The 112,776-nt window shown below is 40.8% G+C and overlaps 4 protein-coding genes across 5 annotated transcripts; 1 reads left to right on the top strand and 3 right to left on the bottom strand.

The window, feature by feature from the left end:
- Positions 1-1,070: 1,070 nt before the first annotated feature.
- Positions 1,071-66,922, top strand: MIDEAS (mitotic deacetylase associated SANT domain protein). The gene is made up of 13 exons (XM_063289860.1): positions 1,071-1,665; positions 29,800-31,485; positions 37,996-38,307; positions 39,823-40,165; positions 40,592-40,658; positions 43,469-43,611; positions 48,651-48,754; positions 50,972-51,047; positions 53,268-53,356; positions 55,166-55,315; positions 55,604-55,801; positions 56,466-56,683; positions 59,477-66,922. The coding sequence occupies exons 2-13, from the start codon at positions 29,983-29,985 to the stop codon at positions 59,673-59,675; spliced, it is 3,402 nt and encodes a 1,133-aa protein (XP_063145930.1). The 5' UTR covers positions 1,071-1,665; positions 29,800-29,982; the 3' UTR covers positions 59,676-66,922.
- Positions 66,923-74,340: 7,418 nt separating this feature from the next.
- DNAL1 (dynein axonemal light chain 1) lies at positions 74,341-91,690 on the bottom strand. Of its 2 annotated transcripts, none has more exons than XM_063289859.1 (9): positions 91,602-91,690; positions 90,138-90,217; positions 85,497-85,535; positions 81,411-81,520; positions 80,398-80,453; positions 79,143-79,198; positions 77,924-78,050; positions 75,221-75,367; positions 74,341-74,423 (listed from the first exon to the last, which is right to left on the bottom strand). In XM_063289859.1, the coding sequence occupies exons 2-9, from the start codon at positions 90,138-90,140 to the stop codon at positions 74,377-74,379; spliced, it is 585 nt and encodes a 194-aa protein (XP_063145929.1). In that variant the 5' UTR covers positions 90,141-90,217; positions 91,602-91,690; the 3' UTR covers positions 74,341-74,376. The 2 variants fall into 2 exon arrangements, with proteins under 2 accessions (XP_063145929.1, XP_063145928.1); XM_063289858.1 differs by having other exon boundaries at positions 91,528-91,608.
- A 3,050-nt stretch (positions 91,691-94,740) lies between these two features.
- On the bottom strand, positions 94,741-98,573 carry LOC134487798 (acyl-coenzyme A thioesterase 1-like). The gene is made up of 3 exons (XM_063289857.1): positions 97,835-98,573; positions 97,208-97,410; positions 94,741-95,702 (listed from the first exon to the last, which is right to left on the bottom strand). The coding sequence occupies exons 1-3, from the start codon at positions 98,409-98,411 to the stop codon at positions 95,127-95,129; spliced, it is 1,356 nt and encodes a 451-aa protein (XP_063145927.1). The 5' UTR covers positions 98,412-98,573; the 3' UTR covers positions 94,741-95,126.
- A 914-nt stretch (positions 98,574-99,487) lies between these two features.
- LOC134487796 (acyl-coenzyme A thioesterase 1-like) lies at positions 99,488-112,420 on the bottom strand. Its single transcript, XM_063289856.1, has 3 exons — positions 111,788-112,420; positions 110,308-110,510; positions 99,488-100,311 (listed from the first exon to the last, which is right to left on the bottom strand). The coding sequence occupies exons 1-3, from the start codon at positions 112,359-112,361 to the stop codon at positions 99,718-99,720; spliced, it is 1,371 nt and encodes a 456-aa protein (XP_063145926.1). The 5' UTR covers positions 112,362-112,420; the 3' UTR covers positions 99,488-99,717.
- Positions 112,421-112,776: the final 356 nt, after the last annotated feature.

Raw genomic sequence — 112,776 nt, 5'->3', positions numbered from 1 at the left:
TAGGAGCTTCGGGAGGGAGAGAATGCAGATGATTTAAGTGGAGGGGGGGAGAAGAGGGCTTACTGTACAGAACTCAAATCACCCGAACGTGGTGGATATCAATAGCTTTCTTTTATACCTCATAAAAGCACTGAAGCTGTTGCACAAGAACAACCGATGACTCATTGCAGAGCAGCTAGGAGGCCTTGCGCTCGAATTTACCTCTGTATTTTCACTCAAAATTACGGTCCCGTCCCGTTCCTTACATTCCCCCCCCCCCATTCCTCCCCGTTTGTATTTTCCTAGGTCGGTATGTTAAAAAAAGAATATCAATAAGTAGAAAATGCGGCATTTCCGAGAAGGAGCTGGTTTCCTAAAAGTTAGGTGCAAAGCTCTGTGATAGTATCGTTTCATGCAAGGTCGATAAACTCAGCTCTCTGTGCATCAGCCTTCGCAACTGAGCCACGCATCCCTGCAAGACGGCCCTGCGCCCTCTCCCTTGCTTTGGGCCGGAACTCAGTAGCACGTGCTTCCTTGAGGATGAAGCTGCGCCTCGCCAGAACGTAACCCAGACCTTTACGCGGCCAACGAAAAAGGAGTTTGCTGGCGCCTCTCTCCCCCCCGCCCCCCATGTGAGTTTTCAACTTTGGGTAGTTGCTCTGATTTGTTTTCCTGCCTATGGCGTCTTATGCGTGCGCACGAGTTACTGGCAAAGCAGATATATACGCATAAGACATATACATATCCCCGGGAAGAAATCGGAATAAAGGTCTCTTCGAGCAGGGAGAAAGTCAGCACTCTTCCTGGCAAAGCAGCGTTTCCAGTAACGTGATCAAGCTCTTCCCCCTGACCTTGTCGCTCGGCGGAGATGCGGATGCGGGCCAGAGCAACTGGATCCTCCTGCCGACCAAATATATTCGATGGCCGGGCGGACAGGCGCACGCTCGCTCGAACTCCAGAGTTACTGGATGGTTATTAAAAAAGAAAAAAAAGTTTCTTGGCCTAATATGGTAACAGGAAATGGGCGTGACTTCGGCCTGCTGTAGGGTGGGGAAGCCTGAACAGCAGGCGGTTGTGCTGATGAAGTAGAAGAGCTGGTTTTACTTCTGTTGCAGAGTCGTTGTGCGTTTTTTTCCCCCTCCTCAGGCGGCTGCTCCAGTTTCCTTACTTGAGAGTTGTGCAATATCAGAACGGGGGAGGAAAAGGGGGGAGAAGGAAAAAAAGAGATCCAGCTTCCTCTGCTGCTGCAGTTGTTGCCGCCTTCGTCGCTACGGTTCTCCACTTCGCCCCCCCTCCTGTTTCCCAAGCTGTGATCTCAAATCTGTGACTCAGAGACTTGCAATCCTGACACCGCAAAGTGCGGTTGGCGGAGAAGAGAAGGCGACTAGCGCCGGGGCTTTCGCTTGGAGCAGGTACGCTGCAGGACTCTGCGCAGGAAGAAAACTGAGCGAGAGGGAGCGCGCAGCTGCAAGTCCTACTCGCCGACGCCAGCTGCCCCCTTCACCAAAACTTTCCGATTTCTTTTCAAGTAGCCTTTAGAGCTCTCTTGGCGTTTGGTTAGTTGCCGGGGATTTTTTCTTTTCTTTTTTTTTTTGGTGGGGAGGAGGATTAAGACCTACGAGAGCACTGGAGAAAAAAGCGATCGGGGACTAACCTTCCTTGCGTCTGGCTCAGTAGAATACGGAGGTAAGTGGAAGTCGAAAGAGCTTTCTGCCTCTCTCCCCCCCCCCGCCCGAAACCGTAGCGCGTGTGGGGTTGGGGTTGGTGCCTTTGCAGCCCCGACCGATTTTGCAAGGGAGCAGCTGGGGGAGGGGGCGTCGAGAGCTCGGGCGAACTTTTTGCTGGCTTTCCGGTGTCTTTCAGGCGCCTGCACGAATGCGTGGCGTGGCTCTTGTTTGCGCAGCTAAGCGTTTCGGCCGGGTGAATGGGCGGTCGCGGAAAGCAGGGCTCTTCCCTTCAGGGAAATGGGAGACGTGCCTATGGAGTTTTAGTTAAAAGGCGCCTGGCTCGTGCCGCCGGAGATTAGATGGGAGTTGCGGGGGAGAAAAGACCATTCGAATTGCCTCGGCTCCCGATCGTCACCTACTTCCCGTTGAAGGGCGTCGCAGTCCGAATCGCTGCTACTTTGCGCCCCCCCTTCATTTTAATCCTTTGGTTTTGAAATCTGATTAAGGCGGATAACAGGAAAGCAATAATTATGTTTTGTGCCTGTAGAAAACTGGATAATATTTCCTCTTTCAATTCCTCCCCCATCGGGTTTTGTCGCCTTTTCCCCTTGGTTACCGGTTGGCACTGTTTTGCAGAGAATAAGGCACGTTTCTCCTCAGCCTATCCCCGTGGGGTTTCTGCAGATATTTCCTACTTGTCGATCCGACTTGTGACGAGATAAATTAGAAGGCTGCTTTATAGCTCATGGTTCCTTGTGTGCTTCTCTCGGAATGGCAGAAGCTTTCCACTTGTGGGAAAGGGCTTGTTGAAGGAGGCGTTCCTTTTTGAATTTGTCCAGTGCACAAACTATATGAATGCGTAGGCCAGAGACAGATGTACACGAAGAACAACACATCGTTATCTCTTGCCCCCCCCACTCCATTTGCACGAATTTGCTTGTGTCCAGAAATGTGAAGAGGCAAAAAAGGAATGTGTGCAGAGCCCGGGAGGGTGTGTGTAAGAAGTTCAGGTGATTTCTGGAACCCAATGGCATCTTGCTTTAGCAGCTGAGGGTTGCAGCAGTGGCAGTAATGTTGAAAGGTATGTGTAATCAAAGTCACAGTGACTTCCCAGGGCGTGTGTGGCTGGAGTTGTAGCTGGTGACATCATCCAAGCTGTTGTAGTTCCTGTGGAAATTGATGAGAGCTTTGCTGTTAAGTAGAGGAGTGTAATTGGCCCTTGCGCTTGGAGCATTGCATCCTGCAAGTACACCTGCCTGTTGGCTTGGAGCGGAGCAGCACCAATCTGTTTCCTGATGACCTGAGAGTCAAGGTGAACTCATAGGCTATTATTGTACAGCCATTAACTGCCTTGCCCAAAGAGGGGTGTGTTGTGTCACAGGATGTTCCAAGTTGGTTCATTTGTGGCTGTCACTTTCACAGCACCTGAACTGACTACAGTTCTCTATATGTGCCAATGTGAGGGTACTTTGGTTTCTGCTTGTTACTAGTTTCACTTTAATCACTTTGGTAAGACTAGAAGTAGCTGTGAGATGCAGAAACTTTGTGTGAGTTCTTTTCCTTTCTAATACTTGTGGAATTGGTAGTTGGAAGTTATGACTTTGATTCAGTCCGTGCTTGTGGACCAAAAGCTGGAATTTTAAACGTGGTGCTGTGCTTGCATGGCTTTTGAGGCTCCTTGAAGCTCTGAATTCCTGAATGTGTTGGCAGAGAGGCTAGTTAGCTGGCTCTCCACTTCTTGTCCTGGTAGTTTGGTTTTTAAGATATGCTTATTCTGCTAAACTGGATCAGTTGTCAACTCTCTAAGGGCCTGCTTACATTACTTTGGCACCCACCAGAGTATGTGACTATCTGATTTTATTTTTTTATTTATAAAAAGGAAACCTTAGGTGGCGGCTGGAGGTAGTTGAGAACAAAATAAGGGCCTCTGCTAGTGCCATTTTTATTTCTGAAAGTGCCTCTGAACCCTGTGGAGGTCCAAGATGTTCCTGAAAAGCAAAAATAATGAAAAGGTGGAAGCCAGCTTTTCAATTCTAAGCATCCTCCACTGTCCAGAAAGAGACCTTAAGTGTAGTTACCTTGTAACCGGGGTCAGAGTAGGAAGGCCAGTGGGACCTGTTGCATGAGGAAGCCAATGGATCGGGGGGGGGGGGTATTGCAGATGTTGAGAGGAAAGGGGTGTGGGTGTGCTCATATTGTATGTACTATGAATGTGTATGGTCAAGAAATGTCTTTTCTGTAATCAACAGTTTGTATGTCTGTGAAATGGGGCTTTTTGCTGACGCAGCATTCCTTCCCCGTTGCTTTGTATTCTGCAACTTTCACTTAATTTAGGCATTTTATGAATGGCCTCATTTACCACAAGAGCCATTGTCTCAGTAGGTACTTCTGCTATGGAAGGATTTATTGCCATAACACCTTTTTATTATTTCAAATGTACCCACTGGTCCTAATTAAATTATTTATATACTTATTCAGGGGGGATTGGTTTCATGCAGAATTTTAAAAAGCTGCTAAATTTTCTGCACTTTTATATTTGAAGATATTTGTATGTTTTGATTTTACAGTCAATTGTATTATTACATTCTAATTAGTTCTAAGCAGAGGAAGTGCTGATCTGGAAGACAGCTGGCTCTTAATGCTCTTAGTGACTTTTTTTTTTTTTTGGTACTAATCCTGTCATACATTTAGTGGGATTGAGGAAGAAGGAAGTATTTCTACCTCTACCTCACTATATAGATTTTTTAGGAAACAAAACAAAAATATCCACATTTTAGATCTGATACTTATCTCAGAGGAGATGTTTCGTGATGTGGTTCTGGGGGACTTTTCCATCAGTCCATTGGCATGGATGGATCACTTCCTTGTGAGAATGGGATTAACTGGAACTGCCAACCTCTCCAGGGAGGAAGAGCTATTAAGGTCGTCTGCCCCAGACATCTGAAGGATCCAGCGGGTTTCTAGATTGCCAAGCCCCCAAATTGTGATCACATGACTGCAGGGATGCTGCAACAGCTGCAACTTCGAGGACCAGTCACAAGCCTCCTTATTCAGTGCTGTTGTAACTTCAAACGGTTGTAGAATGAATGGTTGGCAAGCAAGAACTATCTGTAATAATGTTCTTAATAGTAGCTGTTACTCCTTGCAGTAAATTCACATGTTGGCTATAAAAGCTAACAGCTTTCTTAGGCATAAGCTATAAGAACAACTGGCTTAATTTGATTTGATTTATAACAAGTTATCCTGTGCTGCCAATATTGTATTCTAATGGATTTAAGGAAGCAAATATTAATAGGTCATCAAAGGGAAATGAAACATCCAAAATGCAGCATGTGAAAATTCTGGTAACTTTTATATGTGAAAAAACATGTAGCTGTGTATAAGCAAAATTGGTCCACAAACCAAGACAACTATTATTTTATTTAGCATACCAGAGCAAAATAACAACAAAAAAGAGTGTTGTAGTATCTTAAAGATTAACAGATCTATTGTCACTTCAGTGTTTATTGACTACAGTCAAGTTGTTAGTGTAAGAATTTCTTTGTTTTTTTAAGGTATCAGAAGACTTTTCTGTTTCTGCTGCAGCAGAGTAAAACAGCCATTCTTGGGGTGGGGGTGACCTTAACAGTGCCAAGATATTATTGTCAGTGCTCCTTGATGATCAGTCACTAACAGATTGATTTATGATTAAGCTCTAACCTATTTATTGCTGTCTGCATTTTAAAAATATGACTTTTCTTTTTAGTTCATTTTATTTTGAATAAACCTTTTGTGGTCATGATGAAATAGACTATTGTTCAAAAAAGTTTAATCTATAAAGATAGTTAATTTTTAAAAGTTGCAGGATTTGGGATTGGACCTATACCTTTAATGTAACGTAATGTATCTGTTAAAGCAAAGAAATTGTCTTCTATGCGGGAACAATGTGCTCAATCTTTTCCCAGCGATATCAGTAGAACTTAAAAATGTTTAATTAATTATTTGCTTAATCACATTTTTATAGCCATCTCACATAGTGACTCTGGGGGTGTACATGCCAATAACAATTGGCATGGAAACCTATTGTATTTGTCTCAGCTGACTAATGTTTTAAAATGTCATAAGTGAAGAACTTTCCATTCCCCTAAATCAATTGCTATTAAGTGCTTGCATACAAATGAACTCATTAGCCTTAACTAAAAGACTATGAGCATTTTGCTATTCTAACTGGCAATGCTGGGTGTTGTAATCTAGTATATCTGAAAGACACTAGATTAAGAAAGGGTAGACTATAGAAACATTTAGAGGTTTGATGATTAATAATGCAGCGTGTCATATATACTCTGCACCCTTTACATCTGATGCCGTTAATGATATTTAACCTACAAAATCTTTCAGAATTCAAAACGGGTTATAAAGTCTCAGCCCAAGTTTGAAGCCCCAATATCATTGTAACAAAATTTAACACAAAATGCCAGTTTTCATCAGCACAATGACACCACCACAGACCTTCCCCCCCACGGTCTGACTGTTGGGCCCAAAATTTCAGCTCTGCATGTTCCAGTGACACTTGTCACTCACCTTGGGCTCCTCAGAGGTACAAAAACAAATCCATGGATATGTTTAAAAAACAAAATGCAACTTCTAGATGAAGTAAGGTTGTCTATCTTTAGATGTGGATGATACACTATTGATAAATAATAAAATTAATTGACTTATTTAATTCACTTAGATTATCCACCATATGTCAGGGTGTGGGAAAAGATTAGGATCATTAGGATCAAGAGAAAAGTGCCAATGTCATAATGTCCTTGTACAAATACATGGGGGGAAATACTGCTTGGATATTTCAGGTACTACAGCTGAAAAAGGCAAAGTTTCAGGAGAAGGCCACTCCAATCATCAAGGAGCTGGGAGACTAACTTATGAGAAAAAGAACTTTTGGAATTTCTAACTTTTTTTTTTTAAAAGAAGAATGTTAAAAGAATTTTTTTTACATGATGCATAAGTAAACTTTGGAATTCTCTACGAGGAGATGTGCTGGCTATCAGCTTGGGTGGCTTAAAGTAGGGGTTGGACTGATTCATGGAGGTCACACAAAATTAGAACATCAGGTCATCTGGGTGATGCTGAATGGTAGGCAATGCTGAATTGAAGAAAAGAAGCACTTTGCTTAGTGCATATTTAAACTATGTTTTGGTAACGTAAGCTGTGGCTACTCATCTGATGGCTCTAAAAGAGGATTAGCTAAATTTTAGTAGAGATGGTTGTATATGAATTAACTCCAGTATTAAAGGAAGTGTGCAGCTGAACACCAGTTACTGAAGAGCACAGAGGGAAGTGCTGTTGTGATAGTCTTATGGAGTTCTTGTGATCCCTGAGCTTGGTTGTTTGCTTGCAGACATTTCATTACCCAGCTAGGTAACATCATCGGTGCAAGTGAGTGTGGGGGAGTAAGGCAGCAAGCCCCACACTCATTTTCACTGATGTTATCTAGTTGTCTAGTAATGAAACATCTGCAGGCAAACAACCAAGCTCAGAGACCACCAAGAACTGCACAGTTCAACCCTGAGCTACAGATATTCTCTTCTATTGGAATCATCTTATGCTTGCAGGCTCCTAAAGACCTGTGATTGACAACAGTGGGAGCAAAATACTGGACTAGATGAGCCTTTGGTGTGATGCAGCTGGGTTCTTCTTGCAAGTCTTACTAATAGTCCTGATTGTGAGTTCAAAAGAGATTAGAATTTCCTTTTGGCTTGGGTAGGGATGCTGCATTTTTTTTAACCTGGGAAAACTGGTTATTTGACTTGATGCCCATCAGCTTAGCTGCCTACCTGATTTTAATTTTTTAAAAAATATTCTTTTAAGTTAAAAACATTAAATGGGAACAGTATTGCTGCAAAACAAAGTATCAATTTTTAGCACCATTATTACTTACAAGAATGCTGTATTTGGGCCTCTACAAATCAGAGCTGTGTTTGAAATGTGGAAGAGAGCGATTGTACCCAGCCTGTCTTCTAATAAATGAGGGTTATGGGATTGGCATAGCAACCTTGACGTTTTAAACATTATGTTTATTGCAATTTTTTAGAAGAAAAGTACAGAAGAAATAGTATACAAAACAAATTAACAACTTATTCAACAAATAAAACCAAAATGAACCAAAAGAGAAAAAAAATTAAAAGAACAGGAAAAACCCTTAAAATTAACATGCTTAATTAGTATAAATCACCTAATTGTTGTCACATATTCATTTAATAGCACTGTATCATATTGTGACAGCCATTTTCTGAAGACGCAAAACCTGTGGCAGCCATTTTTTGAGAGGACGCACAATAACCTTACAAAATTTCAGATCTTCCCCTGACTCCACAAAAAGGGTTATCCTTGTTGTAACATGATGGCCAGGAACTTGCATGAAAATCCCCTTGTCTTAAAAATTCAGATAAAAATATGGCGGTAATAGATGATGAAAACAACTTCCTTTATTCACATTTTGATGTTGGGAGAGGGAAACCCTTCTCTGCTGGTGACGGATCAGCTATGCCTTCAAATTCTAATCTAATTTACAGAGTACAAGTTTAAATTTGCCTTGTTTCTCACCTTTGGCCGAGATAGTGATCTGCATGGCGGTGGAAAGTCCAAGAGGGAGCATAGAGTACCTTTTCAGTGCAAATATTCCACTGCATTTTTGTAAAGCCTGATTTCGTCATGCAAAACTCAACATGCTTTCAGATCCTCTCTGGCTTCCAAAGTTTGACTTGTTTGTGCCAATTTTTGATTTTTTGCGATCAGCAGCAGCAGCAACAAAAGGGCTGTGGTAACTGTGGGAATACAAATCTGAGGAGAACTTTTGGCTAGCTTCATGTTATTCCAACTGCAGTTCCTGCATGGCTGGCGTAAACACAGTTTTCTGTTGCTAGCAACTCCCTTCTTGCCAGCTGCAAAAGAAGAGCTGAAAATAGCCTAGTTAACAGCTCTGTTAATCGTTAGCAACTAACTTGTTTCCAAAAGGAAGGAATATGTACATTTATGTCAGAATTGTATAGATTACCTTCTTCTGGTCCTGCTTACCATATACTACATAGCTCAAATTATAGCCTGTCTTGTAATGCTCAAACATTAGTATATCTCATCTGTTAGAGTGAGGTCTAAAGCAAGAAGCAGTTAGAACAAACAAATGCTATAAACCTAATTCTGCCAAAATGAACTTTGCTGCAGTGCTTCCCTTTATTTGCACTGCTCTTGCCTGGGTGTCTGCAGTACATTGCTCATATCTAACAGGAAGCCAGATTTGTTGTTGCCAAGCAAGTATCCTGTTGGGCACTGCTCCGTTACTCCAATTTAGCTCTGCTCTTCACAAGAACTGCACAAATCTAGAACCTTTCCAGTGGCTTGTTTGCCATTGCATGCTAACTAGGACCCTGGTTTTTGTTATTTTTCCTGATAAGGCAGTATTATAAGTCTGGGTTTGTTCTTAGCCTGTGGCTGGTTGTTTATGTCCCAAGAAATGTTCCTAGTTTTAGATTTCCTGATTTTAGTCTGATGTTCCTGAAGATAAGTTAAGCAACTGGGCTGTGTGCATTAGAACATCTGCTTCATTGCCGTAAGCTAGGTTAATATTTAAAACCAAATACTTTATATAGACATCTCTTTGCAGCAAGGTACTGACTTTCCTTATTTACATACCTCATTAAACTGTTAATGTTATTGAGAATAACAGTACGGTACAGTGTATTCAGTCTTTTTTATTCATTATTATTTCTCCAACTTCCCCCAGATGTCACTTATCAGTTGTTTGTGTTAAGCAGTTTGAGAGTTCTGTTCACTTTTAAGGCTGCTATGGGTTTTCCTTCTTGCAAGGATACCTTTACACATCCTGCTGTGTTGGTTTTTTTCCTCATCAGAGTTACTGTTTTTAAGTGTATCTTCAGGCTCCCTTACTATTATTGAATACTCAAAGCAGAACACTTCAATGAATGAATGCTTCCTTCAACAGAAGGCAGCGAGGAGCTGAAAACCATTTAAAAAATCCTAAGCAACTATTGTTCTAGGTTTTGTATAAACAGTGATTACAAAAAGAGACTGGAGGGAGAGGAGACAGTAGGTTTCACTGACCTATTATTTTACACACACAGAGTCCTTTTGGGTGTAGCTTTTCCAACTTCCTGTCCGCTAGCTCCTGTAATTCTCAACCAGTGTGGGAATTTAAGTCCCACATTTTGGGAAGGAATGAGGCTGAGAAAGGCTGGTATTTCATACTTGGCTGAATTACATTTACTGCTACTTTGACCTCTAGTGCCATCTTTATACTCCTTCTGTATGCCAGTTGCCAGAGCATGTTGAAGGATGGAAAAGGAAGACAAGGAGGCTGTCAAAGTGACCATGCAGGTTGAGTTGCTCTCTCCCTTCTCCTTTCAAAAATAGGCTGTGGAGTTGAACTATTTTTTATAATAGTGAAATACTACAATTCTCCCGTCCTTCCAGAAATGTGTATTATGGTGGTAGGTCACCTTATTATTTTTTCCTTTCCTAGACTAGATTACACTCTTGGAATTTTGTGGTGGTCTCCTAACCAAGTACTAATGAGATCCAACTCTGCTCAGCTTTCTGTGATGGGCCAAGATCCGTGGGTGCTGTCATATGCTTTGTAAGTCTGAACTGATTCTGCATCCAAATACTTACTAAAATCTTTAAGGAATAACTTGAATTGTGTTAGTTACTAAGTCAGTGTTTCTCAACTTTGGCAACTTGAAGATGTGTGGACTTCCAGAATTCCCCAGCCAGCCTTTCTGGCTGGGGAATTCTGGGAATTGAAATCCACACATCTTCAAGCTGCCATGGTTGAGGAATACTGCACTAAGTATTTGACTTGTGTTCCAGGCTATCTCTGTTTATATTACTCCTGAGGTATGTGGCATCCCTTGACAGGAGCAGGAAGACCAAATGGCTTATCCATAGTGAAGTCTCTGTTTTCTACAAACTTTCTCCTGTCACAGAGAGCATATAAACAGAACTCAACGGAAGCTCAGAGGAGTTGTAGATGTGCATAAACTATGCCAGTCTTCCCAACAGATGTCTTATAGATGTTTTGGACTTAAATTCCCCTGATTCCCAGTCATTATAGGAATTATGGAAACAACACATCTGAAGGAAGTAGCTCCAGGAAGGGTAGTCTTTATTATAGTAGTACAATCTTATCCTCTTTTTAAAATCTAATCTAAACCTAAACTAAAGGCATTTTTGCTTGTTTACAATATTTTTCAGCTGTCCTTGAATCAGTGGGTTCTAGTTCAGTGTACAACAGATATAAAAAAGCTATTCAGACTATTCATTCTTCTTCAAAACTGTAAGCTGAGAGCTCTCCAATAAAAGAGAAATACACATTATGGAAACCGTACTGTCTGAAACATCAATGCCAGTGAAGATATGTTAACCTCTTCTATAAAAATGGTGATGTAGGTTCTGTTTGCTTCACTTTGGAGAGAGCATTCCTGAGCCAGGGTACCCCTGAAGAGAAGACCCTGTCCTTCATGCACGCTTAGGCTCAACATTGCTCTGCAGTTGATGAACAAAACAAAGATGGCAAAATTCAGTCTCTACTGAAGCCACCTCAGGTGACAAAGATGGATCAAGGAGTGATCACAGTAAGCCTCTGCTCCTTTAGAGAGACTGCATAAATCAGATATAGCCTTCTGAGCCCCCAAATCATAAGGCCTTTGTCCAGTCAGGATTCAGTTTTTTGGCCATCATCTGTCATACTTCATCCTGGCAGTGCTGCAGTGAACCCTACCATGGAAGGACACTGCTCAAGATGGGAGAACAACTTAACTGTGATTGTATTGGCAAGACTTACTCATCTTTTTCTTCTTTTTCATGGGCTGGCCATGTTTTTTCTCTCCTCTCTAATTCTGCCAATTGTTTCTTCTGTGGTGAAATGAAAGAACAAAGGCTAGGGGGCGGAGATACCTCCATGTGCAAAGAAGTTTTTCTTCCTCAGTCAAACCTCCAGGGTGTGGGAATGCTGCCATCGCTCCACTTCAGGCAGCAGTAGGTGGTGAGTGGGAGGAGAAAGGCTGGTTGCCATCTGCAGGAATTTTAATCATGCTTAGTATTCACAAGGCTTGAATTGGTTGGATTTCATTAATTGGATTGACAGGAACTTGCATGTGGAAGCATGCTTTCCAACCACAGAAGATGTGGTGAGTTCTGGCAAGTTTCGACGCACACATCCATGCACATGCTTGCCTGTCACTTATTCCCGTCATTTGGAGCAGTATCAGTTTGATAAGTGTCAGTTTCCAGAGCTCCATACCACAAGAACAACACATTTTGCTAAGGCTACTTTTGTCGATGTTCACGTATCAAACCTTGACTGCTTATAGGATGAGCAGATTCCTTCTCAGTCAGAAACTTTGTAATGTTTGTTCAACTTGATGAAGTTGATTTTTATTTTATTTTTTATTTGATTGGTTTGTATTCCATCTTATTTCCCTGAAAGAGAATTTAAGGCAGAAAACAAGTGAAAACCCCCCCAATATTAATTGTATGAATCCAATATTTAACCTTAAAAGCTACATTGTGTTCAAAGGCAGTTTACCTTTTTACCTAATCTCTGGTTTATAGCCCTTGAATATGTTGCAACTTGAATACAGCAATAAATTCATAGTGTTGCAGTATGCTTCCTTTCTTCAACATGCATAAACATTAGTTGCTGAAGTTGTTAGCATACAGGATATGGCTAAAACAAAGCAAAAATGCAACCTTTGTTTCACTTTTTTAAAGTGCTGCCAGTGTATTTTTACTGATACGGAAACTGGATTTAGGTGACTAGCGTCCTTGTATAATACAGAAGGGTTCATTTTTAAAAAATCTGTAGTGTGAGAAACTGCTACTCTCAATTGCAGTGGAACATAATGAGTGAATGCTATTGCATTTGTGTCTTGTTTATGGATGTTCTAAAAGAACCTGGTTGGTTTATGGTGGGAGTAAAATCCTGATTAAATGGGTCCTTTGGTATGATCCAACAGGGCATTGAGTCCTCAAGTATAGTTTCTTTGTTGCAGCATTTCTCAAACTTTTTGCAGTTCTGGATTATTAAATAAATATTTGGAAACTGCAGGGGCTGCCCAATAAACAGTTATCCCCTCCTTTTGTTTTCAGCTTTAAACCATGGAAGTGCATGCTTTTTGATTGATAATATAATCATTGTAGGAAAAGTAATGAATATAGCTGCATTTGTATGTCCTTTCCCATTCTGTCCAGTTTTAAAGACCTTTTATCACTCAATGTTGTGCCCCCAAATTTAATTCAGAGTTAAATATTACTACTTGAATTAATTTATGTACCCCCTACCATAATTGCCATCTAATAGCAATATGTGTTAGCACAAACTTGCTGGGCAAGAATGTTCTTCAGTAGAAATCTCTTGAGTAATGTCTTTCCTGTGGGGAGAGAGATCTTCACAGAGAAAGAATCCTTGATCACATGATGTCATCATGGAAGAGCTGTGTAACATCAAAGGGGCTGACTGGCAGTGAATTTGGAGAGGTAGGAGCTTAAGTGATGAGCCAGCTGACTGGTGAGGACCATCTGGAAGACCTCTGTGGATCATCAATGGTCCATGATCTAGTAATTTGAGAAATTTTGCTGTATTGGGACAAATTGTAAAGCAAAGTTTTTCAGGCCTCTCCTCAGCTGCATGATAGGGGAAGGGGAAAGCATATGAGCCTGTGCATCCCTGTAGCTTTACATGGTTTTTATTGCATCTGAACAGGGTTAGTTCTTCAAGCAAAGGACTTAGTTCATTGATCTGGGAAATAGCAGAGATTGAATCTGAGAACTGCATGTGGACTATGTCTTTTACTACTGGGCTACGGTCCCTCCCCTATTAGTCTACTATGTGATCTTTTTATATCACTTGGCCTTGATATTCCATGCATATGTTAATATTTGAACACATGCAAAACTTGCAGTTAAAAAGAAATACAAACTTAAGACCAAGAGACTTCAACTAGAATGAGTTTTACCTCCATCAAAATATCTGGAGTTGGAAAAGGGCTACATCAGTATTTTGGAGTTTGGATTTAATATGAACCTTAGAAAGTGGAAATGAATGAATTCAGTGGATCTTAATGTAGGTGGAATCACTTGGATATTTCACTGTTGTGGAAATGTTTTTCTTCCTTGGAATGGCTTCATATCTATCTATCTATCCATCCATCCATCCATCCATCCATCCATCCATCCATCCATCCTTCCTACCAAATTTTAACACTGCCCATCTCCCCCCAAAAGGGGGACTCTGGGCGGTTTACAATAAAAGTTTAAAATTCAGTGCCAATTAAATACAATAAATAGATAATAAACAGTAAAAATATAAAATGTGATAAAATCCAGATGGCTAAGATTGCAACTCAACCCGTGAGTACAACGGGCCTTTCTAGGGTGCTAGCCATCCCCAAAGAAGACTGTTCCCCTTCCTGCCCTAGGCATTTTGACACAACCAGGTTTTTAGTTTTTTGTGGAAGTCCAGGAACAAGGGGGCCAGTCTCACCTCTGGGGGAAGAGTGTTGCAGAAGGTGGGAGCTATTGGAGAGAAGGCTTGTTTCCTGGACCCCGCTAGATGGAATTATTTTACAGACGGGGTCCATAACATGCCCTCTCTGCATGACCGGGTGGGAAAGGTTGATGTGATGGGGAAGGGATAGTCCGTCAGGTAACCTGGACCCATGCCAATTAGGGCTTTAAGTGCGTACAATGCAGGCATTTAAGTTGAATTCTAATTATTTTTTTAAAGGAAATTGGATATGATGATAGTAGAACCGAGTGAGTTATATTATATATGTATATTATGTAGTCCATCAGGGTCGAAGAAGACACGCTGTTGTGCAGTTCATCTGTGGACACGGAGGTGGCTGTGCAGTCCTAGTCTGGAAGTGCAGAGTCTAGCACAATGGAGGCACTGGAAGTCCATTCTTGTAATAACTGTGGGTGTAGTCTTGCAAATAAGTCATAAAAGTGCCTAGCTCAGATTTATCAATCTGCTTTAACCACACAATCTTTATATAAGCCTTTTGGAACTTGTTGCTTGCTTGTGAATGTTTCAGTGCCTGGGGTGTGATTCTTACTTGGCCACAAGTGATCATGTAAGTGGTAATTAACATGGTTCTTTGATTATCTAATACAGGGTTCATCAACCAGGGTTCCACGAGAAGTATCTGTGGGTTCCCTGGGAGATCATGATTTATTTAAAAAAATATTTCAAATTCAGGCAACTTCACATTAAAGAGGTAAATTTCATTCTTTATTTTTTGTTTAAGAACACTGTTAATGCATATATATGGGCCTACAAATGAAATGAATATAATAATTTTGTAACTTCTGGCTTATATTTGAGCCTGAATGTGCAGGGGTTCCTTGAGACCTGAAAGAAATTTCAGGGGTTCCTCCAGGGTCAAAAAGTTGAGAAAGGCTGATAATATATTAGCTTCTTTTAAAGGTGGAGGAGTAAGTCAAGTGGTATGAAAAATGATGTATTCATTTGTCCCATTCCTTGAAGGGAGTTACTAGTTGACATATTCTGCCTTGCTATAAAGTGCTTTATTTGATTTTTCTTATTTAGCTGATTATGACATAGCAAAATATGGTTTACTGTAGTAGGATGTGTGAAGTAGGGCAATATTTTACTTAGTATTAAACATGTCAAAACATAATATCTGGTAGTCTACATTATTTATTCTAAGTTTCTGTACACAGTATAGCTTTTGAAGGAAAAGTTCCTGTTTTTTAAAGGACTTGTACAGAAATCAATTTAAAGATTCAATTCTCTGCATACTTATTTGGGAATTCACTGGAACTACTGACTAAGCATACTTAGGAATTTGCTACATTAAGGCTGCAATCCAGGGCATTTTCCTGGGAGTAAGCCCAACTGAACATAGTTAGAATTACTCCTGAGTAAACATACATAGGATTGCATTGTAAGGGTATGTGTGAGTCTGCTTATGATTCCCAATATAACTGGGAATAACTAGAATAGCAGTTGAAACTGAGAAGGAAGATTGCAGGAGGCTCTTGACAGATGGGCAGGCAAATGAAGCATAATGTTGTTAGATGTGGGGTCATGAACCTTATGATTGAAATAGAAGGTATATAGAGATTAAATAGAATATAATATTTAAGAAGATTTGAACAATGATTCATTTTTCGGATTTGTTTTTTCAAAATTGAGTAAAGTCTTTTATAGATATAGGAAAGTTAATGTGAAGGGATGCTGTTTAAATTGTATAATTTTTGCAAATTCTTTAACACCCAACATGACCTAGTTCTTGTTTATATGCCAGCTTTTTATACCATGGTGGTTTACACATCAAAATAAAGCATCTGCAGTCAAAACAATGCTGAATAAAATCAATATCTAGCTGCAGAAGAAAAGCATATCCAATAATATTGCAAATCAGCAGGGAGAATAAGTGGTACATCTGGAAGTCTTTTGCTAAATAGGAAAAACAGGAAATAAAAGTTCTTGGGGACTACTTGGAGAGAATTATTCCATAACATTGGGCCTTTTACTGATAAGACTTTACTTCATATCCTAGCAGGTGTTATTTCTGAAGATGATGGGACACATCACTGTAACATGTCCATATTATATGACAGGGAGGACAATATCCACAAAGAGGACTCTGCATAGCCATGAAGGGGAGAAAGTCCACAGTTGGGCAATAACGTTTATTAGAACCAACCAGAATATAACACAAATATATTTTCAAGCATTCGTGCTTACAAGTTCTTCCATAGCTGAGTGGTAGGAAATACAGAGAACAGTGGAGAAACAGAAACTTAAAAAAAAAAAAGACTAGAGCAGATGTTGTGGCAATGTTATTTGCAGCTTAGACTTGGTCTCAAGATGAAAAATGCTGAGTAAACATATTAGCTACTTGTACTTGTTGAGCATATCAAGTTGCACCTTTTGTTCTGGAACAACAAAATAATGGCTGAATCCCATTTTAAAACATAAAGGCCAATTGTAAATTGAATCTCTCTTCTGCCTTGAGCAAAATAATTGATTTCCAAATTAAGCAGAGAGCAGAAGCAAAGATAATGCGGCAACTGATTAATTTGAATTGGTGCACTAAGCAAAAATAAAAATAAAATGAATCTGAATTCTGTTATATTGCCCAATGGAACCCTTAAAATGTAAAGTTTCTCTTCAGGTAGTAAAAAACTTCTTGTGATAGATTGTACAGTATCCTGAATGGTGAAATTAAAAAAGTTGCTCCTTCAAATATGCTGGAAGATAATAGGTACTCAGTGCAATAAAATAAAAGTGCCAGGTTTTCTCTGTTTGAATCATAATCACAGTTAACTCACTAACTACAATGTGCTGGATTTCTTGTAAGTCCCATTGAACTGAATGGAAATCGCTTTTGAGTATGTAACATCTGCGTTATCTTAGAACAACCTAGTCAGACGTGTCAGTATTTTCCTCATGGGAGATTCAGATTGAGGATTGGCTTGGCAAATTACATGGCTGACAAGGGACAAGGTAGGAAGTTAAAGCTCATTCTTCTGTGTAATAAATGTTTAATTATGCCTTTTTTCCAAAGAGCTGATAATGGCATATTTCCCCTTGTGGTACGCAAAACATTTCAAATTTGAACCACCTCGTTTCAAGTTCAGAACAGTTGTTAATGAGAAGCATTTGTTTTACATTTGGCATGGGCTATTTTAATCATTTTAGTATTTTGTTTTCAAAACACAAAATACTTTTTATGAGTTTAAACACTTCCAAAATGATTAAAGCCACTCATTTCAAGTACAAAACGTGTGCTTCATACTTACTGAAGGAAAAACAGGTATTTCGAATTTGAAATGTTTTGCACAACCCTTCCCTCACCCAACTTCCATCAGGACAGCAGTCTATGAAGTTTGGCTGAAAAATAATGCCTGTCCAGATCATCCAGTAGATTCATTCCTATCAAATCTAGAATTTCCATCTATTAGATTTCCATTGAGTTCACTCCTCACCAAGACAATTGTGCTTTGTTGTAATCATGGGGTATTACCCTGCCCTTGCATCTCCACGGATTGGTTAGAAGCTTGGGGGCATAACAAAAAAACCAGGAATAATCCAGGAATCCACCAGCAAATCATGTTGCCCTGTCTGAAGTTGAAAGCATTGAGGCAATAGAGCAAGCTTTGATTTCACTTTCAAATTGTGTCTTTGCCCTAAAGCAAGGCATGATTTATGCATTGATCCTGTTTATTCAATCGTGCTCAGCTGAAATTAAGCAAGTTATAGTTCACTGTATGAACTGGTTCTTAACTTCCAATTATGTTTATTCACATTTATAGTAAGTTACCATTTCTTTTTATTGTACACTCTAAAAGTTTATTGCAGCTAGGCTTTCCTCTTCAAAGGCACAGTCTTGCAGGCAGAGCATAATCCCAACCCCCAAGAAGAAAGAAATATTTTCCCCCCTAAAATATTATATATTTTTTTCATAGGTCCTTTTCTTTGTGGCTTAGTTACTTATGTTTATATTTAAAGGAAATACTCACTTTTGTATTTTTGTTTTAAATATTAGACTTTCACACAATATCATGCAATCATGTCTGAATTGACCAATTGTGTAAGATTTAGAGAAGAGTATCAACTAGTTTAGCTTGTAAATAGAAGAAAGCCACATATAGAGCTTTCAGGACAATTTTTTATGTCCAGGCTTGTAACGTTGCTTTAGATTAGTATAAAAAAAAATCATTTTATGATTTTTCCTTGCATGGAAATGAATTTATAAACTGGAAAACATTAGGCTTAGAAGGTGAAATTGGTGGTGGTGGGGGATCCAGTGCTTTAAAGGATATTTATTACCACAGATAGTCCTTGCTTAATGACCAGTTGCTTAACATTATGACAGCTTTGGAAAGGGTGGTTTACGGCCCATAAAGCACTTCCAGCTGTCATGAAATGTCGTGCCACCCCCCTGCAGTCATGCGACTGCATTTCGGGTGCTTGGCAACCGGCTTTCATCTACAACCAGTTGCCAAGTGCCCTGGGATCATATAATTGCCATTTGTAATTTTCTCTGCCAGCTTCCCCAGAAAGTCAGTGGGGAAGCTGGCAGGGAAGGTTGCAAGTGGACGGGACAGGAAACCCTTTGTGGGGCTGCAGGAATGGAATTCAAATCCTGAGGATTTCTGCTTTGTTCCTGTGGCCCCACAAAGGATTTCCCCTCAAAGCACGGAGGGTAGCTGAAATTTGTTTTGTTTTGTTTTGTGTTTTGTTTTGTTTTGTTTTGTATCCTGCCTTTATTATTTTTATAAATAACTCAAGGTGGCAAACATAGCAAATAAAATCTTTTGGCAGACAGCTCTTTCACTCCGTCCACTTAACGACCTGGGAGATCACTTAATGACTTCAACTGGGAGTGCTGGGATTGCGGTCATTGAGTGAAGTAGTCACATGGGTGTCTCACTTAACGACCAATTCACTCAGTGACCGAGATTCCGATCCCAATTATTATCGTTAATCAAGGACTACTATCAAGTACCTATAAATTATTTAATCATTTATATTTCTCCATAAATGCAAAAGTATGTTAGTATTTGGGATTATATGCATACAAAAATAGTTTCTTTTTGTGGAGCGGGTTGTCAGCTCGTATTCTGGCTTGTGTATGATTATTGCTGAATATATCAGTGCACAGAATTGAGCTGTCAACCCTGTTTTCTCCACACATGGTGGAAACAGAATGTGCACGATATCAACGTATCTTGGGGAAGGGTAAGTTTTGCAGGCCCTGCTGGTATTTGTACAGTTAAAACAACAACAACCCTGTGAGGTAGGTTGGGCTGAGAGTCAGTGATTGGCTCAAAGTCGTCCCTTGAGTTTCTGTGGCTGAGGGCGGACTTGAACCTGGGTCTCCCCACTCTTAGCCTAACACCTTCACCACCATACCAAATAAAACCAGTAATGGGTGGGGGGAGACAATGGTTGTGGTGATGATTTCAAGAGACATTCCAGCTTCAGGAAAAGTATTTCACAAAGTTCAGGAGCAGAAACTAAAAAAATAAAAGGAAGCGTTGTTTCCCTGGGATATTTGATCAACTGTTACAAGATTTTCCTGATGAAGTGAGGCCCCCCTTGGCTCCCAAGAGCTGGATTAGTCTTTCAGCTACTCTGGGACTGTTGTTTGTTTTAATTGCAAACGTGCTGGTTTGGGCAAAGCAGTCATTCTTAGAAACCACATTCTGCAGTGGTAAAAAGGAAAGACAAAAACAAAAGTGTTCCATGCGGGTGAGAAAGGGTTAGTAGCCCTGAAGAAGATTCTGCTGCTTGGCAGGGAAATCAAACCGGAGCAGAGAGGGACAAGTTTACATATTCATCTCCAAGTGAGAGGGTGACCAGAGGGCAGAGTTAAAGTTCTGTACTTGTGGGAGGAGAAATGGAAGACGTGGTTTAAGGGAATGACTTGCAGAAGATGGTTTATAACTTCTACAGCTACAGTTTGGCGGCATTGTTTTGCCATTCTCTGATACAACACCTTCCGAGAAAAAGCTGTAGCCACGCATCCTGTCAGTCCTGTGGGCTTGGTGCAACTTGTCAATAAGCAATTCACAAAGAGAACTTTTTTACTTTTGCCAGAATGGGGTCCTTTCCCAGCCCAGAGAGAGGCAAACGGTTGCGTGGCGCTTTCTCCAGTTAGGGTTTCATTTGTGCAAGTAGACCAAATGCAAGTATCAATTGCATTTGAAGTAGATGTTTTCCACCTCAGAGGGGGTGTCTTTCTCGCTCTCTCAGATATTTTTGAACTCCCGAGCTGAGAGCTTTTCAGCCTTGGTGAAGGAACGCCCTAGCTTGCTAATGCTGGGTTGCAGGGCTCCCCTGCTTGCCACCAGTGTGGACAGGGAGGGAGGGTTCACCAAGGGTAAGCGGAGGAGGAAGTGAGTCAGGGACATGGTAAGCCTGTGATCCACGTGCAAGGAAGCAGGGGTGGCCTGGCCCTAGGAGGTAGATGTTGCAGAAGATTTCCTGCATGTGCTTCATTCTTTTCCCTCCCTTCGATTCAGGTGGATGCTTTAGCTGTCACAAATTTGGGAAACCTGCTACTAACAGTTGAAGGAGAAATACATTTTTATTCTTAGAGTTTGTGGGAAAGTGAAATGACTGTATAGCTCAGTGTTTCGCAACCTTGGCGACTTCAAGATGTGTGGACTTCAACTTCCAGAATTCCCCAGCCAGCAAGGCTGGCTGGAGAATTCTGGGAGTTGAAATCCACACATCTTGAAGTCGCCAAGGTTGAGAAACATTGGTATAGATAAATCCATCAGATGCCTGCTGAAATGCAGTATCTACTGATGGGCTATATAGACATGGCATATACTTTAATATCATGCACTGATATTGTTGTATTCTTTCAGTTGTGTTCTCTAACAATATTTCCTTCATCTCTTTGGTTCTTCCAGATGTATTAGGCTCAGTGATTTTTTTAGAAGTCTTGAGTTCTGTGTTTACATATGTTGGAGGTAAACTGAGTCAGCACTGTAGGCACTGTGCTTTAAGATGACTCCGCAGATTATATTAAAGTAGACTTTTCAAATTCCTTCTGGGTTTTTCTTCGCACAACTCATCCATTCTTCCTTTTGTTGTGGCTATTTGCCTTTGTAAAGGGAAGCCTTTTACACAGCCTTTCGTTCGTATAGAAGCGGAGAGACAGTTGCATTACAATCTATTTCATTGTGTGGCCTTGTGCGTGTTGAAAAGAGGCCAGTTCCAAGTTGTTTTATCAAGACATTCTTATTACAGTTGGTATTAACTTTTAATTAACCTTAATATGTGTGTGCAACATTCAGCTAAGTGTTAGTGATTATCTGGGAGTGGAGACAATTTAGAAGGTGGAAAGAACCCATTGGTGTTCTCTACATTATCAAGTTGTGAAAAATAAAGTGGACTTCCCCTTATGGCTTCAGCTCAATAGTTCTGTCTCTTGGCCAGTGTTGATCTCTCCTGCTGTTTGCACATGGTGCTCCTCTATGAAGGTGTCTGGGCTGGGGCTTAATCAGTAGTATTACTACTCACGCTTTTTTTGATTGCATTGATGGTAATCTCTATACTTGAAAAGTATTATGTCTCTGAGAATGGAAGTTGCTTACTTCGGAAAGAGGCCAGAGAATATAGCTAGAAGCCTCCATCGTGTTGGTCAAAAGGACCCATGCCTGAGAACAGAAGTTCCCAGAAAGCAGGATCTCAGCTGCTCTCTTTTCACATACTTGTTTTCCTAGTACCTAATACATGTCATTGTGAATCTCCCAATGAATACTTGGTCTTCTTTTAGGAGCATCTTAAAATCCATCATGTAAGTTCCAAAGTTGTCTTTTAGCATTGTGCAACGTACAACAGATTGAAGTGCATAGAACTAATTGGATGCATAGAACTAATACTGTAAATCAACTAGACTTTGTAAGAGGAAATTTGGAACAGTGCATCAGTATATGGCTTTAATTCATATACTATAATATAACTCCACTTCCTCTTTTTAACCATTAATTTAATTGTATGAGAGTGGCAAAATCTTGTGATGTTGGGGGGCAGTTTGGGGGAGGAAGTTCTCTGATTTTCAGAGCTCCTAGAGGGAGTTAGATTCATAGAATTTGGTAGGGATCTTAGAGCTCGTCTTATCTATCCCACTGCTCAGTACAGGATCCTTCAGAATGCCCCTGACCATACAGCTTGGTTACTGCCTGTCTTCCATGGAATCTGCCCAGCTGATTCAGTCCAGGTTTCTTCAATTAAATACAGATAGTCCTTGACTTATGACCACAATAGGGACCAGAAAATTCATTAAGTGATGTGATCATTAAGCAAGGCATCATGTGACTGCACCCAATTTTCCAACATTTTTTGCAGCAGTTGTGAAGTGAATCACGCAGTTCCCCATTAATTTTGCTTATTGGAGGCCAGCTGGGAAGGTTGCAAATGGTGATCATGTGACCCTGGGACGCTGCAACCTTCGTAAATACATGCTGGTTGCCATGCACCCAAATTTTGATCATGTGACTGTGGGGATGCTGCAACAGTCACAAATGCAAGAATGGGTTATAAGTCACTTTTTCCAGTGCCATTGTAACTTTGAATGGTCACTAAACAAATGGGTAGAAGTCAAGGACTATCTGTAATGTCCTCTGTTGGGACCATGGCCTTCTCTGGCGCAGCACCTGCCCTCTGAAATAAAGTTCTCCCTGAGATCTGGGTCGCTCCCACCCCATTGGCATTTTAAAGGGTCTTGAAGATTTGGCTACTGTGGCTGAAGCTTCTTCTGAGAAGTGTAAGTTTCTCATTGTTGCTCAGTTTTGCCATCTTTTTGCCCCTTTGTCTTTATTGTTATACTGTTACTTTTCTGTGTTTTTACTTTGTGAACTGCCCAGGGTCGCTGGTGGTCAGGCAGTGTACAAATTTAATAAATAAATCCAACCTCTGAGTTTGCTGAATTTGAGTATGGGTTGTTTGCTTTCATATGGATTTAAGACACCTGATTTTGTTGCTTTTCTGCTAAAAAAGTGTAGAGAAAAAGTCATCTGTGATTTGTCACTGAATTTTAGCAGTGCAATCCTGGAGATTCTAAAGATTGTAGAAATTAATTTGGGAATTAATTAAGCTCATGGTTTCCTCGCCTTGGGTCAGTACTTTGGGTTTAGCATTATGTATGCACTAGGCTACTGTGGTGTTCTGTTCAGTTGATCTAAACCAGTGTAGTACCTGTGAGCAGTGATGACAGCCCATCCCCTCTGTAAGTAAGTGACATCAGTTGGTTGTCCAGAAATAGAGTCCCATTCTCTGCCGTGGAAAGCCTTGATATGTAGAACTGTACATGCAGTGACTTCCACATGAGTTGGCATCATGTGGAAGCCTTTCTGCAGTGGTGGTTTAAGAAGCCATGATTTAAAAAAAGCTTATCCTTTAGTGCAGTGAACAAATCCATCTTTTAACCTCTCTGAGAGTAATACAGGTAGTCCTCATTTAGCGAACTGCCTTTACAGTGTGTCATGTTCACCATTCCAATGTTACCGTTGCATCGTAACGTTTCGCATGTCATTTGGCTAATGCATGTTTCATCTGGGAGGGGAGGAGGATTCCATCTCGTGGGATTGTTATATGTTAGCAACTGGATTGGAATGTGTTTGGGTTATCTCGTGTGTTCAAGGTTCCTTTCCCAGGACATCAGCAGAAACAGTTACCAGCACCTGGGGTGGGGGAGTTTGCAACGGCGGGGCGAAGGAAGGGATTAAGTTTGAGCCGAGGATTTTTAGTTTGTATTTGGCGTGCTTTTGCTCATTCTCAGCTTTCTCTGTATTTGCATACTATTCTTTAATAAATCAGATATCATTAAGTTCCTGCTTGTGAGTCTGAGTCTATTAGGGTAGGCAATCCTTACATAAAGCTGAGAATCTCAAAAAATTTACCGTTAGCCCCTTTCCAGATTTATTTTGTGAGGGAGAAGTGCTAGCGATTAGCAAACCAAATCTCCAAACCACGGAAAGCGAGGAATCGAGCGAGGGGGAACCCGACTCCACGGTGATAAGAACAGAGAGGGTCCCTACTCGGGAGCTCTCAGAAGTTCGGGAGGTGTCGAGCTCCAGCCTGGGAGAAGAGGAGGTTGGAGGTAAAAGAGCCCCTGAACCGACCGGCGAGTCGCCAGGTGAACTGATCACCTGGGATGAAACACAGGGACCCCTACCAGGGACGTCCAAAGCGTCTTGGAAACAGCGGTACCTGAGTTCCCCAACTGTGGTGAGGCAGGAGGGAAAGGAGGATTCCCAAACCCCTGACCGTATAAGACTGGTGGAGGCCAAATTGGAGTCAATAGAATTTATGCTTCAGAAAATATCAATGGACTGGGGTCCCCGGGAGCGGAGGAGAGGGGAGTCTAGTAATAGGCATTCGTCCCCTTCTTCGCCCCCACCTTCTTCGGAGGAAAGGAGTAGGACCCGGCACAGAGAAGAGGCAAGGGCGCCGAGGGTGTGAATTTCAAGGTTCCCTCCTTGAGAGCGGAGATCCCTGGGAGCTAAAAGAAAGTCCGACCGCCCAGCTGTGGTGAAGGGACCGCCCGGAGTGGGGGTTAAGGACTTTACAGTTAAATTTGACGGAGATCCAACTAAGCTATCGTTCTTCCTTACCAATGCAAGGAGTTATATGGATGAATGGGAACCATATTTTCGTTCAGAAAGAGCCAAGATTAATGCCATTGCCACTAAGCTCAAGGGGCGGGCTGCCGATTGGTATGTGCAGTTATGTCAATCGGATGCTCCTGAACTGGAAGAGTTTGAAGAATTCCTGTGGGCATTGAAGCTACACTTTGAAGACCTGTTAGCTAAAGAAAGGGCAAAACGGGAGCTGAGGGAGCTTAGCCAGGGGCCACGATCGGTAGCAGACTATGCTCTGGAATTTAAGGCTCTGGCTGGGAAGGTTGAGGATTGGTCCAAATCTACCTTAATAGAACTTTTTAAGGACAGTCTGAACACGGAGGTCCTGAGGGGGTCACTCGGTAGGGACGACCCAAATACACTGTATGAATGGATACAGTTGGCAGGGAAGGCTGAGCATGCCCATGAAACCTTCGCTCACAGGAAGGTGATGAGATATTCCGGGCTCAGCAAGGGTTCCCGCCCTGCTGCGCCCACTGGAAAGTCCGGTCAACGTGCCTGGGAGGAGGAGAGGGAGTGCTGCTATGCGAAAAGGCAGTGCCTCCGATGTGGAAAGGAAGGCCACCGAGCGGTGGCGTGCCCGAAGGGAAAGACTGATGATCGTTCGGGGAAGCCGACAGGGAAATCTCCCTCTCTACCCAGGAAAATGAAGGCAGCCAGGGCTGAAACTGAAGTGGAGGAGGTTCCTTCGGGTGCAAGGGGGAGCCCGATCTACACCAGCTGGCAGGAAATGCCAGCCACCTGCTCTAAGGAGCGCCTGTGGGCAGGTGGTGGAGGACGGGCGCGAACATGTTTCGGTGAGTGCCAACTATCCCACACTGAACGTGAAAGTGAAATTAGGCTCCCGCACAAGAACCGTTGAGGTTTGGGCATTGATCAATTCGGGGTGTTCGCGTTGCTTGATGCACCCTGACGTGGCTGCTTTGGAGTTACCCAGCTTTCCACTGCAACGTCCCATGATTTTCACCCAGCTGGATGGTTCTACGGCGGGGTGGGGGGAAAACAGTCACCCATTTCACGGGCATGGTGGCATTGCAAATGGGCAGCCACCATGAGGGGCTGCAGTTTGTGGTGGCACCTGTGGGGCATCCCTTAGTCATTCTGGGGATTCCTTGGTTGGTCCAACAAAACCCCTATATAAATTGGGTGCACAGGACTTTGACTTTTGGGGATGGTTTCTATCAAGCCCCTGGGGAGGACGACGCTCTGGAGGCTGCAGGGGGGAGGGCGGCGGCAGCAACCCCGCATTTCGCTGTCACACCACTGGAGGGCTTGCCGGAGCAATACCAAGGCTTTGCGGATGTGTTTGGTGAGAAAGAAGCAGACCAACTCCCACCCCATCGAAAAACTGACTGTGCGATAGAGTTGGTCCCTGACGCTCAACTGCCCACACCGAAAATTTATGCCATGACTCAGAAGGAACTGGCGGCGTTGAGGGAGTTTGTGGACAAAAACTTGGCCAGGGGTTTTATTGAACCAGCAAATTCGCCAGTGGGCGCCCCTGTCTTGTTTCGAGCGAAGAAGGATGAGACATTGAGACTTTGTACAGATTACCGCGGATTAAATGCAGTCTCGATATTAAACAAATACCCTCTGCCGTTAATAAAAGACATGTTAGCACATCTGGCTAAGGGGAAAATCTTCTCTAAACTGGATTTGCGGGAAGCCTATTTCCGCATCCACATACGGGAGGAGGGTGAATGGAAGACTGCTTTCAATTGTCCCCTGGGTTCTTTTCAGTATAAAGTTTTGCCTTTTGGGTTAGCGGGGGCACCAGGGGTGTTCATGCAATTGATCAATGAAGTGTTACATAAACATTTGTTCAAGGGTGTACTGGTTTATTTGGATGATGTTGTGATTTATACTGAAACAGAAGAGGAACATGAGCGCTTGGTGAAACAGGTGCTTAGCAAACTGAGAAAGGCTGAGCTCTATGCTAAGCTTTCTAAGTGTGAATTTCATCAGACTCAGCTTGACTACCTGGGGTACAGGATCTCTGACAAGGGCATTGAGATGGATCCTGCAAAGATTCAAGCCATCTTAGGGTGGGCGCGCCCGTGCACCCGTAGGCAGCTCCAAAGTTTCCTTGGGTTTTCCAACTATTACCGCCAATTCATCCAGGGGTTCGCAGAAATTGCATTGCCTCTCACTGACTTGTTACATACAAAGGAGTTAGGGGACACACGCAAGGTAAAGAACCCGGGGGCATTGCTCAATTGGACAACTGACTGCCAGTTGGCTTTCGACAAACTCAAAAGCCTGTTCACTGCTGAACCCATTCTTCAACACCCTGATCCCGCTAAACCCTTTGTGGTTCAAGTGGATGCTTCCAATTTTTCAACTGGAGCGCTCTTGCTGCAAGCGGATGCTGACAACCGCCTGAAGCCGTGTGCGTATCTGTCCCGGAAATTTTCCGAGACGGAGAGGCGGTGGCATGTTTGGGAAAAAGAAGCTTTTGCAGTCAAGGCTGCTTTGGAGGCATGGCGCCACCTATTAGAGGGGGCTAAATGTCCTTTTGAGGTTTGGACTGACCATAAAAATTTAGAAGCGCTCAGTACACCCCGTAAGCTCAGTCCTAAGCAGATCCGCTGGGCTCAATTTTTTAGTCGCTTTGACTTTAAGTTGAAATTCATTCCGGGCAGGAAGAACTTCCTGCCTGCCCCAGGATTCGGTCCAGGCACCTGACATCGTGGGTACGGTGTGGACAGAACCCCAATTGGGTTTGCAAGCTGTCACACGCAGTCAGACTCGTGCGCAGCTGCCTCCAGCTTCAGTTTCACCGGCTGGGGGGAGGATGCCGGTTCCCTCTCAATTGCAACAACAGTTTCTCCTAGAGGTGAAATCTGATACTTGGTTGCAAGTGAATAGAGACAATGTTACATTTGACAAAGGCTTAGCTTGGAAGCAAAACCGCCTCTATGTCCCTGAAAGTTTGCGAAGGGAAATTTTGAATAGGTCTCATGATGATAAAATGGCTGGTCATTTTGGGTTTGTCAAAACCTTGCATCTGGTGCGGCGTCAGTTTTGGTGGCCCACCTTAAGACGTGATGTAAAAAGTTATGTTGCTTCTTGTCCTGTCTGTGCCATGTCAAAACGGAAGAGGGGTAAACCGCAAGGGCTGCTGCAGCTGGTGGCCAGTCCCTCCCGTCCTTGGGAGGAGGTTTCGATGGACTTCATTGTGGATTTGCCTAGTCAGAGAAAGACTGTGATTTGGGTGGTAAAGGACTATTTTTCTAAGTAAGCCCATTTCATTCCATGTGCTTCTATTCCGTCTGCTCAGCAGTTGGCCCGCCTTTTTCTAATCCACATCTACCGGATTCATGGTAGCCCCTCCCGCTTGGTCACGGACCGCGGGACACAGTTCACTTCCCAATTTTGGAGGGCATTTTTGAAGCTGGTGGGCACCAAGCAGGCGTTGTCCACTGCATCGCATCCGGAGACTGACGGATCTACGGAGGTTCTTAATTCGACCCTGGAGCAATTTTTGAGGGCATTTGTCAACTATCAGCAGGATAATTGGGTCGATCTGCTGCCTTTTGCTGAGGTGGCTTATAACAACGCCGTCCATCAGAGCACAGGACACACCCCTTTCCATGTTGTTTTTGGACGGGATTTTGTCTCCATTCCTGAGTTGCCTCAACCCCCCGCGCAGCCCTGCTCTGCTTCTGATTGGGCTGCTCAACTGGCAGATTCGTGGCCAGTGATTCAGCAAGCGTTGGCTGATGCCCAATCTGCCCATAAACTGCACGCTGATAAGCGACGAGCCCTTCAACCTGATTTTAAAGTTGGTGATAAGGTCTACCTTTCCACCAAGTTCATTAAGTCCCCTCAGCCCTCGAAGAAGTTGGCTCCTAAGTTTGTTGGTCCTTTTCCCACTGTGGGAGTTGTGAACCCTGTCACGTTTAAACTGGATTTGCCACACAATCTGAAACGTTTACATCCTGTTTTTCATTGCAGCTTGCTCAAACCTGTCAACCACTCCGATCATTGGCATCCACAACCCCCACCTCCTGCTCTGATCATGATTGACAGACAGCAACATTTTGAGGTGAAGGAGGTCCTTGATTCTCACAGACTTCGTGGCACCCTGCAGTACCTCATTCGGTGGAAACACTTTCCCCACCCTGAGTGGGTGTCTGCCCGTGATGTTCAATCTCCTGTTTTAGTTCGACGCTTTCATCTGGCTTATCCTCTGAAACCTGCTCCTTAGTGTTTTTGGGGGGGCGGTATGTCATGTTCACCGTTCCAATGTTACTGTTGCATTGTAACGTTTCGCATGTCATTTGGCTGATGCATGTTTCGTCTGGGAGGGGGGGAGGATTCCATCTCGTGGGATTGTTATATGTTAGCAACTGGATTGGAATGTGTTTGGGTTATCTCGTGTGTTCAAGGTTCCTTTCTCAGGACATCAGCAGAAACGGTTACCAGCACCTGGGGGGGGGGGGGAGTTTGCAACGGCAGGGCGAGGGGAGGGATTAAGTTTGAGCCGAGGGTTTTTAGTTTGTATTTGGCGCGCTTTTGCTCATTCTCAACTTTCTCTGTATTTGCATACTATTCTTTAGTAAATCAGTTATCATTAAGTTCCTGCTTGTGAGTCTGAGTCTATTAGGGTAGGCAATCCTTACACAGTGACCGTTTGCAGTTACAACAGTGATGAAACTTTGCAACCAGTCCTTGCATTTACGACCTCCACAGATCTGTAAAGCAAAGGAAAGTGGAAGTAAACTCATAAGTACAGTCATGGTTTCACTTAGCAACCACTTCACTTAATTACCAAGTTGCCAGTCTCAGTTGTGGTCGCTAAACCAGGACTACCTGTATATTGTTCTGCTTAAATAGAGCCAGAAAAATCTAAGGCCTTTGGCATATCTTACTGTTATAAGAAATAGTTGCCCAACTTTAGAAAGCTTTACATATTAGATCTTTGTTGCCATTTTGCTATTAACACTGCTTATTTCTGTTTCAGGGGTGAAACCATTGGATCGTGGCATCCTTTTAAACTACAAACAGATCCACCCCTTCCAACTCTGCATGGATTAGACTGATGCAGGAGGAGAGCCTTTTGTTGGCTTCATACTTTCTCCTTCCTATTCTGCTCTTGCATTTGCAATGGGTTGGTTGCTGATCTGACTTCCACACGTACTGAATCATGAGTCTTCAGGCTCAGCCCAAGTCTTCAAACAAAAGAGCTGGAAAGCGGGTTGCATTTTTTAGCGAACAAGATGCTCTTCTGAAAGAAGCCCACCAGCAGCAGCAGCAGCAGCAGCAGCTAAAAGAAGGACAGTATTATAGTCATGGAGGGAATGTGCCTCCTGCCCAGTCCATGGAGCTGACCAAGGCCGGGGTTTTCAGTAGCATTCCCAGCAATGCTGCATTGCTGAATTCAATGTATCAGGACAGGGGTGAGGTAAGGATGACACCCCAGCAGCTGGCTGCTGCCAAGTGGCAGAGTTCCCTAATGGGAAACCGGTTGCCTGAGCGAAGTGAGGCAAATTGGCAGCCTCAGCCCGGAGGATGGAACCATGGGATGGTTTATGGTGGCAACCAGAAAGGAGGACATCCTAATGCCAGCATCCCAGATTACTATGGCCACCCGGATGTCCTGAAAAGAAACAGGGAGAAAGGGGTGGTGGTATCACAGCTGGACTTGTATGGCGATGCTGTCCAGCAGATGATATCCCAAAAAGCCCAGTTGGAACAGCAAGCGTTGGTCAGGCAGCAGGCCCACATGAGTTCTTTTCAGCAAATGCAGCAGCAGCAGCAGCAGCAGCAGCAAAATCAAAGCCTCTCTTTGCAACCTTTCCAGCTGGCCTTTGGTCAGCAGGGCCAGAAGCAGGGTCTTCCTGAGCTGTTGCACGTTCTTCAGCACGCTCCCACATCTTCCAGCCCAGCTTTTACTGCCCAGCAGAAACAGCAGGCTCTTCCACGGTTGCAGCTGTTTGAAAACTATTACTCACAGCAGCAACAGCACCACCACCACCACCAGCAGGCAGGAGTGCAGACCTTTGGCCTTCAGCCGTCGGTTTCTGTAGCACAGCCACATCTGGGAGCACCTCCTCAGCCTGTTCAGCATCATATGGTTTCCCATCAGTTCCCCCCAGTTTCTGAGAGGAACCAGGAGCTGCTGAAGGCTCTGACGGAGCAGAACCCCCAGGCGGTGCTACCACAGGCACAGATCAATCTCCCAAGGAGATCACGCAGGCTCTCTAAGGAAGGTGTCCCATCAGTACCTTCTGGAGAAGGAACGTTGGCCTCTAAGGCAGCTGAGGACTACCCTGGGGGGATTTTGCCACCTCATCCCTGGCAGTCACAGCAGCACCCTGAAGTCCAGTTCCGACCTCAGTCTGAAATGTTCAGTCACAAGGAAAGTTATTCCCAACTAAGTAGGGCAGAACTGGAATGTGGGAACATGCCATCGGGGAGTCAGCCGAGCCAGCCTGACATGGAGATGGTGGGCATGTATGAGAATGCCCAAGAAGCAGAAAAACAGGTGGCTGCCACTGACAGCATTGGTCCGAGAACGAATGACTTTGGTGCAGTTAGAGGAGGAGTCATCCAGAGCACCCGAAGGAGACGACGTATTTCTCAAGAAGCCAACCTCTTAACTCTGGCTCAGAAAGCTGTGGAGCTGGCTTCTCTTCAGAATGTCAGGGTAAGTAGTGTCTCTTGACTTGTTCTGTCTGTTACTTTTCTTCATTTCCTGAAGTGTTGGGAGAAGCTGGCAGCTGTCGCTGATCAGAAATTTGTCTTCAGAGATGTGTTCACAACCTTTCATCTCATTTTCAGATACTTCTTTGTTGTTTTCCTCACATATTTCTGACAATTGAAGTAGGAGAGAAAATACATGCTTATCCTCAAATCAATAAGGATAGTTTGTCTATCCCAGTGTTTTTCAAAGTTGGCACCTTTAAGATGTGTGGACTTCAACTCCCAACCCCATGCTTGCTGGGGAACTCTGGGAGCTGAAGTCCACACATCTTAAAGGTGCCAACTTTGAAAAACACTGGTCTATCCTTTTCTACAGACTAGAAATGGACAGTCAAATCGAGAATAAATTGCTGCCTGAGAGAAGTGTCTTTCTGTTCTCTCTCCCTTGCCTTTGCTCAAGTCACCAGTTACAACACTTACATCTATAAATGGAAAGAAAGCATGTTTGGAAGGTAGAATTGAAAACCTGTGAGTTTTCCAGCTAATGCTTTCATGGGTTTAGACTGAGCACTTATCAGTCAGATGGCAACAAATTGACTTCAGCTTGGATTAGCCAGTGGTCCATATTTTCCACCATGCTAAGAATCTTTGCATATTAGTCTACAGATGAATAAGGGACTAGGAGGCCCAGAATCATTAAGTGGGAAAGGGCCACAAGCCATAAAGTCCAGCCCCCTGTTCATTCCCAACAGTTGTCCGGCAGTAGAAAGCAAGCTACCTTTATAGATCACTTGTCATGAGTGCCGTTGAGCTAAAGTCATCAGCGCAATGGCACACATGACAATGGCAAGGAAATAGGTGAAGAGGTACAAGATAAGTAGCCATCAACCCACAACGACTAACGGCCAACAAACAATAACTAAACGGATCACGGAGCACACCCAAGCCATCAGCGCCAATACAACGGGGATCGCCCAGCTGAAAGCAATCAGCAGAGGAATGGAAAACCTGATGATGGGCGATCCCGGAAACCCTCACCCACCGGCAGGGCAACGTATTGGACAAAGGGGGGTGACGTGACCGCGAGCGAGGGGGCGCTGACCGGCGCGGGGTATTTAAACCCCGCACCGGCGCGCTCCTGTCACTCTCAGCTTTTTTCTACCAACGCTGTACCTGCCCTGCAAATAAATCAGAGCCTGATCCACGAACCAGTGTCTGAGTGTTATTCAGAGGCAGGCAGCGCATGACATCACTGGTTCCACCACTGAACTGTTTTTATCATAAGGATTTTTCTTAATACTCAGATGGAATCTACCTTCCTATAACTTTAAGATCATTTTTCTCTGTCCTGCAAATTCCCTTCAAATAACTCCTGCAATCCCTTCAAAATCCTGCAAGTCCCTTCAAATAACAGATTGATGTGATGGTTAGGCAAATCACATGAGTTGTAGTGCTTAAATGGCGTATAAGTACAAGTTACCGGGTCCTCCTTCTCATCCCTCTCTAAACCTGCGTTGATTCTACAGAGGTCTGGCATCATGTGTTCTGTACCATTTGGGCTTCAATTTACTCTTTTTTTAATGTAGTACAATACCTAAAGTTATTTCCAGATTTAACACTATTGTAGGTGGCCTTGTTATATCTTTTCTCTTTGCCATGGGTCAAAGGATTTGTGTTTTTCACTTAAAAATGGGAAAAGATTTGATTTAACCACTGGATTGTATATTTTTTTTAAAAAGAACTATTTACTTTTTCTATTCCTTTAATATCCAGAAAGAAAAGAAGAGAAAGAGGGGAGGGAAAAAAATCTTAAAATCATATAAATTTCATGTATTAATTTAAAAAGTTTTTCATATGTATGTATGTATTCCTGTCATGAATAAATATTAGCTTGTAAGTCAGTTTTCTTAGCAATAGGAAGAATGGGAAATGAAACTGTTGCATGCTCTCCAAATTTCTAACTAGTCCTCCAGTTGTAACTTCCAGTGATAAGATGCAGAAGTAAATTCTTCAATCCGCTAGATAATTGACAACCTCCCAACCTTGTGGTCTTAATTTGTATTAGCACATAATACCCATTTCTCTTCTCTCCTGAGAGCCAGTTTAGTGTAGTGGTTAACACATCAGGCTAGAAACGTGGGACCTTGAGGTTCTAGTCCTGCCTTAGGCACAAAGCCAGCTAGATGACCTTGGGCCAGTCACTCTTTCTCAGTCCTAGGAAGGAGGCAATGGCAAACCACTTCAGAAAAACCTTGCAAAGAAAACTGCAGGGACTCATCCAGGCAGTCACCACTTGAAGGCAATGCCTCCCCCACAAAAAATCTCCCGTATAGAGATTTTGGGCTCTGTGTTTAGTTGTAACCGGAGTACCAGTTGCATTCCCTCTTCTTGTCTCTTTTTCTTTTTGTGTGTTATTAAACAAATTGCTTGATGAAACATTATTGAAAGTTTACAGTGTCTTTTGCCATATTGGGGTGGCCACGCAGCTAAATTTTTATTTTTTATTTTTCCTTTTTCTTTGCTTTTTCTAATGTCTACCCTACTCCCACATCCCATCATTTTTTCTTTGTTCAGTTGCTCAAAAAACTGAACATAGGAACAAGTGCCAGTTTGGAGAAACTGTTTAGTTGAGGTTTCCCAGGAACCTGAGATAACGTATTTTTTATTTTATTTGAAACTTGAAATGCTTCTAAAATTCCTTTTTTAATATATACTCCCTTTTAAAAGTTTAAATAGTTAAGCTATGGATAGCAGACTGCCAAAACAGAGTAACATATGCCAATATTCCACTGACTTCAGAGGTAAGACCCCTTTTCTCAAAAATGCATTAGTAACTTGGTTGTTTTCACTATTTTTGCTTAAAATTAACCAGCAGGTCTTTCGAACCATGACAGCTCAGTTTCTGTTACTACTGCTCAAAGATTTGTTATACTTTTTCTTTACCCTAGTAGTACAGAGGCTTCAGGTAGCTGCCATATTTAAGGTTATGTTCCATCTTGGGTCTAGCATGATCTGTAGCACATAGGATATATACCTAGTAAATGAAGAAAAAGGTACGCAACTCAGGCTATGTATAATTTATATCTCATCTGTGATGCTCTTTTTGGGACTGAAGATTGCTTATACTGTCCTAGCCATTCTCAAAATATCTTGGCCATGCTAATAGGCAATTATGGGAGTCATCTTTCAGAAATGTTGGAGTATTGGGAAGGATGGTATATACAGATGTTGAAAGTACCATGTTGGTTTCATTTGATGTTTAGATGCAATAAGAGGAATACTTGGATACCCTATGGTGTGTGGCACCAATGCACTGCATAACAGTACATCCTACTCTTTTCCCCCCCATAAAACTGTATTAAATTTCAACGAAAAATAAAATATAAAAAAACAAAAAGAGTTGAGAAGAAAAGATCGGAAAGAAAGCAAAATTAAGAGTGCAGAAAAGAAAAAGAATAGAAAATGAAGATTCCGACTTTCTTTGGTACAGATACAATATACTCTAAAATTAACAGTAGTACACAATATTTCTATAATCATAAACAATTCTAATCATCAGATCCCAAAATTAAAGTTTCATTTCCTTCAGTTTCAAGCAAAAAGTCCAAAAGTGGTTTCCAAGTAGAAATATAGCTAGCCAAAATCTTCTTTTTAATCAAAGTAGTCAATTTCGCTATCTTGGCCAATTCCATTAACTTTACCATCCATCCTTCCATTGTAGGTATTTGTAAGTCCTTCCACCTCTGTGTATAAAATAGTCTTGCTGCTGTTATCATATTTAATAACAAAGTCCCATGTTTTCTTTCAATCTGTTTATCCATCAAAGCTAAAAGGAAAACCTCTGGTTTCAATTATACATTTATTTTGAGAATTTTTCTATGAATTAAAGTACCTATCTGATCCCAATATTTCTTAGCTTTCTTACATGTCCACCAAAGATGAAAAAAAGTACCTTCACCTTGAGAACATTTCCAACATATATTTGCCATTCCCTTATACATCTTTGACCGATGATACATCATCTTATAAAAATTCTCTTTGAGATTATAATTTATTGTAAATTTCAGTCCTTTACTCCACGTATTCTCCCACTGATCAAGCATTATATTGTACCCAATTTTTTTTGCCCATTTAAACATACAATCTTTAACATACTCATCTTCCATATTCATTTTCAATAAAAGTTTATACATCTTAGCAATAACATGCTCGTCATTAGTACACAAATCCAATTCAAAATCAGTTTTCTCATTTATAAAATCATAATTCTTCTTATCCAGTTTAAATCTTTCTGTCAACTGAACATATGGAAACCATTGACAAGTATGACCTTCCATTTCCAATTCTTCTGTTGTTTTCAATTTAGGTTCTCCTCCAATAAAGTCAATAAATCAGCATATGTCAACCATGTTTGTTTAACTATCATTTCTCTTCTAAAAAAACCTCCTTGGGATGACAACTGTAAAGGAATTTTGGGAGACAATCTTGCTTTATACTTATTCCAGACGCTCAATATGGCATGCCTAATGAAGTGATTTTTGAAATCTATATTAACCTTAACTTTGTTGTACCATAAGTAACCATGCCACCCAAATCTTAAATCATGTCCTTCTAACTCCAATAATTTCATATTTTTCAAAGTCACCCAATCTTTCAACCATACCAAACAACAGGCAGCAAAATGCAATTTTAAATCAGGTAATCCTGAACCACCTCTTTCTTTAGCATCTTGCAACAATTTATATTTAATTCTTGGTTTTTTGCTTTGTCAAACAAACTTAGAAATACCTTCTTGCCATTGTTGAAGTGGTACATCAGTTGTCAATATCAGTATTGTCTGGAATCAAAACAACATCCTGGGTGAAACATTTCATCTTAATTACTGAAATCCTTCCCAACAGTGACAGTTGTAATTTTTCCCACCTCAATAAATTTTGTTTGCTATCATTCCATACCTTAACATAATTTTTCTGGTACAACAATAAATCCTACTCTTTGATCTGTATTGCATTATGAATAATTCCCCAATATAGTGTTCCAGAGGTTTGTGCACGTTCACCCAGTTAATGCATAAAATAATATGATTTTGTTTCCATTATAAAATGATTTCTTCTCTCGAGGGGTAATTAGTTTTAAAGTAAAATTATTCCTGCACACCAGTGTTGGCCAGGTTCACTCAACAACTGGTTAGCTGTTAAAAGTCATTGGAAATTTCTGGCTGCCTCCTTTTGTTGGGGGAATAAAAGGATAAAGTGCTGCGTAAGCTTGAGGTTTGTAGTTGCTTGGGTGCACACTTGTCAAATGGATTACTTTGCCTGACAAATTAAGCCAGGCTTTAAGATAATTTGAAACTAAATACTGGAGGAGAAACCACTTTATTTTAGGCTTGTTGGGTGGATGGGTGCAAAATTTTGGAAGCTGCATTGAAAGTTATTCATAATACAGTTAGATCCAGATCAAAGCGTGGGTCATCCTGATGTTGGGTGTGTTTCATTATATACAAAGGGGTGCTTATGCATTAATCTTCACACGAAAAGCACCCATTATGTACTGTTGACATTTGTCTGTACCACTGTTCCCTAAAACGAGGCACTTTGGTATATCTAAAAGAATATCTGGAGGACATCCAGGGAAGGAGAGTCTAAATGCATATCCAAGTTTCTGTGCCTTCCACAGTGCCATCTACTGCCAGCGGCCCTATGAGAAATATTCCACAAGAGGAAGGTAGGGATGTAGGTCATTTTGGAACTCGTCCACCCAGGTTGGCCCTCTTCAAGAAGAGGCTGTCTATCGCCAATGGACTTAAAGAGAAGGGGCCTTATTTATTTACAGGATTCAAATATCCACCTTTCCATCAGAAGTGGTGAACAGGGAACAAAACAAAACATGAATTAATTGGAAATTGATTTGTTTCTTATGCATTGTGATATTTTAGTATGGTTTGTTATGATTTTATTACCGTAAATAATTTTGTGAGCTGTTTTAAAAAAAAACGTTATCAAGCCATGGTATGTAAGTGAAAAATAGTATAAATGGTAAGAATACCTGATTGGCTGAAAGAAAATTAGTACTGAGTTGCCTGTATTTTAATTTATGACTGGATATATTCAACTTTTTATCTTTGCAGTGTTTAACTCTGTATGTTTCTGAACAGTAGTTTCTTTTTGACTTAGTTCTGTTGTCTGAAGGCCAATGTCCCCATCTCTAGCTCTTGTCTGCATTGACAAAGTGCACTATCCATGATGTGATTCATTTTTGGCTTAGCTTGATATGTCAGCCATTGTGGTTTGTAAGATGTGGTTTATGACTTAATTTTATAAATGAAGCACAATTGCTTTTTCAAGAAATCATGGTTAAAACAAACCATGGTTTGGTACAGTGTGTGAAGTTAGCTATTGAAAGTAAGGTCTATTCAGCCTTCCCTTTCTCACTGGAAGGAGACAGTATAAATTTTCACAGTGTCGTTTTCAAAGACCAAATACCTTAATGTGCACATGCTTTTCTTTGATTTAAGGAACCTGAAATGTCAGAAGAAAAAAACAAGAGTGAGGCAGCAGTTGCTGCACCAAGGAGCGTTGTAGAATTTGCCAGCTCTTCTCCAGCCCCAAAGAGAGCCCGGGAGGATAACAGCCACGTGCCTCTCATTATTCCTGTGTCTGTGCCAGTGAGGAAACTGGATGCTCAAGATATTGCCAGGGAAAAGGGCGAGGATGGGAAGCAGCAGCGGTTCCTGGCGAACGATCATGGCATTTCAGACAGCAAGCCTTCTGTAATTGTCACCCGGAGGAGGTCCAATCGCAATTTGAATATGGACATGTCAGCTCAGGTAGATCTTGGGGCTGTATGAATTCTCTGAGTTAGAGATGTCAGTCTTCCTGCATACATTCCACTCCTTTTATGTCAACAGTCAGCCTTCCCAAGGCAGATTCTAGCTGGATCTTAGGAAACAGGGCAAGTGTTTTAACTGTGGAGCCAATGACTAAAGAGGTTGGTGGGCTGCCCTTCACTGAATGTGTACAGATAGAAGTTGAACAGCTGACTGTCATACACAGTTTGCTTTGGTTTGATGTGTGAAACGAGGTTGAACTCACTGGCCTAAATTCTTCCTTCCAGCTCTATGTTTCTATGAACGTGGTGCCTTCTAGCTGTTGGCTGAGGCAACTCAAACTTACTTGGGGGTTACCAGGCTGTAGACAATTATTTTCGCCTGCTTCAGAAGTTACAATAGATTCTTATTGTTGCCTAGTGTTTAATTTTCAAGGCTGGGTTGACTTAGTGACAGAGCAGTACCTCTAGTTCCTTCCTCTAGGGAAAAGGGGAAGCAAGGAAGGACTAAGGGGAGTCCTCTTTGAGGGCAGGAGTTCCATGGGTTGGATAGTTCGCATTTCAATGATATGTGGATTTTGTTTGAATTTTACACACAGTTCATTTTCTGCATGCTTTTTTGGCTACATCAAATGTTATATGTTATAGACACTGAAGCATTTCCATATAAAAAAATAATAAATAATAAATAGTGGTGAATTACGACTACATCTGTTTTCCAAAGTTTCTTCCCAAGTAGAAAGAAGTCACCCTATGTGATCTTCTATTAAAGCTCATACAATAAATGTATTTTATATGCATGGAATAATCCTAGCCAACTTTACTCCCATTGTATTACTTAACTTTGGATGGAAGATAATAGCTTTCTTAGTTACATGTTACTAAGAAGATAGTTTCCAAGACGAAGAGGGGGGCTGGATAAAAAGTATCCATGTACATTATCCAAAATGGATGCCTTGATGTTTTCATTCATTAACTTAATTCCGATAATGCTGTTTTGCTAATTTCACATTATCATTCAGGATTCTCAAAGTTGTAAGGCCGTGCTGTACAAAACTTGCAATCAGTGATTAGTGCTAACTGTTCAGCTTGTCTTATGAGCTCTTTTTGGAATAAATGCAGTAAAAAAAAAGATTCTAAGCTCTTCAACCTCTTTTTTTCCTCCTCAAAAGGTGCGGTGTAACTTGATAATGTTATGGAGGTAACAGAATAATATTGACATTGTTCTGATAGAATAAACAAACGATGCTTAGTTTACGTTAAGTTGGGTCTCCCTGTTCTTGGACAGCTCTTCCATCCACAGTCCTCTGTGCCCCATAGTGGTGGCAGGCAAGGCAGAAGAAGGAAAAAATCTTCTCCCTTTCCCTTTGAAGTCCCTAATGGATTGAAGAGATTTCTGTGAATGGAGGGAGGTGAGGACAGTCCCTTGTTTCAGAGATGCAGGGAAGGTTTTGAGACTTAAATATTTTCCTCTATTGGAAACAAAGCATGTTTCTTTTTATATATGTTTATATAGCATGAAGGCGCTGCTCCAAAAGAAGTGGATGGTTTTGCACGGAAACCAAAGCAACGACCAAGACCAGAGCCTCTTTTCATACCCCCCAAAGCTGGCACCTTCATTGCCCCACCAGTCTACTCCAATATCACACCGTACCAGAGCCACTTGCGTTCGCCTGTCCGTCTGGCTGATCACCCTTCTGACAGGAACTTTGAGCTACCTCCTTATACTCCCCCGCCCATTCTCAGCCCAGTACGGGAGGGCTCAGGACTATATTTCCATGCTTTCCTTTCTGCCACTGGTAATGCAGTTCCACCTCCGATGACTCCAAAAGCTGCACACAGGACCCTGCTCAGATCTAGTAAGTTTCTTGTGTAAGTGTTCTTGGTGAGTTGGGATGGGAGGATCCCCAGGGATGGATTACAGCTGACAGTTGTAGATAATATAAATTGGAAAGTTTGTTCAGGCTGAGGTATTTTAGGTTCTGCTTAGGCTAGCCTCTCCATCATGGCGTTCTCCAGATACATTACAATTCCCAGGATTCATTGCTCTCCCAATGCATCTGGAGGGTGCCAGGTTGGAGAAGATGTGTTTATACCATGGTAATGGTATGCAGCATAAGACTGCAGTATATAATCGAAATATGGCCTCAATAAATAATGGCTATAAGTTGCTATCTTGTCATAAGTATGGAGCTGAGAGTTATATATAACTTAGTTCATCATCATCATCATCAGTCTTTTAGATAGATTGGATTATACATTTAATTAAATGAATTTGTTTGCAGACAGTACAGAAGCCACCCCTCCAGTCCTCTCTGTAATGGGAGAGTGCACTCCTGTCAGCATTGAACCGTAAGTATTCAGTTGAAAAAATATATAGTGCTGTTGCTTAATGTCAGAGACGTCTTCTTGGTCATATGAGAAGTCCTTTTCCTGACTTCATTCCTGAGAAATTTAGTTTCTGTTAGCCCAGGAAGGAAGGAAGATATTCTTCTGTTCAGCTAGTCTGTACAGCTCAGCTGAATTGCTGGGGTGGGAAGGAAGGGTGTGAACTGAGGTAAGGGATATGGAGTCTTCAAGATGCTGCTTTATTGCAACTTTCAACAGCTCCAGGTAATGTGGCTCATGATGAGGATGCTGGGAGTTGTAGTTCATCAGCTGGAGAGTCACCTACACCCTACCCATAGTGTAAATGAATGTATTTGTGAAAATGCGTGCATGTGAGGGTGCCAGTGTTGCACGGCACAAGCGACTCTGCCTGATACTGCTTCCCAGTCCCTATTCATTTATCAATTTTTTTTATCAATTCCCATCTCCCCCTGAGGAGGGACTCTGGGCGGTTTATAATAGAAATAAAATTTAAAATTCAATCCAACCTATAAATAATGCATTACATAGAGATATAAATAGAAAATAAAAATATAAAATGCAATAAAATCCAGATGGCAGTAGGTTCTTCTTCAGTCCGTGAATATATAAGGGGCCATTCTAGGATACCAGCCATCCCCAAGAATGACTATTCCCCTCTCCGCCCCAGGTGCGATGGCAAAACCAGGTCTTCAGTTTTTTACAGAAGTCCAGGAGAGAGGGGGCTTGCCTCACCTCTGGGGGAGAATGTTCCAGAGGGTGGGAGCTGCTGCAGAGAAGGCCCGCTTCCTGGTCCCCGCCAGATGGAATTCTCTTACAGACGGGGCCCGTAACATGCCTGCTCTGTATGACCAGGTGGGGCGGGTTGATGTGATGGGGATGAGACAGTTCCTCAGGTAGCCTGGACCCGCGCCATGTAGGGCTATAAAGGTAATAACACCTTGAATTGGGCCCAGAAGCAAACTGGAACCCAGTGCAGCTTGCGCAGCAAAGGTCTTGGGAGCACCTAGAATTGTCTGCACGGCCACATTCTGGACCAGCTGAAGCTTCCAGATACTCTTCAAGGGTAGCCCCATGTAGAGCACATTGCAGTAGTCTAATTCACCTGCCCAGGGCAGTCTGATCCTCAGGCCAAAAATGGTTTCCCTTCACTACTGTACCTTGAGACAGGCTTTATTAAGGACCTTCATTCATAGAAGTATTATGCATGTTTGAGCATCAGATGTCATTCATCATTGTGGAGGAACCAGGCAAAATACGGCTTCCTGCTAGTTCATAGCATCACTTCAGTGTGGAGTCACTTCCTAATACATGTATATTAGATATTAGCTTGCTGTCTTGCAGGCTTATTTTTAAAAAGCGGTTTCATTCAGTGTTCTAATTAAGTCTACAATCCTATACTTGTTAAAATCTCATTCCTTTGGCCTGATGCAAAGGGCTTTGAGTAAAGGGAAAGACTGGGCCCGGCATTCTTCTTTCTCCTGATTTCCTGTGGAAATTGATAAGCAACTGAGCACAAAAATAGAATGAATGAAGGCTTTATTAGGAACATAGGCATCCATGACAGAGCGGGAGGAAGGAGTGACATACATCAAGATGTCATGATACAAACCCCACAACTTACAATATTTCCATCAGATGTTGGATGCAAGTACTGAAGAGTGGAATTTGCATTATGATGTGTCACCATGTTCATGTTGTCATCTTGACATAATTTCAGTTTGCTGCAGGAGCCTGTGATTAGGAGCCCTGTAGATGCAAGCTAACTCCTGGTCCAACAACAGTATCTGTAGATAGAAACTGTACTCAAATGCTTCAGCTGATTATTCTTCGAATCTTGGTAGAGAAATCCAAACCCTTTAAAGGCTTAAAAGAAACACTTGGAAGCAAAACACTACCTGAATAGCTCCAGGATAATATTAATATCTGTAACTAAGCCAGTCTCCAGACTAACAGATTTATCCATTTCTTCTTCAGAATAACCTAGGAATTCAATATGCATTGTGTTTGACCATTGCATTGCTCACGTGTAATATAATTTAGCCACATTTGTTTGTAGATGGCAGATTACAATCCTGCTACAAATGCATTTTGAATGTATGTCTGTATCATAAGCACACACACTCATACAGGGACATTCATTTTTATATCTGTTGAGCAAGTTATTTAAATTTGTATGTGCTGCTTGTTCCTCTTGTTCTATCAAGGGGGTTGGGATGCTCTCTTGTTCTTACCGCACTTGTGAAATAGGTTATGGTGATGCCTGCCTAGAACCACTAAATAAATGGAACAATTTAGCAGTGATTTAAGCTTCAGGCACTAGAGTTGAACTTTTCTTCATCTGATATCATATGCAGACTTAACAAGCAGTCCTGTCTTGGACAGGGCCCTTGAATTTTCCATAATTATCACTTAGCATCTTGATAATGTGTTTAGCAATTATCACTTAGCAGATGAGTTGCATAGAATGAGACAAGCATGTGTGAAGAAATTTGCCATATTTGGGTCGTTTTATATATAAGTAAACAGATTACAGTTCTCTTTATTGGAAGCTTCTGAATCTTCTTTTTCTATTTTAACACATTTGCTCCTAGTTAGCATATGCTGGCTTGCTAAGAATACAAAAGAAGAACCTTTTATTTTGAGGCAGTTGAAATAGTTGAAATAGATATGGGAAAAGATTATTATATGTATTTCAGGTCATGACCACCCATGAAACTACTCTTTGTTTCAAGTAGGTTGTGCTTTTGGCAAATTGGGTGCGTCGTTTTGTTAATGTTCATTTACTGTTCAAGGCGGATCAACGTGGGGCCTCGGTTTCAAGCAGAAATCCCACCGCTTCGAGATCGATCTCTGGCAGTCTCTGATGTTGCTAAGGAGCAGTTGGTGTGGCAGCCATGGGAGGAACTGGAAACCAATCCAGCTATCCAAGAGAATGGTAAAGAATTTTAAATCTGAATGACCACAAAAACAAGGAGGGAGGTGGTACAACTTCTAAAAGTCACTGGACAATCAACCAAGTTGTTGGCCTTTGATTCACCTGTAAACATTAAAGCTTGTAATAGATCAAGGAACTCTAAATGGAAAATCACTGTGAAAGTTGGAAACTTGAGAGTAATTGTAATAATTGTACATTTTTATCTTTATTATTTTGTCCCACATTTAAAAAACAAACTTTATCAGAAACATTTACAGTCATCCATCTGACCAGATTTTTAAAAACTCAGTGGGTAAAAATCCATTTGATGTCTCCCACTGGCAGCTTCTCTTCCTGCAGCTCATCCCCCTCCTCAAAATCTGCTCCAATGTTGAAAGTACAGAGCAGATTCTGGAGGATGTGCAGCATTAAATGAGAGAGAAAAATATCAGGCAATTTCAGATGCTGTCCCATAAGGGCAATAGGTGAGTAAAATATTAGCTAAGTTAAACCATTGAAAAGCTGTTAGGTCATAAAGGTGTCATTAGCAATTTCTAAAACTTAATATAATGTGATGGGCCTGCTTAAAGATGGGCTACCTCAAAAAAGCCCATGCTTTATATTTTGGGCCCTCTTCTTCTGGGCTGTCCCATATAATGCATATCATTGCAAATCTTAGAAGTAGGACTTACCTTCCTGGAACCCAACATTCTAAGGCAAATTCAAAGCTAAAGTGGATATTTCCTTTATTTCCATTGCTTATTCAGTAAGGATTGAAAATGAACCTGCAGGCATACATTTTGAAGCAAATGTTTGTAGCTCAGGGTTGAACTGTGGAGTCCTTGGTGCTCTCTGAGCCTTGTTGTTTTCTTGCAGACGTTCCATTGCCAGACTAGGCAACATCTTCAGTACAAAGAGGGAGTGGGCCTTGCTCTCAGTTTATATACTGTGGCTTGCCCTGCTTGTGTTGGTAGGGGTGTTGTTCTCTCCTTGGGAATTCTTTGATTGGGCTGTTGTTTGCTGCTTGGTTGAGGAAAGGATAACACTCCCACACTTACAACCCAAAGTATGGATCTGGTATGTAGATGACACTTTTGTCGTAATACAAAAGAAACAACTGGAAGAAACCCACAAAACCATCAATAACTTCTTTAATGGAATAAAATTCACAAGGGAGGAAGAAAACAACAACTCACTACCATTCCTGGACATCCACATCAGTAGACGAAATGATGGTAAGTTAGAAACACAAGTCTACAGGAAAGCTACCCAAACCAACCAAGTGCTCCACTACCAAAGTAACAATCCAACCTCCCACAAGAGAAGCTGTGTAAGAACATTATTCAGACGAGGACTTACACACTACAGCAGCCCAGAACACCAGAAAAAAGAGAGAGAACATCTGCACAGCATCTTCCAACAAAATGGATATCCGCTCAACTTTATCAAAAAGTGCCTCACCACCCAACCCACTACAACCCAACCAATGGAAACTATGAAAAGGATAACACTGCCATACATCAGAAACATCTCAGAAACCACCAACAGACTGTAACAACCACATGGCATCACCGTAGCACATAAACCAACTAAAACTCTTCAAAACATTTTGTTGTTGTTGTTGTTTATTCGTTTAGTCGCTTCCGACTCTTCGTGACTTCATGGACCAGCCCACGCCAGAGCTTCCTGTCGGTCGTCAACACCCCCAGCTCCCCCAGGGATGGGTCCGTCACCTCTAGAATATCATCCATCCATCTTGCCCTTGGTCGGCCCCTCTTCCTTTTGCCCTCCACTCTCCCCAGCATCAGCATCTTCTCCAGGGTGTCCTGTCTTCTCATTATGTGGCCAAAGTATTTCAGTTTTGCCTTTAATATCATTCCCTCAAGTGAGCAGTCTGGCTTTATTTCCTGGAGGATGGACTGGTTTGATCTTCTGGCAGTCCAAGGCACTCTCAGAATTTTCCTCCAACACCACAGTTCAAAAGCATCGATCTTCCTTCGCTCAGCCTTCCTTATGGTCCAGCTCTCACAGCCATATGTTACTACAGGGAACACCATTGCTTTAACTATGCGGGCCTTTGTTGTCAGTGTGATGTCTCTGCTCTTAACTATTTTATCGAGATTTGTCATTGCTCTTCTCCCAAGGATTAAGCGTCTTCTGATTTCCTGACTGCAGTCAGCATCTGCAGTAATCTTTGCACCTAGGAATACAAAGTCTTTCACTGCTTCTACATTTTCTCCCTCTATTTGCCAGTTATCAATCAAGCTGGTTGCCATAATCTTGGTTTTTTTGAGGTTTAGCTGCAAGCCAGCTTTTGCACTTTCTTCTTTCACCTTCATCATAAGGCTCCTCAGTTCCTCTTCACTTTCAGCCATCAAAGTGGTATCATCTGCATATCTGAGATTGTTAATGTTTCTTCCAGAGATTTTAACTCCAGCCTTGGATTCCTAAAGGCCAGCTTTTCAAAACATTAAGCAACCCAAAAGACCCAATAGCCCAAGAAGAAAAAACAGGAGTTATTTACAATGTACAATGCAAAGACTGTAACAGCCACTATGTAGGACAGACAGGCAGAAGACTAGGAGAGCACATCCACAAACACCAGCTAGCAGTCAGAAGCCATGATGAGAGCTCCTTAATCTCACAACACATGGACAGACTCAACCATAGTTTCAACTGGGAAACTGAGCATCCTAAACCAAGCCAAATCCAAAAACACCAGAGAATTCCTGGAAGCCTGGCACTCAGACTAAGCAGCCATCAACAGACACGTAGAGGTAAACATTTACATACCATTCAAAAGAGACAATAGAAAAGCCAAAAGACCAGTACACTGCCTTGCCAGCAATCAACACCCAGATATGCAAAAATCAACACTAGGATTAACACCAGATGAACCATCAAACAGCACAGTACACCCTAATCAAGGAACTATTAACTCAGGCAATCAACCAAGCAGCAAACAACAGCCCAATCAAAGAACTCCCAAGGAGAGAACAACACCCCTATCAACACAAGCAGGGCAAGCCACAGTATATAAATTGAGAGCAAGGCCCACTCCCTCTTTGCACTGAAGATGTTGCCTAGTCTGGCAATGAAACATCTGCAAGAAAACAGCAAGGCTCAGAGAGCATCAAGGACTCCACAGGCATACTTTTCTCATAACGTGGAAGTATTAGTATGTGTGTCTCTTCTGACCCTGAATAGGGTGGGATGGATAGTGACAATATCATAGTAAAAAGCAGGACATCAAGACTAGTCCATGTTACTGGGAAGCATGAAGGTGGAAGTTGAAGAAGCTCTGGTCCTCTAAGGAATGTTGGGGTCCATCAACCCGAGCTAGTGTGGCCAGCGGTCAGAGATGTTGGGAGCTAGGATCCAACAACACTCTGAGGACCACAGGTTTATTTATTTATTCATTTGATTTCTATAGCTGCCCATCTCAACGAGTGACTCTGGGTGGCTTACAACAATAAAACCATAAAACAATTACAATTAAAACAGTTAAAATATAAAATAAATACAAAATAAATATACATGGCTGCCAAGTGAGCAATGCATGGATATTAATACAGCCAAGAGACGGGACCATCCACACACTCGAGGCCCCAGGCCTGGGCACAAGCCAGGTCTTTACGGCCTTACGAAAGGCTGACAGGGTTGGGGACATCCTAATTTCTGGAGGAAGGATGTTCCAGAGGGCAGGCGCTAAGAAGGAGAAGGCACGCCTTCTAGTTCCTGCCAGCCGACATTCCCTGGCTGACGGGACCCGCAGCATACCCAACCTACTAGATCGAATTGGATGGGCAGAAACAACTGGGAGAAGGTGGTCCCTTAGGTAACCCAGCCCCAAGCCATGAAGGGCTTTAAAGGTGACAACCAGCACCTTGAATTGCACCCGGAAGCATACCGGCAACCAATGCAGCTCCCATAGCAGTGGTGTTACATGTGTTGAGTACCCGACACCATTTACTATCTATGCAGCTGCATTCTGCACCAGTTGAAGCTTCCGAATGCTCTTCAAGGGCAGCCCCATGTAGAGCACATTACAGTAGTCCAGACAGGAGGTCACGAGGGCATGAGCGACTGTGAGCAAAGCCTCTCCGTCTAGGAATGGGCACAGCTGGTGTACCACCCAAAGGTGTGCAAGGGCCCTCCTAGCCACGGCTGCCACCTGGCTCTTTGAGCAGGAGTCTACGAGGATCCCCAGATTGCGCACCAGGTCTGTCTGAGGCAGTGCAACCCCATCCAAGACCAAAGGTGGAAAAACCTTAGCACCGGGAGGCCCACAAACCCAAAGCCACTCAGTCTTGCTTGGGTTGAGTCGAAGCCCATTGCACCCCATCCAGGCCCTTACAGCCTCCAGGACGTCCATGGCATCACTCAGGGGTCTGGGGTAGAGATATAAAGCTGAGTATCATCAGCATATTGATGGTATCTTACCCCAAACAGTTAGATCTCCTCCCCCAACAGTCTCATGTAGTTAAATAGGAGAGGGGAGAGAACCGAGCCCTGAGGCACCCCACAGAGTAGAGGACGTGGGCTGGAACCGACCCTGGAGGAAGGAGGAGAACCAGCACAACACTGTGCTTCCCACCCCGAACTCCCGAAGCCGGTCCAGAAGGATACCATGATTGATGGTATGGAAAGCCCCTGAGAGGTCAAGAAGAGCAAGGATGGTTGCACTGCCCCCACCCCACTCCCGCCAGAGGTCATGTAAGAGTGCAACCAATGCTGTCTCAATCGCATAACCTTGCCTGAACCCTGACTGAAAAGGGTCCAGATAATCTGCTTCATCCAGGGTCCTCTGCAGCTGCCACGCAACCACTCTTTCCACAAACCTCCCCAAAAAGGGGAGGTTGGAGACTGGACAAAAACTGGACAAAAACAACCCTTAGGTTCCCAGTTAAGGGGTAGTGGGGTCCATTGATCACAAAATTATGGAAGGGTTGTGAGTATAAGACAGACTGTACATATATTTGCTGGTTTCCTTCTTAAATTGATGTCTGTTTCATCCACCTATCGCATAACATGGTGAATCTTTCTTTTTAACATAACAGTGGAGAACCTGGTAACAGCTGCTTGTTCAAGTATATTTCCTGGAGGTGGTACCAATCAAGAGCTGGCATTTCATTGCTTACATGAAGCGAAAGGAGACATTGTGGTAAGACTCCAGCAACCTCTGATTGGACCTGGAAAGTTTTCTGTATAAATATAAAATATTGATCTCCTGCAAGGACTAACAGTATTGTATAGCCCAGCTAATGGACTTTGCAAACTTTCATATGAGGTTCTACTACTCTGTTATTATGCATTCATCATAATGCATTCTATTTTTTACCTGTAGCTGATTTGAGTGAGGCAGACCAAGAGCTGTTGACAGCTCTTCTAGGCACTTTCCTTCATTTTCCTTCCATTGCTCATGGTGCATTTGCCTCTAGGCCTTCATAAACTTGGTATTGGTAGGTCAGCCTTCCCAACCTGATGCCCTCTGGTATTCCTAGCCAGCATGAGCATCAGGTTGGGGAAGGCTGCTTTAAGTTAATACTGCGGTGGGTGTTATCAAAGTTATGCTTTGCTTAACAGTGGTTTTTTGAATAAGTGATAATTGGCTGGGTTTATTTAACATGCATAGCCATAAGCTATGTTTTACAAACTGCAGTGACTGGATTCACGCTACAAGCAAAATTGGATAAACAACATTATGGCTTAACTGTGCTACCCGAGCCATGCCAGAGCACATGCTTACGTGCAAAAGGCCCCCAGTTCACTCCTACTATCTCCATTATAGGGCTGGAAAGGCTCCTGTCTGAAGCCCTCAGGAGCTGCAATCAGTCAGCATAGGCAAAACTGTGGTTGTCTGTTAGTTTCTAAGGTCTGACTGTCTAACCCTGGCATGGGATTGGTGTTGTCTTGGAGAAACTGAACTATAAAACCTCTCTTTCTGTGTAATAGAACTTTTTTACTGGAAATAATTAAGCTGGCATATGTAGCTCTTGATAATATTTGCAGAAAGAAAAACAGATGTAATGTTAGAAATATCTGTGGCTGCATTATGCTTGACTCCGTTGATTTCCTGGAAGATCTAGAATAAATTTGGCATTTATGTGCTTGCTGTGAAATACTGTTTACTTGTGCATGATTAAACATGGGCGTTAACCGGCTTTGCAAAGAACAATGATTTAAGGCAAAGTCCTTGGTTTTGTTTTGTTTTATTATTATTAGGCACATGTTAGCAGGGACCATTATCAAATGAGGTACATAGTTTAGGAGTAGATATATAATTCTCTTTCACATACAGGATTAAACTAAACCTCAAGAGGAACAAAAGGGAGGAAATATAATCCTCTAGATAAGAATTATTGTAGGATTGGGGAAGGGAGATAGTAGTCTCAGTTTAGCCATTAGCAAGTCAGCAGCTGCATTTGGATGTCACTGTAAGGCATAGTTTTATTGTGACTGCATTGAATTTAGCAATCCTCACTTCTCCCAAAAAGTTACCAAGGAGAGTACAGTAAAAACATTCAGTTCTTTTTTAGTTTAACCACATTTTAGCCCATTGCTTTAGCCTACTAGGGTAGATTACTGTGGGTGATTTTGTTCTTGCTGAATTAAAAGATCAGTTTTTTAAAACATGGTTTAAGGCTGGTTGTTTAAAAAAGGCATAATGTTAAACTTAGTTTGTCAAATTAATCAACAATGGATTGCAATAGCAGTGGAAGAGGGGAAGGGGAACAGGCAAGTCCAGCAGTCTGTTCCTCTCACAATAAACCACGATGAATTGCAGTGTCTAAAGGCAGCCAGTGTGTCTTAGCCTTGGCTCCCTTCCTAAAAAATGGCAATCACATTGAGGGTAAGATCAGAGTTACACTTCAGGCTTTCTTTTTTCCAGTAACTAGTAAGGAGAACAAAACAGTTAGTGAATGACATAAACATGATAATGCAAAGTATACCTTCAGTGGATTTTTTGCAGATGCCCAAATGTCTTGATGGTTTATACCTGGAAGGATTATGAATAAAAAGTTGAATGGGAACCATTCATGGCCCAGAGGCTTTCAGTGGCTTTATGCAAGTTGCTAAAGCAGCAGCTTCGTGAATGTTGGTCCAAGAAACCTTAAGTCCTAGTAGGTTTGTTAGCCTTTAATGTGCCTTGACCCCTTGTTTTTGCTAAACAAGCGAGCTCTGTGCCACTTATTCATTTCAAAGGGCTAGTTGCAAGGATAAATTAGCCAATGGTATTCTCTCTGAATCTTACTAGTCAGGTGGGCCCTAAATCCTAAATATACACAGCAATAAGCAGGAAAGATCAAAGTTGTTCAGCAGTAGCAACCTTGTTCAGGTTTTATTATTTGAGCTGAAACTGGTTTTGTTTTCCCTTCAGGCTGCTTTGACCAAAATGCTGCTGAAGAAATCAGTGCATTCTCCAAGCCACCTGCTGGCAGATTATCACTACACAGGTATGCTGCAATAAGATAATAGGTGTAGCTTCTTTTCTCCTTCCCCATTTTAGGCATAAGAAAATTTCAGAATCACCACCCTGATAAATTGGAGGAACTTTGTTATGTGTGGGAGATATTTCTTCGTCTTAGGGTCCTAGTGTTCTCCAGTTTAACCTATGGCTGGTTTTAATGCAATCTGTTTTTAGAAATAGTGTGATAAATACCTTTTGTGGTCTAGTATGAATGTGCACATGCATAGGAAAGTGTGAAAAGATGACTCAGGCTATTAAATAAACTGCCATTTTATGTTTAAAGAGTCTTACGTATAATTGAAATAAATTTATGCATAAAAATTGTCCCCGACCTGATACTTCTGAGGTAGACTGGACTACAACTCCCAGAATTCCTAGTCACATGGCTAGGAATTCTGGAAGTTGTAGTTCAACACTTCTGGAGGGCAGCAAGATCTAGAAGATTAGGCTTACAGGCATTGGCTGTTTCTTAATCTTAGCCCATTTTACCAGACAGAACCCCCCACCCTTCCTACTGATTGCTTTATCTCTGCTAAAGAAGAATTGTGTGGCTTCTGAACAGTTCTTTGAAAAGCAAATGAATTTTGAGGTCACATCGTGTTTGTGCTGCCTCACTCTGTCTGATATGACATGGAGGGTTACGAGGTTTATCTGTAGCTAGGATGTCCCTGGAAAGAGGCTAGCCAGTGCAGGAAATTAGTTCAGCAACCTGAAAATTTGGCAGCCTGAGAGTGTCTTTTTTTTGAGGATAAGGAAATCTCTTGACAGCAATCTCTCTAATCTCGGTAATATCTTAATTCATTTAAATAAGAGCAAAGATTGTGTTGACTTTCTTAGTGAAAGGTAAAGTGAGAGCATGGGAGGAAAATGTATTGCGGACAGTTGTTGGAAATCCCTCCTAGAGCAACTCTCCTAGAATACACATTATGTTTGGAATGTCTCTCAGTTTACAGGGTATAATATTTGACAGAAACAAATCTAAACCTCACTTAAGCTCATAGAAATAAAATTACAAAAACTTCTGGTGTTGCTTACTGCGCAACATCGCATTATTTATATTATATGAATTATATACTGGGCAGAGCCCGTGAGATGTAACTATAGTCTACATTCATTTAAGTGCAAACCAATTACAGGTGATGTTGGGCACAAACTTGCATTGTGACAAATATATAGGAGCATGCCGCTTTGGGGTGTTGGAACTTAATACCAGCAGCTCCCCTCCTGTGATCTCTTCACTCTTGCATTTCTCCTAAATACCAACCACCTTGTCTCATCTCTCATGATAGCACTGGCTAATCTGCTCTGATGTCACACAGGAATATGGTTGGGAGATGTGCACATCCCCTGTGAGCTCTTTACTTAGCACTGATCTGAGGTCACTACAATTTCAGCAAGGCAGGGAAATGCTCAGAGGCATGTGTGACCCTATAGAATGTAGAACAATGCTCTCCAACCTCATGATTTCAAAGCCTTTTGTTGGTGTAGTACAACTCTAGTGGTGAAACCAGCCAATCTAAGGACCTGTTGCCATAAGCAGATACTTATCTTGATCCAAAGCTGGTTATGATTGTGAAGAGAAGTACCCCTTCCCTCCATTTCATTCCAAGTGTGGTTTGTCTTAGCTCCCTCCTTTATGATGAAAAGCAAAGGTAAAGATTCCCTTGAACTGAGCTGGACCTTTGGACACATCTATGTAAGGTGGTGGTGTTGCTAGCAGAATGCCAAAGTGGTTTGCCATGGCTGATTTCTGGGGTATTTTTTTGACTTCGTCATTTGTTGTAAAACTCTACCCATCAAAGTGTTCTTGGCCAGACGTATAAAATCCAACCTTGTTTCTATATGTTGTTGGTTTGGTGAGTAAGACTTCAGCATTTTAGGTATTCAGGGATATTATTTTTATTTAAGTTTAATTATCAGGTTCCAGTGCACAGACACACATACGTTGTCTGTATTTGCTAATTTAAAGAGATACATAGATAGTATGTTGTCTGCATTTGCTAATTAAAACGGCTTAATTTTTTTTTAAAAAAATACCCATCTGGCAAGGCTTCTGAAATGGGATTTAATCCAAGAATAATAACTTTAAATTAATTCAAACAGGATAGCGGAAATGTTCACGAAAGATCTACCTCAACAAGAAGGCATTTTTGTGTTGGGAAATAAGTAATGTAATTGAATTATGTTCCACTTTCTCTTTTTCCAGGGTCAGACAGCTGGAGCGTAGCTGAGAAGAAACACTTCAATAAGGGAATTGCCATCTATAAGAAAGACTTCTTCCTTGTTCAGAAGCTTGTGAGTTCTTTCTCATATCCCTAACTCATGGCAAAAGAATTGACCTTTACCTGTAGGATACATACACATGTCTCTGGTTGATTAATTTTGCAGGGTTATGATCAACCACTAGCAAAAAGAGACACTGCTTATAGCTTGGTTGGAGGACCTTCCAGCCCAATTTTGGGAAGTGAATGGGGGGCAATGGGACAGATCCCTCAACAAGAGGAGTGAACAAACCAGCAATGCTTCAACTGTCATTTATTTTATGGTTCCCAGTTCTGGCACAAGCTGAAATGTTAAACCAACTTCAGACTATGAGTTATTTCCCAGGCTTGTTCTAAAACTGTTAAGCATTATTTCTTGCTGAGAATGAAGCAGGAAAATAGAGTTACTTGAAGAATATCTGATTTGTATGCTACCTTGTGTGAAAGTAGGAGTGAAGGAACCCTAAGCATAGCCAAAAAATTAATTCCTATCTTGGTTTTTGAGCCAAACTATGAGACTCTATATGCAAAATCTATTTGCAACCAGGACCATTTCATGGGTGATATTTTATTATCTGCCTAAGAAAAATCCATATATTGCAAAACAGATGCACAGCTATCATTCTTCAGTGGTTGCATCACACTTCTTTATTTAGAATTTTAAGTTTTCTGAATCAAAGCTATCTTGATCAAGCAAAGCATTAAACTGCCACCACAGTCTGGAAAGCCCCACGGCAATTTGCACAAAATAATGCTTTGGAGTCTCTCTTTCTTCATGTATAACAACTCCACTGTTCCTCAGTTTCCACCTGACAAGTGGCCTTGAAACCCAGAGATCTGTTTCAACAGCAGTTAAAGTCATATTTGTTGCACATAGGCCGACCTTCAAGAAAATAGATCTGGACAGTGGCCAGGAGCTTTGAATCTCATGAATATAGCCAATGAATCTGTATGCAGTATAATTGGTTTTCATGTTGAAATTGGACCTGTTGTTTTATTTCCTCAACAGCTCAGTGATTCTCTAATGGAGTAGGTTATTATTCCAGTTCCTCTAATTGTGTTGGCTATTTTTCTCCTACGGGACTCCAGCCCTACTCAAGGGCTTGTGAATCGTAAAAGTAGCATCTAATTATATATGAGGTGTCCACCTGTAACACAAAAGTTCAGAAAGGAATATTTATGAAGTACTATAGAATAATAGGTTTATTATTAAGAAATTATATTATTTGAAATTTAAGATATAAAAGAAAGAAGATATCTCTGGACTGGCTAATGAGTTTCATTTGGTCCTGTGATGGCTTTAGGTTACATTCAGGACTATCCCAGGACTGTTCAGCTGAAAAAATTTCAACTATCACATTACAAAGTGTAGCCTATTGGTGTTTGCAATCACAGTCCACGCATCCATTGTGGAATCAAGTGAATGGTCAACTGTTCCATTGTTATCTCAGAACCATCTGCATTTACTGTCCAAACTGGTCTTTTCTATTTTTACTTTGACATTTGTGCATTGTGCTGGGTTTTGTACAGCAAAAAGCATTTCTTGTGTTTCCTTTTTAATGGACCATTCTTAAGCCGCTGCCATGTTCTGCTGTAGTCTGATTATCCTTCAGTATCTTTTTAAAAACATGCCCGTGGAGTGCTTTGGTTTCCAGTTGTCTAGTCTCATTTCAAGCTGTTGCTTTTTATAGTCATGTTTTGATTTCATTTCTTCAAATAGACCTTTTTTCTGAGATTCTTTCAGTAAAGTTTCTTTACTAGTATTAAGACTTGTGATCATTTGGAGTTCTCTGATTTCTTTTTCTTGTGTCTTCCTTTGTTTCTCCATCCCATAATACTGCAGATAAAAACCAAGACTGTGGCCCAATGTGTGGAATTCTACTATACTTACAAAAAACAAGTCAAAATAGGCCGGAATGGGACTCTGATCTTTGGAGATGTTGATACTACTAATGAAAGAGCTGTTAAAGATGAAGCTGAAGTAGATATAAAGGTAACAGATACCAAACATGGGCTTTTGTGCTAAAAATTATTCTAGACCTCTGTGAGATTACATGCAAAGGTGTAGAGCCTGAAACAAACATTTTCTATCTCTGTGAGTTAGTGTGTTTGTATGGAAAGAGATACTCAGTAGAAAACAGGGAAATTGCAGAGCTCTACTTTAGTCTCATTGGTAGGAGCTATTAGAAGGATGATGAATGAGCCCTTTTGGATTCATGCATATTCCTAATCTGTGTTGAAGTGATTATTTTTAACGTATTCCTTTTTTACTCTTCTGAAGAGTTCCCATAGGCTTACACGTACTCTTCCTCCCAGAACATATAATGAGGATTATGAAAACACTGAAGATGAGGATGTTGAAGAAGTTGAGGAAGAATTGTCAATTAAAGAGGAAGCCGTGGAAGGGGATGAGTTGTATGGCAAGAACAGCAATTCAGCGCCTTCCAAATCTACTCATCTTCTAGATGTTGAGGATCAAGTAAGTGTTAAATGAACCACAGTCAACAATTTCTGCCTGAAGCATTTCTTACAAAACAGCTGACCAGGTTTAGTGGATTCAGTGTAATTTCCATCTTTAGTTAACAGCATTAGTGACATAAATTATTAATGGTTTGAATAATTGTTTGGCAGCTGCCTGATGCTTTCAAAGAAAGATGAGATTAGAAGTGTACATACAGGTAGTTCTCAGGTTATGACCATTCGTTCAGTGACCGTTCAAAGTTATGATGGCACTGAATGAGAGGGACTTACGATACTTCCTGTAGTCATGTGAGTGAGATCTGGGCACTTTGACCTAAACTACAGTGTGGGGATAATACATATATCAGTATGCTGCTATAGTATGTTTCTCTCAGGTTTTGCAACAAACCCGCTGTTTAATGTTATAAAGCCTTCAAGAAAACACCAAGAGGAGCTCAAAATATTCATAGCTTATTTAAGACATTGTTAAAATGTGCTCACTTTGTAATGTGTTGAACCCATTAAGTCTGAGTTTTAGCTTAATACAATTATATCAATGCTTTAATCACAGAAAACTCTTGACCTTTGTTGTGGTTCATTCTACATTTCTGACCATTGTTAAGCATCTATCCTTTAGGAATACTTAGAGCTACAGCTTGTAATAATGCTCTCTTCTTCTGAAGGCTAGTCATCTCCAGATGGAAAGACGTCTGGAATCTGGTGCTCCAGGAAGAACAGAAGCCAGAGGCAGAACTTCAAGAAGGACGAAGGAGACACCCATTAAATACCGGAAGACTTCGCCACCAGTGCAGAAGAGAAGGAGAAAACCAAAGCCTAAACAAGACACAGCCAACAAAACACAGAATCAAGAGGAGGAATTTCCATGTAAAAAATGCGGCAGGTAAACTTGGGAAGATTTGGAGATGATGAAACAAGTTTCTGGCATACTTTCTTCTGTCAAACAGGAATAATGAATGTGGAATTTTTGCTAACTTTAGTCTAAGGTAACTGCTGTGCTTCAGGCATTTGGGGATAAAAATGCTACACTTCCTTGCTGACTGGGGCTGATGGGAATTAAAGTCTACAATACCTAGAGGCCACCAGGTTGCCTAATCTGACTTAAGTGTGTGTGAAGTAAAAGGTTTTTGCTTTTTTTTTAAATAGCTCACACAATTACATTTTTCCTGTTATAAATTGTTAAGGTGTTATTTCATTTCTGTGCACATCCTCCTGCAAAAATGCTATCTTCCACTTGGGATGGTTTTCTCATATGAACGAAGTGATGTCGAGATGGGGAAATGCTCTAGGGATCTCTTGAAGGAGTATTTCAACAGCATCCTAGATAATTATTATCCTTTTCACTGCAATAGCAGGCACCAGTTCAAGCCTGAACAGGATTAAACATCAGTGGGCCTTCAGCTTGCACATATCTGTTTTAATTCATATGTGTCTATCTCAGTTAACTGGAGCTAGACTAAGGAAGAACATGTTTGCTGACTGCAAGAATGGTTAGGCTAGAAAGTTAACTTGTCTAGACTGCATAAACCCAGTGAATTACCAACCTTATCAAGCTTTTAAATCATGAAATGAATGAAACATATAGCCAATTTATTTCTAATTTGGTGCCAGAAAAAAAAAACTCTGATCCTTATGGGCTGTAAACTTGCAGGAAAAAAAGAGTAGGCTTTGTAGTTTTTTTCTCCCAAAAGAAATGTAAATCGAATTGCCAGGCCCACCCACTTGTTCCAGTCTGCATCTAAGTGGAAGTTACCTGGTAAACTAATACTTGGATATTCAAAAGGCTTGTACAAAATCTCTCACAAAAGAGATTTTTGTGAAATCATACAGAAATCATAATGATCATGGGAAATCTAAAAGACCAGAAGTGGATGAAAGGAGGCAGGTATGAAATACTTAAGTATTTGCATTACCAGATGCAAATGATGTCAGTTTGTGTTGAATTGGGTCTACAAAGAACATCAAAGATTTTCAAAAATTGTAATTGCAAGGAGATTTTTCCCTTATAATGATCATTGCAATTAGACTCTTCAAGTGTGTAGGGTTTGTATGCACTTCGTTTGTGTCAATTTGCTAGCAGAGATTCTTTATCAGTAGCTGCTCTTACCACGAAAAGTACCAGGCGGTGCCTCAAAATTAACACAAAACCTGAATTTAAGGTTTGATGCCCTTTCTGCCCAAGTCAGATGTTGTGTTCATGTGCTATACATGAAACCAGCTTGCAGAAAAAAGATAATAGAGTATTTTGGCAGTTTCCTCCATAGAACCTGAGGTCAAGCTGATAATGCTAAATAGAAGTCTTAATCATATTTTATTATTTCAGAGAGCATGCTAGTCAGTGTTGGCCATTTTTCATGTTTTCCCTTATTTGGATTTCTCTCATTATGTTTTGTTTTTAATTATTTTTATTTCTATTTTTAAATACTTGTCATGGATCTTTCAAGGTTCCTCATATCATATGAAGTGCCAAGAATAATTTTGGATTGGAGTGGGAATAAATAGAAAGGAAGGAAAGGAAAGGAAAGGAAAGGAAAGGAAAGGAAAGGGCAGGCAGGCAGGCATGGATAGCATTGCAGAATTGTAACATGAATTGTACTTGGGTGGATTCCATTCTGCAACGCTTAGATTTATCAACCTTAGAATCCCAGGTCTTGACTTTGGCACATTCTGTAAGGTCCCAGATGGTCCCTGCAAACCTTCCTAATTTGGTGCCTTCTGGATCAGTTGCAAATGGAAGACCCATAATTCCCAGCCATTCTGGTCATACTGGCTGGGAATTTTGAGAGTTGCAATACCAACGTATCCAAAGAGTGCTAGGCTAAAAAAGGCCGGTTCCTGTGCAGCCATTTGGTAGAATGCTACCCTTGCTTCTAAATACAAAACATTCCTTTTTGGTAACTTGATAATTTCTCTACACCTTAAAAGTGGAAAGTTGGCCAATTGTGGATGATGTCATAACACCTGAACCAGATAGCCAAAATTATTTACATTTCAGTTGAGAAACCAGGAAGGTAAATACAAGTTGGTTGAGATCCAGGAACAACTTAAGGTGTGTTCAAGTATCTTGGCCAAGCCCAGTAGGATTATTTATAATAATGGCCGTCCAGTACTATGCCATAAACGTGGGTCAGCCATCGTATTAAAGCTGTAATGCTGTTTCTTTGCTTCAGGCTCAGTGTGATGTGTGGTGCGTTATGATTTCCTGGTTTCTCTTTGTGCACTACCCAAGCTTCTCATCTAGAGCAAGGCAACCTATAGCATCACGAGTGTTACTCAACTGCAACTTCCAGCATCTGCTAACATCACTGGGCTCCCTAGACATGCTGGGAACAATTGAAGTTTGGCAACATCGGGAGGGCTACAAGTTGCCTCCTCTTGTTCTAACTGGTTTATAAGCATGCAAGGCGGAAGCAGATAAAATAGAAAGGAGAACAAACCAGGAATTTCCTGTTTAGCTTATCTGCAAGTTGGATTTTACATGATTAATAAGTCAGTGTTCAAACAAACAAAGGCAGTGTTTCTCAACCTCAGCAACTTGGAGATGTGTGGACTTCAATTACCAGAATTCCCCAGCCAGGCACATTTCTTCAACTTGCCACGGTTGAGAAGCACTGGTGTAAGGTGACAGAAAAATGCAGGGTTTAACTGGTGTGCTGTGGATATGTGTGCCCCGCAGGATCTTCTACAAGGTGAAAAGTCGGAGCGCCCACATGAAAAGCCACGCCGAGCAGGAGAAAAAGGCTGCCGCTCTGAAACTGCGCGAGAGGGAGGCGGCGGCCGCAGCTGCCACACACAGCAGGACTCAGCAGGAGGGGAGCAGCCGCAGCGGGAGCAGCAGCCACAGCAGCAGCTCAGATGAAGACGGCGAGGCCTAGCAAAGGACCCCGGAGGCTGGCAGCCGGTCTGGCTGGGGCTCTGGCCCTCTGAGCTGGAGTTGTCCGGCCTCGCTTCCACCCGCTTTCCTTCTTGCTTGAACTGAACTGGTAGATTTGTAAAGGGGAAAAAAAGTGACCATGAAAACCTCTATTTTTGAAAAATCAAAACATTTTATGGATTATTTTATTTATAATTAACTTTTGGTATCTACTTAATGAATGGGAGTCTGTTTTCCTTCAGTTCCTGAACTTGCCAGGAATCGTGGCAGTAAGCCTTAAGTAAGCATGTTACCCACTGCTGAGAGAGAGATTGGTTGCAGCATCTGGATAGTAACAGAATTATTTTGTGTGTAATTTCAAGGATCCATATAGTTTTCCTTCCTTCCTTCCTTCCTTCTTTTCTCCTCCTAGTTTTCTTTGTGGCTTGGAGCTGTTCACGTTTTCCTTTTGTCTTCTTCACACAACACTTTTTGTTTCTTCAGCTAGTAGATAATCCAGAAATCTTTGAGTGCTGTGAGGACCCTCTCTAGGGTGAGTGGAGACTATTGCTTTTATGATACAGCTCTTTGTGGAAAGCCTTACAGCCAGTATTCGTTTGGAACCATCCCTATGATGTTGAGTTTTTTAAAAGTCACATAAGGTTGATCATCTGTTTCTCCAGAGTTGGCACAAGGAGTAGTGATAAGTTCTGAATACTGTATCTCTGTAATTCTGTGACGGAACAAATAACTTCGTTTGCACAAAAACCCATATATGATTTTGGGTTAATGGGATTGAGGTAGATCTCTGCCCAAGTTATTAAAGAGTCACAGTTAATGAGATGATGAGTTTTATCTGTGGCATTATTCTGCTGGGGGATAGCATTTGTTCAAGGGGAGTCCATTTGTAATAACCATTCTTATCCCAAATGTGAGCTTGTAGGTTGGAGAATCCTCTGGAGCAGATTTGAGGGGAGGGCAGGAAGACAACTGGAAGCCTATTGTGAGTGAAAACACACTTGCATAAAGTTTGATTCTGTAGCCCAATGGATTAGATTGACCAGTGGTCTGACAGTGGTCCGTAGGTAACAAATGCTGTAGCGTTTATGCGAGGAAGCTGGTACTCGAGTTCCACTGTGAAAGTGCATTGTTCCTTAACTGAATAGACTTGAGTGTGGTTTTGCTTAATTGTCCATTTTAATGCTTCAACTAGCTTGTATAAAAAGAACAGCTGCCAAAAATACTTAAAATTTTAGCAGTTCTGATATTCCTTTCATTTTCTTAAAACATGATTTGCAAAGGCAGACAGAGTATTCTCAAGATAATAGAAATACAGGTAGTCCTTGACTTACGACCATTCATTTAGCGATCGTTCAAAGTTATGACAGGGCTGAAGAAAGTGACTTATGACCAGTCCATTTTCTTATGACCGTCAGTGTCCCCGCAGTCATGTGATCAGAATTCAGGCACATGGCAGCCAGCATGCATTTATGACCATTGCAGCATCCTGGGGTCATGTGATCGCCATATGCGACCTTCCTGGCCAGCTTTTGACTAGCAAAATCAATGGAGAATCGCATGATTTGCTTAACGACTGCTACAAAAAATGTAAAATTGCTTGCAGTCATTGATGCCTCGCTTAACTACTGCACTGCTTAACAACTAATATTCTTGTCCCTGTTGTGGTCATGAATCGAGGACTTCCTGTAAGGATCACTGGCTCACTTGTATTTGTACTCTCAGGACTACCCATTCTGCTGAGTTACTTGCCAACTAAGTGACAGTTTCATTGAGATGTTTGTACTGTATCAGCCCCAGACATCCGGAGTCAAGAATACCAAATGTGTGGAAAAAAGCAAATGTATTTAGAAATGGTGCACTTAATGCCAAATTTACACAAGACTTCTGCATATGTGTTTCTGCGCTAAGCAGCAAGTATTTTCAATTTTCTTAAGTCATATGGACCGTTACCTTCACATTGCAGTAGTAAGGAGCAACTGTCTGTCTATCTGGCAGTACAAGGAGAAGGAGGGTGCGGCGGAGGGCACAAAAAGAATTCTTAGCTAGATACTGATGGGAAAAGCTAAACTGCTTGCTTATAATTTTCAAATTCTTATTCTGCAGGAAATAGGTTTAGTACTTATTCAGCTATTAGTTGTGAAGTCTTGAAAAATAAGTCTTCTAAAACCACAGGGGTCATGAAAGCAAAGAATTGCATTAATAATCTGCAGAAGAACCTTTATTAAATAAACCATGCTGGGATTGCTCCCCAGCAGGGTTTTATTTCTAGAACCAGCTCAAGGCTCAAGCTTCTAGAAGTGTTCCTAGAAGTTTACTGAAAAGTTCGAACTTTAAAATTTGACTCCCAGCCTTAGAGGAAGATGGAAAGACTTTTGGAGAAAGGGCAAATTAGAGTGATTACAGTAAACCATAGTTGGGTTACCCTGACAACTGGATAGTTATTAATCCCACCAGCTGCTGGATGTATTCTGACTGCTGAGTTTCATGACCAGAATTTTTTATGGTGCAACTTTTACTGTGTAAGATTACCAGTACAGCTACAGGATTATACATTCTTAATACCTCTATTCATAGCACAAACAAAACCACTATCAGGACATGCAGAGAATTTGCATTTTCAGTGTTGAAAATAGGCTCTAGCCTTCTCTTAACGTGCTGAGTTAGTTGCTTTTCATGCAGAGGGACCTTGAAATGAACCATCCCTTGCTTGCAATCTGAGGCAGAAACAATCCCAGGGATCAATCATGTGAACCTGCTGCTTGAAAAACAGAGCAGGGGTCTCTGCATGCATGAGGTTCCTGGTTGAGTTCAAGGTCCTCCAGTGGCAGAGCTAGGATGCCAATTGGCTGAGAATTAGAAGGGATGTTCGCAGTCTCTTCTTGCTGCTTAGTACCTAATGAGCTAAATGGACAAACTGTGTGATTGAATGCATGGTAATTTTTAAAATGTTCAGGGTCTCGTATTGCAAGAAATTTGCCTTTAAATCTTTTTCTCCCTATAATGTAACGGGCAATTCCAGTCCACTTCTAAAGTGAGTTCTTAAAAACAGCCTTCAGTTAAAGGTAACTGCTTTCTTTTTATCTGCTTCAGAGCTACAATTAACCCTTCAAGAATTTCTCTCTGTATTTACACTAGTTTTGCACTGGGTCGATGATGTTGTCCTTCCAGATCATAATTCTGCACAAATCTTAGCATTTTATCCATGATGTGAAGAAACGATGGCAATGTAACCTGGCTTTGATCGCATCTTCAAAAACGACTTGTCTCGGTCACATTTTCTTTGGCACTTAGCCGGTGTGAATTGCAGCCCAAACAGGAAAAGAACCACGTTCAAATAATTCACTAGTGACCTTGAGAAAGGCAATGTCTGCTTCCCCAACTGATGCTCAGAAAGGAAGAGGACTGCTGCCTTGGAAGCAGGCATTATGTTGAACCAATGTCATATGTTAAGAGGGAATATATTTTCTTGGAATGAACCAAGTATCCAAATGGTGTTTTTGGAAAGAAAAAAGATGTGTGTGGAGCCAATCGCAAAAGTATTTTGTTGCTGGGTGGATCATGTTCTTCCCAAAAATAATTGCTACAATCCAGCACAGATGCACTTTGTGATTCATTGTGTGCCATTTTGTAGCTATAAAAGGACTTATAAATAGGATTCGTAAAGTGGTATTCATATCATATTAGTAATAGTGCATCAGTGAACCTACCCATGAACTAATCTTTGCAATACTGTGGATAACTTAATATCCATGGGAAGTATATCATGGGAATGATTTCTGATGTACTTTGAAGGGCACAATACAGTAAAGTTTGTCATAACTATCCAATTCACATAAATGGGAATTAATTCATTTTTCATATTTATCATAGGAAAAATTTGGTTAATGCTCTTCTTTAGGCCGCAGTGGAATTCACTTGCCTATAGTTGCTGTTTTTTTCCTTCTTTGAGATGTACTTGGAGGGGGGAGGAATGCCTGTCAACTCATTGTTCAGGTTCAGACTTCATAAAATCTGGATAAGAGCGGACTTTCCATGTATACAAATGTAAGCAAGCACTCTGATGGGGAGTTAAGGGATGAAGCCAGGAAATGCTGCCCTCTTCCTCCTTTGTGAAACTGGGCACAGGTAGCAATGCTGTGGTCTAGAATATGGTGTTCTGCAATATTAGCCTACAGCTGATGAATCAGGAAGGTCACATCCTGATCTGAGATGGATTTCAATGGTTATGGCACTACGCTGCAGATTTGTATATATGTAAAATATGTACGTAATTTCCAGTTGCATGCGTGCTCTAAAGGTGTGTCTGGATTGAAGGCTCATTGTTCTAGAACCAGCTTGCTTCAACAGTGGGTAGAGAATCACGAGTGGCATGTTAATTGCTGGGTGCGATATAGTGGCTCTAAAATTTTAATTGAGCTCGTAGTAACCAATCCTGACATTGGAGCTTCCCCTTCTACTTCCTCAGCATTTTTGTAGCCCATACATATTTTCCACTTTCCTTCTGCTAGCGGTGCACTCTTATAATCTGGAGTATTAGACCATTAATCTGGAATATTAGATCAAGTTGGTCTAATGGTTAAGGTACTGGGCTAGAAACCAGGAGACTGAGTTCTAGTGCCGCCTTAGGCATGAAAGCTGGCTGGGTGAAGGAAGGAGTATTAGATATGTCCGCTGCCTTGAGGCATTTATAAAAATAATAAAGGTGGGATAAAAATTAAATAAATAAAATACCCCATTTCTGATTATTAGCTGGTACATAAAACTGTGTAGTTTTCTTGCACTAAGGTAGCTTTAGAGAGAACGTTTATAAATCCACAGATTTTAATTTTGCACAATTTTACTGGTGCATTCTTCCTCAAATATTTTCACATGAATAAACCTCCCTGTTACGCAGAGATCTTTCCCTCACTAGAGGTAAACTAGTAGATGGATTCACACATTGCATTAAATTACTGTTTATTTTAAATATAATTGTTTAAACATAATAAGCTGAAGTTGGTCTTGTAGATGAGCAAAGTTATCATGGCTTATTCAGCTAATTCTTGATTTGTGTTTTCTTCATTTTAATGTTTCTAGCCCTATTACTTTGTAAATTGCTTAAAGGATACACAAATAAACCAGGGATGAGCCAGGAAATCACAAATAAGCAAAGCATGGTCATTTATGCATCACAATTCCTGGTTGCAACTAGTAAGTAAACAACCATATCATAGCTTTAATGCAATGTGTGAGCTCAGCAGCTGTATGCAAACCTACATTAGAATCTCATGATAAATGTACATGAATAAATACGGATTGAAATTTTGGTTTTTTTCCCTCCTGTTTTGTTCACAATCTAAAGTGTGTGGCACTTAATACTACGAATACTCAGTTCTACTACTTGGCTGCAACTGGTAGGGCTATGATGAAATAACTTTATATTGCAGGTGTAATCAACGTTAATGGAAGAATACTTCATTTTGAAACACTTTGATATGGTAGATGCTGTAGTTTCCCAGTACATTGCAAGTAGACTCTTATTTTACATCAAACACAACTCTATTGAAGGTTCTGACAGCGTGATTATTAATGCTGTAAAAAGGGAGTTGGAAGCTCTTAGGTGAATTTATTTTCTGTAATTGCTACATTCACAATGAGCATTTATTAGTAATACATTGCTGGAGTAATCTCATGTATAGCATCTTCTTTTACGGTGAGTCCTATCCAGTTCAGTGGGATTTCTAGTGACCTCATCCATGCAGTTTTCTTGGCAGGAATACCAAAGTGATTTTCCATTGCCATCTTCTGGGATACTAGTTCAACATTCCAGTCTAGTCTGCAACCCCAGTATTAGCTAGGACTGACCCTGCTTAGATTTGGAGATGAACAAAGATTAGGGGTTAAGTTCTACAGTTCTCATTGAGACTTCTGAGTGGATATGCATTGCCCATCCATTGAGCATAAGATGGTTGAAGATGCCAATTAAAGTTCCTTTAGTCATCAACCATCTTTATAACTAATTTTAATTAGGCTGCCGCTTCCCGTTGCATAATCACTAAATCGCTGATGTAGGTGGAGAACTGCAATTAAACATTTTTCTTGTTTATCCATATATGTTCTGACCTGCTTCCAGTTTTTGTTGCTGTTTGGCTTTCTGCGTGCAAGAAGAGTACAGTAACTCTAGTATGTCTGAAAAATAAAGTTTGTAGCGGTTTCCTCCTCCTTGCCCCCCTTCTCAATTTCCTAAATGGTTGCATCCCAATCTTCCCAGTATATTTCTACTTCCTCCTCAGGCAAACGGCTTTCTGGTGTGACTTGCTGGCTCAGTTTTTTCAGAAGAAATGGAAACTCTGCAGATGTTTCTGACCCCCCCCCCCCCAAATCAGCCATAACTTTAATCCCACATATGTTACTGCGCTGAATTCCTCCAGGGCCAAGTTTGGTGTTCATTTCAGGAAACTATTCAGAATTTCCTGCCCAAATTGTATTGAAATGAGGGAAGTTTGAAACAGGTTGTGGCCCTAATCTCCAGCTGCTTACATTTTTTTGTCTCTCCCGTCCTTTTTGGAACATGAGATTTTACATCAACAGCTGAAGCTATAAAAATCCCCCACCTGCTTGTATTCAGATAAATGTGTGTGAGGCTGTGTGTGTGTGTGTATATATATGTTTGTATGTATGTAAAATAATGCTTTTAGTATGCTTTGTTGAAAGAAACACCTGTTTGCATGTTTCATGTTACCCTCCTATGTTCAAATTTGGTATAAGTTGACTTTTTTTAGTCTATATTTAATGCTGACGTTTCCTTGATGTACAGTACAGAAACTGTTTTGTTTTCTTGTAATTATTGTATAAATGCTTTTATTATAGAGCTTTTATTTTAACAAATGAGCAGGAATTGCCTTTTGTGTATTTGCTGCACCTTTTTAAAAGACTGTTACATATTAAAATATTGTACATACGAATTATATACCTCTTATGTATAAATGTGATAGATCAGACGATTTATTTTTGTGTTTTTTTTACAAACTATTAATACACTAAGAGTCTTGCTGATGTGATTTAATGTACTTGTAACTTATTTACTTCTGGAGGTTCCATTATATCTTTTTAAACCTTTTTTTAATTAAATAAGGTTTAAAAGCAGCTTTTGTAATAGTTTTTTTTTAATTTAATGTTTTGAAATAAGGGTGTTTTTTTTCTTCCTTTCTTGACTGCCATGGTGCATTTCTGCCTGATATAATTAAATAAGATCTGTGTGCTGCAAAAGGTGTGTGCTGTTTTTCTGCTAGCTGATTTTTGTGTATGTATTTGTGGACCTGTTCTACAGTGAACTTGCAAACAATGGAAATGTTCCTGCATCCGACTGCCCACTGAATTAAAAAGTTGGATAGAGTGAAAAGTCCAGCACCTTTGGGGTTAGGCCAATGCAGGACTTTTTCGGCAAGCAGAGACATCTGGTAGATGTCCTTGATAACATCGCATGCTTCACAATATCAGGCAAATTCTGCAAAGGTAATTATCACTTGTGACTGGTGCAATTTACGTAACGTTTGTCATTTGCATGATGATATGTCTGACATCATCCCCCCCGTCTGCAGTTACTTGAATATGTATGTGATCCCTGGCTCCTTGAATAAAAGAGTTTGAAGCAGCCTTAACTAGAAGAGGAGGAGAGCCCCGCAACCCCTCCCCCACATCAGAATGGTATGGGACTTGATTTCAACTGGTGCAAGATGAGGTAGTTTTTGCCATGGAACTGAATATGCCAAACCTAGAATCCAGCTCTGAGCATATTTAAGACAGACCTGGACAAACTGGGATGTGACAACAATCTACGATAAAGGGACCATGAGGGAAAAAACTGACATCAGGATAAAAATTCCTAACAGTGAGCCATGCTCAATAATGTAACAGCCCCTAGACAGCTGATGGATTCGCCTTCAGTGGAAGTATTTAAAGAGAGCTGGATGGCCACCAGCTGTGGATGTTGTAGTATCCTGCACAGAATTCTGCTTTACCATCTCTAGTTCTAACTCAGAAGCAGTTTCATTGGGTCACATTAATGCAGCTTTCCTAGTTCAACTCCACGAAAACGATTACTTTTAAGGAGAGCATTTTGCCATTTTGGAATGGCAAGGGATGGCATATGGAAAGCTGCAAGTGGTAAATTAGCAGAATTTGGCAGAGGTGCCTCACGTATACGTGGTATATACAGATAAGCTGAGAATTTTAGGTGCCAAAATACCACCAAAAAAATCAGGTGGGGCAATCTATGGATAGGCTTACCTGCAAGTATATACGATAATACTTTTCAAAAGCACAGGTAGCCCTTCTGGCAACCACAATTGGGACCAGCAACTTGGTGGTTAAGCAAAGCGGTTGCTAAGTGAAACCATGGTTGTACGTGCGAGTCCCCCATTGGGGGGGATGGGAGGTGGTATAAATTTAATAAAAAAATACATACATACATAAGCTTGTTTAACCTGCGAAAGTCAATGCACAGATTGGTTGTAAAGTTACTTTTTCCATCACTGTAGTAACTGAATGGTTGCTAAATAAGAACTACCTGTACTCCTGTTTCCCATATATACTTGCATATAAGCCCATCCATGGATAAGCAGACCATCAAAATTTTAACCAAAATACCATTAAAAATGTGGGTCAGCTTATCCACAGATGGTCTTATGCACATGTATATATAGTAGCATTGTTTTCCCTCTTGCTTAAAATATGTATCTAAGCATGCTTTAAGAGCCCCCCAAGACCAAACCTCTTACTGTACTGCCATTTTGACTTCAGGATTGCAGCTGAATAATTCACACATGACAGCAAAGGCCTTCCTTTGTATAAAACATTTATTACTACTTTGAGCAAGTTTCACAAAATGACTTAAAACAGATCTAAGTAACTTCATAATAGTGTCAGACAATATAATCGTGCTACAAAATTATACTGTACTTTTAAAAAGGAGTTATGCTACAGTAATTGCTTAAGAATTGCTCTCCAACTTGGAGTTTGTTTTAGAAGCCTAAATTTCTACCAAAACCAGAGATCCACAAATGAGAGCTGCCTGCTTTAAATGTCCTTTGACATCTTTACATAAATTACGTACAGCGTCTGTCTGCAGCCAGCGAGACTGAAATGCAAGTTACACCTCTCAATTTATAAGTATGTCTTAAATTTAGTAAAAGTCCATTAAATAAGGTTAACATAAGCCACCCTACTTCCAGTGGGGACAGCGGGATTCAACACTGCTTTCAAGTTTTTACATGGATATTTATTTCACCCATGATCCATATATTGGGCTCAATAATCTCCATGGAGGTGGCAAACCATAATAGCTCCTCAGAGCAATTGGAAGAAAGCCCTTTTTATCTGTTGCTGTACCAAGCAGCTTTCTGAGTAACCACATCACAACACAACCATTTGCATTACTTTCAATCAGCATCCAGTGCATAACTTTAAAGTGCAATTTTGGAAAAAAAATATATTTTGGCAATTGGATTCCTGTTTTGCACTACAAACTAACCCATTTCAACAAGGCCAGAAACTCATTATTTGGAATAATTTGACAGTAATGCCACAACCCAATATTCGGCTCATGTCTATTTCATCTCCTAACATTACCTGGTAGATGGGGCCGCAGTGGCTCAGTGGTTAAAACGCTGAGTCAGAGGACCATTAAGGTTGGCAGTTCGAAACTCGAGAGCATGAGCCGCGTAACGGAGTGAGCTCCCGTCAACTTATCCCGGCTCCTGCTAACCTAGCAGTTTGAAAGCATGCAAATGCAAGTAGATAAATAGGTACCACTTCGATGGGAAAATAACAGGGACATGAAAGGAGCCCCCTCGGGCGTCCCCCTGGCAATGGTGACATCACCGGCAAATCCTTTCAACAGAGAAGCGCCTTGGTAGGTGCTTCTGACACACACACACACACACACAAAATCTGGTAGATAAAATTATTATCCTGCCGATTGCTTTTCACAACAGAAAATGTTGCTTTGCTATTAAAAAATAAACCCTTCGATAGGCAGTTGGGAAAAGACACCCCAGGCCATGCTGAGTCATCTGTCCTTCATTCAGAGAAGTAAAGATGACATGCTAGAGAAGCACAAGCATTTACTGCAACATGTGGAGTAGCCTTCAGGAACAGCCTCCAAGGTCAAAAACAAATGGAAACAATTCTGTGGCAAAGACTCTGCAGTTAGAAGTTCTCTATCGCTAGCCCTATTTTTACATAGGCTCCTAGCAGCTCTTTTGTTTAACTTGTATGTTCTAAGTTTGGAAGAGATGGCACTGAAATGGTTTGGTAATACACTTCACTGTAATTCATAAATTTAAAGAGAATCATTCCACCTCAAATTCCAACTCTTAAGCCTCACATTCCTTTTCTTTTGAAGGAAGCTGTATTCTCATCATTGAAACTTTTCTTAGACTTGTACACAGCATCATGGTGAAAGCTTACTAATTATACTGTCCACCGGGAACTTAGGTACTGTAAAAGGCTTTTCCACAAGTACCGCTTTTTGATTTATGAACTACGTCTTATACTGCATTCCAGTGCAGCACTGTACAATCTCTTGCACGCTGAATCTGTATAAATGAAATATATGCCTATTTCATCACTTTTGCCAGTCCTTCAATTTTTTAAAACCCAAAAATATTCCAGGGGTAATCCCTTTGCTTTTTTTCCCTGCTGCAGCAAACCTACGAGCTTGTATACTGGTCTGGATTCAATTCGTTCTTTTTTAAAAAATGGACCAACTTGTACACAGGAAAACATTACGATTAGTATTGGCTAAATGAAATGGGAATTTGAGCCAATCACTAAAGCACACTTGTTACAGAATCACATTTTGCCATAGGCATACCAAAAATAACTTGAATATAAATATATCTTAATTCTTTATTTAATCCGAATAATAAAACCAGCTAATTTTTTTTAAAATTATGCCTGTTGATCATCCGTGACCATTCTGCAAGAGACAGAACAGGTATATTTTCAAATGCCTCATTTTTCCTGCATTTAGATTTTTATTTTTCATCTTCTCTAAATATTATAGTAAATGGCAGGGTCCAGGAGGAGGGCCTTCTCTGCCGTGGCACCCACCCTGTGGAACAGCTTACCCCTGGAGGTAAGACAGGCCCCCACTTTCCCAGCCTTCCGGAAGGGGGTGAAAACATGGCTATGCCACCTCACTTGGGATGGGAGGGGGGAATAGCCATTCTTGGGGGTGGCTGGTACTGTGATCATGCCAAGTACAAAACCCTATTGCCAACTTGAATTTTACATTTTACATTTGGTATTTTTATATTTTATTGGTATTTATGTATATTTATATTGTATTGATTTTATATTGTACTGTTTTTACTGACTGTTATTTTATTATCTGTAAGCCACCCAGAGTCGTCGTGTACGAAATGGGTGGCAGAGAAATTTGATAAATAAATTTGATAAATAAATGACAATGGGATTAAGTCAGCAATCCAGCTGACACAAAGGACACTAGTAGTATAGTTGGAAGCCAAGCAACAAAATGGTACTATATGTAGTAAAGGATTCCCACCCAACCTCCTGAAAGAAACACCAGGGCCAATAACAGCTTATCAGTAAGTTCCTTTAAGAAAGGCACTAATTCTTACAGAGATGCTTTCTGCTAATGAAAGATGTGCTGTCATATTCCTATCACCCGCTCCCAAACTTAAATATCCCATCACCCTCCGAAAGAGGATTATAAAGGGTTTGTAAAAAAACTATTAGTATATAACTATTTTGTTTCTCATGACATGAGCACAGCAAATTAAACACTGGCTTCTGAACAATCACAGACCAACACCTAGTTACTGGCCTTGCTCGTTTTAGATGTTCCCTTCTCAAATGTGTTTCATCTCACTTCCCAGGTACAATTATGCACAACTGGCAGTATGTGTGAGGGATCGCAAATGACAGAAAGTAGGTGAAATGGAAGAACTCTCTCTGAAAAAGCTGTTTTCTAGAAGAATATTATTAATTTAAAATATTTAAATGTCTATTAAGATTATGACATTACTTGCATGGTTAATAACACAGTAGCTATACCATCAGCATCGAACAGAATTCTAAGCCTGAATTCAAACCAAATTCCACAAAAGCTGCTAGTCAAAACATTTTGCTAACTTTCCTCTTTAAATGTATTGACCATTTGAGGGATACCAAGAATGGGTTAAAAGAACCAACTCTGCATTTAGGGATGTCTGCCTGCCAGAATCCCTGAAGGTGACTGCACATGTGGCCCTTCACAAGCCAGCAAGAACCCTGATTTAGCGAGCACTAAATGCCCCAAGAGCAAGTCCTTGCAGAGAAACGGCCTCTTAAACCCAAGCCATCATATCCATTATCTAGGGTTACTCTATTCGGGCTGCAAAAATCTGGATGGCCAGTAGATGGAAGCAAAGAGATACAGAATACTATGACTTTTTATTGCCATCCAGCAGCTGCCCCAATGTTTGCACCCCAGATATGACAACCCTTCATTAGCTCACCAGTTCCTCCTGCCTGACAGATTTCAAGAGAAAAATCTTGATTGCTAAGCAGCAAAGAGGAGGATGTAAGTAAATGACTTTATCACTGGACTGAGAACATAGTGCCTTTCTTCTCACAAATGGTTAAAAAGAAAAAGCTCCAGTTCAGGAACTATCATCATTTATCTGTTCACAAATGACTTCCTCAGCTGCAAGCAATGCAATCCTATGCATGTTTACTCAGAAGTAACTTCCACTGCATCCAAACAGACTTGCTATTGCCTAAAGCAGAGCTGAGAAACCTACACTCCAAGGCCTCCATGCAGCCTGGCCTTTTTTTTGTGGCGCTAAGATTCCCTCTTACCATGACTGCTGAAAACTGATAGCATCATTTCCCACTTGTTGAGATAAGGAAAGATACTTGTAGCATAAGCCCTGAAACATTTGTTTATTCAGTTTATACCTGCCTTTCAAATCTAGTACTCTATTCTATATCCCTGAACATAACTCTGCTCACTTACGTGAAATATTCCATTAATTTTGCAGCCTCTTCCCCAGCACTAAGTAGGGCTCTTGGCCAACAAAAGATCACCTACCCCTGGCCAAATATGAAGAGGACAATAAAGGTACAAATGAGAACACCTTAGAAAAACAATGCTTAGCACTAATCCTGACTTATGAATATATGTGTTAAAAATGATGCATCTGCTTGGAAAGATTCACAAAAACAACTAACATGAAATATAAATAGGATGAAAGTAAAAAAAGAATTATCTGAAAGTTTAAAAAAAAAATCCAGTGCATGGATATGCAACAATAATTCCACTGCAACTCTAATCACTTTGTGAAAGATCTTGGAGGATTACTCTCTGAAGTAACTAAGCCTAAACTAGTAAGGAACTCTCCTCTTAAAAAATTCTGAACTGCAGAATTCTTAAGAGTAATAATAGTCTAGTGCCTAATAGTTAAATACACAGATTTGAGACAAGGTACCATAAGAGTAATCGTATCAACCAACTGACACATTTGAATGTTTATGATAAATCCAAAGGCTAAAGAATAAATATTCCTGGGCAAAGGCTCAGAGTCTGTGTAAAACAGCTACTCAGAAGTGAGCCTCACTGAATTCCACAGCACTTATTCCCAGATAAATATGCAGAGGGTCGCAGTTCCATTACTTTGTTTTTATGCCGGCAGTCTGTTAACAGGGAAATGGATTGTTAGAGCCAACACTTTTAGGTGGAAAAAAACAGAGCAGGGAAAAACTGCTGCAAGCCACAGAGAGTTAAATTTTACCTTCAGCAAACAGCAACACCTTACTTGATTTCTCTCCTTTCCATCTCTAAGAACAACTAAAATGTTGAGTGGTAAATGTTCTCGGGAGGGAAAAGGCTTTGATAAGGTAAGACGACTTACAGTCTTCTTTTATCAAAAAATAAACTGCGTTGGAACATACAGACTACATATCCTACAACATTATTCCTTTTCTTTCTTTCTTTCTTTCCTGTGGTTTCTTCAGCTGTCATTTATCAATTACTGAACTCTGAAATGGAATCTTATTTTTGAGCAACCTGCTATGTTTCAACTTCTTTACACAGCTGCTTGCTCTTCTCAGATTACTCAGATTCCAAAATAATAAAGGACTTCAGTCATTCTGTAACGTATCATCAGGACAAGCCTTTGCTTAAGAGTTTCCTGTTCCTTAAAACAAAGCATTTAAAGGAAAATTCAGCCAGCGTACTTAACCAGAGGAGGAGAGAAATACTTTGCCTAGAATGAAGACACTGCCTTCATTCTTTCATCTAATACCGCATATTAACTCAGGAGAAAAAACATGAGGTATCTGGTAAATGTTAAAGCACACCACTATTTCAATCCTCTCTTTAAAAGAAAGATATTTTTTAAAAGGCCATAGTATAAAGAACCCCTCTGCCATTTTTCAAATGTTTAGAAAAATCTGTTTAACCCATGCTTCATAGAAACCTGCTGTTTTAAAAAAAAAATCATTATTCACTTGCAAAAAAACTCCAGGTATTAAATAAAAAGTAAACATTCATAGTAAAAAAAAAAAGTAATTCTTTGGGTGAGAAGAACATGGAGATGAATCAGTTAAAATGTTGTCTAAATTTTTCTTTAAAGACATATTTATACAAAAGCATCACATCCTGTATAGTGCTGGAGATACATCAATAATTTAATGTGAAAGAAAAGGCTGTGCTAGTTTTCTCCTTCTTCCCCTTCTTCCTGTTTTATAACTGGGATACCTAAAATAAATAAGAAAATAAGAAAATAAATAAATCACAATAATCTTTATTGCATTTTCTTCCATTTCTTTTCCCTATCACTTCTAGTTCCTCGACTTTGTGCTGTGTGTGAAAACTCGTAACAGGATACCACTTAGTCTGTCTAATAAAGTTTGTTAATAAGGATTTAAAGGAATTCTTAGCTAGACTGTTTTTCTCAAAATTATTACTGAAAAAATAAATTAAAATTAGCATTAAAATAGTAAAACAAATGACTTTTCAGCCCATTTCTTCAGAGGATTTACTAACACATCCACTAATTCTCCCATGATATTATTTATATCAGTACATATTTCTACATCAAGACTTAAGAATACAAGGGAGGAACCATTCCAAAGTCTAAGAGTTTTAACATCAGTGTCTAATGGGAGGTAATCTTTAATTCCAACATGCTTAATTTATCTCCTATCTTTTCTAACACTGATGAAATAAAATTCCAGCAATATTCTAATAGCATATTGTAATATTGTTTCTAATATTATTTAATAGCAATAATCTATTAAATCTCAGTATTTTTATTTTAAAAACAAATATTTGATAGGAATAGAAATCTACAGATTTTGGTTTGTCTCTACTATAGGTCTTTGCTGAATAATATGGTTGAAACCAAAAGGTCCAGTAAAAATGTTTATCATAATCTGACTTTCAAAATATTCAAAATGAACAATCAGAACTGGGCTAATCTTTCCCCAGCTTAATTTTTCAAGCGAACTTTTGGCTCCATTATTAATGATGTGCTATTTCTCCTTAGCTCTCACCATCGAGTTTCTTCAGTTTAGGCACTCGCTTGGTTGCCTCCTCAACCCAGGCATTCTGTGAATCAGCAGAGTATTTCTCTTCCAGTGGATTGCCTACAAACACCAGATCCTCCAGTAACGGCAAGTCTGCCAACCTCACAAACTCTGCTGCATCCACAAAGAGACATAATCAGAAAGAAAGTTCTTTACTATGAAGGGAAAGAAAAACTTCCCAACTTCAAAATCAGAAGGCATGCATGCCTATAGGGAGGTAGGGTAATGACATTCACACTTAAATTACAGAACTTGTGTTATCTGCATGGTGACATCATGATGCATGGCTTAACAGTGGCTTCTACCAGATGCCTATGCCAGAAGGGCAGGGAGATGTTAAGTGAAGAATTCACTTACTGTGCAATATTTATCTTCAGTATGAACTTTCCAGGGTTCTGGTTCTGGTTCTCAAACAGCTGTACCATTCAATACAGTTCAGAAATTACTTTTTTTAAAAATAAAAATGAGAGACGTCTTCATCAATGAAATAGCTAAGCTACTATTAAACAGTGTTGTTCTACTTCAGTGAAGATCTCTGTGTGGCTCCTCACATACCGGTTAGCAACTCCTTAAAGCAGCTGGGTCTTTCCCCAATCACTTGGCTACTCTCTACAGCTGCAAAAGTCATGTCTGGGTTTTGGAGCTGCTGACAGATAGTACTTGCACACCCACGCTCACTCCAAAACACACAAAAAAGCATTTCTGAGCAAGTATGGGAATGCAAGTAGTACCGTTCAAATTCAAAGCACTGTACCATCCGAAAAGTTACTATCTGCCCATGAAGATGTTTGTCAACTTCATCAAAATTGCAATCCCCAGGTAAATGATCAGAGGTTGCTAGATCAGCTTTGTCACTGGTACTTCAGCTGCACTTATAACACAAATATGTCTCGTTATCTGGAAAATGGTGGTCCAGGTGTGGTCCTGCTCAGTGGAGATGATCTGCTGCTGTTATTTATGTTCTAATAATTACCAGGTGAAATTGCTGCATATGTGGAGCTGGCTTTGAAAACTACAGAACTCACAACCTTCGCTTAACAACAACTGAAGTCCATACCTGCACGTAATGTTACAATATATACTGTATATATATGGAACTTATTGTGCTGTTGATATAATTTTATCTTTTTACTCTGAAGTTTACATTATAAGATAACTACAACACACAAATGAGCCAGTTTAGTGTAGTGGTTAAAGGCACCAAGGGAGAAACTGGGAGACTCTGAGTTCCTGCCTTAGGCACGAAACCAGCTGGGTGACCTTGGGCCTGGCACTTTGTCTCAGCCCTAGAAAGCAGGCAAGGGCAAACCACTTCCAAAAATGCTGCCAAGAAAACTGCAGGGACTAGTCCAGGCAATCACCAGGAGTCAAGACTGACTCATAGGCACAAACAAAACAAAACTATATAAATAGTGGGTAAATCAATTTTCTGGATAGACTGGTTTTTCAAAACATTAGTTGGGACTAATGAAGCAGTTTTTAAAATTTCTGTAAAACTTAAAGCCACTTGATTTCCCTCAGAGAATTTCAAGTTGTACGTGGACAGCCTGGCACTGATACTATTGCTGCATCTGAAGTTCCACATTTGTTAGAGATTTTGGAGGAATCTACTGAAGCTTCTAAACTAACAACACATTTTTGTAAAAATTTGAAGAAATTTGATTAAAATGATTTTCAAACTAATATGGAATAATGAGTTGCTGTTTTTGAAAATCAGTAAAAGGGTGCTTTAAAAAATAAGTCTCTTTTTATTTTAGTATAATAATAAAAAATCAGCATATACTGCGTACTTCAGAGAATGCTTAAAGCAGGTTGGCTGCAACTGCTTCCCTGTTGGAGATGCAGTTCATATGCTGGAACATTAATCTACACTGTTCAGGTAGGTTTGTCCTATTATTTCCCCATTTTCGGCTAAAATCCACAGACAGTTAACATGATTTTAGACCAACTGTTATGTAATAAATTCTTGGCTGTATCCCCAGCATTTGGAATTAATTAAGATATTGATAATTATGGAATTTTCACAAGTGGGATGACAAAAATTATTATGCAATATTGAAAATATAAATATACACTTGGTACACCTTGTTTATTATTATTATTTTCTTGGTGTGCTTTTGAGTCAGTGTTAATTCCTGGCAACTGCCTAGACTAACCCTTTCATTTTAATATTATATCATATTGTTAGCTCAGTTGTATGTACATTTTCTGTTAATTAGTTTGATATATTGACATTAAAAAAAAATTTAAAATCAGAACACAGCTAAGTTACTAGTGGAAACCATAAAACAGGAACACACATTGCCAGTTTGTAAATAAGTATACTATACTTTCTGTTCATGGAATACATAAGCACAAACACATAGCTACCTGGACAAGTATACAAATTCATCAATATCAAAACATGTATAAAATACAAAAATGCATGAATGTTGAGCAAATAACATAATAAAACAATTTCTATATATCCTCCTCCTTTAGTTAGGTCCATTATTGCTCTTAATATTATTACATGTTACCATGGATTATGGCCTTTCAAAATAATAAAACAGTTGTTATTTGATAACATATTCCAAGATAAACATTGTTGCACAAGAACATAAATTATTGGACATAAACCCAATAAAATAACCAATATGTTTCAAAGTAGACATGATGACACTGCCTTACCCCAGTCTTTCACCAGATTATTGGACATGTAGAGAATCTTCAGCTTCTTCATCACATGGAGACCTTTCAATTTCTCAATCAAGTTGTATGAGATCCACAATTCCTCTAAAGTATCCCCAACTGCTTCCTGAAAGACGGCAATGTTCAGGGAAAATATGTTCTATTACCATCAGAAGCTTTTAAGTCAAAAAAGCAAACAAATATTCTACGTAACCCTTTGCTTCCCTGATAACATGTCACAAGTTGAGATAAGCTTAAAATAGGAAAATGATACAGTTTAAAGAAAAATCAAATCCTCATTCTGTATATCCCCCAAAAGAAAGTTGGGATGGGGGTTATTAGGGGGATCCACAAATTTCAAAGCCTTCTGGATCCCACCAGACAGGCAGGAGTCATGTCAGGCAGCTTCACTGGGATTTTAGCCTGTTCTAGATTGGCATATTTGAGCACCCTGATCTGCTATACAAGATATTAAATCAACCCATTTGTTGCAGCAAATTACTTAATTTTTATAAGACAGAAGGTATTCTGAACTAGAATTCAGCAGGGTGATAGACTGGATGAGAACAAAAAAAATCCAGATAAATAATGGTGCTTCAGAGAAGTTGTACTTCCCTAAAAATCAGGTTCATAGTGTAAGTACTCTTGATTTATTACTTTTGGTGCAGACATAAGGGGCATTTATCATGTACCATTTAATAATTTAGCAGATATAGTAACTATGACCTTGCCTTGGATAGATTGTTGCTGCTACTGCTTTCTGGCAACTCACAGTTGGATTACTGCAATGCAAGGAATGAAGTATGAAATTCCCTATATGGCAGCAATATTAAATGGAACTAGCTGATACAAATGATTATGGAAGCTGTTTGTTACCTGCATTAGTTGCCAGTCCTAACTGGACCTTAAAGTATGTTTTGAAGCCCTTCCTATGCAATTCCTCTAAAGGAATTGAGTCATAGGACTACAAGTGAGGTGTTTTCAGTGATTGTGACCAGCTGTGAAGAGCTATGCATGGAGATCATATATCCTTTTGACAGGAGGTAAAGATGTTATAATTCTCCAAGAATCTGTGGTTCTTCAAGATTTTTTTTAACTTACACAGATTTGTTGGTTTTATTAAATATTTTTCCCAACGAACTAATATCCACTATATGCATGGATAATGTTCTTACTTAGTGATATTACGAGAAGCAACTATCTAATTGTGATTACATACCAGCCCATTCAGATTTTTTATGTTGTTCCTTCCCAATGACAATATCCGTAAGTTTTCTGTAATAGAAACAAACTTATTATTCTACACTATTAGTTATTAAATACTATAACCACCCAGAGTCTTTGGGAGTTGGGCAGAATATACATTTTATATATATATATATATATATATATATATATATATAAACAAATAAATAAAAGCCCAGCACACAATACCCGAGAATAATGCATATCAATCCAGTTGGTCAAAGAGTCTCTGCAAGAAAACAACAAGGCTCAGAGAGCACCAAGGACTCCACAGTGTCTGTGTGCACCTTCAAGTCAGTGTTGACTCCTGGTGACTACTACTCCTGCAGTTTTCTTGGCAAGATTTTCAGAAGTGGTTTGGCCTTGCCTGCTCCTAGGGCCAAGAGAGTGTGACTGGCCCAAGGTCCCCCAGCAGGCTTCGTGCCTAAGGCGGGACTAGAACTCATGGTCTCCCACTTTCTAGCCTGGTGCCTTATCCACTACACCAAACTGTCAAAGGGAAAAGGATCTAATTAAAACAGGGAATGGAAATAGATATTCTGCACTGAACAAATGCTATTTAGAACAGTCTCGTGGTTGCTCTAACCATACTGTTAGGCTTTCAGATATTCACACAAGTTCTCCTGTAGCATGGGATCATTACAGAAAAGCAGCTGCCATATAACAGTATGTATATTTATGTGCATAAATCTGAAATGCAGAAAGTATGATTTGTAGAATGCAAAAGGTTATCCTATCATAGCCAGATAAAATAAATCAAAACTTCATAATATTATACTGCTTGTTTTGTTTTCAAATAAAGCTTTATTTTCAAATTAACTCCTTATTTGGCTGCACAGCAAGACAGATTAATAAGAATAGTTATTATTATCAACCTGAATCAATCCACAGCAGGAGGAAGACCTCTTCATTGAGGGTTATGGGAACAGCAAAATTATTTATTTATTTATCCAATTTATATCCCAACTTTCTATTCAACTGAATACTCAAGGTAGCTAAAAACATTATGGTCCCTGCTCACATACTACACTGAAAAGGACACATCCCTATCTTTGTAGTATAAGATACACACAATAGCAGTTGTTATTTTCTACAAATAGAATTAGGAACGAAGTTGATACAGTCGCATAAGCAAGTATGACATACATAAGCTCTGCTCCTAAAATCATGGTTTACAGATGTTTGAGAAAGGAGAATAGTTAAAATACAACACATTCATTATTACTTACTTAACCCATTTAAGTTGGCAATTTTTTCAATGCAGTTTGTAGATAAAGACAGCTTTCTTGAAACAGAGAAAAAGAGGATTTTACATTAATAGTAATTCTACTATGATTGACAATTTGTAAACAACACTTTGTGACAACTATTGTTGGGGGATGTTGGAACTGAAGAGGAACTATAAACTGCCTCGAGAGGCTAATTGCTCAAAATTAGAAGGCAAATAACTCAAAATTTCTACATTTCAAAGCTAGAAACACAGCTTGGTTTTTAACTTGAACTATGATTAGTTCAAACCATGATTTGGCACTATATCAATTAAGCTGGGTGAACATGATAATGTTGCTGAAAAGAGTAATGTTCAAGAACATGTTTAGTGTTGAAGTTGAGAATTTGTGTGGGGGAGGGATGATGGTGACCATGTCCCAAAATACACCAGTGGAAATTTTTCTGTGAGGCGAGCGGGGGGGACCAGCAATTTCTGTAGGCATCTCTCCTGTGCCTGACCAGTTCGCCTTCCTTGCAGAACAGAGAGATTGGAGAGGAAGGGATTACAAGAGAGTAAGCAGGGCCACAATGGGGAATACTCCAGGCTGTTTGCGTAGCGCATTTGCAGCTGCCAGTACTAGCACATTGCTTTTGATGTTTATTCCCCATTGTGTGCCTGCTTACTCTCTTGTAATCCCTTCTTCTCCAATGAAAGTAAATACAAACATTAATTCCATTCTTGTTAATTATCCCAGTGCTGGATGAGCATTCCAAAGGGCTAAGAGGCAAACAAAAGCTGAAGGTGTGAAACTGAGTAGTCTTGTCAGTTTCAAGCCAGCTATCCTAGCTGCCAGGTGAGCAGGGCAGTGGGGAAAAGGAAAGCACAGTGGCAGTCACATGATTTCCCACTTAGCAACTGCTTCACTTAGCGATGGATTTGCTGGTCCCAACTGTGGTTGCTAAACAAGGACTACCTGTACTGTTGAAAGCATGAATAACCCAAGATCCATTTCTTTTAATATTCAGCACCTACTCGCAGTTAACAAGAGTGGAAAGAGATGCATCCATCTTTTCTATAGGGGGAATCTGAGCATAGAGTTTCACTTCCTTGGCCTCGGATGGCTTCTGACCATTTTTTTCTTCCTGAAGAAAAAAAGAAGGACAGAAAACAACTTCTTCAAAATTTAGAGAATATTCAATCTAATCTCAGAGAAAAAGGAACGAACCCCTTTTAAACAGACTTGCTATCATGCTTCTCAATTCGAGCACTGAGTATGGTTGTTGTGTTTTTTTTCCAGCCTGGAATGCACTTTGGTATGGAATGGTAACTGTGGGGTAGCTCAGGTCAGTGATACTACATACATCCAATAGTCCATTTTTAAGAATGTCAAATCCGCAATAAAAATTTGAACAGATTCCAGTCACCAATAATTTAGAATTAAAAAAAAAGAAAAGAAAAACAATTCAGACTGAATTTAACATTATGATTAACACCAAGATCATGTACAAATATATCCAGCATTTTTAAAGAAGCAGCTGTAATATTTATTATGTCTGCAAGCAAAAAGTTGTATGCATAGCAGTTTGCCTGATAAATATTAAATGGCATTGTTAAATCTGTCAAAGTGTGAAAAAACTGTGACAATTTTAATCTGCCAGGATTAGTGCATTTTCTTTATGTAGATACTTGTATGTGAATTTTTCTCCTCTTGATGATGCAAATGATTTCCTCCCAAAATAGATACAAAGGATACTTATATGAGAAAACTGAATTGTTTCATGTTTGCAAAAAAATGTTTCATTTTCAAAACAAACACCATGTTCTAAGAAGCTGTTTCAAGACTGAAATAAAATAGAATTTTAGCACTGTTTCAAGTATTCCATATTTTTCCAGTAACCTGATTGGTGAGTTGATTTTTATTTTCTCATTTAATTTTTCCTTGCTGTGAGGGCCAAAACTGGCAAGACAGGAAACAGGTGCTTGGTACAAACCAAACCAAATGATGAAAAAAATGACAAAAGATGCATCATGACATTACAGTGCAAAACCCAGCTTTTTGTACTTGCATCACCAGTACAAGACAGTAAAACACAGAGGTCATGTGTTCTGGGTCATGATGTCACAAAACATGTCTTGTCACTCCCCACACCCTCATGGCCATATCTGAATAAAATTATGTCCACTTAGCTATTTCCAAAGGCCATGAAGAGACTGGCCAAATATCTGTTGATTCAAATGAGTGGGAGCATTTTTAAAGGGCCCAGAACATGTATAAAGCAAAAACTCAAAAGCAGCAAAAAAGCTGCTTTTGAGTTTTTGCTTCAGTTTAAAGCAACATAAAGGGAGAAAGGTATTTTCTCACTCCCTTTTTGGTTTAACCCCTTTAAAGTTTTGAAAGACATTTTTCTCTCCCTGCCACAAAAGAAAATTTCACTATACTTGTTCGATGGAATTAATTCTTCCAATCAGAAATTACCTGCATACAGATAGTGATACCACTGCTATGCTGCTTCTTAGATACAATCACAAACTTTAAAGCCTTTTTTCTTTTTCAAACAGAGGCTTGCCTTTAAGACCTCCCCTCTGCTTGCCTCAATTTCATCCATCCAATCTCCCCTATAAAAAGTGACTCTCCAAAACAGCTATGGGAAGCGGTTAGAGGAGTTTTTGGAGGGAGAGGGAGGAGGGTCAGAGGAAGGGCCAAATCAAGCTCTACTATTCAAGGACAGGGAGGGTGAAAGCAGAAAGGAAATTTGATATTGTGGAGTCCTTGGTGGTCTCTGAGCCCTGTTGTTTTCTTGCAGATGTTTCATTGCCCGACTAGGCAACATCTTCAGCGCGAGGAGGGAGTGGGCCTTGCTCTCTGTTTATATACCGTGGCTTGCCCTGACAGTGTTGTTCTCTCCTTGGTAGTTCCTTGATTAGGCCGTTGTTTACTGCTTGACTCTCTTTGGCAGGGTTTCTTAACCAGGATTCCATGGAACCCTAGGGTTCTGTGAGAGGTCACTAGGGGATCCCTGGGAGATCATGATTTATTTAAAACATTATTTCAAATTCGGGCAACTTCACATTAAAGAGTTAAGTTTCATTCTTTTTTAGTTTAAGAACATTGTTAATGCATATATACAGGCCTACACATGAAATGAATATAATAGTTTATAATATTTATTATAAATAGTTATTATATCTATAATAATAATTTCTGGCCTATATTGGAGCCTGAACGTGCAGGGGTTCCCTGAGGCCTGAAAAATATTTTAAGGGCTCCTCCAGGGTCAAAAAGTTGAGAAAGGCTGCTGTTTGGCATAAGAGAAAGGGAAGAAGAAATGCTTTCAAGTTTCTGTTATTATAATCCATATCAATAAAGCAGAGTTTTAGAGACTCACAGCTGAAGCAGTTTTTGAGCTATCCTTTGCAGCAAATTTCTTCAGCCCAGACACAGTCATGCTGAATCAAATTCTGGCCTTGGTTTTTTCTTTGTGTTTTTAAAAAATCCACTTTACACTGGATTCATATACTAGCTGAACACTTTAGTGATGACAAAAAATTAGCAGTTGCCAGCCTGTGTAATCAACCTGTTCTCCCTGGTAGAGAGACTTTCTGGTTATAGAAGTGGCCCAGTTTTAGGCTGCTTTCAGGAGAGGAGGAGTCATAGGCTGTGCAGCAGATGCTCTACTCCCTGCAGCCCCGCTAGGGGCATTGCTTTCTAGGTTCCAACCTCACCTTGAGTAAGGATGCATTGCATATTGCCAAGGAGAAGAGAGATGCTGCCTGATGGTTTGGCTATTAATACAGAATATTCTGTTCTGAGCCATCTGAGCAATTCAGAAAATGTTGGGACAGATGCATTCCTGATCTGGCAATGATAGTACGGCAATACATTCTCTGCCCACCAAACATCGTTCTAAGAAAGAAAGTGTTCAAGTATGTGATGACACCGAATCACTGATGCCTGAGTACTGATATGCTAGAGAAGCTCCTCTTCCTTAAACTTTATCTTGCCAGATGTATTTATTTATTTAAACAATTAATATAGCTGCCTATATCACCCAGGTGACCCAGCCTGCAAAGATTAAAACCAAAAGAAACATAACATAAATCATGAATTCAGTATTTAAAAAAGCTATACTTTATCACACACCTGGAGCTGAAAAACCATGCCACTTCAATTACCAAGATAATAACAAAACATTATACAAATGGGATTGCCCAAATGCCTATAGGAATATCCAGAGGCATTTGGGCGAACCTTTATGAAAGGCCAACTGAGTCAGAGAAATGCTGTTCCACAGAGCAGCTGCAGCAAGTCACCCATTAGAGAACTGAGAAGGGGTGAAGGAATGTGGAAGGGGGCTCTGGCTTGCCTGTTTGCTTTTAATCAGGTAGTTGGCGCGGGAATCTTTAGTTGTGGCTTTTTGCTCTCATTCTGTACACATCTACAATAAATCTGAAATCTGCATTTTACATGAATGCATGAGTCAGGTCATTATTGAGTCAATTGTGTCAGATCCTTACACCTACTTGCATCAACTGCAAGTTTTTAACCCGCATTTTTCAGGATTTCCACCTCTGAGCAACCAACCAAATCACATTTACTTACCGTTCCCAATCCTTCTCCTTTTCCCTACTGCCCTATACAACTTCAATCTCACTAAGGTCCTCTATGTCTTATTCTCAGATATGCAGCCCACTAATCAAACCACTTCACTTGCTCCTTCTCTTCCCACTTTATTAATAAAGTCTTCCCCAAACTTACCTAGCATTAGCTGTTTAATCACCACATTTGTTCCCTCCATACTTATTAACAAACCTTGATTTCTAGGAGTTCTTGTCATGGCTTTTAATGCATATTCCTCATATAATGATTATGGAATATCTCTATACAGAGGCATTTTTCAGCTCATAGCTAGTGTTCTATGAAGTCTAGTTAATATTTATATATTTGCAGCTCAACTACCAAAACTCAGTAAGCTAAGAAGTTTGATTACATAGCTTTTCTGGGTTCCTTGTAAACAACTGTTTTGCATCACAGGAAAAAGAAAAAAGCCCAGTGAAAGTCACTGTTCTTGATAAAGAAAATCCGTATAACTAAGAACACACAATATATTTCCTACTTACCCATTTTGCTAGAGCTTCCTTGATAGTTGTTGCTTTTGCCTAACAAAAAACAACAACAACCCAACAACATATAAATACAATGTAATAGAATTGTACAACCAGCCTAGTTAATTGTCTGGCTTTATCATGTGTTTCTTTGCCTGTTAAGATTTATATCCTGCTTTTCCTCCAATAGCTCATGACGGCATACAAAGCACTCCCTGCTCCATTTTTTCCCCACAAAACAACCTATGATTGAGCTAAGTTGGGTTGAGAGTGACTGGCTCAAAGTCACCCAGTGAACTCTATGGCAGAGGGTGGACTTGAACCTTGGTCTCTTCAGTCCTGATCCAACACCTTAACCAGTATACCACATTTACTTTAATTAATGAAATTAAATTAAAAGTCCTGATCAAGGAGGGGTCAGTTTAATGACTAATTTACCATCTAGGTACAGAACCTGAAGCTCCAGCTTTGCATGTTTCTACAAACCCCCTTAAAGTTGTTAGCAAACTATAATTTTTAGGGGATAGTAATTGTTATTTGTATTCAATTAATGTAACATATAATGGATTCAATTGGATTTTAAGTCAAACTGAAATTTTATCCTGCTTTCCGATCACTTTATTCTTGTCCCAGATTAAAAGTCCTATGAACTTATCTATACAAGCCTGAAATCAATGGAAACAGTTTAAAAGAAGAAGAAAAACTTGTCCGTATTGGCTGATCTGAGCTAGAGGGATTGGAACTGGTAGATGATTTTCCACTTTGCTCTCCATCCTCACACTACCTAATGAGTATGCTACCTTTCTGAGTTGAGGTCTGTTGTTGCTCTTTTCAATCAATTCAAGAGTGGCACTTACAGAAGAGGGTAGGGCCTGAGGGAAAGTGGGTGAAGCCTGGGAAAAACTGAACAAGTAGTTGCTATGTTATTATTTATTGTTATACACCTGTTGATTCTACTGTTATTACTAATGTCACTCAGCCTCACATCACTTGTTATTGTTATTGTTTTTATTGTTTGTACAAATGTACTTAAGACAAAATCTGTCACAATCTGCTGTTATTCACTTAAATTCAGCAGCTGCTCCTTAAAGCCCCATCTCTGTCTCTTGGCAGCAGCAAGCTCTGTCTGTGAACTTCTGCTCTCATGGACAGCACTGCGGGCTACCGTAACAAAAAGGGTACTTCTGGAGCTCCTTGTGAAACAGGAAAAAGCAGGTGCAGTGAACTATAAGCTAATGGGTGCTGGTAGGACATCCTTGACTCAAAAAATAATCGTAACATTCAAAGGGTCTGTTGAGTATGATATCTCAGTTCAGGAATCTAAATGAACATATCCCCAACAGAAGGCTGTCTAATCAAGAAGAGGGAGCTGCCTCTTTAGTAATTGGTTTGGTAATTGGTTCCACTATCAAAACGTTTTTACTGTTACAAAGTTGTTTCTAACATTCAACCAGAATCTAATTTCTGTCATTCAAATCTATTTTTCAGTGTCCTGCATTCTAGTATGACAAAGATGACCTTCTGTGTGACATATTTTCAGCTATTTGAAATGTTATTATATTCCCTCTCTGTCTTCTTTTCTCAAGGTTAAAGAAACCCAGCTCCTTTAATCTCTCTTCATGGGATTTAGTTTCTTACTCTCTGATAATCTCTGTTGCCCTTCTGTTAACTATTCCAGTTCTCTACAGCTTTAAGTGTGGTGCCCAGAATTGGTACAATACTCAAGGTGGGATATAATCAAAGTAAAATAAATGGGAAAAATTACTTCCCTTGATTTGGAAACTACGTATCTGTTGATGCAGCCTAAAATTGTACTTGTGTGTTTAGCAGACACATCACACTGCAGTCAACTATTGTACTACTGCAAGATCTTTTTCACAAATACTATAGCAAACTAGGTATCCGCTATCCTATACCAGTGCATTTTAATTTTTGTCTTTAATTCTTTAATTTCTTAAGCAAATAGCGTTGTCCTTTTTACTGTTCAATTTCATTTTGTTACTTTCAGTCCATTTCTCTAACTTAGCAAGATTGCTGTTCTGAGATTTATTTCTACCTGGGGTATTAACAATCCCACTCAATTTTGTGTCATCAGATTTGAAGAGCACTCCCTTTACCTCCCAATCCAACCCAATAATAATAGCTCTGAATAGTAGGACTAAACCTTACCCCCTTGATACCCCTCTCCAATTTAATGAAGAATGCTTAATGATTTTTGAGCTACTTATGTATCCACTAAATTATCATGCTATCCAGCCTATACTTTACTAACTTGCTAATCAGAATAGCATTGTCAAATGCCTTGTTTAAATCAAAACATATTATGCCTAAAGCATTCTTAATCAATTAAAGTTTGCTAGAGCTTCCTTCTCTGTTTTTTTAAAAAAAGGAACAAAACTTGCTTTCCTCCAATCATCTAGCACTTTCCCTGTTTTTCAGGATTTCTCAAAGATCAATACATCAAGATTTGGCCAGACAATCAGCTGGCTCCTTCAGTACCTTACAATACAATTAATGTGGCTCTAGAAATTTAAACTCATTCAAAATAAAGGCTTTATTTCCTGACCATGTTATTTTCAGTCTCAAGTTTGAATCCTGCCCCTTCACAATTTCCTTTACATTTCAGGCAGTTGTTTATTTATTTATTTATTTGAAGATTAAATCAAAATAGAAGTTGTATGACTTCGCCTTTTCTTAGCATTTCATCTTCTTCCTTGAGTAGCTGCTATACTGATTCTTTTTTGATTATTATTTTGAATACATCTAAATAAGTGCTTTTAGTTCTTAGCATCTTTGAGTAACCGCAGCTCATTCTGAGTTTTAGTTTTTTGGACACCCTGACTACAGTCCTGGGCTACCTGTATCTGCTTTTCCATGATGTTTCTATCTACTATAAGTGTTGCTGGAATTGTTTACAATTGTGTTTTTAGTATCTCCTTACTGGAATTGCTTACAATTATCCTTTTAAGTACCTCCTCCCACCCATTGTGAGGTCCTTTCATTAACGTCTCCTTCTGTGGATTCTAGTCACCTTTATTCCATGTTTATTAAAATTTTCTCTTTTTGAAACCCAAGATAATCATTTGATTACACCCAAATATGTTTCTCTTAAAACTCCAGCATTTCCCTAAGTCTTTCCTACTTATTAATATCAAGTCAAGGTTAGGTGACCCTCTTGTGCCTTCCACCATCCCCTGAAGAAGAAATTTGTCATCCAGGGAGGAATTCCCTGGAAGAATCATACTTGGCAGTTTATTTCTCAACAGATGGAGAATTTAAAGACCTATTGCTACCATTTATTATGAGTATTTGAGAGAACAGCAATTTGCTTTTGGAAGGCATCATTCAGATTTTTTTTCCTTGGCTGGGCAGGCAATAGTATATGCCAAAAACAGTACTGCTTTTATCTATTCTTCTACTTATTTTAATTCTGATGTTCTTTTCACCATTGCAAAGTTCATTCACTTAGATTTTTTAGCAGGAGTGCATACAACAGTGCATACAGTTTAACATACAGTACAACAACTCTATTGTTTTTGTTCCTTTTGAAGAAAGTACATTCTTCAATTGCTGTATTCCTATCATGGGAGTCATCCCATCAGATTTTTGTTGCATGTATTAAATCACATCTGTATTTCTGTTTTATGAGTTCAAGCTCATTTTGTTTCTCACTCCCTGAACAGTTCTCTAGAGATAATGAAGGCTATGAATAATATGATTCAATGTGTTTTCTGATTTTTCATTGAGTGGTATCAGAGGCCCTATTACAGCAACAGTTTCATTTCTTTCTATACTGCATGAGTCTTTATCTGAAATTCTTACTTCAGTTTTTCGTCTCCAACCTTATTTTTGACAAGAAATACATATTAGCATGTAACAATCCCACTGACAGAAAAGGTCAGTCCAACTTTGTGTTCAGGATAGTCTATACAAAGTTAAAATTGTAGCACTTCTGTTTCTTACATTTAAACCATCCAAAATTAGCTGAAGCATTGTTTATTTTAACCACAGACAATCAAGTAACATAGGATAAGACTACGTGGTTCACAAATATTAAGGAATAAAAAGACAAGCTTTCAGTAAAGCATAAAGAAAACTACTTATGAATCATTGGTATATAGAAGCTTTGATGACACAATATTATTTCCTTTGTAAAGAGTTTACAAGTAGCTATGCAAAAAGTAAAAGGAACTGAGGACAGAATATATAAATATTTAGTAATACAAAATGTTTTAGCAACTTTACATCCAATGAAGATGCTTTTCTATACACAGGCTAGACTGCCAATTCTTAATAGTTAATGAAGCAACTTCATTCTATGTAGTATCACCCATTTATAATAGAAAATCCATGCTTTAAATGAGCTTACTAAGATTTTAAAGTGCAAGATGGAAAGGTTTCTCTAGTTCAGTCTAGTTTTACATGTAGCCTATGTTATTCTCTGTTAGAAAGAAGAAAAAGAAGAAGGTAATGTATGTATAAAAAGAAAGAATACCTGATTAATCTATGTATCAAATGTTCAATAAACTCTAATCATAAGCCACAAAGGCACATATTTAAATTTATCATGTAGATACAGATTAAGTAAAGTTGGGACAATTTCAGTCAAACTCATTAATGTAAATTCTCTATCATGATTTTAAAGTATTTATTTACCATTCTATTGAAGGTGACTTCCGATGCTCAAGATAACTCTTAGATTATGAATAATGTGCACTAATTATGCAGCACCCCTCCTATGGAAAAAAAATATTAAGATTATATCAGGCTTCAACCATTATAGAGATCTCCAAATTAAAGGCAAAAGAAAGAATATCTTGTTGCTTTTAAGATTGCTCAATCTCCTTACTATCTTTTCAGTCAGAATTCAGAAATCAATTACCTATTGCCTAGTGCAAAAGATGTACATTTTCAATTAAAGAATTCTGAGGCCAGAATTTTTTCAAACAAATGGAATTCAAAGCACTTCCACATAAAAATCTATTCCTAATGCTCAAAGCTTCCTTCTTTATAGCTGCATTATTAGGAGGAAATTTTGTTAAACAAGCGATAGGTAAAAATCCTTGCTGTAGATATCTGCTGGTAAACCAAATGTGCCTTCTGCCTATCATTGCCCTACTACACTTATTGCAACACACTGGCCTGGATCCCACAAAAGTAGCCCTGTTTGGGTTTTTGTTCTAGGATTCCTAGAGTCAGCAGACCACTTGAATAGTGGAAGAAGTGGTGCAGGAGGCTGAAGTGGGAGGTAGCAATCAGCAAAGATTACTTTCTACCAGTTTCCATCAGCAGTGGGTTCCAAGGGGAATTTGTTGCTGCTGATGGAACAATCCACAACTCTTGAGGTACTTGGTCTCTTTACTAATTTCACTAAAAAAATTCAGTTCTCCTCTCTTTGTGTACAGTTTTCGGAAGGCATTTTTTGCCCTTTGGGGGGCATCTGAGGAAGTGGGTCCTATCTAAACAAACATTATGCCCCGATATATAGCCATGATGTCTCTTTGTAATCCTTCATACAATTCTCCAGAGTAGGTAATTACATACTGTAGGTGAACAGGGAAGATTACACGGCTGAAGTGAGATTTTGAGACTTCAACTCACATGACTGATGGCGATCATTTGCTCCTCTAACCTAGTGTGTGATTGTATCATGGCTGGAACTTCTTCCCTAAACTTTTAAAAGCACTCACAACCTCCACTGGTCCAGTACCTCCCACCTCCACAGGCCGGTTTCTCACAGGCCTCTTTGGCCTCTCTTTCCCCAAAGGGATCTCTTCTCTCTCCAGCAATGCCTGAAACCTGTTGCTTCAGACTCCTTCTTTCCCTCTAAAGCTCCCTCTCTCCTGCCAGAACATTCCCATTGCTGCTGTTCCCTGCTCTCCATCACCCATCGCTACAATCTAAACTGTTGCCGTTACTACTACCGCCAGCCAGCCAGCCAGCCAACCAATGCACCCAACTCCCTTTCCCAAAGGAGACCCCCCCCCCCGCCTCATCTTCACCCAGGCCTCTCTTCCTTCCCCCGGTAGCCTTCGAAGGAACTCACCATTGTTAGGATTCTAGTTGCTACCATCTCCTGCCCTGGTTGCTATGGTAAGCTAAATCCGCGCGCATGCTCACCTGAAGGCTGGGAGGGGCCAGGCGCGTGAGCAAACAACAAAGTCCACAGCTGGATCATAGAGATCCCCCTGAAAATAGAGAGGCTTTCACTCCGGAAGTCTCCCTCTAACCATAGAGGCAGGGGAAAAGATCATATTACTAAACGCGGGTTGATATCCGGTTTTGTTTTTGAACTGGAGAAGTACGGTACGCCGTACGTCCTATTACAAGCGGAATTTGAGGCATTAAACCACACTGACCACGGCAATTTAATTTAGTTCTTTTTGAAAACTGAGGCAAATTTCATGAGGGTATTTGAGTGCGTGCGTGAGAGGAAGCCCTAAGTAAGCAATAGCAAAATGTGATTGCCCTAAGCAAGGGAAGAAAGACATGCCGTGACCGAGCTACAAAAATCACGGGGAATTCTTTGTTGCTACGATCGTCCGGATTTTTATAGCCCAGATATGATCTGCTTTGTTCATTTAATAATTTTAATTGTTTTTCAGATTGGATTTCCTGCTTTCATCAGAGAGGCCAGAGTAACACCTGTTTACAGAAGGGGTGAAATTCAGGACTTTTTGTTTTAGTGATCCGACGCTGTCGCATTCATATTTCTCAAAAAGTAAAAGCAAGTATTTTTTCCAGAATCTATTTATTTCATTGTTTTAATATTTTATATATCACATAGTTGAATGAGGCAGCTTATAAACTGAACAAATAAAACTACTGAATTTCAATTCATCAGTTTTGTTCAATTCCAAAGCCTTGAACTGGGATAAAGTATTGTGTCTGCTTGTTTTTTGTTTAAATAACTCACATGGCATTTGTTGATGAGCTCACCAATGCCAGTGTATGTGCCATCATTAACTGTTTTGTGAATGGTTATATATTTTCTGAGCTTGGATTTGAATTGGGGATAAGGCATGTTCTTACATACAATTGTTCCTCGTGACACTGTTATCTGTACACCTTTCAACTTTGGAAGAATTTATGGCTTAATTTTAGGAGATGTGATTTTTTTCTCAATAGAAAATCAAGTATGTTTGTGAATAAAATTACTGTACTCAGATTAGAAATTATGCTTATTCAGATACTACATTTTAAGTAACAGCACTGCAGGTGTTTGCATGTTCTTAGTTATACAAGCCAACACAATCATAATCACTGCAAGTGTTACTTACTATTAGATAAGCACGTTCCATGCTGTTTGGCTGATGATAACCATGACTTGAGTTTTAAAATGCACTGTGGACTTTTTTTCCCTACTGAATGTTTTTTAATCTGTTCAATAGTGTCTGATTCTCAGAGACTGCCTGGACAAGTCCCTGCAGTTTTCTTGGCAAGATTTTCAGAAGTGGTTTGCCTTTGCCTCCTTCCTAGGACTGAGAGTGTGCGACTGGCCCAAGATCACCCAACTGGCTTTGGGCCTAAGGCAGGACTAGAACTCCTAGTCTCCCGGTTTCTAGCCGGGTGCCTTAACCACCACACCAACCTAAATGTTCTCTACCTAGGAATGCATTCTATAAATTTGTTTAATTAATATATTGGTAGAATAATCTATTTCTAAATATCCTCTTACTTTCTATTTAGAGATAAGTAAGGGGCTTAATATGCTGGTCAGCATTTCCTCTTTCAGGTTGGCACAAGCTTTCTCTCTGATTAGTAGAACCATTTAGTCTCTACTGGAGACCTTTTGTGAAAGGTAGCAGAGATTCTGCAATACTAATAGAAGAGATTCTGCAATTCTGCAATTTTTCTCTTCAGGTGTTGGTAAGTCTTCTCCACTTGAGATGTCAGATTCTCTTTGAACCAACAATCCTTTAGCATTGTAATGCAGACCTGTCTCAGGATCACCACCAGTAACAAATCTTCAACAGTCAGTGCTGTCTAGATCCATTTTGTGTTGCCAGCCATCACATAGTTTTCCAGTACTAGAAGTTCTCCCACCCACCAGATTTTTTATTTTTTAAGTCTCCGTTGTTTTTGTCAGCTCAACAGCCCTTTTCCTATGGGAAAAATCTTCCCTTGGGAAACTAAAACACCTCTTCTGCTCTCAGGTCCTACTTACTAATGCAAAAGAAAAGAGCGTCTGTCTGTGTGCTTGTGTAGATGCATGAGACTCAAGAAACACATGCTTCAGAGATGCAATTTTACAAAGTATAGCGCTTGAAAAAGTTGCAATAAAACGTACTTTTAAGAATATAACATCAGTGATACTTCATGCTAAATATTTCACAATTTGTTCTCTCAGAACCATTATAAATGTCAATTTAGGTAGTACCTATGTGCTCAGCAGTTAAATATATTTATAGTCTTCAGGGTGATTTGTGTTAGAGAGCTCCTATGGTGACAAGCTGTAAGAACGGATACTCTCTAAATGTTTTAACTGGCTGGTTTTTGTATTTTGGAAATACATTTTGGTTAAAATTACAAATTCAGTCTTAGTAAAATTTGAATCTGTAATACGCTTTGTATTATTTAGTTTTAAAAAAAATCTGATTCTGCCTAAAGATTTTGGCAGTTTTGACAAGATTGATTTTGGCTGGATTCACACATAAGCTATAATGTACAGTAGTTAACATAGGGACGCGGTGGCGCTGCGCGTTAAACCGCTGAGCTTGCCGATCGGAAGGTCGGCGGTTCGAATCCGCATGACGGGGTGAGCTCCCATTGCTAGTCCCAGCTCCTGCCAACCTAGCAGTTCGAAAACATGCAAATGTGAGTAGATTAATAGGTTCCGCTTCGGCGGGCAGGTAACGGCGTTCCGTGTAGTCATGCTGGCCACATGACCACGGAAGTGTCTACGGACAAACGCCGGCTCTTCGGCTTTGAAACGGAGATGAGCACCACCCCCTAGAGTCGGACATGACTGGACTTAATGTCAAGGGAAACCTTTACCTTTACGTACAGTAGCTAAACAAACCTTGTTTTGGTATGTTATGTAAAACAGGTATATGTGTTGTAAAAGCCACTATAATTTGTATAACAGCCAAACAGAAACCTGCCACCTTTCATGTTGAATTGGTTAACAGACTTTGCAAGCGGTCTCATACATCATTGTAAATCATAATACCTACCTCTCATTTAAGAGTTCTCTCTATTCAACTAACAATACATACCGTACTGGCTATGTGTGCTGAAGTTATATTCCAGACATAAAATTGCCAGAAGGCAGAAAATAGCTGTATTCTGGATATACGATCTCAAAATGGAAGAAGCTATATTTGGTGCAGCTGGCTGTGTATCATTCGGTGCAGTGCTTTAGGAGTTAACTAGCATTTGTAACTCCATGAACATTAATTTAAACAAAGCCATTCTTCAGTCCACTACTTTAGATTACATCTCTAAAACATGTATTTTTGGCCACTCCATCTGAACTAATCTTATCTTGTTATCCAAACTGTTGCTAATTTAACCAGAATAGGCATACATTTTATATGTTATCTCTGCCCATCCTACTTGGTCAGCCTCTGACCATTTCTTAGTTTACTTTGGAACTTGCTTTCTCTCATTTTATTTCAGTGTTCAGCCACCTGCCTGCTCATCTCATCTCAAGTGCAAATTCAGGAACTCAAGAATCTTCCCCCAGGAATGTTCCTGGGCATGGGCATGAGCTCTATTCTCTCCACCGCTCAGAACAGGCACCCCTAGAACACGGTCTAAAGCTACCAGGCAAACAGGAGAAAAAGATGGATTAATTTGATGGCCTGCTCCAGGGTAACTCAAGAGTTTAAAATTGTCCTTCCTATGCTGGCGTAGGCATGCAATAGCTATTTCAGCATACAAAGAGCTCTTCCAATTGCGATCATCCTCTCCCACCACAAAAAGGAAATGGCCTTCTGCCTTTTCTATGGGGATCTGGCACTGTGAATTGGCTGGATCCCTTGGGTCATCCAAAGCTTCGTAAATGTCAAATACTCCGTTGTCCGAAATCTTGATCCTGCTCATATTAAAGCGAAGCCCAGGCAGAGTCAGTTTTCCATAATGAAGGGCACTGGCAGTGATGGAGCTGCAGCCAGAAATGCAGACGGCAGCCACGACTTCTGGAAGGAAGGTCGTCATTGACAAAGCCAGTTCTCCTCCTTTCCCAGTTCCAATGACACCAATTCCTGGCCTTTTAACCTTCATGAATGAAACAGCATGGGTGAGATTATTGACCAGAATTAAAAGGAAGATAAATGATTTATTATCTATTTTCAAAAACATATTTATCATATAAATTATTTATTAATAAGTGCCATGGAGCATCTCAGGCCAGATTTGTTAAAAATACTGAGTAATAAACTTCAATGAGTAAAGTCCTAGTGTGTTTACAGTAAGACTATATAATGTATCTCCTTTTCAAAATAAAAATATAATCTATCTGCTTCTTCAGAAAGAGCTTTTCTACTTTGTACCACGTCCTGCTTTGAGAATGGTATAAAGAGATCCCCATATATTAAATTATTTTTAAGGCTAACCTAGATGAATTCTCTCCAAAATATTCTGAATGAAAAAAGTATGAGCAACGTGTTGGGGAGTGGGGTAGGGGAGAACAACCCTGCTTTGATCAGAAAATGGTTATCTTTGTGTTTGTGATTAAATCTTTGGAATGTGCTGTGATTATTAGCTAAAGTATGCTTTCCATAGTTTTCTTGGAAACAGTCCAGTTTTTAATGAAGACTCTATAAAGAAAAATATTTGAAGTCTTCTAAATTATGTCCATTGTCATGGAATTATGTCCATTGTCACTATCACTGAGAACCAAATCAATACATGAATTCTAATCTGAACTGACATATTAATATGTTTGTTTAGTGTCAGTATTATGCATAAATTTATGCACACAAGATTAATGCAGTAGATGTTAGAAACCATGTTTATTATAACCTAAATAAATTTACATCCAAATTCCATGTTCATCCATCCCCTCATCCAATTTTTCATATTTGATTACTACATTTTAAGTTGCCAGCCAAAGATTAGAGGAAAGTGGAGCAGAAAATAATAGTTTGTGCATGAGTTATTCCCCAATTTGCAGATGTAATCTTATGCCTTCTGTGTAAAGAAGGGGCTTTTTGGCTTATTATTTTCTAGAATCTTCCAGACTTTTCCAGAAAGAATAGCTCTTTGTAGTCATCCAAGGATCAGTTTTGGATAGGTTCTGTTGTCATTCATGACTCTGGAAATAAACACATGTCCAGAGGAATTCAGGTTTGTTGCACAGCATCTCTGTTAATTTACAGCCTGAAGTTTCAGTGTTTCATCTCTTCCTGGCAGTCCTGAACTTTCATGTTATGGTTTCCAGCTAATTCTACAGTTCTCCCTCTCTAGTTTTATGGCCTCTGATTTTTTTCCACCTCCTGTAAAGTTTTCCTACTCATTCTCTTTTCGCACAGTAAAAATGCCTGGCTATACAAGCACTCATTTTGTTGTTTTGTGTCACTGTGTGGGAGCTTCATCACAACAGTATCAGTGATGTATATTTCCTGGCAAAACAGCAGAGAGATACTGGTAGACGTTTTTCTTTTCGTTCCTCATAATTTTTTCATTCAGAATCCATTGGAAGAATATATTTTCAAGGTTGTCTTGGTGCATTAGTATGCAAACTGTATTACAGATAAAAACATTTTCTTCACAACACTCACCTTTGGATGGCGCAGCAAAAACCTGGCTGCCTCTTCAAAATATTCAAGGCGGAAATCGTCCATGACTTTTGGGAGATCCTCAAAATTAAAATATGGCAAAGAAAGAGCAGCAAAGCCATGGGCTGCCAGAAGGCTGGATCGGAATTCGATTAACCCACCTTCATCACCAAACATGTCTATCACACCTGGAAATGGGCCATTCCCTAGTAAGAGTAGATAGTGATCAATGTTGTTGGGGCTGGATATAATTAACGGGATTTTTTAAATTTAATTTTTTATACTGAAACCCCCTTAGAATTGTTTCTTTTTTCTTACAAGCTCATTTTAAAAATATTTTTGGTAAGACTGCCACAGGTTAGATCCAAATACAAGCCAGTTCAGCACATGCTTAATCCCCTGTGCTATGGAAAGGCATGACCTCTGCTTGAAGTTGGCCAAGCTACCTGAGCTTTGCCCATCAACCCTATATTCCTGCGCACACTACCACAAACGGCTCACTGCTTATTCCGGTTTGATGGCTTGGACTGCAGCTGCAACAGCATAGCAGTTGTCAAGACTGAAGGAAATTCCTAACTCGAGACAGAAAAAGCAGCCGGAACTCTCAAATGCACGTCCTCCTCTACTTACCCGGGGGAAGGAACAAGCTGCCTCTTACCGCACCTTCCTTCAACCTGATCCTTCTCACGTCAGGAAGAGTGAACCATCTTTCCACGCTCGTTCGGGCAAGCACCTGTCCGGGGATAGCCCCGGGTTGGCTGTATTCCTGATGCACCGAGATCTCCGCTTTCACGGGACGCTCCACGTGCCCGGGCTCCAGCCTTTGGTAAGGCTTCTCGATGGCAGCGGGGGAGAGGCTCCAAAATAGCCCCATGGGCTCAACTCCGACATAGTCTCCCCCCTTCGAGACATCTTTGGACAGGTCTATTCCCCCCTGCCCGTCCGCTTGGTAATGTGCGCAGGAGTCAAAGAGGCTCCCCTGCTCACTCACCACGAGCGCCCGGAGCGTCACTCCCTGCGAAGGCGCGAGTCCTTCGATCGTAATTTTCGCGGGCTGATCTGCCAAGCCTGCAGCGGGAGTGACCGAGACCGTTACCACTCCTCTTCGTTCGTAGCTTCGCGGAAAGATCCTCCCCAAAGGGTGGCACGGCCCCCGCAAATACTCCAGGCGGAAGTCCCACGCTCTGCCTATGACCCTTCGCCACATGATGGGCTCGCTGGGGCTGTCCGAACTCCCCGCAATACCAGCTGATCGGCGGAACTAGAAGCGAAGGACTAACCCCTTCTGTTCAGTCCGACAATCCGCGGGAAGACGCGAGAGACTGTAGCAATCGATCTCAGAGATCACGCTTCCGAAACGGGGAGCTCGAGGGCGGTTTTGGACGCATCAGAGTACAGTGGTAGTCAAACTACGCGACAGGAAGAATGACCTGAAGCGTCTTAGCAAGTGTTAGTCATTTATTTCAGCTGAAACATTTCACCATCAATGCAAAAAGAAACACTGGGTAACATTTATTTGGATCTGCAAATACGTAGAATTTCTTTAACTTCTAAACTCATTTTTAATTTAACACCAACATGTATGTTATCTGATTAGCAATAAAAAATAAGAACAGTTTTCAAAAGAAGTAAGACAAATTAAGAAAGGGCAAAGCTGGTAAAAAAAAAGGGAAGTTTATAAATTGGGCTGAACCCAGAACTTAACAGATTGCTCCAGCCTTATAACACAAATGTTAATAGTAGACAGTTTAATTTTTCTGCATAAGTGTTGTATTATTTGAGATGTATCCAGACAATATGATGCAGTTAACTTATATTGTAAGTTACATCATTTTTCTGCACTATCTGAAAGATGATTACACAATTGGACCTCTTCTTCAGTTGGCCCTTGTCAGAAGCAGCAGTTCCATTTAGAACATTATCTCCTGGCTGAAGTGCTTATTTGAATGATTATTTTGCAGATGAATACTATACAGCAAACTTCTCAGTCAGAGAAAATTACCTTCCCTTCTGCTGAAAACAACTTGGAGAAAAGATGACACATTCCTATTTACTTGATTTTTTAAATCTAATTCTCTCTGCCAGTAACATGCTGGCATCCCCACTGTGGATCCCAGGGCTTCCCTGTGGTGTTTGCTTTGAATTATATATTTAGCATGGTATGTCTTAAGATTTTCTGTTGTGGTTTCCATTTAAACTTTGTTCGCAACCCAGAGTCACTGTGGTAAGAGGGGTGGCCATTAAATTAAAATAAATCAAAACCACACTGTCGTAGCCACCATCTTGTGCCATCAACTGCATGCAGATCCCAGTCTTGAGGACTTTAATACAGAATAGAGAATGCAAATACAGTATTTGAAGATTAGGAAAAGAAAGTTCAAATGACCATCACCTGACAGTCTGCTTGTTCTTGCCCCCATTTCATATCAGTTCCCAGCTTATCTCTCATCCCCAGCATTTTGCTTAGTAAACATACATGCATCCACCTGAAATACAGCTCATAACCAACTCATTCACATTTTATTCTTGCTATCATTGAGGGTTTTGTGAAAGAAGATTTGAATCTGCTTCCAAGCATCTACCTGCGCTGCTGCATGTGCTCTGGGCTCGCCCCCCCAGATCACTGGTTTTCTCACCAAAAAGTGGATTGAAGCAGGGCACAATGGTGTATAGGGAGGTTCAATGTAATGACCTGTTCCAGGATAGCAAATGATTTCAGGTTTCTCTTTTCCATGAGCTTGTAAACGATTGGCAGCTTCATTGGCAAAGAATTCACTCTTCCAGTTATGATCATCCATGCCCACAATAAAAAGAAAGCGTCCTTCAGCCTTCTCCAATGGAATTAAGCTTTGGCGGTCAGGACCCTCAAATGGGTTGTTCAGGACATCAATAATGTCACCCACTCCATTCTGATCAATTTTCATCCGATTTATATTAAAGCCAAGAGGTGGAATGGTGATATTCTTGTAGTGTAGTGTTGCAGCTATGTTGGCTATAGAACCATTAACTGTGACTGTTGCAGTGATGCCCTTTAAAAAAGAGGCCATGGAAACACAGAGGTCACCCCCTTTGGAGTGTCCCCACAACCCAATTCCTGGACCTTTAATCTAAAAAAAAGGAGAGAAAAGGAAAATCATATTCACATGGAATCAGGTGTATAAGACTGCTAACACTGTTTCTATCACATGCTTATCCCATGGCTATGTTCACATAACAACCAGAGAACAATGAAAACCAGAGAAATCTTGTTAAGCACAGCATATTGTATGGACCCAACCGTGATTTAGTCAATAAGCAAACCAGAATTATGTGTTATGTGAACACAGCCTCCAGGAAAATAATCCATGCTATTTATCTGCAGTTTTGCCAGAATTCTAAACCCCAAACCATTTTACTTTTCCGGTTGAATTGCTTTGTTTCAGTAACTGCCTAAAGCTTTCATGCTTCAGTGAATCTTGCATCCCTTTGGCTGCCCAAAATGGAAAGAAATGAGTTGTTACGGACCTTGACCTTTCTACGATCTATTTCAGGAGCATAGCACAAAGAATAAAGTTGTTACAGCAGTACGATAACAGAGCTCAGTTTAGTTAATTTTACAGAATTAACCACACATTCTGGCTTCATACTGAATCACTGGGATAACTTAACATGCTAAGCAACAAAACCAAAGAATTAAAGTCAGCTAAAATTACTATGTTGTGGGAAAAACAGCTCTTTGAAATGAAAGGGCAGTTTCAGCAAAATTTTGGGCAAATGCCCTATAGAAGTTGGCGAATCCAAGGAAACTTTGTAATTGCCGCCTGGTATGGGGAGGCTCCCATGCCAAAATGGCTTCAACCTTGGCAGGGTCCATCTCAATGCCCTTTGCTGAAATTCTATATCCCAGGTAATCAATTTGTGATTGATGGAAGGCACACTTAGACAGTTTCTCATACAACTCTGCTTTTCTCAGTTTAGCAAGCACTTGACGCACCAAGTGAATATGTTCTGCCATGGTTTCAGTATAAATCAATACATCATCCAAATACACTAATACCCCGTTAAATAGGTGGTCATGCAAGACCTCATTGATGAGTTGCATAAAAACCCCAGGTGCCCCAGACAAACCAAAAGGCAACACTTTGTATTGGAAAGCCCCGAGAGGACAGTTAAATGCTGTTTTCCACTCATCCCCTTCCCTTATGCGAATGCGAAAATAGGCTTCCCTTAAATCTAATTTTGAGAAGATTTTGCCTCTGGCCAGATGTGATAACATATCTTTGATGAGGGGTAAAGGATATTTATTTAATATTGATACTGCATTGAGCCCGCGGAAATCGGTACATAGTCTCAAAGAACCATCCTTTTTTGGTCTAAAGAGAACAGGTGCCCCCACCGGGGAGTTTGCTGGCTCAATGAAACCCCTAGCTAGGTTTTTGTCAATGAATTCCCTCAGTGTAGCCAGCTCTTTAGGAGACATGGCATAGATTTTTGGGTGAGGTAATTTCGCATTGGGCAGAAATTCAATGGCACAGTCTGTCTTTCGGTGAGGCGGTAAGCGATCTGCTTCCTTCTCTCCAAACACATCTGCAAAATCTTGGTATTGCTTGGGCAGTCCTTCTAGGGGTTCAAGTGTTTGTACAGTGGTGGTAGCCACCTGTCCACCCTCAATGTCCTCCAGTAAGTCTTTTTCTGGTGCTTTATAAAATCCATCAGCAAACGTTACAGTTCTATGCAGCCAGTTGATAAAAGGGTTTTGTTGTACGAACCAAGGCATTCCCAAAATGACTAAAGGACCCCCCACTGGAGCTATGACAAAAGGTAATTTCTCCCAATGGGTACCCATTTGCAAAGCCACCAGTCCTGTGGAGTGGGTGACCGCTTTTCCCCCAGCCATAGTTCCGTCCAATTGCGTGAAGATCATTGGCCGTTGCAAAGGGAACGTGGGCAGTTCTAAGGCAGCTACAACATTGGGATGCATTAGTGAACGTGAACAACCCGAATCTAGCATAGCCCAGACTTCCACAGTTTTGGTTCTAGATCCCAATTTCAATTTGACAGTCAGTGTAGGAAAATTCCCACTCACCGAATCGTGGTCGTGCCCGGTTTCTTCCACCTGCCCAACGGCGCCCTTCAGAGCAGGTGGTAGTCTTTTCCCGCCGGCTGGTTGAACTGTAATTCCTCCTCCTCTTCCCCAAATGGGAGGTCTGAAGGGTCGACTTCTGCGCAGGCAGCCCTCATCTTATGCGGTAGTGATGGCGATTTTCCCGACGATCTCCCTGGCCGTTCCTCCGGTCTGCGTTTCGAGCACGAAGTGGCACGATGCCCTTCCTTCCCGCATCTCAGGCATTGACCTTTCGCAAATCGTTGTTCTCTTTCTTCCTCCCAACTTTTCGTTTTAGGGCGGCTTGAAAATCCCATGGCACGAGCCCCTTTACTTGCTCTGCCCTGCTTCAGTTCCTTGCTATGGGTGAACGTTTCTAGAGCGTTTTCCGCGCTGCCCGCCAACTGTATCCACCCATACAACGTTTTGGGATCGTCCCGACACAAAGCCCACCGGAGGACTTCCGTCTCCAGTCCTTGTTTAAACATTTCCACTAAAGTTGACTGGGACCAATCCTCCACCTTTCCCGCCAGGGCTTTAAATTCCAAAGCGTAGTCTGCGACGGAGAGGGTTCCCTGATAAAGTTTTTTCAGTGCCCTTTTCGCTCTCTCTTGGGCCAAGGGGTCTTCAAAATGCTGTTTTAGTGCCCACAGAAACTCATCAAAGTCCTCTAACTCCGTAGCTTCTGTTTGGCATAACTGCACATACCAATCCGCTGCCCTCCCCTTCAGCTTGTTGGCAATAATATTAATTTTACCCTGTTCCGAACGAAAACATCGCCCCCAATCTTCCATATAATGTCTAGCATTGGTAATGAGAAAAGAGAGCTTGGTAGGGTCGCCATCAAACTTTACCCCAAACGGTGGAAGGGTTCTTATCGGCTCCGCCGGCTGTGATGGCTCCGCAAACGTCAACGCACGTCAAGCCCCCAGTGGTGGCCGATCCCTGGTTGCTCTCGACTCCCTTCCCCTCAATTGTCGGGAAGTCCGAGTCCTACTTCTTCCCCTGAGTGACGGGGACCTCTCTCTCGGGTTAGCCAGTTGGGTGGGGTCTTCCTCCCAATCTTCCTGCAGGGACTCCGACCCTCTGGGGATATCCTTCAGGAGGGCCACTATCATGTCCATTTTATCCTCTATTGCTTTCATGCGGGCAGGGGTGACAGGCTCTTCTAAGGGTCTAGTGGTCACTACCACCCTCGGTGATAAGGGGATTTCATGTTCCCAGGATGGCTGTGGTGATTCCCTCCTTGTTCTTGCTTCCACCTTGGGTTGGAGTTCACCCCTTGTAGCACCCTGCACCGCCAACAATAGATCATCCAATTGGGCATCCCGCTTATCTTGACGTGCTGCCCTTTGGGCTCGCGAACTCGGAGCTACCAGGGTCTTTGTTGAGTCCGGCTCTTCTTTGCTCCCATCACTCTCGCGTAGTTGAGGTTCTGTCATCGCTAGCGCTCCCCTTTACCCAAACTTGGATGGGGCTAGCGGAAGATGATATAAATGATTCTCAGCTTTATGTAATGGTTGCCTAATCCCAAATACTCAGTCTCACAAGCCCGGGCTTAAAGATAACTGATTTATTAAAGGAATAGTATGCAAATACAGAGAAAGCTGAGAATGAGCAAAAGCACGCCAAATACAAACTTAAAAGCCTTGCTTCCAACCCAGTCCCGCCCCGAGCGCTCGTTAGCAACCACCCCCTCCCAGGTGCTAGCAACCGTTACATCTGCCTGGGAAAGTAACCTTGAACAGAGTTGCAAACCCAAACATACATTCCAAAGTAGCAAAATAAAGAACACAGCAATAATGGAAAATACCAGCAAACGGTCAAGCATGTAATACACGGATTAAAGGTTTGACATGTGAAACGTTACGATGTTAACAGAACATTGAAATGGTGAACATGACAGGTGCCAAATAAAACCCCCAAAATTGGGTTCGGCTTATCCGCAAATATATACGATAATACTTTTTTAAGTGCCTGTTTTGTTGTTTATTCGTTTAGTCGCTTCCGACTCTTCGTGACTTCATGGACCAGCCCACGCCAGAGCTTCCTGTCGGTCATCAACACCCCCAGCTCCCCCAGGGACGAATCCGTCACCTCTAGAATATCATCCATCCACCTTGCCCTTGGTCAGCCCCTCTTCCTTTTGCCCTCCACTCTCCCTAGCATCAGCATCTTCTCCAGGGTGTCCTGTTCTCTCATTATGTGGCCAAAGTATTTCAGTTTTGCCTTTAATATCGTTCCCTCAAGTGAGCAGTCTGGCTTTATTTCCTGGAGGATGGACTGGTTTGATTTTCTTGCAGTCCAAGGCACTCTCAGAATTTTCCTCCAACACCACAGTTCAAAAGCATCGATCTTCCTTCTCTCAGCCTTCCTTATGGTCCAGCTCTCGCAGCCATATGTTACTACGGGGAACACCATTGCTTTAACTATACGGACCTTTGTTGTCAGTGTGATGTCTCTGCTCTTAACTATTTGATCAAGATTTGTCATTGCTCTTCTTCCAAGGATTAAGCGTCTTCTGATTTCCTGACTGCAGTCAGCATCTGCAGTAATCTTCGCACCGAGAAATACAAAGTCTTTCACTGCTTCTACATTTCCTCCCTCTATTTGCCAGTTATCAATCAAGCTGGTTGCCATAATCTTGGTTTTTTTGAGGTTTAGCTGCAAGCCAGCTTTTGCACTTTCTTCTTTCACCTTCATCATAAGGCTGCTCAGTTCCTCTTCGCTTTCAGCCATCAAAGTGGTATCATCTGCATATCTGAGATTGTTAATGTTTCTTCCAGTGATTTTAACTCCAGCCTTGGATTCCTCAAGCCCAGCATGTCGCATGATGTGTTCTGCGTACAAGTTGAATAGGTAGGGTGAGAGTATACAGCCCTGCCGTACTCCTTTCCCAATCTTAAACCAGTCCGTTGTTCCATGGTCTGTTCTTACTGTTGCTACTTGGTCGTTATACAGATTCTTCAGGAGGCATACAAGATGACTTGGTATCCCCATACCACTAAGAACTTGCCACAATTTGTTCTGGTCCACACAGTCAAAGGCTTTAGAATAGTCAATAAAACTGAAATAGATGTTTTTCTGAAACTCCCTGGCTTTTTCCATTATCCATCGGATATTGGCAATTTGGTCCCTAGTTCCTCTGCCTTTTCTAAACCCAGCTTGTACATCTGGCAATTCTCGCTCCATGAGTTGCTGAAGTCTATCTTGCAGGATCTTGAGCATTACCTTACTGGCATGTGAAATGAGTGCCACTGTTCGATAGTTTGAACATTCTTTAGTGTTTCCCTTTTTTGGTATGGGGATATAAGTTGATTTTTTCCAATCTGATGGCCATTCCTGTGTTTTCCAAATTTGCTGGCATATAGCATGCATTACCTTGACAGCATCATCTTGCAAGATTTTGAACAGTTCAGCTGGGATGCCATCGTCTCCTGCTGCCTTGATATTAGCAATGCTTCTTAAGGCCCATTCAACCTCACTCTTCAGGATGTCTGGCTCTAGCTCACTGACCACACCGTCAAAGCTATCCCCGATATTGTTATCCTTCCTATACAGGTCTTCCGTATATTCTTGCCATCTTTTCTTGATCTCTTCTTCTTCTGTTAGGTCCTTGCCATCTTTGTTTTTGATCATACCCATTTTGGCCTGGAATTTACCTCTGATGTTTCTAATTTTCTGGAAGAGGTCTCTTGTCCTTCCTATTCTATTGTCTTCTTCCACTTCCACGCATTGCTTGTTTAAAAATAATTCCTTATCTCTTCTGGCTAACCTCTGGAATTTTGCATTTAATTGAGCATATCTCCCCCTATCACTGTTGCCTTTTGCTTTCCTTCTTTCTTGGGCTACTTCTAGTGTCTCAGCAGACAGCCATTTTGCCTTCTTGGTTTTCTCTTTCTTTGGGATGTATTTTGTTGCCGCCTCTTGAACAATGCTGCGGACTTCTGTCCATAGTTCTTCTGGGACCTTATCTACTAAGTCCAGTCCCTTAAATCTGTTCTTCACCTCCACTGCATATTCCTTAGGAATATTAGTGAGCTCATATCTAGCTGATCTGTGGGTCTTCCCTAATCTCTTTAGTCTGATCCTAAATTGTGCAAGAAGAAGTTCGTGATCTGAACTACAGTCAGCTCCAGGTCTTGTTTTTACCGACTGTGTAGATGTCCGCCACCTTTGGCTGCAAAGGATGTAGTCAATCTGGTTTTGGTGTTGTCCATCTGGGGAAGTCCATGTATAAAGCCGTCTCTTAGGTTGCTGGAAGAGAGTGTTTGTTATGCACATTGAGTTGTCTTGGCAAAATTCTATCAGCCTATGCCCTGCTTCGTTTTGTTCACCCAGGCCATGCTTACCTGTAATTCCAGGTGTCATTTGACTGCCCATCTTAGCATTCCAATCTCCCGTGATGAAAATAACATCTCTTTTAGGTGTGTTGTCCAGTAGGTGCTGCAGATCATCTTAGAACTGCTCTACTTCAGCTTCTTCAGCATCTGTGGTTGGGGCGTATATTTGGATCACTGTGATGTTAGATGGCTTGCCCTCAATTCGAATTGAGATCATTCTATCGTTTTTTGGATTGTATCCAAGCACTGCTTTAGCCACTTTACTATTAATTATGAAGGCTACTCCATTTCTTGTGGTCCTCTTGTCCACAGTAGTAGATCTGGTGGTCATTTGATGTGAAGTGGCCCATTCCAGTCCATTTCAGTTCACTGACGCCCAAAATGTCTATCTTTAATCTTGACATCTCACCAATAACCACATCCAATTTGCCCTGGCTCATAGATCTTACATTCCAGGTTCCAATGGTGTGTTGATCCTTAGAACATCAGATTCGCCGTTCACCAGCAGCACCGTCGGCCGCTAGCCGTCCTTTCAGCTTTGAGCTAGCTGTGTCATCACGTCTGGGGATAGTTGAACTCATCCTGTTCCTCCCCAGTAGCGTTTTGACCACCTTCCGACCTGGGAGTCTCATCTTCCGATGGTATACCAACATATCTCTAGTTGTACTGATCCATTTAGTTTTCACGGCAAGAATACTGGGGTGGGTTGCCATTACCTTCCCCAGGGATCGCATTTAGTCTGACCTCTCTGTCATGACCTTCCCGTCTTGGGTGGCCCTTCACGGTTTAGCTCATGGCATCATTGAGGTGCTCATGCTCCAGCACCACGACAAGGTAACGATCCTTTGCTGAAGAAAGTGCCTGTATATCCCATATAATCTTGTGGATAAGCCCATCCACGGATAAGCAGGCTTATTTGTAACCAAAATACCATGAAAAATGTGTCACACATGGATAAGCCAACTGTGAAAATTAAAACATATGAAAATTTTGAGGGTCAGCCAAATTTTTTGAAATCCAAATCATGTCTATTATTGAAAAGGATCTATGCCTTTCAGAAAAAGAGGTATACTCTCTTGAATTACCATTTTTCTGCCTGCATATATCAACAAGCCCTAAATTGTCCATCAAATGAAAGAAAACTTTTGGTAATTTGCCTTGAGTGATTTTAATATTTTTCTCAGAAGTTCTGTCCAGTTGTGGGGAGATCTCTCCATTCCAATTACCCATCCAATACCAATTTTCATAAGAAAAAGTTATTAATCTCTCCATAAGTCATTTAGAAAACCATTCTTCATCTTCATTTGGGGCATAAATTCCCCATATCAAAGTCTTACTCCCATGAAAATTAACTTCCATTCCACCAAATCTACCATACTCATCAGTCAATACAAGTTGAGGTTTTGTATGCAAAACAACTGCATTTTTTAAAGTTCTTGCTGAAACAAATTCTTCACCCAAATTTTTATAAATCAAATATTTTGTCATTTTTTTCTGATATTTTTCTCTTGTAGATGTTATGTCTTGTTTCAATTTTTTCAAATAATGATTTTTTTTCTCATTTGAGAAGTATTTGCTCCATTTATATTCCATGTTAAGCATTTGTAATCCATAAGCAAGCCAAAATTTTAGAAAAATCAATACCTGTACTATCTAGTTCAGTACCATCCTTTTCGGTTTCCTGTTGCACCCGTTTGAATTTTTGTGTAGTCTCCTCTGATATCTGTTTGAATCTCCTCCAATTCTTCTTTGAATTTTTCTAAAAATTCCCTCGCCTTCTGGACAGAATTCAATCGAAATCTCTGCTGTTTAAAAGTAAAAATCACACCTTCCAATTTTTCCCATTGAAATGGCATCTTTTCTGCTTTAATCTCTCAGTAAAAAAACCCAACTCTTTTCTCTTACATAAAATTCTGATAGGAATTTCTTTTAAGGACATTTATATCTGTATTATCAGTCTTCAGTCTTGCACTGAAATGCTGCTGCAAAACTTGATCCCTTGTCTTCTTCCTGATAAAGTGCACCAAAACATCCCCTGCAACATTCCTTGTTCTCACAAATCTTGAATTTATTGTATATGCTTGATCAATTTCTGCATCTGTATCTTCCTCTTTCCAATCCCAAAAAAAATTGCCAAGACTTTAATAATCTTTTCTCTAATATCTTCACCAGAATCCTCTGGGATTGCTCTAAGTCTCTCAATTCCAATAGAGCGAGATCTAGTTCGCCATGGATCCTCACTGGAAATTCCTCAAGGAGCAACTTTCAGAGTGATTGTGGCCTTTGGATGTAAACCCACTCATTTCTCACCAGACCCATTCTTGTGTTCTTTATCCAGAACTTCAATCTGCAAGTGGTCTAAACCCAGATCTCCCTGATCCTAGCCCAACATCTTAACTACTGCCTCCTCTTAATAAACCTGCAGTAAACTCTCACCTTGCTGGTGTCACCAAATGATGTTTGCTTCTGCAGTCTAGTTGGGTTGGTCTCCCCATGACCCTGATTAGCACATGAAAACCAACAAGCACAAACCCACACTATAAAAGCTTTGCTGTTGCAAATATTTGTCCTTCATATTCAAGTGCCCACAGCAGCCAGTATCACTGAAGAAATGTCCCATCAGGACAGGCAGGAGAGGCATGTTATGGGTCCTGTCTAAAAAAGAGTGTCAACTGGTGGGACCCAGGAAGAGCCTTTTCTGCCATGGGTGTGGAACATCATCTCCCCCGGACCCTACATTGGCAACAACCGTTAGGAATGCTCTAAAGACATGGCTCTGCCACTGCAACTGGGGCTCTGGCAATGGTAGGGAGTTTTTACAATGGCTGGGTTGAACTAATGTATGGATAGATTCTGCCACTAATCATGATTTTTGTTTAAATTGATTATGGATAGTTTTTATATTTATATATTGGTTTTTAGCTTGTTTTCATTGGATTGTTTTTTTACCTGTTGTGAGCCACCCAGAGTTGCTTAGATGAGATGGGCAGCCATACAAATATGATAATGGTAATAATAATTCTTGGGAAGAACTCGATGCAAATGAAGGCCATTCATTTGCATTTGCATGTAAGCATTAGCATGTAAGCATAAGCATGTAAGCATTACATGCTAAGCATTCTAAATAATGAATTACAGGGAGTCCTGGTTTAGTGATCACAACTGGGACCAGCAACTTGGGTTGTTAAGCAAAGCAATCACTAAGTAAAACCGCAACTGTACCTATGATCTTCAGCTTTCCTTTGCTTTACACACCTGCAAAGTTCGTAAATATGAAGATTGGTCATAAAGTTACTTTTTCATCACCGTAATATCTGCAAATGATTGTTAAACGAGGCAGTCACTAAATGAGGACTACCTGTAAATGCATTTATTTACGTGTTGGATTATCTAGGAGCACAAGGCAGTATACACAGTGCTCCCCCCTCCAATTTTCTCTTCAACAACCATCCTGTCAGGAAAGCTGGGCTAAGAAAGTGACTGACCCCAGTTTACACGTTTCTGTGGCTGAACAACCCGGATCTCCCTGATCCTAGTCAACATTTTAACTCCTACACCATACTCTTAGTAAACCTGCGGTAATTTAAAGCTGCACAGGGCTTTTTTTCAGCTGTCAAGCATATCAGCCTTCTGAAAAGATTTTTTTTTTTGCAAAGACCATGAATATAGCAACCTACCACTGGGTTTTTTAGCATATAATTGACAGCTTCCTCAAAATATTCCAGATGAAATTCCTTCATTTCTTTCGGAAGATCTTCATACCCATAATAGGCCAAAGCTAATATGGCAAAGCCATGATTGGCCATCAGACAAGCTGAATATTCAGGAAGTCCTCCTCCAGTTCCAGATACCTGAATTATGCCTGGAAAGGGGCCTTTACCTGCAAGAGATATAAAGTAGAACAGCTGTTTTTTATTTAGATGTCTTAAGAACTTAGCATACTTTATATAAACTCCAGCATCAAAGATATAACACAAAAGGGCACATGGCTTTATTCATACAACTGCCCAAGCTATAATATGCTTCCTTTGTTTTAGCTTATTTTGTCACATGAAGCTAGTCACTGTGGTTTGGAAATCACATTTTATGGCTTAGTACATTACAAAAACCCATTCAGTAGTGGCTTATAAATCTCTATTAAACCACCATGATTTAATATAATGTGTGAACATGTAAAAGCCAAGAATTCATTAGCTGTTTTTGGATTACAATTATCCAGGGCTAATGTAATGATTTGTGGGGCATGGTGGCTCAACGGTTAAAATGCTAGGCTTGTTGACTGGAAGGCTGCAAGTTTGGCAGTTCAAGACCAGAGCGCCTCAAGACGGAGTGAGCTCCTACACTCGCCCCAGTTCTTGCCAACCTAGCAATTCAAAAGCATGCAATGTGAGTAGATAAATAGGTACCACTTCGGTGGGAAAGTAACAGTGTTCCGTGACTGTCATGCTGGCCACATGACCACAGAAGTGTCTTCGGACAACGCAGGCTCTTTGGCCATGAAATGGAGATGAGCACCACCCCCTAGTGTCAGACACAACTAAATGGGAACCTTTACCTTTACTTAAAGGTAATGATGGTATACTCCACTGATCTTATTTTCTGAATTCAGAGAGCCAGTTTGGTGTAGAGGTTAAAGGCACCAGAGTAGAAACTGAGTGACTGTGAATTCTAGTCCTGCCTTGGGCACAAAGCCAGCTGGGTAACTTTCAGCCTGTTTTTTTCTCTCAGCCCTAGAAAGAAGGCAAAGGCAAGCCATCTCCAAAAATGGTGCCAAGAAAGCTGCAGGGAGTCATCTGGAGCCAAGACTGGCTTGAAGGCATACACAAAAAAGTTAATTATTGCTGACTCCATTGTATTTTCTGAATTCATATAACACACTAGGCTAAAATATGGTTGCATTACAGGTTGTAATTCAGTGGGTTGTGCAAACATAACCATGGAACCACAAATTAGCCACACCAAGACTGAGTTTGCACAACCCACTGAATCTCAACCTAATAGTTAGGCAGCCTCAGCTGATGTGCTTAGTTATGGCTCAATTCAGGGAGACTGTGAGAAGCCCAAAAACAACTGGATTTATTAAGTCAATCCCAGTTGATCCTCCGGGACTTGAATGTACAGTAGATTTTGTAGGGAGATTAACGTCCTGCTGTTTACCGGGAGGTTGGAAAAGGGTGGCCCGGATGCTCCCTTCCCGCACCGGGATTCTCTTCACCCCGTCGGCCAGCAATCTCCGCTCATGGGAATCCTTAACCAGGACGCGATCCGGCAGAGATCCTCCCTGGCGTTCCAACACTTCCAGCTCCAGGCGAAAAGGTCGCTCAACCTCGCGCTTCACCAGGCGTCTAAGCGGCTTCTGCGGCTGTAGCGACCACAGCAACCCCATCGGCTCCAAGCCCGAGAAGGTCCCGCCCTCGAGCGCCGGCGAGCGGCGCAAATCCAGGCGGCCATCGCTGTCTGCTCGGTAGAAGGCGCGGGACTCGAAGAGCTCCCCGCGCTCATCTTCCAGCGACGCGCGGAGGATAATTTCCTGCTGGGGCCGCAGCCCTTCCACCGAGATGGCCAGCGGCTCGTCGAAGACGCTGCGGTCGGGGGGAGAAAAGCTGAGGAGAGGCTCCATGCGAGAAGCTGAAACAGAAAAAGGCGCTCCCTGCGGCTGCTGGCTCGGGCAACCCCCGAAACTCACGAGCGAAGTCCTTCGCAGGCAGCGACTCAAGCACAGTCGTAACATCGTAATCGTAAAGCAGGACCCGCCTATTGCAACCGCGACTAGAGAGCTGCCTCCACCCTCCTGTGCCTTGCAGAGGAGGACTGGTCGGAGCTGTTGATCTAGTCTCGGTTGCCCTCTGCTTGGGACGAGCCTGGCCTTGCTTCTTCCGGGTTCTGCCTCCTCCTATCCCGTTCGGCGGGGTAAATTTGGGGATTCAGAGTCCGATCTCAGCACGTTTCCGTTATGTCTTTCGTTTGTCTTTAATTTGACTTCCTATTCGTTGATATATTACTGTTTTGTTGTTGTTTATTCATTTAGTCGCTTCCGACTCTTTGTGACGTCATGGACCAGCCCACGTCAGAGCTTCCTGTCGGTCGTCAACACCCCCAGCTCCCCCAGGGACGAGTCCGTCACCTCTAGAATACCAATATATTAC

This window comes from Candoia aspera, chromosome 1, assembly GCF_035149785.1.
Source record: "Candoia aspera isolate rCanAsp1 chromosome 1, rCanAsp1.hap2, whole genome shotgun sequence".
NCBI classification, from domain to species: domain Eukaryota; kingdom Metazoa; phylum Chordata; class Lepidosauria; order Squamata; family Boidae; genus Candoia; species Candoia aspera.
Note: the sequence above shows the minus strand (reverse complement) of the source record. Positions and strands in the feature narration are given on the sequence as shown.

Excerpts from the sequence above, each read along its gene's own strand:
- MIDEAS (XM_063289860.1), top strand. The coding sequence starts at position 29,983 with ATGAGTCTTCAGGCTCAGCCCAAGTCTTCAAACAAAAGAGCTGGAAAG. Across the intron at positions 48,755-50,971 it reads AAGCGAAAGGAGACATTGTG|GCTGCTTTGACCAAAATGCT; the intron begins GTAAGACTCCAG and ends TTTTCCCTTCAG. Across the intron at positions 55,316-55,603 it reads AAGCTGAAGTAGATATAAAG|AGTTCCCATAGGCTTACACG; the intron begins GTAACAGATACC and ends ACTCTTCTGAAG.
- DNAL1 (XM_063289859.1), bottom strand. Across the intron at positions 79,199-80,397 it reads TGCCAACTTAAATGGGTTAA|AAAACTTACGGATATTGTCA; the intron begins GTAAGTAATAAT and ends TTTCTATTACAG. Across the intron at positions 78,051-79,142 it reads TAAAAAATCTGAATGGGCTG|GAAGCAGTTGGGGATACTTT; the intron begins GTATGTAATCAC and ends GCCGTCTTTCAG.
- LOC134487798 (XM_063289857.1), bottom strand. The coding sequence starts at position 98,411 with ATGTGGCGAAGGGTCATAGGCAGAGCGTGGGACTTCCGCCTGGAGTAT. Across the intron at positions 97,411-97,834 it reads CAGCTTGTTCCTTCCCCCGG|GGAATGGCCCATTTCCAGGT; the intron begins GTAAGTAGAGGA and ends TACTCTTACTAG. Across the intron at positions 95,703-97,207 it reads TTTTGCTGCGCCATCCAAAG|GTTAAAAGGCCAGGAATTGG; the intron begins GTGAGTGTTGTG and ends TCATTCATGAAG.
- LOC134487796 (XM_063289856.1), bottom strand. The coding sequence starts at position 112,361 with ATGTTACGACTGTGCTTGAGTCGCTGCCTGCGAAGGACTTCGCTCGTG. Across the intron at positions 110,511-111,787 it reads CACCCTTTTCCAACCTCCCG|GTAAAGGCCCCTTTCCAGGC; the intron begins GTAAACAGCAGG and ends TATCTCTTGCAG. Across the intron at positions 100,312-110,307 it reads ATATGCTAAAAAACCCAGTG|ATTAAAGGTCCAGGAATTGG; the intron begins GTAGGTTGCTAT and ends CCTTTTTTTTAG.